The sequence below is a fragment of the Mixophyes fleayi genome, chromosome 4, assembly GCF_038048845.1.
Source record: "Mixophyes fleayi isolate aMixFle1 chromosome 4, aMixFle1.hap1, whole genome shotgun sequence".
In the NCBI taxonomy this organism is placed as follows: domain Eukaryota; kingdom Metazoa; phylum Chordata; class Amphibia; order Anura; family Limnodynastidae; genus Mixophyes; species Mixophyes fleayi.
In genome coordinates, this window is record NC_134405.1 from 50,457,413 (window position 1) to 50,601,591 (window position 144,179).

A 144,179-nucleotide genomic window follows, 5' to 3' on the forward strand; every position below is an offset into this window, starting at 1 on the left:
GATAGGGGGGGCTTATGAATTGGATGGAGGGGGTTAATGAAATGGCTAGGGGAGGGGATTAATGAAGTGAAAATGGGGAGGTAATGAACTGGCTAGAGGGGGGTTAATGAATTGGATAGGGGGGATTAATGAAATGGCAATAGGGAGGTAATTAACTGGCTACAAGGGGGGTTTAATGAATTGGATAGGGGGGGGTCATACACTGTCTGTTGCGGGTCGATAGGGGGGATGAATTAGCTGGTGGCGGAGGTGATGAAATAGCTTGTGGGGGAAGGATCTCTGTATTGTGTGGCGGTGATGTGGATGCTGACTGTGGTTTTAGCGGTCACTAGAATACTAAATACTAGATAGACAGGGCTGGTAAATGTTACTATATGAGTGTAAATAAATTTTATATATTTTATTGTCTATGTCTGTACTAGGGGGTTGTTTTGTATCATTCAGGGTTTGTTAAAATTTGGCACTATAATACAATTTTTGCACATTTTAAATACAGGACTCCCAAGTTTCCAGAAGCCAGGCAACGGCCAACGCTCCAAGAACAAGCAAAAGAGAACACCAGGTAGTCTACGCTGCAAGATCAGGTAAGAGAGGAAGTGCATAATGAAGTGTGTTTTATGTATTAATTAATGTTTTACAATTTTGTTTACATATATCTATATATATATATTTTTTTTTTATTATTTTATTTACCCACACATTGGGGGGGGGGCGGTAACCAGTGTAGTAGCCTAGGGCGGCTGTGACCCTTAATCGGGCCCTGGGTGGACGCCATGTGTGAGGTTAGGTGTGTAAACATATTCCAGTTGAGGTCAGGTTAAGACATCTTGGGACAAGGTAAACGGCAAAAAAAAAATCTACTATGTCTGCACTTACCTCAAAGTTTCTCCAGAAAACTCTGCATATTGATATTTTAAATTAAGGGCAGCATATGGTTTTTGCACTTTTGCAGTGTGTTAGGCCCAATCAGCTAGTCCTATTATTCCAAGTTGTCCATTGTGTTGCATCTGCATTCTCCTTGGTAAATGTGTGAAGTGTCCCCCTAGTGGCCTATGCTGCAACTACAAGTGTTCCTTCTTGCCCAGGCTGGTGGGTACTGTCAAATGATACCAGAAGACTCCACCCACACACAGTTTAACATGTGGGCGGACACTGGTGTAGTGTGTGGTGCAATGCAAAATAAAGTTGGGCACCCGTCCAACTTTACTATTTCGAAAACAGGAAACTTTATTTTACTCCACATCCTCCAGTACAGTAAACATAACAGCTGCAAGAATATTCACCAATAAGCGCCAGACTCTACACAATGCTTCAGTAGATGTTGCTGCTATCTCTGAGTCTCCTCACACTCCTGCACAGAAATTTGGTATTAACAGTTGAATACTAGCAACTACTGCTGGGTGCAGTAGTTCCACAGACACATGCAACAGGTTTCATAACACATGCTTCTCGCAGGCATGCAGATGGTCACCTCACAGATGCTCCAAGACCTGTATCCAAATATACATCCCCTCCTCTGCCTTGCAGTCTCCAACCTCCATTTCAGCCACACTCCCAAATAGCCACGCTGCAACGTGCAGTGACCCCCCCACCTCATCTGCATGGGGGGTACTTTCCAACGGGAATACCTCTAGGAAGGGGATCTCCAGGCTTCTTTCTGCTGTGTGGATCTTACTTTTGGGGTACCCCTGAAGATGAGGATCCCCTTGCTGGTTTCTTGTCTGTCATTGTGAGAACCAGGCCTCACCACTGCTCTGCTCTCCCGGTGACCTCGCCTGCCTTCACCAGGAGGAGAGCGTTTTCATGAATGCTATAGGCATTACAAAGGACCGCAAGTCTTTTATGTGTCATCATCATCATGCTCTGAGGTATTCCCACACAACAGGTAATAAGTAAATGTAATCACAAATGAGCTGTATTGGCCCTGGAGATATTTCCCTTCCACATATCACAATGACTGTATAAAAAGTGCTTTGTCCAAGTGGACAGCAAGATGGCGTCTAAGAATATGAACTCTTCATTTGGCAGGAATGTCTACACAGCAAAATCTTATTACAAGTACATTGCTCATATTTAAATACTCACTCTGCAGATAGTTTAGCCTATCCCAGTATTAAAAATATGTTATAGCATTGAAGATTACTGTACAACTGCCGTAACCTGACAGAGTTTCAGAAAGAAATGGGGAAAAGGTGTTTAGAGGGGCTCAGTGCTACAGTCAGGGGTCAGAGGGTTTTTGAATACGGAAGGATAATAAATGTAAGTTTGATTGAACCATGTAGGGAAGAATAGCCTAGGGAGGTAAAGAAGATGGCTCAGAAATTTGATAAGCTATAGAGGTCAGTTTCAGGGAACACTTGACGGTTTGGAGGTTGTAATGTTTGCCAGCAGCATCTCAATAAACCTATAGAACCACAAAAGGTCTTCACCTATAGCATCCCCTATTTCCCATAAAGCGGTATGTGCTCACTTTTACTTTGTAGCTCCCAGGTTTTGTGTACCATAGTATCAGTTTATATATTGATGGAAACAGAAAATATAAGAAACTAAACCTCAAAAAAACGTGAATGAACTAAAATGACTAGGCCAACAAATAGTGGCAAAAAAACTGGCAACAGTAATCCGATACAATGCAAAATTGGGGGCAGGCGTCTAACAGATTCAAAGGAGTCACAAACCAGGTTTGGGGCTTGCGAGTGGCAGACGGGGATAAATTGTAACATACAGAGGTCAGTAGAGGAGGCAGACAGGATGAACAGTGTCAAGCAGAAGTCATTACGGATGGCAGACAGGATAAACGCTAAGAAGCTGGGGTCAGTAGAAAGCAAGATCTTGAGCACTGATAGTAGTCATGGGGTTTGGGTTGGGAGGTTTGAGAAGAGATTTAAATGTATTAAAGAGGTATTTGTTAGTACAGTAAGGTCAAAGTATAGGAAAACTTGTAGGTGGTCAGGTCATGTTCTGGGCGAAGAGGAAACCACCACGTGAAAGGTCTGCAGTGTCTTATTTTGTGAACCATGTTTCTGTAATTGCCAGAAGGTTGGGGTTATTTGAAAGGAAGATGTCATGGATGGACGTTAGCCTGTTACAAGCGGATCATGCATACAATAGGGCAAATTTAAAGAATTGTGAAAGTAATAGAAGGCAGGTGATGTGTTTGCTGGATTTATATAGTGTTCTTAATCAGAGTGATGTGTACGGGAGATCATCATCATCATCATCATTTATTTATATAGCGCCACTAATTCCACGGTGCTGTACAGAGAAATCACTCACATCAGTCCCTGCCCCATTGGAGCTTACAGTCTAAATTCTCTAACACACACACGCAGAAAGATAGACAGACAGACTAGGGTCAATTTGTTAGCAGCCAATTAACCTACCAGTATGTTTTTGGAGTGTGGGAGGAAACCAAAGCACCCAGAGGAAACCCACGGAAACACGGGGAGAACATACAAACTCCTCACAGATAAGGCCATGGTTGTGAATTGAACTTGTGACCCCAGTGCTGAAAGGCAGAGGTGCTAACCACTACGCCACCGTGCTGCCCCAGCACGGTGGCGTAGAGGACCCTGTGAAGAGGACCTGGATTTGGTGATATATTGTCACGGGCACTAGGAGTTTTGACCCAAAATTCACCAGATGTAGCTTTACCCACCAGAGGCGCGACGTCTAACACAGTGGCTGGTCTTCTCCAGGAACTCCCGCAAGGAAGTATGGGCTTTAGGGGCTTCCACTGTGCAGGTCGCGGCCCTCTGGGGAGTATGGTGAATATGCGGATACAGCTATACACAATGAGTACACGGATCTGCTCAAGCTGAGTAGAAGAGGGAATGCCAGAAGATATATATAGTCTCTGAGTAGTAGAAACAATGATGACCCAGCAAGTATGATGGCCAGTAATAATGGGACGAGAGAGTTCCAAGGTGACTAGCATGCAGGTAACTTAAAACAGGCAGATACTTGACAATTGAAGGAAAGTCTATACGGACAGCCAATAACACAGAGTAGTGGAAGAGTCAGCGACTCGCAGCTATCACTACAGGTGCACAGTAAAACTTAGTCCCGATAATAGGTAACATACAATGTAGCTTTAGAGTAGGCTGCGCCTGACAGGTGTTACCACTGGCGTAGAGTAAAGACTTGTCCAGGTGCAGGTAAGATACGAAGTAGCGTGAAGCGGTCTGCGGCTGGCAGGTATTACCACTGACGTGGAGTGAAGACTTGTCCAGGAGCAGGTAAAATACGAGGTAGCATGGAGCAGTCTGCGGCTGGCAGGTATTACCACTGTCGAAGTCAGCAAATTGGATAAAGTCATTTCAATTAAAATTGAGCAAACTTGGTTGTCTTTGTCTGAAAAGATGCGTATGGTACGCTACGGCGTAAAAAGGCACGTTACAGCGTAAAAGGGCGTACGCAGCCACAACACGTGGCAACAACAGTATTTAGTCTTTTACATACATTCGCACAAACACGCTCACTTGTAAAATAGTACACATTAATGGTAGTTGCAACACATAGTCATTTATGTCGAAATATAGTAGTATTTATGTTTTATATTATAAGTTATATGCATATTAGTGAAATATATGAAACAGGTTGAAGGAATCATATCATGTGTGGTATCATAATAAACCTCTTAACATTTGCTACTGTTCGGTTCACTCAGCGAAGGAATCGCAGAGTGCATACGCAAGTTATGAATGATAGGGAATTATGAACTACTTAAGACTAAGGAATCTTGGCGGGAAGAGCAGAGCATACCCCCTGGAGAGATGACGCCCTCCTCTGGATTCTTTAGGATAAACTGGCCAATGATTGACAACCCCTTGGACCTTCCTGAAACCTTACCAATAGAAGCAAGCTATACCAACTTCATTGTTTTACTGTATTCCTGTGTGCATATAAGCAGCAGCTTCTCATCTAGTGTTCAGACATCTTGTCCCCAGACTTCAGGATTGAATGACTGCACACTGGATCCAGAGCGCCTGCGATAAGTAACGGCTGTACTTATTATCACTTCGCTTGAATATATTATACTACTTTTTGCGAATAAATCTTTGTGCTTTGGAAACACAAATCGAGGTTCGACAATCGTTATTGGTTAGCGACAATACGCACATAACGCTTTGGGGGCTCGTGAGCTTTGGAGGTTTCGTTGCCAGACGATAAGCAAGACCAATGGATTTCAGTTTCTCAACAAAGGTTGGAGACGCGTCATATACGGGTAAGAACGCAATGTGTTCAAAACCTGAATTTTACTGTGTGTTGTGAAACCGAATGTCCGTTTTGCATTGTCTAGGGCACGCTACCTAGAACCTAGGGACAAAAGAGAAAACTGTTTCTTTTTACTGTCATTGTGCGTTTTAACTGTATTGCATTGCTTTGCGTATGTGTATTTCCTGCTGTGCGTACGCGAACTTCCGGTAGATTTGCCACGTGGTTAAACAATCGTTTTGATAGTTATTATATGTGTATAGTATAATTACTTGTGAAAGCCTCTGAGACATTATTACTATTGTTGGGAACTTTTAATTTTCTGCGCAGAAAAGGTGTATAGTGTGTGATTTTGTAACGTAGATACACTGTTTATTATTCATTGTGCTCAGTTGCTGTCTGACGAGGCGGATTGCCCAACTGAAGGACGGTATACAGGGCAGGTATACCGAATGCGAAAACGTGGTTTTCGCAAAGCGCTACCAAAAGATCGCAAGGTTTGCTAATAATTAGTATTGGTAGGCTGTGCGATCTAACCGCACGATAACCGTCAGTGCGAATTGGTGGAGCAGCTAGGAGGAATTATACTGGAAAGGCAGGTTGATTTTATCAACTTGCGCTCCCAGCAATAATAAACTCAGCAGATTTTTGTGGGGACCGAAGGTATCGAGGAGCTGATAGCCCTTGGGGCCCACAGTGATATTTCTGTGTTAGGGGTCCTCGCTGGGTGCGAGCAAAAGCGAGTGGACGCAGCTAGTGGAAATACGTCCACCGGGCATTAGAGATCTCTAGCGGTGATTGTAGCAACAGGGTTGAAATTGTTGGGTGGAAAGAACAGAGCATTGCGGTGTGTCTGTGTTCCACATAAAAGGGTATTGTTGGCCGGAAGGAACAGAGCATTGCGGTGTGTCTGTGTTCCGTGTAGAAGGTATTGTTCAACATGGGTGCTAAGCATACGCTAGAGATGGCCAGTGTACTGCCTAAGGAAGGGCCTATTGGTTCAGCGAGGTTTCTCATGTGTAAGAAATATGGTGCATTCGCAACTGTGTATTGTGACACGTGGGTCAAGAAGACCAAAGATTGTGATAGGCCTTTCCCAACAATAGGGAGTTTTAATGCAGAGGTACTAAATACTGTAAAAGATAAAGTATGGTTGATTAAGTCAACGAAAGTAAGGAATAAACATAATGATTGTTTAAAATTGTGGCAAATGGAAGGTAACACGTGGCAGAGCAGCGAATGCACAACGGAAGTAGGCGTGGCGAAAAGCGCGCGCAGGGCGTAAGTAGCCGTTGAGAAGTGTGGCGAACTCAGCGCAAGCACGCCCCCGCCACCTTATGTGGCGGGAGGGGTAAGTACAGCCGTTGTTAAAACTGGAAAAAGAGAAATTGCTAAGTTGGATCCTGTTCTAAGCCAGTTTAAAACAAGTGTATCAGAAGATGAAGATGAACCCACTGTGATTTCGGCCATTGCTCATGCTGCTAATATGCTAGAGGTTCAGCGTAAGTATGGGAAAGGAGCAATGGCTGAGATAGGTGAGAGTAGTGTGATCACTAGGAGTGATAGCGTTCTAAATCTTGAAACAGCAGATCCGGTAGTGACTTCTGGAGCCAGTGAACCAGTGGGGGTGTACCCAGTCCGCACAATATCAGTTCCCAATGGAAAACCGGATAAGGATGGTGTAGTTCCTTTAAGAAATGTTACAATGCATTGTCCTTGGACTAGATCAGAGTTACGTTCCATTATGACTGAATTCCCAGATCCTAGAAAAGAGTTGGCAAAGTGTCAGAAATTTGTTAAAGACTTAGGAAATGCACACGAACCAACCAATAAGGATTGGCGTGTAGTGTTGAGGGCGTGTCTTCCTCCCCACACTGACATACAAAAATTTATTAGAGATTGTTTGTTGGACGAAGATGACACCTGTCACGCTGTAGGCCTATGAAGGCTGAAGATAACTAGACACTAACCGGTATTAGCGCAACTGGTCAAACAGGCGCGGAGTCTAACGTACCCCTGGTGTTCACCAGGGACCCCCGCAAGGAGGTTTGGACTTCGCAGCAGAGAGCACGCAAGTCGCGGTCCTGTTAGCCAGTTACCAGTGTAGTGTAGAGAGGTCAGACGGTTCCGGGTCACAGCAATCAGGTATATAGGTACAAAAGGGAAATCCAGTAGAGTAGTCGCCAAGCCGAAGTCACGATACAGAATGGGTCAAACAGAGAAAGAGGATGGTCGCCAAGCCGGGTCACAACGATAAACAGGAAGCAGGATACTCAGGGAAAAACAAGGGAGTGTGGAAGCCAGGAACACTGGTGGTGAACCTGTTACTCTGGCACCCTAATGGCGCCAGAGGCAGGTTTAAATAGAATCCAGACTGAGGTGATTGGTTGAGAGCGGAGGCGGCAGCGGAAACAGAAACAGCGTCCCGTTGCCTAGCAACGGGACTGAGACCAGGGTGCATGCGCCCGCTATCCGGAAGTCCGCAGCAGCCGACGGGGAGATCAGACGTCCGTTCCCCGTCTGACAGGGAATCAGCGGGGACGGCGTCTGACAACACCTTGACTGATGAGATTAACCAAGAAAATATAGAACAAATTGTCAAACACTTAGCCATCTATTTTCCAGTAGTAGTAAATTGGAGTAAGATTTTCACCATAAAACAAAAGGATAGTGAAACAGCCTCAGATTACTTTGCTAGAGCTATAGCAGCGATAACACGGTTTACTGGGATATCCAACATAGGTGAGGACCCACATCACAGAGAGGTAGCTGTAGGAGTATTAATGGATGGCCTTAGAGAAAATTTAAAGACGAGAGTACAAACCACATTACCTAAATGGAGAGGCATCACAGTAGATTCTCTTAGGGAGTCTGCTGTGGAGCATGACAAAAACTTTTTTAGAAAAAAGGAAGAGAAAAGTGATAGGTTAATGACGGTAAGTATACAGGCTCTAGAGGGGATGCATACACGACCACCAGCATACAACCCATATAACAAGAAACCTAAAGTGATCAGGTGTTTCAACTGTAATGAGGAAGGACATTACATGAGATATTGTAAAAAGGAAAGATTCAATGCACAGAGGGGTGGGTCACGTAGATATCCTCCAAGGAGGAATTCACATGGATTAGAAGACTCACATCTACCCGCGCATATTACAGCAGCAAATGCTGCACGGGAAAGCAATAGTCAGTGATAGGGGTCAGGTCATACCTGTAGTCTACAGCCAGTGAGGTTAACTGAGAGTCAGAGAGAAGAACCAACAATGATAGTTGACATAGCTGGTAGGAAACAAACTTTTCTTGTAGATACAGGGGCGGCCCGATCTGTGATAACCTCTCCTTTCAATCTACAGGTGACCAGAAAAACTATTCCAGCTATGGGGGTAACGGGAAGAGTGTTACATTATCCTCTAACTAAACCAGCTGAAGTTACTATCGGGCCCTGCATACCAAGCATTCGCTTCTCTTGGCTGCGGCAGCTCCTACTAACTTGCTGGGAAGAGACTTGTTATGTAAAATGGGATGTGTCATATACTGTACTTCAGATGGTGTGTTCTTAGATATACCGGAGAAGGTCGCACATGAGGTGCAGGATATATTGGACACCCCTCAAAGGTTAATGTTACACTCTCCTGTTATAGAACAAAGTCCATCTCAAGTAAAGGGGATGTTGCTGGAAATACCAGGTTCACTATGGACCAGAGATGGACAGGACACTGGACTGATGGCAAACGTAGCCCCTGTCATGGTCAATCTAAAAAGTGGTAGGATAGCTCCAAAAATCCCACAGTATCCATTAACCTGGAGGTGGAACTAGGGGTATATCCTGTTATTGAGAGGCTGTTACAACAAGGGATTTTAATTCGTACAGCTAGTACAGCAAATAGTCCCATTTTCCCTGTGAAGAAGAGTGGGGGGAGGGGCTATAGATTAGTCCAGGACTTAAGGGAATTAATAAAGTTGTTGAGAGCCAATTCCCCGTAGTGCCGAATCCAGCTGTCATCCTCATGCAGATTCCACCATCTGCTAGTCACTTTACTGTCATTGATCTATGTTCTGCTTTCTTCTCAGTCCCTCTTCACCCTGACTGCCAATACCTTTTTGCATTCTCCTACCGGGGAGTGCAATACACATGGACCAGACTGCCCCAAGCGTTCATTGACAGCCCCAGTATTTTCTCCCAAGCCTTACATGACTGTTTGCAATCCTTTCAACCCCACAATGGGTCTGTTCTAATTCAATATGTGGACGATTTGTTGTTGTGCTCTGATTCTTTTATGTCATGTTTACATGATACTAAATTGTTGTTGCTCCATCTCTCACAAACAGGGCACAAGGTGGCAAAGGACAAATTACAGCCATGTCAGACTAAGGTCAAATACTTAGGACACTGCCTCACTAAGGGGCTAAGACACCTGACAACCGACAGGATTGAGGTCATACAACACATGACTCTGCCGCAGAGCCAGAAGCAGATTCGTACTTTCCTGGGGATGTGTGGATACTGTAGATCCTGGATCCCAGGTTTTTCTATTCTGGCATTACCATTGCAGGAGCTAGTCTCTTCCTCAAAACCAGAACGTGTCGTACACACAGAAGAGTCAGAGCAAGCGTTCTTTAATCTTAAAGATAGTCTGACTAGAGCACCTGCATTGGGAATACCTGATTATGAAAAGCATTTTGAGCTATACTGTACGGAAGCTGATGGCTGTGCAGCAGGTGTCCTCGCACAGAAACATGGTGACGCTAGCAGACCGGTAGCATACTACAGTGCACAATTGGACAATGTAGCAAGATCACTCCCAACATGTCTCAGAAGTGTAGCAGCAACTGCTCTTCTGGTAAGTAAGAGCGAGGACGTAGTATTAGGACATAATTCAACTGTCTATACACCCCATGCTGTATCAGCTCTGTTAAACTCAGCCCAAACCAGACATGTTTCTTCAGCTAGATTCACAAAGTGGGAACTACCCCTGATGGCACCCTCAAACATCACCATCAAACGATGTAGCACCTTAAATCCAGCTACATACCTTCCATATGTGTCTCTAGAGACACAAAGGGTGGGAGGTGAGGAGACCCTGGTTGATGATGAGTTAGGCAAGAATACTGACACGCATGACTGTATGGAACACCTGAATCAGACCTTTACTGCAAGGCCCGACATACGTGACACCCCCTTAGAAAATGTGGATTTTACGTTTTATACAGACGGGAGTTGTCATAGACAGACAGAGACGGGAGAGCTATGTACTGGTTACGCTGTTGTAGACGATCAGGATGTGGTAGAAGCTGAGTCCCTTGGTCCACCTCACTCAGCCCAGGTGGTGGAACTAGTAGCATTAAGGAGAGCGTGTGAGTTGGCAGAGGGTAAATCAGCCAATATATATACTGACTCTAGGTACGCCTTCGGGGTAGTGCACGATTTTGGGGCCCTTTGGCGTCTTAGAAACATTACGACAGCAGCAGGTACGCCAGTGGCACACTCACAACACATAAAAGGACTTCTGACAGCGATACAGTTACCCAGAACAGTAGCCGTCATAAAGTGCAAAGCCCATACCTTTGAAGAAGACCCAGTGTCACTGGGCAATAACAGACCGGACGAAGCTGCTAAATGGGCAGCAGGGCAACCTATGACTGTATCGACCGACAGTATTATGGTTTTTCAGACATGCAGAAATTAATTGAAATGCAAGATTTGTGTTCCCTGCAGAAAAAAGGCAGTCTGGAAGGCGAAGGGATGTGGTCAAGAGTCCTCAGGACTCTGGAGGGATGGACAAGGTAAGCCTGTAGCTCCCCGAACATACTATCCAAGCCTGGCTGAAGCAGCACACAGTCTGACTCACCTGGGTAAAGAAGGTATGTGCAAACTGGTGAGAGCATACTGGTGTGCTCCCGGATTTTCCTCTCAGGCTGGTAAGAAAGCAATGTCATGTCTTGTTTGAGGAAAAATGTTGGGAAAACTATTCCAACTGAGCCATCCCACATCCCTCCTACAGACGGACCTTTTCAGGTAATACAAATTGACTATATCCAATTACCACTGTGCAGGAATCTAAAGTATGTGTTAGTGTGTATTGATGTGTTTTTCAGTTGGGTAGAAGCATATCCGGCAGCCACTAATACTGCTGTGTTCACTGCAAAGAAAATTGTACAAGACTTTGTATGTAGGTTCGGTATCCCTAGAATCATTGAAAGTGATAGCGGTACCCACTTTACTGGTGATATCTTCCAAAATATGTGTAAACTCATGGGAATCAGTAGCAGACTTCACACCCCTTACCGACCACAAGCCTGTGGTAAGGTGGAGAGAGTAAATGGTAATATAAAGAACAAGCTTGGTAAGATAATGGCTGAAACTGGGTTGGCATGGCCTGAGGCTTTGCCGTTGGTCCTCCATAGCATTCGGACCACTCCTAGGCCTCCTCTTAATCTGTCCCCCTTTGAGATACTGTTCGGACGAAAACCTCATTTGATCGTGAGTCCACAAGACGTCTTGAAGTGTAATAATGAAGTGACTGTACAATATCTTATAAGAATGAGTAGACAGCTAAAGCAACAACAACAAAAACTAAAAATGCTGTCACCTGGTATGCCAGAAACGAACTGTCATGATGTTGAACCTGGAGACTATGTTATGATCCGCAATTTCTTACGTTCAGGTTGTTTAACAGACCGTTGTGAAGGCCCGTACCAAGTGCTGCTGACCAGTACTACATCACTGAAGGTTGCAGAGAGAGACACTTGGGTCCATTCCACCCACTGCAGGAGAGTCCATAATCCGGAGAAAGTACAAGATAAAACTGAGACCGACGACATAGATCTGTCACTTGTGAGTCTGTTCCGGGAGACCTAAAGCCTGCAGTCGAGACACCTGAACCAGAGACGTTGCCCCAGAACTATCTTTCCAGCGATGGAGTGGCGGTTTTTGTTTTTCTTTTGTTCCAGGATTTTCCTTGTTTTTACTTTTTCTAGGACATTCTATTTTTGTGAAGGAGGATGGAGGACGGAGGAGGGTTCTGGTAGTGATGCGGATGAGATGGAGGCAGAGGAAAATTTATTAGAATACTCAGAGCAGCCCATTATCAAGCTTTGTCCGGGGGTTATGAAAAGGTCTGCTAGCTCAGGAACTCGGAGGCAGTGTGAGGTGCTATTGTCTGATGAGTATTGTATCTGCAAGTTCTGTGACTCCCTAGTTGAAGAGAGATGCATCCAACGATGCCAGTTCCCCAGTACTCTGAATATAGGCGGGCATCCTTTGGAGGATTATCACTCCCTGGTGGGTAAGGTGCTAAACCAAACCGAGTGTTGGGTGTGCTCTCACGTGCCGCAAGGGCAGCATAATATAGGACTAGTGCCATTCCCTCTAAACATATCCGAAGTACTCAAATTGAGGGGTGGGAGGCCCATAGACGGGAGGTACAATAACACTAGGTCCCCTAGTCTGACGCTTCGACAATACTCCATAGACAGATCTTTGCTGTGTCTAAATATCTCTCATGCAAAACGTCTGGAGAATTGGGAAGCTGACCCATCAGATCAGACAATAGCTCGCCACGCTCATTTTAGAGGGAGACTCACAAGGTCACCAATAGGCAGGAATGTTGATGGAAGTCACAAACTAGGGCGTATAACCAAACATAAGAAGGTATCCATTGGAAAAGTCTCTATAGATAATTGTAAAAATGTTATCCATGCGGACACGTGTCTCGAGCAAATGACACTGGGCATGGGTAGTTTTATCAAAACTCTGTGTGATATAATTAATGGGCATACTGTTCCTTATGTTCTCCCTGATGATGTGTATTTTGTTTGTGGAAGGAAAGCTTATTCCTGGGTGACTCCGAGTTCCAAGGGCTTGTGCTTCTTAGCTAAACTGGTTCCTGAAATCATGACTATTACTCATGAAGAAATGGTTGGTATTCACAAGACTACATCACCACCATACATACACACACACACACACACACAGTATGAACACCGTGGCAAGAGAAATATGATTCCTGGTGAGGAGCCCACAGCTACAAAATTGATTAGTGAGACCGCTGGGTTTCAAGTTATGGTTGCTCTAGATCTCACCAGGACCGCTCGGGGAACATTAAACTTTAAATATATCCAAGACCTAGCTAAATTAATAGATAATATCACCGAGATGTATGATGACACTTTCAGGTATACTGGAAGGGAGCTACAAGCGTACAAGAAGGAGTTGGTGCAACATAGACTGGTACTAAATTATCTCACCTCTATTACTGGCGGGTACTGTGTGACACTGGCCACCCAGTTCGGTGTCAAATGTTGCACGTACATCACCAATAATACGGATGACCCGAAAGAGGTTATAGACCAGAAGATAGATGAAATTTTGCAACTGAAATGGGAATTTCGAAAGAACCATAATTCTTCGTTATATGAGGTCGGGGAAAAGGTGGCAGGTTGGTTCTCGTGGTTGAACCCTGTGAAATGGTTCTCCGGTCTGGGGGAGTGGGTACAGGAAATGGTTGCTAGTGTAGGTAAGCTCCTTCTCCTTATACTGGGTGTCATCTTAGCGATTGGTTTGTGTGTCAAATGTGTTCCTACTGTGTTGAAGTGTGGAAAATTGTCTCCTAAAAGTAACACTGAGAAAGAGACTGAAAGGCTGGTACCAGATACCGAGATCATGGTCTGTGAAGAAGTATTGTATAATCCTGAACTTGAAACGGTGATTGGGTGATAGTTTGTTACACTATCAAAGGGTGGAGCTGTCGAAGTCAGCAAATTGGATAAAGTCATTTCAATTAAAATCGAGCAAACTTGGTTGTCTTTGTCTGAAAAGATGCGTACGGTACGTAAAAAGGCACGTTACAGCGTAAAAGGGCGTACGCAGCTACAACACGTGGCAACAACAGTATTTAGTCTTTTACATACATTCGCACAAACACGCTCACTTGTAAAATAGTACACATTAATGGTAGTTGCAACACATAGTCATTTATGTCAAAATATAGTAGTATTTATGTTTTATATTATAAGTTATATGCATATTAGTGAAATATATGGAACGGGTTGAAGGAATCATATCATGTGTGGTATCATAAAAAACCTCTTAAAATTTGCTACTGTTCGGTTCACTCTGCGAAGGAATCGCAGAGTGCATACGCAAGTTATGAATGATAGGGAATTATGAACTACTTAAGACTAAGGAATCTTGGCGGGAAGAGCAGAGCATACCCCCTGGAGAGATGACCCCCTTCTTTGGATTCTTTAGGATGAACTGGCCAATGATTGACAACCCCTTGGACCTTCCTGAAACCTGTACCAATAGAAGCAAGCTATACCAACTTCATTGTTTTACTGTATTCCTGTGTGCATATAAGCAGCAGCTTCTCATCTAGTGTTCAGACATCTTGTCCCCAGACTTCAGGATTGAATGACTGCACACTGGATCCAGAGCGCCTGCGATAAGTAACGGCTGTACTTATTATCACTTCGCTTGAATATATTATACTACTTTTTGCGAATAAATCTTTGTGCTTTGGAAACACAAATCGAGGTTCGACAATCGTTATTGGTTAGCGACAATACACACATAACACCACTGACGTGGAGTGAAGACTTGTCCAGGTGCAGGTAAGATACGAAGTAGCGTGAAGCGGTCTGCGGCTGGCAGGTATTACCACTGACGTGGAGTGAAGACTTGACCAGGAGCAGATAAAATACAAGGTAGCATGGAGCGGTCTGCGGCTGGCAGGTATTGCCACTGACGTGGAATGGAGACTTGTCCAGGAGCAGATAGAATACAAGGTAGCGGGGAGCAGTCTGCGGCTGGCAGGTATTACCACTGATGTGGAATGGAGACTTGTCCAGGTGCAGATAAGATACGAGGTAGCATGGAGCGGTCTGCGGCTGACAGGTATTATCACTGATGTGGAATGGAGACTTGTCCAGGAGCAGATAGAATACAAGGTAGCGTGGAGCAGTCTGCGGCTGGCAGGTATTACCACTGATGTGGAATGGAGACTTGTCCAGGTGCAGATAAGATACGAGGTAGCATGGAGCGGTCTGCGGCTGACAGGTATTACCACTGATGTGGAATGGAGACTTGTCCAGGTGCAGGTAGCGTCCACAGCAAACCGGTACCATAAACAGGAATAGAGAACTCTTTGGTACCTCAGCAGAATGAGGACCAAGAACAGGCAAAGGTAGAAGGACCACAGGTGTCTCAAATAGTGAGAAGTAATTAATCATCCAATGAGGAGAAAAACAAGGTTTTAACAGTCTGAAGGTCTGCACATGCGCAGACCCCTGGTCAAGATGGCGGACGGCCGCGGCGCAAGACAGGCGCCGGGAAGACAGAGAGAGGCCTAGGTCTTGAGCCAGAGGAACTAACAGTCCGGTGAGTGACAGTACCTCCCCCCTTTTAAAGGTGGGCACAGAACACTTGGAACCGGGTTTGCCCGGATATTTGGTATAAAACTTTTTCAGAAGTGCTGGAGCATTGAGATCATCCGCACGGATCCAAGAGCGCTTCTCCGGACCAAAGCCTTTCCATTGAACCAAAAAACAAAGAACTCCTCTGGAAATTTTTGAATCAAGGCTATGAGTAATCTCGAACTCCTCCTCCTGTTGATGTTGGACTGGACGAGGTGTAGAAGAAGGAACTGAAAATCGGTTGATGATGAGAGGCTTGAGTAATGAAGTGTGGAAAGAGTTGGAGATACGAAGGTTCTTGGGCAATTACAGTTTGAAACAGACAGGATTTATCACCTGAGTGATTTTATATGGACCAAAAAACGTGGAGCAAACTTCATGGAAGGAACCTTCAGGCGAATATTCCTGGTAGAAAGCCATACACGATCTCCAACTTTAAGTGCCAGAATTTCTCGCCTCTTTTTATCAGCAAAAAATGTATATCTCGAGGATGCCTTCTTCAAAGAGGATCTAACCTGAGTCCAAATGGAATTAAATCTTCGACATAATACATTAACAGCAGGAACTTGAGTGGGAGGGAGGGAAGGAAATTCTGGGAGAGACAGATGGTGACCGTATACCACAAAGAATGGTGTTTTGGAAGATGATTCATGATACATGTTATTATGGGCAAATTCACTCTCTCGGTCTGTCCATTTGATTGAGGATGGTATGCGGATGATAATGACAACCGGATACCCACGATCTTACAAAGGGCTCGCCAAAATCTGGTGACGAACTGTACTCCGCTATCCGAAACTATTTCAGATGGACATCCATGAATTCGAAATATTTCCTTGATAAAATGGTCAGCCAATGTAGAAGAAGAAGGCAAGCCTATCAAAGGGGCAAAATGAGCCATTTTAGAGAACCTATCAACGATCACCCAAATGGTATTACATTTCTTGCTGGGAGGAAGGTCAGTGACGAAATCCATACTTATATGGGTCAATGGTTTAGAAGGAATGGGTAGTGGTCGAAGTAGCCCCGCCGCTGCTCTATGGGAAGACTTGAATTGGGAACAAACATCACAAGCAGCCACAAATTCCTTGACATCTCTTCTAATAGAGGGCCACCAATAACTTCAAGAGAGAATCTCCAATGTTTTCTGTACTCCCGAATGGCCGGCAAAACGAGAGGAATGATAACATGGAAGGATCTTTTTTCGAAGAAGTGGTGGCACAAAGGTTTTCCCAAAAGGTAGAACATTGGTAGAAGAAGCAGCTAGACTCACACATTTAGGATCAAGTATAGGACGATCCGTATAATCTTCAAGGTCAGAAGAAAAGCAACCGCCCGAGATAATGCATTCACTTTTTTATTCTTAGAAGCTGGTTTGAATGTAATAATCAAATCAAAGCGAGAGAAAAAGAGTGACCATCTTGCTTGTCGGGGGTTCATACATTGAGCTGACTGAAAGTAGAGAAGATTCTTGTGGTCGGTAAATATAGTTAACGGATGACGAGCACCCTCCAACAGGTACCTCCATTCCTCTAAGGCTACTTTAATAGGCAATAGCTGCTTATCCCCGATAGTATAATTTTTCTCAGCAGGTAACAGACTTCGAGAATAAAAAGCACAAGGATGGAATTTCTTTAGCACCGACTTCTGAGACAAAATGGCCCCTAGTCCAACATTAGAGGCATCAACTTCGAGGAAGAATGGGAGAGTTACATCAGGTTGTTGAAGAATAGGAGCAGTAGAGAATGCCTTCTTGAGGAACTGAAATGCTTGGGGAGCCTCAGGAGACCATTGCTTGGTATTAGCACCCTTGCGGGTAGGAGCAACTATAGGAGAGACAATGGAGGAAAATCCTTGAATAAAGCGTCGATAATAGCTAGCAAACCCTAAAAAGCATTGGATAGCTCTTAGTGTAGTTGGCAGAGGCCAATGTAAAACTGCATTCACTTTCTCCGGATCCATCTCCAAGCCTACTCCAGACACAATATATCCCAAAAAAGGAATTTGGGATAATTCGAAGGAACATTTTTCCAGTTTACAGAATAGTTATGTCAGACGCCGTCCCCGCTGATTCCCTGTCAGACGGGGAACGGACGTCTGATCTACCCGGCGGCTGCCACGGACTTCCGTATTGCGGGCGCATGCGCCCTGGCCTCAGTTCCGTTGCTAGGCAATGGGACGCTGCTGCAGATTCTGCCTCCGCTCTCCACCAATCACTTCTGTTTGGGCTCTATTTAAACCTGCCTCTGGCGCCATTAGGGTGCCAGAGTAACAGGTTCACCACCAGTGTTCCTGGCTTCCCTATTCCTCCATACTCCTGAGTATTCTGATTCCTGATTACCTGTTGTGACCCCGGCTTGGCGACCATTCTACTCTTCTGTGTGACCCATTCTGTACTGTGACTTCGGCTTGGCGACTATTCTTTGGATTACCCTTTTGTACCTGATATTCCTGATTGCTGTGACCCGGAACCGTCTGACCTCTCTACGCTACACTTGTAACTGGCTAACAGGACCGCGACCTGCGTGCTCTCTGCTGCGAAGTCCAAACCTCCTTGCGGGGGTCCCTGGTGAACACCAAGGGTACGTTAGACTCGGCGCCTGTTTGACCAGTGGCACCAATACCGGTTAGTGTCATATCATCTTCAGCCTCATAGGCCTACAGCGTGACAGTTTACTCTGGCCATGGCTGATGGTACCGGAGAACCCTCATCCCGAGACCTCCTCATCCATTTAGGAGTACGGGTAGAGCGCCAGGAGGCCAACCAAGCACAACTCTTGCAGTGTTTACAAGGAGTGATTTCATCACTGACACTACTGCCCCAGTTCAGTTGCAGGTAGGGGTTCTCCATCAAGAGTGGATTCAGTTCCTGGTTATCCCACAGTCCGTTAATTCCATCATTTTAGGGCTACCATGGCTCAGGAAACATTCACCACAATTCGATTGGGCTCTCGCACAAGTTACCTCCTAGGGCTCCTCGTGCTTCAATCAATGCCTCTCGAAAATACTTCCTCCTAAGCAACTTCCTTGTCTATCTCTGGACTCCCACCTCAAACTACCAGAGCCGTATTTAGACTTTATTGATGTGTTTAGCAAGACCGCTGCAGAGACGCTTCCTCCACATCGAGCATGGGATTGTCCTATTGAGCTAATTCCCGGCAAAACTATTCCCAAAGGTAGAGTCTATCCTCTGGCTCTCCCTGAGACTAAGGCAATGTCTTTATATATATCAGATAACCTTCAAAGAGGATTTATCAGAAAATCTACCTCGCCAGCAGGTGCTGGATTCTTTTTTGTAAAGAAAAAGGACGGTTCATTAAGACCATGCGTAGACTACCGCCGTCTTAATGATATTACCATCAAGAACCGCTATCCGCTCCCATTGATCACAGAATTGTTTGACCGGATTAGAGGAGCTAAAATCTTCTCTAAATTAGATCTCAGAGGGGCCTACAACTTAATCCGCATTCGAAAGGGCGATGAGTGGAAAACGGCATTTAACACCCGTGACGGGCACTATGAGTACTTAGTCATGCCGTTTGGACTTTGCAATGCCCCTGCAGTGTTTCAAGATTTTGTCAACGAGATCTTCAGGGATCTTTTGTATCAATTTGTGATTGTCTATCTGGACGATATTTTGATATTTTCATCTGACTTACATGTTCATCGTCTCCATGTCAAGACTGTTCCTTCTCGTCTCCGGAAACATTCCTTATATTGCAAGCTGGAGAAGTGTCTTTTTGAGCGTTCACAAGTTCCATTTCTAGGATACATAGTTTCTGGCACCGGCCTACTGATGGATCCGCAGAAAGTGAAGGCCATTGTCAACTGGCCATTACCTATTGGTCTCAAAGCTACCCAACGCTTTATTGGCTTTGCCAATTATTACCGGCAGTTTATTAAAGGCTTTTCATCCATTATCTGTCCTATTACAGCTTTAATTCGAAAAGGTGCCTGCAGCAAACCATGGCCTGTCGAAGCTATATTGGCCTTCAAAACTCTTAAAGAAGCATTTCTTTCAGCTCCTATACTCAAACAGCCAGACCAGAGGAGACCGTTTTTTATTGAAGTGGACGCTTCTTCAGTCAGGATTGGAGCAATACTTTCCCAGAAATCTGCTTCAGGAACATTAGAGACTTGTGGATTCCTGTCTAAGAAATTCTCTAGCCCTGAACTAAATTATGGAATCGGTGACAAGGAATTATTAGCCATCAAGATTGCCCTTGAGGAGTGGCGTCACTTACTAGAGGGTGCCTTACATCCCGTCACGGTCATGACAGATCATAAAAATCTGACGTATCTTTTTCTAAAAAGATTGGAGTCAGTCTCAAATTTTCTTCCGGATATCACCCCCAAGCTAACGGAAAGACTGAACGAGTGAATCAAGACTTGGAGTGCTTTCTACGGTGTTTTGCTTCTGATCATCAAACGACATGGAATGATCTTCTGTATTGGGCCGAATTCGCCCACAACAATCTTCTACATTCCTCCTCTGGGCGTTCTCCATTTTTCATTATCTACGGCAGACATCCCACTCCTCCTCTCTTATCCGAAGCTCCCTCCTCTCTAGTACTAGCGGCTGATACTCTCATCCATGACTTCTCTCAAATCTGGTCTCAAACCAAGGAAGCACTGTCTACTTCTGTACAGAGACAGAAGAGAGCGGCTGATCTTCATAGAAGAGTTGTTCCAGTACTAAGAGTAGGAGACCGTGTTTGGTTGTCCACGCGCAACCTTCGACTTCAAGTTCCATCCATGAAATTGGCTCCTAAGTTTATTGGTCCCTTTTCCATAGCACAAGTTATCAATCTGGTTTCCTTCAAACTTACATTACCTCCGTCTCTTAAGATCCATAACACATTCCATATTTCATTGCTAAAACCGCTGATTCTCAACAAATTCTTCAGAGAACCTACTCCTCCTCCACCTATTAAAACATCTTTAGGGGATGAATTCAAGATCGAGAGAATTCTGAAGAGACGTTTCTTCCAGCGCAAACCTCAGTATCTTGTACACTGGAGAGGTTACGGTCCGGAGGAGAGATCGTGGGTCTCAGAAGCCGACCTTCATGCTCCTTGTCTCCTTGCAAAATTTCTGAGGAAAGGTAATCCTTCTCTGAGAGGGAGGAGGGGAGGGGGTACTGTCAGACGCCGTCCCCGCTGATTCCCTGTCAGACGGGGAACGGACGTCTGATCTACCCGGCGCCTGCCACGGACTTCCGTATTGCGGGCGCATGCGCCCTGGCCTCAGTTCCGTTGCTAGGCAACGGGACGCTGCTGCAGATTCCGCCTCCGCTCTCCACCAATCACTTCTGTTTGGGCTCTATTTAAACCTGCCTCTGGCGCCATTAGGGTGCCAGAGTAACAGGTTCACCACTAGTGTTCCTGGCTTTCCTATTCCTCCATACTCCTGAGTATTCTGATTCCTGATTACCTGTTGTGACCCCGGCTTGGCGACCATTCTACTCTTCTGTGTAACCCATTCTGTACTGTGACTTCGGCTTGGCGACTATTCTTTGGATTACCCTTTTGTACCTGATATTCCTGATTGCTGTGACCCGGAACCGTCTGACCTCTCTACGCTACACTGGTAACTGGCTAACAGGACTGCGACCTGCGTGCTCTCTGCTGCGAAGTCCAAACCTTCTTGCGGGGGTCCCTGGTGAACACCAGGGGTATGTTAGACTCGGCGCCTGTTTGACCAGTGGCACCAATACCGGTTAGTGTCATATCATCTTCAGCCTCATCGGCCTACAGCGTGACAAGTAAATTTTCTCCAAGCCTAGAGAGAACTTCTGCAACATGCTGTCGATGAGAGGAAAGATTTTGGGAGAAAATCAATATGTCGTCTAGATAGACAACGACACATACATTGTCAGACGCCGTCCCCGCTGATTCCCTGTCAGTCGGGGAACGGATATCTGACCCTCCGTGGCGGCATCGACTTCCGCCTCCAAGGCTTCCTTGTCGAGCGCATGCGCTATGCCTTCGTCCCGTTGCTAGGCAACGGGACGCTTCTGCTGCCGATCAGCGCCGCCTCCAGAGCGCTCCTATCAGCGCCTCTTCCCCATTATTTAAACCTGGCTCTGGCGCCATTAGGGGGCCAGAGTAACAGGTTATCTGCCTGTGTTCCTGGTTGTGCCTTAGTGCTCTTGTGTGCTTCATCCGTTCCTGCTCTTCGTTGTGACCCGGCTTGGCGACTACTCTGTTATCTACGTGACCCATATTGTACTGTGACCTCGGCTTCGCGACCACTCTGCTATCTACGTGACCCATATTGTACTGTGACCTCGGCTTGGCGACTACTCTTTGGATTTCCCTTGGCACCGTATTATCCGGTTTGGAGTGACCCAGACCGTCTGACTCTTCTACACTACACCGGCAACTGGCTAGCAGTTCTGATAATTACACCTCTGATGAAACCGCGAGAGTGCCGAGAAACGCGTCAAATATTTGCTGGATTCCAGTCAGTGATTGTAACAGCAGAGTTACTAACATACCCCGGGGTTGAAGAACTTTCTCTGTGATTCGAATGGTCAAACCTCTATTTAATACCTCTTGGAGGCTGAATCTTCATGACATCTGATTGCCTATTCGGGACTAACGCTAAGTATACAACATCTTAAAAGGCATCAATGTTCCTCTCACAGAGAGGGGGATTTTCGTGTGCTCAATTTGGGATTTTATACACGAAGTTTGGTTCATATGAACCTCCTGAATTATCTACGAGTGATTTTACTATTACATTAGATTGCCTATTCGGGACTCACATCAAGTATATAACATCTTAAAAGGCATCAATGTTCCTCTCACAGAGAGGGTGACTTTCGTGTACTCAATTGGGGATTTCACACTCAAGGTTTTGTTCATATGAACTTCCTGAATTATTCATGAGTGATCCTACCATTATCATGGACTAAATCATCTGCGGTATGAGGATTTGTTTTTACATTCGTGTGCTCTAATACATTCATTTTCTAGGACCGAGCCGTGTATTTGTTGGATTATCATCTCATACACATAGTTATGTTTATAAGTTTCAACCTATACATATACACGAGTATATCTAATTATTATTACATCTGCTGTGAATCCATCTAGGGAATATTTTATGTGCTCTGACACATTAAGAGTGTTGAATTTGATATTTGCCAGTTTTTTGTCATACCCAATACTGGCTATTGTTTTATTAATATGTGTAATGGTATATTTATATTATCTTTAAATACATATTATTTTATATAATAAATTAAATTATAATTATTTCAACTAGTGGCTTACAGTTTTTGCGCTCTCAATTTTCTTTTTGTCTATGTTTATACCCTGGTGTTAAAAGCTGTCTTCCATTCATCTCCGGCCTTAATCCAGATTAAATTGTAAGCACCGCGAAGGTCTAACTTGGTAAAAACCCGAGCTCCTTTGATGCGGTCAAAAAGTTCAGTAATCAAGGGAATAGGGTAACGGTTTTTGATGGTTATGGCGTTAAGACCTCGATAGTCTATACAAGGTCTCAACGAACCGTCTTTTTTCTTCACAAAAAAGAAGCCCGCTCCTGCGGGAGAAATAGATGGCCAAATAAACCCACGATGGAGATTTTCCTTGACATAATCAGACATCGCCTGGGTCTCAGGTAACGAGAGAGAATACACACGACCCCTTGAAGGATTCTTGCCAGGTTGTAAATCTATTGGGCAATCCCAAGCCCGATGAGGCGGAAGGCATTCCGACTGGGTCTTATCAAAAACATCAGCAAACAAAGCATACTGTGGAGGAAGGCCAGGCAAACAAGGTTCTATAGAGGATTTATTTACTTTCACAGGAAGGACTTGAGTGAGACATCTATTATGACAAGCTGGACCCCAGGATATAATTTGCGGAACGTTCCAGTCAATTTGTGGAGAATGAAGTTAAAGCCAAGGAAGACCAAGTACAATAGGACTAGTGCTAACAGGAAGGACCAACAAGGAAATTTGCTCTTGATGTAAGGCTCCAACTTGGAGGGATAAAGGAATGGTACGTTGAGTAGTAGTTCCATTACTAATTCACGAGCCATCAATGGCCATGATGACAATAGCCTTTTTTAAAGGGATCACTGGTAAGGACCACTGACGTACTATCGAATTCGAGATGAAACTTCCAGCCGCTCCAGAGTCCAGAAGTGTTTGAGACGTAAAAGAATTAGTAGAAGTTGAGACAGTAACAGCGAAAGAGCAAGTTTTGAAATCCATATGATATGGAGAGGACTCCAGGGACCCCAACCTTACCTCTCCAGAACAGGTTAGGGCCTTGTGTTTCCCGACTTTTTGGTGCACAAATTCAACATATGATTTGGATCAGCACAATAGATACAGAGTTTATTCTTCAACCGTCGTTCCCTCTCTTCTGGAGTCAGTCTAGAACGTCCCACCTCCATGGGTTCTATCGGTGGAGAAGCATGACGAAATCGGGATGCCAAGCGAACAGGTGTTTTAGACGAGGACTCCTTTTCAGAGTTTCTTTTTTGGAATCTCATGTCCACTCGGTTGCACAAAGATATTAAATCATCCAAGGAAGAAGGTAACTCTTGCAAAGCCAATACATCTTTAATTTTGTCGGCAAGACCCTGCCAGAAGGCAGCTATTAACGCCTCATTGTTCCATTGGAGTTCAGAGGCAAGTGTGCAAAATTGGATTACATACTGTGCTACTGAACAGGGTCCTTGGCGTAACCGAAGGATGCTAGATGCCGCCGAAATAACACGGTCAGGTTCGGCAAAGATTCTTTGAAAAGTTGCAATGAACAGTGTGCTATCCTCCAGGAGAGGGTCATCTCTTTCCCAAAGAGGGGAGGCCCATGCAAGAGCCTGTCCAGAAAACAAAGAAATCATGTAAGCCACTTTAGAACGATGAGTAGGGAAATTTTGAGGTTGGAGTTCGAAATGAATGGAGCACTGATTGAGAAAGCCCCTACAAGCTTTCGGATCTCCATCAAATTTTGAAGGAGTAGGCAGGTGTAGAGCAGAGGATGTAGACGCCTGGGATGGCACTGGGAGAGAAGAAGTCACCGGAGGATTTAAAATAGAAGGTGCGGTTTGCACCGGGTCTCCCCGAGAGACTAGGGACTGAAAACACTGGAGTAATTGTTGTTGACGAACATCTTGTTGTTCCACCTGAGTAACCAGGTGTTGCAGTAAATCCTTAGCTGTTGGTTCCGAGCCTAGGTCTGTCATGGCCTGTTCTTACTGTCACGGGCACTAGGGGTTTTGACCCAGAATTCACCAGAGGTAGTTTTACCCACCAGAGGCGCGGAGTCTAACACAGTGGCTGGTCTTCTCCAGCATCTCCCGCAAGGAAGTATGGGCTTTAGCAGCTTCCACTGTGCAGGTCGCGGCCCTCTGGGGAGTATGGTGAATATGTGGATATAGCTATACACAATGAGTACACGGATCTGCTCAAGCTGAGTAGAAGAGGGAATGCCAGAAGATATATATAGTCTCTGAGTGGTAGAAACAATGATGACCCGGCAAGTATGATGGCCAGTAATAATGGGACGAGAGAGTTCCAAGGTGACTAGCACTCAGGTAACTTAAAACAGGCAGATACTTGACAATTGAAGAAAAGTCTATACGGACAGCCAATGACACAGAGTAGTGGAAGAGTCAGCGACTCGCAGCTATCACTACAGGTGCACAGTAAAACTTAGTCCCGATAATAGGTAACATACAATGTAGCTTTAGCGTAGGCTGCGGCTGACAGGTGTTACCACTGGCGTAGAGTAAAGACTCGTCCAGGTGCAGGTAAGATACAAAGTAACATGGAGCAGTCTGTGGCTGGCAGGTATTACCACTGGCGTGGAGTGAAGACTTGTATAGGTGCAGGTAAGATACGAAGTAGCGTGAAGCAGTCTGCGACTGGCAGGTATTACCACTGATGTGGAGTGAAGACTTGTCCAGGAGCAGATAGAATACAAGGTAGCGTGGAGCGGTCTGCGGCTGGCAGGTATTACCACTGACGTGGAATGGAGACTTGTCCAGGTGCAGATAAGGTACGAAGTAGCATTGAGCGGTCTGCGGCTGACAGGTATTACCACTGATGTGGAATGGAGACTTGTCCAGGAGCAGATAGAATACAAGGTAGCGTGGAGCAGTCTGCAGCTGGCAGGTATTAACATTGATGTGGAATGGAGATTTGTCCAGGTGCAGATAAGATACGAGGTAGCATGGAGTGGTCTGCGGCTGGCAGGTATTATACTGATGTGGAATGGAGACTTGTCCAGGTGCAGGTAGCGTCCACAGCAAACAGGTACCATAAACAGGAACAGAGAACTCCTTGGTACCTCAGCAGAATGAGGACCAAGAACAGGCAAAGGTAGAAGGACCACAGGTGTCTTAAATAGTGAGAAGTAATTAATCATCCAATGAGGAGAAAAACAAGGTTTTAACAGTCTGTAGGTCTGCACATGCGCAGACCCCTGGTCAAGATGGCGGATGGCCGTGGCGCAAGACAGGCGCCGGCAAGACAGAGAGAGGCCTAGGTCTTGAGCCAGAGGAACTAACAGTCCAGTGAGTGACATATATCATCAGCTATTAGAAACAGAAGGAGAGAGATGATAATATGATTGTACGTGGGCTTTTATTTTCAGCTGTGAATTTTCTTCACTTTGGAAGTTATCACTTTGATTTATCTGTGAGCAGTCTTGGTGGAGTGTAGAAGGCAGACGGCTGATTGCAGAGGGTCGGAGGGAGAGGAGAGAAAGTGGGTCAGGCAGTTTTACATTAGCCTATCAAATAGTCTGGAAGCAAAGGCATAGAGAGAAACAGGGCAATAGATGGAGAAAGAGGCAGGGTCAAGAGATGGTTTCTGGAGGACAGGAGAGATTAGTCCATGTTTGAAGACAGGTGAGTAAGTACCAGTGGGATGTGGCAGGATGAAGAGGTGAGCTAAATAGGAGGAATTGGAGTGTGAGCGGACAGGTCAATGGTGAAGAGGAAGAGAGGAGTGTAAAGACCTCGTCCTCAGTAAGTGGAGAGAAGTAACGGAGGGAGGATACGGAGGTGGAGGAAAAGGTGGGTGCGGGGTGATGGAGGAGATATCTTAACAGATAGAGTTGATTTTGCCTTTGAAGTAGCTGGCAAAGTCGAGAGCAGTGAGGGAAGAAGAAAGGGGTAGTGTTCGTGGACAGACTAGTGAGTTGATGGGTATCTGTTCTCTCCGGCATGCTGACGTCTCTGCCAAGCATGCCATGGAAAATAGAGAATATGAAATCTACCTACCTCTGAAACACCATTGACAATCTTGGGTTTATAAGTCCTGAGATGACCTTATCCCTGGTAATTTCCCATATTTTAAAGTTATTCTATTCTGTATATTGAATGTTATTCTCGAGTATATTCTCTCTATAAGTTAGTGAAGTTGAGTACTTAAAAAGCAAAAAAAATGTGTTGAAGGTCCACTTAGAGTGAGCATAGTACGCGTTACATATATAACTTCCCCTGTTCTGTATCAAAGAATCCTTGGAAACTATTTTGAAATTTTGACAACTATACTCAGACATTTATCCTAACATTTTAAATGCCCAATGGCAGTTACTTAGTGGCTAACAATAAATAAAAACAGGGTGACTGTTATTATAATGATCCAAGCATATCCTTTTGGGAGCCATTGGAGGAGTCTATGGTGAAAATTTGTATAGCAAAAACGCAGGAAAAGGCTATTTAAATCCCAAAGTGGGAGGCCTGATGGTTGAGAGTATGTCCTGTCCCTGATGGGGTTAAATACATTCATACAAGCTTATACTCCCCACAGGAAGTGGTTGCAACGCATTCCAGTAGGAAGATATTTCTTCTTCCTGTCTATAACTATTTGACACTCATAAAGGCAAGTTGTTTATTTTACTATTTTAATCATTCTGAAGTCTAGAATTGCACTGCTCACCGTTGTTCAGTTCTTATACATATATGATGATAGGTTTGGGGGTAATTTGCTGGGTTACTAACTTTTGAAAATATTTATTTTTATACAAACTCACAGACAGGCAGCTTTTTGTTGTGTACACATAATTATGCAATGACAAAATTTGTTCAGAGCTGAAAAAAATGCAGACTATACAACAAACAAGTAAGATTCATGAACTTTATTTCATATTTCATACACATATAATACCCGTTTTTCCCGCTTCGGTGTGTACACATGTGTGTGTCTGTGTATAAACTTTTACCTTGGTTCCTTAGTTGCACAGTGCCTTCACCTTAGTCAGGGTTCAGTAGGATCTTCGTGGGGTAATGTTCTTGCAATGAGCAATATCATAGTGTCAAGATGGGGCTGATTATTACTGACCTCTACTTTTTTCTAACTGACATGTGAAATTGTGAATGCCACTGTCAGATTTACTGACAAAAATGTTAAACGTGCAACTCTAGGCAGTGGCAGAGACGGTTGCGAAGAGCTGGCCCCTGGATACTGAATGCTGACTGTGTGCATTGCCATCACTGAACTCAGTCAGCTTCCAAAAACAATTTGGAGGGGTTTAGTGTTAGGGCCAATTAGCAGTCCTATAGTGGTGACAGCATTTTTACTGGACAATGCAAACATGTCCCCAGCCCTCCCACATACATAGAGCATTTCACATTTGTATGACAGTATAAAATATCTGCATTTCTTATCTTTGTACATCTACACAAGTAGTATTTCCAGTTTTTATCTCTTACATGGAGCTTGCTACTAAGTTTCAGCAGTAGTCAGATATAACAGCAGTCTTAAACAATATATATAGGGCCTGAATCATTAAGGAGAGTAAGGCAAAAAAAAAAAGAATATATTTTCTCCTGTGTGGAGATGTGCCCCGAGAAGGTGCCCTTCAAGAGGGAGAAAAGAGAAGAAAAGTCTCGATTTACCAATCCGTGGCTCAGGTGAGTCCATTCTCTTTTTTTCCCACAGGTTCCAGCAGCAGGGGGCAGGTAGCCAATTAGGGCTCACCCTTCCTTGTGGGCCAATCAGTGGCTGGGAAGGAAAGCCAATCACGGCTCTCCTTCAGCCATTTAAATCTCTGGCCTTGATTGGCTCGCTGCGTCACCATACAGCATCACAACGACGATGCATGATGTCAGCGCACCAGCAGCTATATAAGCTACTGGGTGCCGCCATCTTTAGTTCAGTTCGGTGGCGGAGCCCTGAGAAGAGGACGTTGTGGTACGTCAAGAAGAAAAGAGAATGTTCATGCCGGCAGAAATGGCAGGGAGCCCTTGTAAGGGCTAAGAGCTCCCCTGCCAAGAAGACAGCATGCTGAAGAGGAAAGAGGTACCACTGACTGGAGGGTCTGGAAGACCCAAAAACGCCGGGGCAAGCTAAGTATCCTGTGCGGAGCAGGTAAATAGATCTACTGATGCTTAGGTCGGGCACAAGGCCCGTGATGCAATTCGAGCACTAGGCCCATGGGTAAATATTGGACATAAAGCTCTGCCTCATTAGGGAAGAATAGAGTTAAAGCAGGGCGCAAGGTCTGTAGCATTAGAGCAGGGCGCAAAGCCCATAGAGTTAAAGCAGGATGCAAGGCCCTGATGTGCTAGTAAGGTTCTAGCCCCTGATAGGGTAGCAGGGCATTAGACCCTCGAGCTCATAGGGACATTGGGTCCCGGTTGTTAGCCGGGCAATAGGCCCTGATTGCTAGGAGGATGTTAGGTCCTTGTTAGAAGGGCGCTAGGATTTGTATAGTTAAGTAGAAGTGTAATAGGCCCTTAATCTGATGTTTGATTCCTTCTGAGCAGTTAATTGTAGGCTGTTGATAGTGGCGTACAGTCTCCTCAACCCGGCCCGGAGGGGCACCCAAAGTCCTGCGTTCCAAGAGAGGCGGGAATAAAAGCCTGAATTCAGGCCTGCAAAGTGGTTGAGTACCGGCGGGCCCAGGGCAGGTGAGCAGAAGCTGGAGTGGTCAGTTTTCAGGATAGTAAAGGTACTCCTGTGACCATTGGTGAAGTGGTCACTGGCCCACAATACACTGTATGGTGTGAGTGTTGTTTTCTATGTCACCTGTCTGTCTCATTTAGTGTAGTCCCCTGTAGGATCTAGGAGTCAGACCCTCACTAAAAACTATACTGAGGCTGGTGTAGATCCGAAGCAGACGGTAGGTGTTCCATCATGAACAAGGGAATGCAAGAGGTACAAATTAGTTTATTATTTTGCACATAAGGACAATGCTGGCTGCTCTTTCATGTAGCACACAAATACTTGATAGCTTTATTTTTACAATGAAAGTCAAAGTTGATTTAGGACATGCCTTACACCAACTTTAAGTCTGCCATCATATTTTAAATTTACCTTTCCTCCAATGCAACATGGTTTTGCCACGGTGCAAAGTTACTCTTTTATTTTGCTTTACTTTCCTTAATGAATCAGGCCCATATCCATTGTACTTCTGGTACCAGAGAGGCCACGTAAGAGTATGTATCCAGTAGTCAAGTCAAAAGGAAAGTCAGGGATTAATGGGCCAATAGAAAAGTCATCCAGAGTTAAGGTCAAACTTAAGCAAGCAATTCAAGGAAGTCTTCCAGTAGCACAGGTCCAAGAAGTTAAACACTAAATTGTCAGTTTGCTTGTTCCTAGGTGACTGTTTATATAGGTCTGAACCTGTGGTAACAAGCCACATGTGCTGACAATTCACTACCAGCTGCAGATCATTAAGACATTTCCTGATGCAGCAACTTGTTAACTGAGCCTGTAGCTCTGAGCACAAAGGCCTCACTATTGTAACCCAGAGTTTAAATCCTGCAGAGATGTCAGACGGCATAAAAACTCTTTGGACATATGAAACTTGTGTCTTTGGCAGCCGAGTGATCACGCCATTTTGGAAAATAGCTGTGATCCTACACTATAGCAAAAGAGACTCTTGTGGGTAGATAAATTTTTAGGGGAATCCTGAGATAAGGGATGGATTACCAAGGGCCCTCACAAACACCTTGAGCTAATCACTGGAATTATTCCTGATAGGCATGCATTGTTGGGTAACAGGTTGCTTGTCTTCTACTACTAAGGCAACAGTCCAGTCTTGTTATCACCACACTTTTGTAAGGCACACATGCACACATGGGGGCACAGACTCAAGGAGTTTGGGGATTAAATAAAACACTTCATTATCATGATATTGTCTCTAGTCCTTTGATCCATGCCAGTCCAGTGGGAACTGTAAACCCCAATTCTGTAAAGCACATCTCTCTCTTGGTCCCCAGGCTCCTTCTTTTACTGACTCCTGTTCCTGTGGCAAAGAGTTGTGGATACATGAGGGAGTAAGTCTCTTTTTATTTTTAGGTACTCAGTGTCTGCCCTTCCTCCTCTGGACCCTTGCTGGTAGTGGCCTTGCATGGTCTGGAGATAATGTTGGCCTCCAAGACTTCTGCTGTACTGCCCCCAATCTTTGGAACTCCCTACCCCGCCTCACTCCATTCTCCCCCAAACTTCAGTCCTTCAAAAGCTCACTCAAAACTCACCTTTTCAAGCTCGCCTATCCTACCACCTCCTGACCATCTTATCCATCATCTCCTCTTCCTCATCTGCCATGTCCATCTTCTCCCAGTTGGTCCTTCTGACTGTCAATCACCACCCCTCCTTCTAGCAAGTGAGCTCTCATGGTCAGGGTCCTCTCTACCTATTGTCCCATGTCTGTCAACTGTCTGACTCCCTCGTACATCCTGTCATGTCTTTTGCTGCACTCTTTGTGAGTCCCCATAACATTATTCACAATCCTCTGGGCTGCTTATGTGTATTACCTCATCTATATGTTACTTGCTTATCTATCCAGTGCTATGGAATCTGTAGCACCTTATAAATAAATAAATAAATAATAATAAGGAACAAAGAGGCATAATCACTGCAGATTGTAGATTATTGCAGTGCCATTTCAGAATTATCCCATTATTGTTTTGAAATTTCCCCAGTCCAGCTCTTCCATTAGAATCTTAAACCATGTTAAAGCATAGTCCTAGTACAGGCCTAACAATGAGTTGGAAAAAAGGGTATGGTAGAGTGTTTGTAGGCTGGAATATATCAAGGAGGATTAGGCTCTTGAAAATGTAACACCTATAATTTTTACAATATCAGTATAGAAGCCACATGGCAGGACATTAAAACAGGAGGGAAGGGTCACTAGCATTGTTCCCAACAAGAGTAGATCCCAGGGGGATTAATCTTTATTAGTAGTCGCTCACATCCCACTCTCACAATAATGAGAGATGATAGTTTGAAAGAGAATGTGTTTCAACTGTGTTTTGTGTACACTTTACCTGCCTCATCTATTCCAATATATTAATCTATATCACACCTGCATGTGCGGAGTTTCTGTCACACTCGAAGGATCTGGGAATCTGGTTTCCCGACCTCTTTACAATAAGGAGAGGCGGGAACCAGGAGGGTCTACCAGATGCTCTGGGAGAGTAGGTAAGTATGTTCCTAATACTTCTTATGGAACATTTGTGAAGAGAGGTAAACAATAACCTAATGCATCAGTTTTCATAATTGCCCCTTTTGCATTTTATGCCAGTTTCCCATATATTTTACTGTAATGTTTGAAACATTTTTAATATTTGCAGTGTTTCTGATACCTTGCACTCAATCTCCTAACTGATAAAAACAGTTTATATGGTTAATATTGTCACGGGCACTAAGAGTCTTTGCCCAGGATATCACCAGATGATGGACCTACCAGAATAATATAGTTGGTACTATTTTTCTCTGGTAGCAGGGTGACAACAGAACAGGAGAATCAGCAGATGGTGAGAGAATGCTCAAGGAAAGTCTATGGCTAGCAGCAACTGGTAATGAATAGATGTATGTACACGAGGAACCAGATGGACAAGTAAACGTGAGGAGAGTCAGTGGTCTGCGTATAGCAAGTTGTACCGCTGTCTATAGTGAAGGAATGGATTTCAGGTGCAAGTAGGTAACGGGAAGTCAGTGGTCTGCGTATAGCAAGTTGTACCACTGCTTATGTGAGAGGGTACTTGAAACTGGTGTCACAGGGAAACAGGAGTCAGTGGTCTGCGTCAGCAAGTTGTACCACTGCTATATATATGCGAGAAGGGGCACGAGGAGATGAATGTAATGCAGAGAATACACGGGGCACACAGAACTTGATCCCACGATGATATCCACAATACAATAATAACTGACAAGCGCTGCTTGAAGTATACAAAGTCACTATAGCAATCCAGGTAATAGGAAACAAAGTCAATGGTAACAATAGCTACAGTGGATAGTAGACTCCGGAGATGAACACAACACAGTCCAGACGGATATGCAATACAAAAGCAAAGTCAATGGAAAGTATGCATACCGCGGTTCAGGAGAGCAGGCTGTCAGAGAGGCGTGCAGGGATACCTGAAAGGCTGAAGGCCGGCAGGAGGAGAGACCACTGGAGGATGGAAGCGGTAATCAGGTTGGTGCAGCGCACGGCAGGTAATCCAGTATCAACGAAGCAATACTCAGGAAGCAGTAGTAAGTAAAACTGGAAACAGGATGAACACGGGAGAGTTGAGGCTGTCTGGAATCCGGCAGTAGTAGCGGAGGCAGCGGAGAGAAGACACGCTGACCACGGGAGAGTAGAGGCGGTCTGGAATCCGGTAGTAGTAGCGAAGGTAGCGGAGAGGAGACACGCTGAACACAGGAGAGTAGAGACGGTTTGGAATCCGGCAGCAGTAGCAGATAGGAATCAGTGGAGAGCTGACACGATGAACACAGGAGAGTTGAGACGGTCTGGAGCCCTGCAGTAGTAACGGAGGCAGCGGAGAGCAGACACGCTGAACCCAGGAGAGTTGAGGCGGACTGGAGTCCGGTAGTAGTAGCAGATAGGAATCAGCTGAGTGCAGGAGAGTTGAAGTGGTCTGGAAACCACAATAGCAGTAAACAGGAATCAGCTGGAGCTGAATACACGAGGAAACACAGGAACACCTTCAGAGGCTCATGGGGAATGAGACTCCAAGATCAGGCAACCAGGTAATGATCACAGGTGGTTTAAATAGGGAGGGTTGCCTGATCATCCAATCAATTAAAAGCAACAGGTACTGAAGGTTTAATAAGGGCTGCACATGCGCAGACCCTCAGGATGGCGGACGGCCACGGTTCCTGAACACAGGAGAAATGGCACTCACAGTCCGGTGAGTGGCAAATATGCAAAATAAGTATACAATTAGAAGACAAGGTTACTGACAATGCTGGGCCCCTGTGTTAATAAATGGTGATAAATACAACTTTCTCCTTTGACAATGGATGATAAATATAGGAAGGTCCATAATGAGACAAAATTCAAAATGGACAAATAAACATTATTTGTACCTTGTTGCTTTGGATTCCCAGTAGGAATACTACAGAGTTGTGGTAGTGAAAACAGAATGTCTTTACAATTGAACGCAGATCACACAGATAATAAATAGGTGCAGTGAATGGTTAATGGCAAGCATAGTTAATAGAAACAGCAGGTTGAAGATAGAAATTGCAGGTTTAATGGCTAAATGCAGAATCCTAGAAACAAAAGGTGAATAGCATTACAGAGTAGCAGGATGACCAGGTTTAGCAAATGAAGCAGAATAACTGGATAACCAGGTTTAGCAGATGAAGCAGGGGACACTGGATTACCAGGTACAAATGGTGAAGTACAGATTCAGGTTACCAGGTTTAGCCAGGAGGCATCAGATGATACACGGGAGAATCAAGCAAAAGGATGGTCAGACAACCCAGGGTCAGAAGTCAGAAGATCCACAACAAAGCCAGGGAGTAAGCATGAGCAAGGTCAAACATAGCTGGGGTCTGAGTCACAAGAGGAGGTGCAAATTGTAGGAACAAAGCAGGAGTCAAATGCCAGGGAGAAGTCAGGATCCAAACAGGAGTTTCACAGAGACACCAGCAGCAGCAAAGACAAACGAACTGGCACCAGTTTGTGGGAAAAGGCAGTCTTAAAAAGGCCAGACGCAGGTGATCATGATCCAGATCAGATGATGAGGGCTTAACCACTTGCAGGCAAGGAGAAACTGTCCAGGTATAACAGCAGCACCTCTGGTAGCACAACAGAGATACTGGAGACGAAATTCAGGATAAGGACAGACTCCTAACACATGTTTCTCTCACACTGCAGGTAGACATAAATATGGCTGGCTGGTATATCATCTGCTTCCTCATGCTCCCTTGGTGTTTATCAGCAGCTCCTCATCACAGTAAGTAACAGGTAAAGAGCTTAAGCTGGCTAATTCTGTTTTCCTCCTCTTTTCTTCACACCACTTGCAGCCAACATGCAATACAGGCAAGCATTTTGAGGGCCTATTACTATTATTATTATTATTATTATTAACCTTTATTTATAGGGTGTCACATGACGTCTGCAGTGCTGTACAGAGGGAAAACAACAAATAACACTGCAACTTTCAACACAGCTACTGAGGTGCAAGGGATATATTCAGCACAGGCTGCAATCCGTGCCCATTAGCGTGGGTGCAACTAACAGGTTTAGAGCCACTGAAAGTGGTGCAAAGACAATGGAGGAGTGAAGTCAATGGGCAGAGAGCTAAGGAGGAGGTTAGCAGTGTAGTGGTGAGCAAAACTTACAGGTAATGAGAACAGGAGGGAAGAGGCTTAGCCAATAATCATGGCATTGCAGTCTATCAGTTCACTGTTTATGCTTCAATTTTAGGACTGTTTCCTAGAGAAAGAATATATTTTTGAAAGCAAAAGTGTGACAAAAATATTCTTTGCCCAAATGTTCCAAGCCACACCCAGAATAGACTGATCAGATTTGATCTGATCTGATAATTATCATTTTTAGAAAGAATGTTGACTTCATATGAATATTGGTTAAGGCCGCAAAATAGTTGCCTCCTCTGCAAGTATTAGTGAGAACGGTGGTGTTTGTGGAGGAGTAGAGGTTATCACAAGGCAGTGGCGAGGAGTTGGGCGATATACTGAATGTGGCGAGAGCTATATTTTACGGACTAAAATTATTGAAATGGCATAAATAGGGTGCATTTTAGGGACGTCCCTTCCTGTGCTGGAGGGCGCATGGCCATTTACATATCATGAAAGTGAACCAGCTTAGAGCTGGCAGCCCTCAGGTATCTTCCTATACTTTTAGTGGGACTCGTTTTACGCTTCCATGTTGCCTCACTTACATGATTCATTTGAGCCATAAATGAGGCAGTATCTTAGGGGAACCACTGAAAAGTTTATTTTATTGATAGGATGGTTCTAAAGTGGTTGGAGTTTGGAGCGCGATGTGAAGTTTTGTTCAGCGCACCTCTTTTAATGTTCCTGTCCCTCCACACACCTAAGCACACTTCTAGGTTGCGGAGGCATCTCCTGGGTGCAGAGGGAAGTCATGTACTTTGATATGGGCTGGATGGGCCATCAAGACACACCAGTGCCAAACCAAAGCATTCTGTGCTCATTGAGTACACTTAAGAAAAGACCTCCATAATATTTGTTAGACTCTGTGATAAATGTTTGATTTGGTGCACCTCTATTATGTGAGTGTAGGGTTTCCATTTGTTTTGATAAAACATACTATTCTTTCTATCTCTGTTATATCTCTGACCCAATTAATTGTAACTAATAAGAACTGTCTGCACGGAAAGCAGTAGAAGAGTATCCACAACCAACTTGTTTTGTGCTCAAACCACCCGCAAGTCTGAATCAAATCCCACTGGCCACCAAGTATAATATCACAGCATCCACATTCTCTATGTTTTATTCATAGTGTTGTTTGGTGTTTGTCTCTGTATAATGAACTGTATTTTATGTGAATTTTTATAGTGAAATGTGCCAAGTGGATGTGTCTACTAACACTTAACAAAACTTTTCTAACACAAACGGGTATATTTACTAAACTGCAGGTTTGAAAAAGTGGAGATGCTGCCTATAGCAACCAATCAGATTCTAGCTGTCATTTTGTAGAATGTACTAAATAAATGATAGCTAGAATCTGATTGGTTGCTATAGGCAGCATCTCCACCTTTTCAACCCCGCAGTTTAGTAAATCTATCCCTAAGTGTCCGTTTTTGGTAATGTAAAATGTTTGAGAGATATTTCTTATTTTATTTTTTGTAACCAATTTATTCACATTTTTCTTCTCTCACACCACAGTCTGATGATCTACCTCTCAATCCTTTTTTAGGTCATGTTATTAATATGAAAACATTTCTTGGCCTTGTACAGAAGCTAGAGGCCAATGTGCCAGGATCCTCCGCTAGGGATCTCGCTCAGCACCTCCTTTCTGCTATCACTCCGCCATTCTGCTCCCTTCAGTTTTTTTCTGACGAACTGGCTGCTCTCACCCGTGTTCTGCTGACTCACAAGGTTCAAGGATCAGAAGACATGGGATGGCATGAACAAGGAGTTGTTCTGGCCCCTGATGGTAGCACTGTGGCATTAATACCTCTTCTTGGTGCAATGATCAGGGGGTGGAAAACCGACTGTGATTGGAAGCATGCGGAATGTTCACATAAGAATCTGGAACATGAGACACAGGGTGCTGAGGGAAAACACCCTTGTCCACAAAACTCAACCTCTTCTGATCAGCAGAGGCCAAGCTTTGCAACTGGCAGTGATAGTATTCACCCAACTTCCCTCGCAATCTTATTAGGGATGGGCTTTGCTGATCCTGAAGTCTCTCTGGAAACACCACTAGATGTCACTGATGGGTGCTGGGATTCCATCTCTGCTCCCAAATACTTCCAGCTACAAGGTGCCCCTTCCAGAAATGGCATGACAATGGCCTATGTCAATGGTGCATTGGATGGCACTCTGCTGGGGCTCATGATGACAAATGAGACCCAGAATATGAGTTCCCTAATTCAGTCATACTACTGGGGGAAGCCAACAATGAGCTCGTACAGGAGGCAGAACTTCCAAGCTCTGCTAGAGGAGGGACAGTTAGAAGAGGAGATACACAGAGGCATTGATTGCTACAGGAAATATGCGGCAAGTTGCGGACTTCATCACATCACAGATAACCTTCTTAACACCACTGCTGCTGCAGCGGCCCGAGAGTTTGAGGAGCGATATTTGGGTATAATACACAAAATGTCCTTAATTTCCTGGACATGTCTCTAGTTTTCTAGATTGAGTTTGGTTCCATCACAATGGTATTTTATAACTGTTAAGCAGTTAACTGGAATTTGAAATTCAGGTTTGACGTTCACATTAATAGGTCTTAGTTGAAATATGACAGAAATTAACTATAAAAAGTTTTCTTTTCTGTCTGTTCGAGCTTCAATGGCTACATTTCATAGTGTTTTAAAAGATTTTTTAATTCAAACAGTTAATATTACTGTGCTTGATTTCCAATTCACCATTCGCATGTAAAAACGTTAAAAAAAATTATGAAGAATGTTACCATTTAAACTACAAGATGGAACCTGTTTGCAATGCTCAAATTTAGCTAAAACCTTTAGGTCTATCTATAGTTCGAGAACATGCACATGTTCCGTTTGAAGAGCCACTTCAAACTAATTTAGAGCATATCTAATTATGGTTTTATTAAACGTATAATGATGGAAACTGTAGTGCACCAAGATCCATCTAGACAGTTCCGTACAGAATATTCTGTACCTAAATTCACCCATGGAACAGAAGTGTCCCTGGAAATTATACCCCAGGACCCTTGGACTCAGCAGAGGTTGATGCTACTGCACAGTCACTGCGATGACCAGATAAAGCTTTCTATGCATATTGGGCCTGATTCATTAAGGAAAGACAAAAAAAATTGTAAGTTTTCTCCTCGACAAAACCACCATGCTACAGTGCAAGGGGTGCATATTAGTTTATTATTTTGTACAGAAGTTAAATACTGGCTGTTTTTTTCATGTAGCACACAAATACTTGATAGCTTTATTTTTACACTGAAATTTAAAATTGATCTAGGACATGCTCTATCCCAATTATAAATCTGAGATCACATTTTTAATTTTGCTCCCCCTCCAATGCAACATGGTTTTGCCAAGGTGCAAAGTTACTCATTTTTTTCTTTACTTTCCTTAATGAATCAGGCCCCATGTGTTTAAAGGGGAAAATATACTTGACTTAAAAACCAATTGAACTCCTGTTTACACTATAAATGGATGTCCATGCCTTCTTTAATGTGCTGATGTGTCTATTTGTCTACGTAGTGTTTACATAGCTGCACATCTACATCCAGATTTTGGGAATTGCCCATAATGTAGACGCACCAATGTTTGCAGACTTAAGGGCCCAGCTAGATATATGCTTGGTGGAGAGAGTAAAAAAATAACTTCAAAGTCCAGTTTAGTTTCACAACTTTATTTTTGTCTTAAAATACTCTTGAGCTCTCTACAGAATTGTAGCATACTTTGCAAACATTGATCAGGTTTAATCAATAGCAATTTCCACCTAATTATAAAATATTTATATGTAGATAATGCCATTCTTCCAATCACTTATATCGCTGAAAAGTTTTGCCTGCTCAGATCAAGTCTTACCTATAGGGAAACTCTTACCATTGAAATCAAGGGGAAACATCTGTCACTAAAGTCAATGGAACAATTCTAGAATACAATTTCCATTCAGATTTTTTTTTTCCAATGTAATTGTTTTTAAAGATGATTTTAGCAATTTCATTTGATTTTGCAGATCACACATTCAACACTTATGGTATACGTGAATTGAAGCAGGTAGTTTTAGGTGTGGTAAATGGCAAGTATAATTACATATGGTATATTTTAGTCCTTCATAAATAGGCCCCTACATGTAATTGTTTTGTTTGTAATCTTTATTGTTTTAATGTAATATTTTAAGTATCTGGCAAAGGTATTAATAACTGTTTGCAATAAATAGCATAGCTACTATGCTATTTATTGCAAACAGTTATTAAAATAGAATTTGAACTCCGTTCCGAAAATTAGAAAGAAAATGATAAATAGATGTTACTGCTAAATGATAATGTTATACACAGACATGATCATAAGGTGTTTCCTCCTACAGTCACCGTGAGGAGCAGTGCTAAACAACTTATTCAGAAGCGGAAAGCCAGACGCAGTGTGCAATTTTTCATTTTAATTTAGGCATGGTGCTCCAAATTTCATTAACAAAAACCCAAGCATTTCTGATAATAGATCACATATCCTTATCTGCAATATATTTATACTAGAATCATGTGACTCAATTGGTCTACCCCTATTTATGGTAATTGATTCATTTTAATCAGGTGTGTGCAGTGGTCAAAGTGGAAATTTAGAAGTGGTGTTATGGAAAAGTAGTAGGTAACTCTTTTTTGTATTTGCTTTACAGAGTGTCCCGCAGTAATACCTCGCTGCATGTGGGAGGCCAAGCCATATAAAGGGACCCCTACTCCCCTGCAGACACCTCTGGCCAACATCTATATTCATCATACCTACGAGCCCTCAAAGCCTTGTGCCTCCTTCCAGGATTGTGCGGCAGATATGCGCAGCATGCAGAGATTCCACCAGCAGGATCGTGGCTGGGATGACATTGGCTACAGGTTGGTGACAAAAGCAGATGTTTCATTTACAAACATATATAATTAGAGATGGTCACTGACCCCCGTGTTTTGGTTTTGGATTCGGTTTTGGATCTGGATTACCGTCGTGTTTTGGTTTTGGTTTTGCAAAACCGCCATTGCGTGTTTTGGTTTTAGTTTTGGTTTTGTTTGGTTTTGTTTTGCTATTTTTTTGAAAAATCCATGTTTTTGGGCCTAAATTAACCCAATTTAGTGCTCCAACTGTTTTAGAGACAAGTAATCTAATTGTTGAGGTAATAAATCATCCAAAAAAACAGTTTAATTCTTCGTTGGTAGGCCTATTCTACACACAAAACAGATTGTCTTCCTCTCCATCTATGCATATTGGCAATGCAGCCATCGTCTTTGAATGTATATTACACCCTACACTTATAGTTAAATATGTAAAGAAATGGAAAAAGCCAGTTTGGTTTCTGTCTCTCAAGGCCCCCCTCCACTTGTATAAAATACCAAAAAATTCAGCCATTATAGACTGTACAATATTAATTGACATGGAGAAAGCCAGTTTGGTTTCTGTCTCTCTAGGCCCCCCTCCACTTGTATAAAATACTAAAAAATTCAGCCATTATAGACTGTACAATATTAATTGACATGGAGAAAGACAGTTTGGGGTCACTCTGTCTCTCTAGGCCCCCCTCCACTTGTATAAAATACCAAAAAATTCAGCCATTATAGACTGTACAATATTAATTGACATGGAAAAAGCCAGTTTGGTTTCTGTCTCTCTAGGCCCCCCTCCACTTGTATAAAATACCCAAAAATTCAGCCATTATAGACTGTACAATATTATGAAAAATGGACAAAGCCAGTTTAGGGTCACTCTGTCTATGACACCCTACCCTTAAGGATAAATTGCCCTAACAGCAGCCTTTCAAGATGGTATGTGATATGGAAATGCCACAAGTCCCTTTCCTCTTTGGGGGTAGATTGCACCCTACACTTACATAGAAAGTTTTAAAAAGATGTTATCGGCATCATCTTCAGCTTAATCCTCACCCTCATCAGTGTGTACGTCATCATCACAGACTATCAATTCATCGCCGCTTGAATCCGCCATTAGAGAACAGTCAGTGCTTGGATGTCTTGGATGGTGAAGGCCTTCCTCGTGGAAGATGTAGTTCATTTTTATAAACATCATTTTCTCCACATTTTTGGGAAGTAACCTTCTACGGCGATCACTGACTAAGTTCCCTGCTGTGCTGAACACTCGTTCAGAGTACACACTGGAGGGTGGGCAGCTTAGGTATTGCAAAGCAAGTTTGTACATGGGTTTCCAAATGGCCTGCTTTTCTTCCCAGTAAGGAAAGGGACTGTCTGACATTTCCATATCAACTACCTCTTGAAAGTAATCCTCCACCATCCTTTGCATGTTTATACTCATATTGGATGGAGTTATGGGCAAAGTGACACATTTTTTTGAAAAATCCTTCAAACCAGCCCAGATGTTAAATTGTTCTGGTCTGCCCCCTGTGTCTTCCCTGCTTCTTTTTTGGAAATTTAATTTTTTACGAGCAACAGCTTGAGAAAGTGAAGGAGGACACGTCGTCAAGCCGAGGCCCAGTTCAGCGGCCAACTTGCTGAGCAATAGCTCCTTGCAAAAGTTCACATCTCGCTCATTTACAAGTAAAGACTCAATGTAGGTTTTAAACCTTGGATCAAGCACAGTGGCCAAAATGTACTGATCCGAGTTCAAGATCTTAATAACTCGAGGATCATTGTGAAGCGAATTAAGTACTTGATCGACAAGGCCAACATACTTTGCTGAATTGCTTGCTTTCAGCTCCTCCTTCATTTTCTCAAGCTGCTTTTCCAATAGTCTAATTAAAGGAATGACTTGGCTCAAACTAGCAGAGTCTGCACTGACCTCACATGTCACAACTTCAAATGGTTTCAGCACCTTGCACAGCACTGAAAGGATTCCCCACTGTGCAAGAGTGAAATACATCCCCCCTCCTTTCCCAATGTCATGACTTGTGCAATATGCTTGGATGGCTTTGCGCTGTTCCTCCATCCTCTGAAGCATGTACAGGGTGGAATTCCACCGAGTTACCACCTCTTGCTTAAGTTGGTGGCAGGGCAAGTTAAACTGCTCTTGGAGCTGCTGTAATCTCCTACATGCTGTGGCTGAATGCCTGAAATGGCCTGAAATTTTACGGGCCACCGAAAGCATCTCCTGCACCTCACGGTTATTTCGTAGGAAGCTCTGCACCACCAAGTTGATGGTGTGAGCAAAACAGGGAATATGTTGGAAATCACCCAGCTGTAATGCTCGCACTATATTGTTGGCGTTATCTGAAATGACATACCCTGGGGAGAGTCCGAGTGGTATAAGCCATGCTTCAATCACATCTCTCAGTTTGCGTAACAAATTATCAGCCGTATGCCTGTTAGTGAAGCCGGTGATACAAAGAGTGGCCTGCCTGTGACAAATGTTACGTAGTGGTGTACATGCTGCTGCTGTTCCTGCTGGTGAAGGTGAATGATCAACCCAGTGGGCTGTCACAGTCATATAGTCTTTGGTTTGGCCACTTCCACTTGTCCACATATCTGTGGTTAAGTGAACAGTGGGCAGAATGGCATTTTTCAGCGCAATCTCTACATTTTTACACACTTTTTGGTATAGTTGTGGAATAGCTTTACGGGAGAAATGGTGTCGCGATGGAATTCTGTAACGCGGACACAAAACCTCAATTAACTGTGAAAAACCAGCTGCGTTTATTGTGGAGATTGGACGCAAATCTAACACTAACATTGCAGCCATGGCGTCTGTGATTCGCTTGGCGACTGGGTGACTGCTGTCATATTTGCTTCCCCTCGCAAATGATTGTTTCACAGTTAATTGCTGAAATGTAGGACTGCTCATTTTATTAACCTGCCTCTGGGATGACGATTCACCCCCAGCAGCAGCAACAGCAGCAGCAGGACTAACGCTTTCTTCAGAGGAATCAATAATAGTGCCGGAGTCATCCAGCCTTAAGTGGGATGCCGGGCTAACTCCGAGCGCTACTGAGGATATTGATGAGGATGGTGTGGTGGGTGTATTTTGTAGCCGTCGGTATGTCGGTGAGCGGAGGGTCTTAGCTGATGAGGGAGTGCTTGTATTCTTTTGGGAAGAACTTTCAGCTTTTCCCAACACTTTGCCATGAACTCTCGTTAAATGGCGTAACATAGACGAGGTTCCAAGATGGTTAAGGTCCCTCCCTCGACTGACTGTGGCTTCACATACACTACAAATGGCTATACAATTGTTGTCTGGATTTGGGTAGAAATAATTCCACACATAAGAAGTGGATTTTTTTGTTTTATGCCCAGGCATGACAATGGCCTTTTTCTTGTCACGTGCCAGAACTGCTGCCACTGGTGCAGGACTTACACAAACAACCTCATCCTCATCAACATCCTCATTAGCGCCCTCGTCGCCTACACAAATCTCCCCCTCATCCTCTTCTAATTCCAAAGTGGCATCCTCAATTTGGGTATCACCGGCTACACTCGGGCTATTAAGGCACACATCAGCAGAATGCTCACAATTAGACATCCCACTGTTGGATGGACTCTCCACAGGGATTGTTGTCATTTGTGAATCAGAGCAAATATTCTCCTGTAATGCCTCACTGTTATCTTGCAGCTCGGCTTTGACGCGTAACAGTAGTTGTGCACCAATTGTAGGCTGGGTAACTTTTTGGGATCTGCCACTAATAGCCAAAGGTGAAGGCCTCATTCTCTCTTTGCCACTGCGTGTGTAGAATGGCATGCTTGCAATTTTTTTTTTATCGTCACTTAACTTTTGCTCAGTTACACTTCTTTTTCGCTTCAATACAGTAAATTTTTTTTTGGTTTTTGTTTTTTGCACTAATTTGAAAACACTCTGTTGTTTGACATCGCCTTGGCCAGATGACGTACTGGGAACACTAACATCAGGACTGGTGACAGAACCTGGTTGCTCATTCAGATCATATGTGGACTGCTTTGAATCCATTCTGAGCGCAAACCACTGGGGAGTGCTAAAAATTATTTAGTAGATACTGCTGACAGATATGACTTTTGACAGCCAGAAATATTAATGCACAATTAGGGAGGACACCCCAAAAGCGCTGGGGAGTGCCAAATATGAAGAAAAAATAATAAACCTCTATCCTCCTCTCTGCACTAGCGATTTTGGTTAGAGCAATTGCAAGAACAATATTGTATTCTCTGTCCCTGCTCTAATTAGCCTATGACTACACCCTGCTCTCTCCCTCTGTCAAATGGCGATGGATTGCTGTGGAGGCGTGTATTTATAAAGTTGAAGTATCGCGAGAACCGAGCCCCGAGATCCGACGACGTCACAATGACGTTCGGCCTCGATTTGGATTCGGAACGGGCGGGAGAGTACCGAGCTGCTCAGCTCGGTACTCGGATACCCAAAGTTCGGGTGGGTTCGGTTCTCGGAGAACCGGACCCGCCCATCTCTATATATAATACAATAGTTCTAATATAACATGAGCTTCATGGCAATGAACAATTGCTTATTCTGAAAACAACATAAACAATATAGTATAAATCATTTGGCTGATTTAACAGTGCTACACTGTATAAGTGACGCACTATGCAAAAACTATTATTTGTCAATGTTAAGTAAAATGCTACCCATGAACTGACCACTAGATGGCGCAGTTACAGTTTTGATGTCTATGTAGTATACCCAGTTTATATTGATTTTTTTAGTACAGGGAGTAGAGCAGTGATGGGCTTCCAATATATTATTGTCTTCCTATAGTGTCATCAGACCCCGTGGGGTAAATGTATCAAGCTCCGATTTTGAATATCCCGCAATTTTCTCGCGGGTGTTTCATCTTGCAGATGTATTAAAGTGAGAGAGATGTGTTTCTGTCAAAATCGCCATTTCCCAAATCAATAGAGATCTCCTGAGTTTGCTTTAAAAATCTCTAGATACAACACGCTGCTTCCAAGCTGTGAGATTAGTAAACACATCACTGTTACACTCCCTGTCTATACAGCCGGAGGTCCGGCGGCTGTCAAAAGTGTAAAAATAGATAAATGTTGAAAGAAAGAAAAAAAAAAAAGCATTGGGTCCCCTCGTCCGGGCACTATTTGTCGCGGTTACAAACAGAAGTACAGCTAGGAGTATGGTGAAAACACTCTGTTTATTTGCAGACAAGTATAACAACAGGTAGTCAGGAGTAGTGATAATTACCAGGTGCAGGCTGATGTAGGAAATAATATAAATGTCCAGAAACAAGCAGGTATACAGCTAATGCAGGGAAGCACTGGTGTGAACAGACTCCAGGCAGCATGAACCAGAGGAACAAGGCAGGAGGAAGAATCCACAGGTAACACAGGCTATGACATGAGAATAGGACAACAATAACCAGCCATGTGTGCTGGGGGAAACAGGTTTAAATGGACCACACCCAGGTGCATGGAATGATTGATGAACAGGAAGGTTTAACCCCTAATGCACACAATAGCAGCACCTCTGGTGAGTGGAGGTACTGCCAATACAATACAATAATAGGACAAAAAGGCAGGAGCTGCCATGCAAAGCAGCATGTAATGCATAAGCTGAGGGCAGATCGTGACACTATTAACCCTACTGCTGGGTGCATGAAAATCTGGAAAAAACTTGCGTGGGGTCCCCCCGATTTTCACATAACCTGCACTAGACAAACCAGCCGGGGTGGTTGGCACTATAGCAGAGGGACACGCGGCAGGGGTCCCCCTGCCATAATGACATACCAACCCCAGGCTGTTCAGCACTGGGCTAGATTTCCTAGGGAGTGGGGTCTAAAAAAAAAAAACCGAGTGCCCCCCCTCTAGGAATAACCAGCCCAGTGCTGAAAGTTGTGTCTGGAGACTGGAGGGCAGATTCAGCGGTCAGATTGTGGAAGCTGGAAGTCAGCACTGACAATGTGTTATGGCTTCTACTGGACTGATCGAGTAGTGGAGATTACAGTAAAGGATTGCCAGGACTAGCGATGTTCTTCCTTCATCCTTTGTTCCTTGCGAGTCTTGTGGATTTCTGTGCATACTGAAAGCGGGGTGACATTGAGAAGAACCTTGCTAGCACTGGATTGAGCCCAAAACAGATACCTCAGGGTCGGCTATAAAGAAATCTGTGTGTTATGTTACAACTGGTATAATGTGACTGATTTAATCCTTTCATAAAGGTCGATTTTGTGTTTAATAAACTTAAGCATTTCTTTCTCTGATAGTATAAGATTACGTTCCCTCATCCGCAGTACTGGAGGCGGGTGACAGGCTGACTTGGTGTGGTAGTCCAGGTACACTCTCCACCAGCCGTTGTGGGCAAATAGCCTGTGGTCACCTCGGTATTCTGATAAAGGCACATTAAAATAGTGTAAAGTTATACCAAAGAACCCGGTCTATCAACTCCTTGAAAATTTTGCTGTTAGGATCACAAATGTCCTATCCTTTCACCTACCTATTCTCCTACTAGGTGATTTCAACAAACCCACACTCTTTCTACTGCCACAAAACTTTTGTTTGCTTCCTCTCTTGATCTCTCGCAGTGGACTTGACCTCCCAAGTACTATGATGAATATTCCTTTGACTTTATCTTTATCAGTTTGTGCTCCATTTCTAGCCTTTTCAACTTCCTGCTGTTCGACAACAACCTCCTTCCCTTAAGTCTCACCTTATCTCAAGCTCCCCTGCCTGCAACCAAGTCCACATGCACACAGTGACATCTAAATGATCTTGGCCAGATCCACTTCTCATCTTCAATAAAACATTCCCTCTCTCCTATATCTATACTGTCCTTAACTAATCAGGCTGCTTATGTCAACCAACACACCAAGTCTCAGACAAGCCTTAACCGTGGCACACCAAACAAACCAGCTATCTACAAAGTTGCTCCCACACTGATGAGCACCACTGGTAGAAAGCTTACTCCAGCAGTGCCTTCCTATAAATGCTCCACTTCCGCCACACCTCTCTGAAATTTCCCTACAATGGCTCCTCATAGTAATGAGAATGGGGTAAGTGGCACTGTTAACAAAATGTAAGCATGCCTGGGACTTTCTCACTTTGGGAAGAATACCATTGGCACTTACTCTTGTATTCTTAAATGTTGCAGTGTGGCACTACAGTATATAAGTCTGTAAATTATATTGAATTATATACAGTATGTTTTGCATGAATGAGCTATAGTCACCTGGGGACTTCATATTACCAATAACTCTCACAGGATTCCATTCACTTTAAGTATGTCAGTCACCCAGTGCTACTGCTGTAGGTTATGGGACTTAATGTTAATGGAGCTACTGTCACTTATAGTCATCAGGGTGTGTGCTATCACAGTGCAGGGAAAGATAGGTTTCAGCCTCTCTGTTAAACAGGTACCAATCATGCAATGGCTGGATATCTAAGGACTGCCCTGATGAAGCCACATCAACGTGGGAACTGGACCAGGGATAAAAGAGGAGTTTGCCCAATCAATGGCTGTCTTATACCTGGACAGTACTGACACAGTGGATACAGCACCTGTTGGATAGTGTCAGCAACTCTGAAGTCTACATGGACCACATCACTTTTTGAGCCTGCCCACAGCCTGGAGATATTGGACTTGGTTTCCATCTCGTTGCAATAGGAGTGGAAGTTTGAGGCTCTTCAGCAGGGTCAGTGCTACCAAGAAACGGTGACTATAGTTTAAGAGGGGTTGTAGATTACGCAGTAGCACAGTAAACCTTACATCCTCTGATGCCTACACTTGTATGTGCCCACCAAACGTTGGATGAGATTGGGGCTGGATCTCTGTCTTGCTGGCAGAGGAGCAAAGGATCCCTTCATCTGATGACTTGTACCTAGGAAATGGTACCCAGGATGGCTTGTTAAATATGGTCTCTGTATTGTGTGTGCCTAGATTTCTGATGTACAATATTGTGCAGCGTCATTGAAATACACTTAAAAGTGCTATAGACACTTGGTGATTTTGTAAATAAAAATACTTTATTTTTTGTTGAAAAATACATGCCAAGGTGTGCAAATTTGTACCCACATTACCAGTACCAGGTAAGGAATAGGGGTGCAGTATAAGTCTGGTGCTAATTTGGTGGAGGAGTCATTCCTGGTTAAGTCCAGGTGCTCTCTTTACCAGTAAAGAGCTAGAAGGAGATCCAGTATTGTGACACTCACTATAGGCAGATATTTCACTGCAACTATAACACTACTTTATTAACTAATACCAGTTGCAGTATAATCACCACATTGAATGTTAAGTAACAAAACATTATACAAACAAACAGCAGTGGGTACACATATGACAAACAGACAGATAGCTTTAATGGTAACCTGGCACTGTGGAAGAACTCATCCAAAATCACTGGCAGATCCACTGCCCAAACCCCATGGGGCCTTAGACAACATTCTGGTTTAGGCCCCCTTCCTCCTCCATTTGTCAAAAAAACTAAATATAAAAATGTGTTAGAGTATTCTGGCCCCGCAGTGCCCACTGGGCCCTTGGCGGATGATCTGGCTATGATACTGCCCGATGTTGCAGAGGTCCAGCCAAGGTGACACCCCACCCTGGGCACACACCTGCTCCAATGACCTTTGAATGTGTGCCACTTTTACCTTCTGGGGATAAGCATGTCAATGATCTTGTCATGGCAGTCCAAGTGAGCAGGGATTACGGACCAACAAAGTGGCGTCGGCAGAGGAGCAGAAATTTGCACAGGCCAATAAAAGTTGTAGGGTGGAGTGTTGGCGTACTGTGCAAAATACGAAATAGGCACAACAGTGCTCCTAGTTTGCGAAGCAGAGCAAAAACAAGATTTTGTTTTCAGGATATTTTTGAATAGAGATAAAGGAGTGGATAGGCAGATTTTTGTCGGCAGTCCTTGCTATGCGGATGGGTACACAACTATTTCAACTCTGCAAAAGTTCTTGAATTTTACAACAGCTCAGAGATGGTAGTCTTTGGGTCTCATTCTGTACTTATATTGGAACTGATTCTGTCCCTCCATGTTGGACATTGGTGGAGAAGTGCATGTGTCGGTGGGTGTACTCTGAGCAATTTAATAAAAATCTTCACACATACAAAATACCACATGTAACAAAAACAGTCCCGAAGGCCCCCTTACTGTCATGTATACCTTAAGCATAAATGACGCTATAAGTGTATTGCCTATCTACACACCTACATGTCTCCCAAGAGTGGAGGGTGTAGGTTTGCAATAATGTGCATCGAGTTCACTTTGTAAATAATGTTCATTATGTTTAAGTTATTTAGCTTGACTATAGTTGCTCATTAAGGCCCCGATTCATTAAGGAACGCAAATGCCGAAATGTGCAGTATTTTGCGTTAAATTGCTCTGTACATGTCCAGAAACAAACTATGCACCAGAGAAAGCAAGTGTATCCAATTCATCTTCCAGCGCCAAGAATACTTACAACAGGCTACGGTTACATGGGTGGAAGGGGGAGGGGACTGGCCGTATGCACATAATCAATGTACACTAAGTTCAAGCGCAACAGGGTTCAATTCAAGCTGTGGGCATCTCTAAGTTACGTGTTTTTCTGTCGTATCACTTGCATCAGCTACATTGCAGGTGTACGTGCCAAGGGATAGTGATGAAGGACAAGTATTTATGCTAGAACATGTGTTTGCAATCAGCAGCAACTATAAAAATGCATCTTATGTACAGTAGCCATTAATAACATCCTAATAAAAGTATTTTATAGGGGGATTTTTTTTAAATGTTTTATCATTAATGACTATATTATTACCAGGTAACATTAATGTAAAAAAAGATTTGTGTGAGTTCTGTTGGGACTTTATATTCCACATATGTATAGGACATATACTTGTGTCTGTCAGAGCAGAGCGCACCTAGACCCGTATTCACAAGAGACGTTTCTTCAGATCCACTTGTAGGTGAATATGGATGTGCATATGCCCCAATTATGTGCTTTTTTTTTAATAAGCTCATTTTGCCTGCCTTAATGGATCAGGCCCCAACTGAGGAAACTGATCTGACTTTACATATCAGTAATAAAGGTATTCATTACCTCAACATAGTTGGTGTCCAAGCATTCCAAGTTTCAGAACTATAGAAGTAAAATACATTGTTCAGTGTTAACCTGACATTCTACTGCAGCTCTGCTAAATGGTAAAGCAGTCTCCATGGGAACAATGTGGAAAGTGTGAGTGGAGACAGAAATCTTCAGCATCATCATCATTTATTTATATAGCGCCAACATATTCCGTAGCGATTTACAATTGGGGACAAACACAGTAAACTAATAAACAAACTGGGTAAAAAGACAAAGAGGTGAGAAGGCCCTGCTCGCAAGCTTACAATCTATGGGACAATGGGAGTTTGATACATGAGGTTAAGTCTACATTTTGCATTTCGGTCCAGCCAGACTGCAAAGGTAAAAGTGACTCATAAGCTAAATGATCCTGTCACACAACAATGTTGGCCTTGTGTGAAATTGTGTAACGAATGGTAATAGGGTAATGTAGTGAGGTAAGAGGGTGGTTGAGGAATATTATAAGCATGTCTGAAGAGGTGGGTTTTCAGAGAACGCTTGAAAGTTTGTAGACCAGAGGAGAGTCTTATTAGAGGAGAAATGTGCTGCTCCACAGTGAGACAGGAAGGATGTTAAGAAATCAGGTATTTGTGACCAAAGTCAATGTAGTGCAAAGCATTGAGAAGACAATTAGTGAGGTTAGAAGAGACACATTCAACATGAATAATCCATGCAATATAATTAGCAGTCACATGTTTATTCCAAATCCATTTCTCTTTTCGCACCTTTCCTAGCTTTGTGGCAGGATCTGATGGATACCTCTATGAAGGACGCGGGTGGCACTGGGTTGGGGCTCACACCAAGGGTCACAACTTTATAGGTTACGGGGTGAGCTTCATTGGAAATTTTATGTCATCAGTGCCTGAGAGTCGAATCATGAATCTGGTGAAAGATCGCTTCCTGAAATGTGCTGTCAGGTCCGGTTACATCTCCTCCAACTACACCCTACAAGGTCACCGGCAAGTAGGTATAACATCCTGTCCAGGAGATGCTTTGTACCAAGAGATCACCAGCTGGGATCACTTCAAGGTAACAGAAAATCATAAAAAAACCTTATTCTTATATTTAATAAATAAAAATGAAGATATTTGTCATTGATGGCTAGAAAACAGGTATATTGTGTCATGAAGAAAAGGGTTGTAGAAAAAAAGTATTCTCCCAGTTCCATGACAATTCAGGCCACTCAAAATCTATCATTTTAAATTATTTATTTCCCAAAGTTGCTGCAGTTAGAATAACACCCTTGAATAAATATATAGTAAGATTTGACCTCCCAGTGGGATGAGAACCAGACCTATCGAGTAGCTTCTAATCAGACATTCTACTCAACCTATTATAACAAAAACCAACAATAACAACCAAAACTAATCTCAGAGCTACTAATAGGGAACAAGAAACAATAAAGTAAAATACAAAATAAAAATAGTGGAATATAAACTACATAATCTAAAATTTAAATTGATGTCTCTAAGTCACTTGCTCGAGAGGGGAAACATCTTTTAACATGCTAAGATTAAATCTGGTTTCTTAGTTCTTACTTACCTGTGGTGCTCCATTGGTCCTAGCAGCTGGGTCCTTGAAAGTCCCAATGTGCTACTACTGCACTGCAGGATACTTACACCTACACCTGCTAGATTAAAACAGGCAGAGCTATAGTAAATGTCCCTCCTCTAATGCAAATGCCATTCACATTCACTGGGCTGTACACAGGGCATCAAGTAAGCATTAATCTGGCAGGGAGACAAAAATATACAGAAGACAAGTGTGGGTCCATTGGAGGCTGAGGAAACCAGGTGGATCAATGGGCATCACAGGTAAATAGACACCAGGGGGTAAATGTATCAAGGTGAGAGTTTTTTCGGCGAGTTTGAAAAATGGAGATGTTGCCTATAGCAACCAATCAGATTCTAGCTGTCATTTTGTAGAATGTACTAAATAAATGATAGCTAGAATCTGACTGGTTTTTCAAACCCGCCAGAAAACTCTCAGCTTGATACATTTACCCCCCCCCCCTTCCCCCCGATTTGTTGTTAGCATAGTAATCACCATCTAATACTACATTTTTGGTTAGGTGTTCTTCTTAGAAAGGAACAAAAAGTAAGTGTTTCACAAATTTTTTTTTAAGTCTGATGTATTACCTGTGCACACAGATTTTCCAAAGATCTTAACCCCCCTCCCTGGAAAACATCATCCTCTTTAATTCGTGGAGGCGGCTCAACTTACATAAAAACAAGGTCTTAAAAAAAATAGATTGGCAGATGCTGATTCATTTAACGTGTACTACGTATGTGTCACATGTTCAAAAACGTAATAGTACTTTACCTGTCACAGCTGTAATACTGTGTAAGTTAGATGTTTTGGAATACAGTCATTTTTATATTGTTTTCTTTCTAGGAAACCTGAGGAAGATTTGTCATCTCTTACCCGCCTAAGTTTGACACATCGTTTGTTGCACTTACAATAAAGTTTGATGCTTTGAAATAAATTTCTTTGAATCATGGCTTATTTGCATAATACCACAGTCCCACCAACCCCTCCTCATCAGACTGAGCAGCTAAGGATTTTTGTGACACCACAGGTTAACTAGTATTTGAAAAAAAGCACCACAAAACGTATATTTCCTGTCTTGAGGCAGATAGTGTGAGGGGGATTAGATGAAACTGAGATATAGAGAGAGACTGTGACAGAAAGAGACAGATTAACGGGTTGTAGACAAGCCAATGGGCTTCATGAGACAGGGGGGTAGGCTGAAAGGAAGAGGGCTAGACAGAACAAGTGAGAAGATCAGAGGAAGTAACAGACGAGTGCACAAACCAGAGGAGGTGTCTGCATGACACTGAAAAGTGGATGGGAGTGGAAATACAGCAGTCACCGTAAAAAGGTGAACAGTAGATAGAGGCTAGAAGGAGGTTATTGAGAAAAAAGACAGTCTTTCGGTTGAATGTACACTGCAGGAAGACCCAGTTGGTGAGAACACAGAGCAGAGGTTTCATCATTATCTCAGATACAGGATGGTAGAACCTTGTGAGGACCTAGAAGCCCCACAGTTGAGCATCCCAGAGCTCTCTCCTCTGGGTTCTTATCAATGGAAGAAGGATTCCGGACAAAAGCGTAGTGTGTGGGGCCAGTTCCAACGATGGAGATCCTCTCGTGGTACTCAGTCCAAGGAATCCCAAAAAAAGACGTTACAATTCTTTAAAAAGTCAAAGGCTTCCAATGAAACCAACACAGGGACCATTTCACGTTATCTGCGCTCAATGTCACTGCACAATAAGGGACGGAAGAAAGACACCATTGAGGCAACCGAGGTGATAGAGGGTAAGTAGTGACAGGATCTTATTAGGCTGTGAAAGATTCTAGCAGGATTATATCCACTCAATTTGTGTCATCTGGGAAAATGAGGGGCAGGGGATTTTGGGACATGTAGCCAGCCTTAAAGCACTCAGACAGAAGATGTGGGGTAAAATAAATGTGTGACAATTATGTAGCCTCGCTTGTAACATATAAATGTAATAATAATATAATACAATGTAAAAATAGAGTTTGAGGAATATCATTGGTCCAAAAGTTGGTTTAAGCTATTTGTTATGCTAGTAACAGCATGTAAACTGGTATGGGAATGGAGCCCATTGGTTCCAATGCACCATACCCAATAGTATATGCGCTATGGAGCGTTTGTGTTGTGGTGCTCTTTGGTGTACAATGTTCCATGTACTTGTATCCACAGAAAGTGAGTGATTGATTATGGTCAATGGAGTGTTATCCAATGCTCTCCCTGATCATAAGTGCAAGCGGTCATTCACCCTTGTTTGACATGCGTTATCACCAGCATTTATCATCTGTTTTATGCACCCTTTGGGGAATCAGCCTAAGGTTGCATAAAAAGTGCCAAAAAAAATGCTGAGACATACTTAAGATTGGTTATAAAAATATGCACTTTTCAGTACATTCATAGACATGCATGTTATCAGACGTCCAGACACAAATCATCAGAGAACGCAGATCACCCTATAAAGCTACTGATGCCACAGAGCACTAACACATAATAATATATAAAGTAGTCCTTTTGCATTTGAAAGTTTAAAAAAAATATACACGGAAAATGCAATTTTGAATATTCCATAAATTCAGAATGAAAAACAAATTTGTTGATGCCAAAGAAAGTGTTTGTTCATATCATTGCAATTTGGTAAAATGGGACAGGGGATCTCTTTTGAACACATAAACCCCTGTCTCTATTGGACATATGCTGTCACTGTGATTTGAGGAGGGGCAGGCTTGCTTGAGATGTCCATTTATTTTTAGGTTTAGGTTTTGTTTATTTTTAAATGAATGCAAACTTACACCTCCCACTACTGTCCCAATTTAGTAAGCACAGTCCCGTATCTAATGGGACTGTCCCATTAGACATAACCCATAACCCAGCTGTCAGATTGTTAGGAGATATATACCATTCACCATTGCTTTGCACTGCAGAGCAGCGTTGGACAGGTTCCATGTCACAATACAGGGGAGGGGAGCAAAAGCATTAGCCCCTGTTATTGTATAAAAATGACAACAGATAAATAAACTAAAAGTGACTCTAAGGGTTACTTCATATTGAGGTCATAGAGGGCTATTTATGAACATTGCTCACAGGTACAAATGTTCAGTATCCCATAGTAACCTATCAGCTTTATATGTCTACTGCATGTGTGACAATGAAAACCACGTCTGATTGGCTGCTATGGTTTAGTAGCTTTTAGTAATGTTAGCAAAGAATCCTCGTGTTTTATAAGAGTTTGCACCATTTTTTAAAAAGCAAAAGAAACACAAAAAAACAATGCTCCATATTTAGAGTGTTATTCAATGTGTTGTCAAACAGCAACAAGAAAATGTGAGAATTTTTATATATGTTATTAAAGAAGTATGGGAGTTATAATTTAAGTAATTTGGATAGAATTTAGGGTCTATGACAGAGATCGTTATCTAAGAAGATACGCCCGTACACAATTGTAATTCTTGTTCCAAACAATCTTTAAACTTTTTAAACTCCCTTAGTGTCACGGGGAATATAAGCCATTACCTGAGGTAGAAAACGGATTATCTGTTTGTCTGCAGTGACTGGGAAACTTCTGCCACAATTACTGTGTGGTTTCACAGCAAACGGAAATGTGAACATGTTTCCTGTCAGCGACATGCAGATAATCGGGCCTGGATTTATGCTTTTTGCCACACTAGGCCATATTTTTGTGCTCCACTTGCCCCTCCCCCACTGTTTTAGCTCTCTACCTGTCAATCTCTCGCTGCATATATATATATATATATATATATATATATACACACACAAGTTAACCCGTGCATGATACTCATGCATTCTAGTCAAATCAAGCTACTTAAGGTGTTAAAAAGGTTCTTGTCATGCATTTGGGCCATAGCCCAGGCCTCAACCACCAACCACTCCCCACTGTCACCCCCGGCAACCACCAACCACTCCCCACTGTCACCCCCGGCAACCACCAACCACTCCCAACTGTCACTTCTCCTTCAAGAAATATATATATATTTTTTTTAAATCTTTATAAACACTTTTAACAATTAACAAATTAAATTAACAAATTAAAAACATCTTAATATACCAAATTTCAGCCCTTTCTGAATTTTTTTTCCCACACACACTAAGAATTTAGTAGGTCAGTGTATAACTCCGCCCAGCAGGTGGCGCTGCAGCTTGGTTTTATTTTTTCCACACACACACACACACACACAGACAGACTAACACACGCCACTAAGCATTTATATTATTTTATATATATATATATGTATGTATATATATATATATATACATATATATATATATAGTGACAAAGTCACTAGATTAGTGTATGATGGCAGGTATATTTTGCCAAGCCTCCTAACCTATTTGTTTTAAAACCCCAGGAAAATGTTAATGTCTGTGAACTGCTGTATAGGCCTGTTGGATAACTAGAAAAGGGTCCTGGGGTTTATGGATGAAGAGAGAGGACGGACTCCGTCCTTTAGGCCCATTAACTGGGTCTTCCAAGTTACCAGTCATTCTGCTGGTAATAAGGAGTTGCACCTGAGTGGTGCTAGTAAAAGGCTGCAAAGCAGCTTAGTCAGTGTCTCACTGCCTGAGGACAGGGGCTGCGGAGTCTCTGTGAGAGAAAGCATGTTATCTGCCTGTAGGTTACTGTGCTGAAATTTCATTTGTTAGTCAGGAATGACCAGTGTTTAGTTAGAGTCGGACGGCAAGGCTTTTATTATGGGGTTTTCATTTGTTTTCTTACTGAATAAAACTGACTGAGGCCTGTTGCACGAAACCTTTGGACTTGTGTGAAATCTCTCAGCTGCTGTGAACACCATCTACCCCAGGAGATGGTACTGGGCCCCCCCACCCGGTCACAATGTACATATATATATAATATATATATATATATATATATATATATATATATATACGCTGATCAGCCACAACATTAAGACCACCTGCCTAATATTGTGTAGGTCCCCCTCGTGCCGCCAAACAGCTCTGACCCATCGTGGCATGGACTCCACAAGATCTCTGAAGGTGTCCTGTGGTATCTGGCACCAAGACATTGCGAGGTGAGGCCTCCATGGCTCGGACATGGGACGTTTTTACAACACATCCCACAGATGCTCGATCGGATTAAGGCCTGGGGAATTTGGAGGTCAAATCAACACCTTGAACTCTTTGTCATGTTCCTCAAACCATTCCTGAATAATAGGAATACTGTTGCCATGAAGGGGTGTAGTTCGCAACAATGTTTAGGTAGGTGTTACGTTTCAAAGTAACATCCATAATTAAGGCCATGACCTAAGGTTTCCCAGCAGAACATTGCTTAGAGCATCATACTGCCTCCATCGGCTTGTACGTCCACATGATACAAAACGTGATTCATCAGACAAGGTGTCACGGGCACTAGGAGTCTTTACCCAGGGATCACCAGATGGTAGGCTTACCAGAGCAATGTAGATGGTAATAGGGTACTCTGGTAGCTGGGTGATCACGGAACATGAAATGATGGCCGATGAGATGCTCAGGAAAGTCTATGACTAGCAACACTGGTAATAATGAGATAATAATACACAAGGAACTGTATGGACAAGGAAACGTGAAGGTAGTCAGTGGTCTGCGATAACAAGTTGTACCACTGCTATAGTGAGGAGGAATGTCCAACAGAAACAAGGAGGTGATGAGAGTCAGCGGTCTGCGGGTAGCAAGTTGCACCGCTGTCTGAGTGAAGGAATGGAATCCAAGTGGAGGTATCCAGGTAGTCAGTGGTCTGCGGTAGCAAGTTGTACCACTGCTATGTGAGAGAATGATGGAACAGGTGATACCGGAAACAGGGATCAGTGGTCTGACATCAGCAAGTTGTACCACTGAATATATATGTGAGGAGGTGCACAGGGGAAGACTGCAACACAGGATATACACAGGCACCTTATACACGATCCACAGTAATATGCACAATATAGATATATATATATATAAATGACTGAGCAGGTCTGCAATCTAGAAAGTCTCTTGAAGTAGTCCAGCACAATGATAACACAGTCAATGATGGCAATAGACTCAGCGGATAGCAGACTCCAGAGAGAACCAAACACAGTCCAGCAAGATATGCAATACACAGCACAGTCAATGAGAAGTATGCATACCGTGGTTCAGCAGTAGCAGTCAGATGGGATAGTAGCGGTACCTGAGCGGCTAGAGACCAACTGGAATGAAAGTCCCTGGACAGGTGAGGCAGAGGTCTAGCAGGTGCAGCGCACAGGTGAGTAGACCAACAGAGACACGAATCCACAGGAGTCAGCAACACGTGGAACTGGACTCATAGGAGACCCAGGAGAATGGAGATGATCCAGCAGAGGGTAGTAGATGAGATACAAATCCAGTGCTGACAGGAGGGTAGAGACCAGTGGAACACGTGAAGGCGTGGAGAGTGGATCAGCAGGAGATGGACGATAGCGCTGACCACAGCAGCAGGGCTCAGCGGCACACGGAGGTAACCAGTAGCAACCACAGGAACCAACAGCGATGGGAAACAGGAGTGCAGCACAGGGCAGGAGCTGTTGATCACGAAGTGTAGCAGATGGTCATGAAAGCGGCAGTCTCGAGGAAGTCACAGCAAAGATGAGATGAGACTGTAGTGCACGGAGGCAGCGGATAGTAATCAGCTGGCAGTCACGATGTTGAACACAGGCGAGTTGCAAGCAGGAGACAGTAGTGCACGGAGGCAGCGGGTAGTAGCCAGCTGGCGGTCACGATGATGAACACAGGCGAGTTGCAAGCAGGAGACTGTAGTGCACGGAGGCAGCGGATAGGAATCAGCAAACAGACTTGATGAGAAGCAGGTGAGTGAAGTAAAAGCTGGAGTGCACGGAGGCAGCGGATAGCAATGAGCAAACAGTCACATTGATATAAAATAACGTTGAAGTGGTTTAGAAGACTGTAGTGCACGGAGGCAGCGGATAGGAATCAGCAAACAGTCCTGATGATACAGTTGATGGTAGAAGTGGTTTAGAAGACTGTAGTGCACGGAGGCAGCGGATAGGAATCAGCAAACAGTCCTGATGATATAGTTGATGGTAGAAGTGGTATGGAAACCACAGGAATAGGAGTGGTTTGGAAACCACAGGAATCAGCAGCGCTGAATACACGAGGAATACAGGAACACCTTCAGAGACTCATGAGGAATGAGACTCCAAGATCAGGCCACGTGGTGTTGACCACAGGTGCTTAATATAGGGAGGTTGCCTGATCTGCCAATTGAGTTAAAGGGGTATACACTGAAGTGTAGAAAAGGGCTGCGCATGCGCAGACCCTCAGGATGGTGGACGACCACGGTTCCTAAATGTCCGGGAAGAGGCACTCACGGTCCGGTGAGTGACAGTACCCCCCCTTTTAAAGGTGGGCACAGAACGCCTGGAACCGGGCTTGTCCGGATTTTTGGAGTAAAACTTCTTCAAAAGGGCAGGAGCATTAAGATCTTCAGCTTTGATCCAAGAGCGCTCCTCAGGACCAAAGCCCTTCCAATGAACGAGAAAGTGGAGGACTCCTCGCGAAATTTTTGCATCTAGTACCTCGGTAATCTCGAAATCCTCCTCCTGGTGAACTTGAACTGGCTGCGAAGCTGAGGGAGGAGTTGAGAAACGGTTGATGATAAGAGGTTTGAGTAACGACACATGAAAGGCATTGGAAATCCGAAGATTCTTAGGAAGAAGAAGTTTAACACATACTGGATTGATAACTTGAATGATCCTATATGGACCAATAAAACGAGGGGCGAATTTCATAGATGGAACCTTCAAACGAATATTTTTGGTAGATAACCAGACACGATCTCCAATTTTTAGTGGTGGAATAGCCCGCCTCTTCTTATCTGCGAAAGACTTATATTTGTTAGGTGTCTTCTTTAAACAGGTTTTGACCTGAGACCAGATATTTTTAAAGGTCTGACAAGCAGTCTCCACAGCAGGAACTTGGGTGGGAGGGAGGGCAGGAAATTCCGGAAAAGACGGATGGTGACCGTGAACCACCAGCACTTGACTTTTTGAAGATGACTCCTGAGATCCATCTTCAACGTCCAATGACGTCACGAACGCCCGATGAGGAGGAAGGCGTTCAGACTGAACCTTATCACACAGATCCGTAGATGAAGGATCCTGTGGAGGAGGACCTGGTGGAATACCCGAATGCTGTCTTTTGAATGAAACCATTTGAGAGAGACAACGATGATGACATTCAGCTCCCCAAGATGTAACTTGAGAAGTGCGCCAGTCAATCTGGGGAGAATGACATTGAAGCCATGGAAGGCCTAAGACAATCGGACTTGTCGTAACAGGAAGAATTAAAAACGAAATCTCTTCATGGTGTAGCCCACCAATCTGAAGCGTTACTGGAGACGTACTCTGGGTGATGAGACCATTGATGAGACGTGATCCATCCATAGCAGTCACCGTAATCGGTGTTTTCAAAGTAATCACTGGTAGGGACCATTGATTCACTAGGGATTTAGAAATGAAATTTCCTGCTGCTCCAGAATCAATCAATGCCTGTGACTCAAAGGATTTGGTAGCAAAGGAAATCGTAACATCAAAAGCGCAGGCTTTTAATTTCGTAGAAGATGGAGAGGACTCCAGGAACCCTAACCTTATCTCCCCAGTATTGGTTAGAGCCCGGCATTTCCTGGGACAAGAATTGAGCATATGCGTAGAATCGGCACAATAGATACAAAGTCTATTCTTTATTCTTCGGTCCCTCTCCTCTAAAGTTAATTTGGAGCGACCTATCTCTATGGGTATCACCGGAGATGAAGCTGGATGAAATTGAGGATTTGAGAGAAGAGGTGTTTTAACCGAAGTTGTTTTCTCAGGTTCTCTTTCACGAAACCTCAGGTCTACACGATGGCAAAGAGAGATCAAATCTTCTAAAGAGGAGGGTAGTTCTTGTGAAGTCAGTGCGTTTTTAATTTTATCGGAAAGCCCCTGCCAGAAGGCGGCAATTAATGCTTCAGTGTTCCACTGAAGTTCAGAGGCTAAGATCCTAAATTGAATGACGTACTGAGCCACAGTGCGAGATCCTTGGCGAAGTCGGAGAATGCTGGATGCAGCGGAAATAACACGACCTGGTTCATCGAATACACTTCGGAAGGTGGAAATAAATTCGGCACTATCCTGTAACAATGGATCGTTTCTTTCCCACAGAGGGGAAGCCCATGCGAGAGCTTGTCCAGAAAACAATGAAATAAGATAGGCCACTCTGGAACGATGGGTAGAAAAATTTTGAGGTTGGAGCTCAAAATGAACTGAGCATTGAGTAAGAAAACCCCTACAAGTTTTGGGGTCTCCATCGTATTTTGACGGAGTAGGCAGGTGAAGCGTGGAAGCCGTAAACACCTGGGATGGCACTGGGGAAACGGAGGAAGGCACAGGAGCATCAACAGTAGTTGTGGCATCTTGCACGGACGTTCTTTGGGAAGCTAACGCCTGGTAACACCGCAGTAAATGCCGTTGGCGAACTTCCTGTTGCTCAATACGGGTAACCAGATGCCGCAGCATCTCTTTGGCTGTAGGTTCCGTATCTGGGTCTGTCATTGCCTGATCTTACTGTCACGGGCACTAGGAGTCTTTACCCAGGGATCACCAGATGGTAGGCTTACCAGAGCAATGTAGATGGTAATAGGGTACTCTGGTAGCTGGGTGATCACGGAACATGAAATGATGGCCGATGAGATGCTCAGGAAAGTCTATGACTAGCAACACTGGTAATAATGAGATAATAATACACAAGGAACTGTATGGACAAGGAAACGTGAAGGTAGTCAGTGGTCTGCGATAGCAAGTTGTACCACTGCTATAGTGAGGAGGAATGTCCAACAGAAACAAGGAGGTGATGAGAGTCAGCGGTCTGCGGGTAGCAAGTTGCACCGCTGTCTGAGTGAAGGAATGGAATCCAAGTGGAGGTATCCAGGTAGTCAGTGGTCTGCGGTAGCAAGTTGTACCACTGCTATGTGAGAGAATGATGGAACAGGTGATACCGGAAACAGGGATCAGTGGTCTGACATCAGCAAGTTGTACCACTGAATATATATGTGAGGAGGTGCACAGGGGAAGACTGCAACACAGGATATACACAGGCACCTTATACACGATCCACAGTAATATGCACAATATAGATATATATATATATAAATGACTGAGCAGGTCTGCAATCTAGAAAGTCTCTTGAAGTAGTCCAGCACAATGATAACACAGTCAATGATGGCAATAGACTCAGCGGATAGCAGACTCCAGAGAGAACCAAACACAGTCCAGCAAGATATGCAATACACAGCACAGTCAATGAGAAGTATGCATACCGTGGTTCAGCAGTAGCAGTCAGATGGGATAGTAGCGGTACCTGAGCGGCTAGAGACCAACTGGAATGAAAGTCCCTGGACAGGTGAGGCAGAGGTCTAGCAGGTGCAGCGCACAGGTGAGTAGACCAACAGAGACACGAATCCACAGGAGTCAGCAACACGTGGAACTGGACTCATAGGAGACCCAGGAGAATGGAGATGATCCAGCAGAGGGTAGTAGATGAGATACAAATCCAGTGCTGACAGGAGGGTAGAGACCAGTGGAACACGTGAAGGCGTGGAGAGTGGATCAGCAGGAGATGGACGATAGCGCTGACCACAGCAGCAGGGCTCAGCGGCACACGGAGGTAACCAGTAGCAACCACAGGAACCAACAGCGATGGGAAACAGGAGTGCAGCACAGGGCAGGAGCTGTTGATCACGAAGTGTAGCAGATGGTCATGAAAGCGGCAGTCTCGAGGAAGTCACAGCAAAGATGAGATGAGACTGTAGTGCACGGAGGCAGCGGATAGTAATCAGCTGGCAGTCACGATGTTGAACACAGGCGAGTTGCAAGCAGGAGACAGTAGTGCACGGAGGCAGCGGGTAGTAGCCAGCTGGCGGTCACGATGATGAACACAGGCGAGTTGCAAGCAGGAGACTGTAGTGCACGGAGGCAGCGGATAGGAATCAGCAAACAGACTTGATGAGAAGCAGGTGAGTGAAGTAAAAGCTGGAGTGCACGGAGGCAGCGGATAGCAATGAGCAAACAGTCACATTGATATAAAATAACGTTGAAGTGGTTTAGAAGACTGTAGTGCACGGAGGCAGCGGATAGGAATCAGCAAACAGTCCTGATGATACAGTTGATGGTAGAAGTGGTTTAGAAGACTGTAGTGCACGGAGGCAGCGGATAGGAATCAGCAAACAGTCCTGATGATATAGTTGATGGTAGAAGTGGTATGGAAACCACAGGAATAGGAGTGGTTTGGAAACCACAGGAATCAGCAGCGCTGAATACACGAGGAATACAGGAACACCTTCAGAGACTCATGAGGAATGAGACTCCAAGATCAGGCCACGTGGTGTTGACCACAGGTGCTTAATATAGGGAGGTTGCCTGATCTGCCAATTGAGTTAAAGGGGTATACACTGAAGTGTAGAAAAGGGCTGCGCATGCGCAGACCCTCAGGATGGTGGACGACCACGGTTCCTAAATGTCCGGGAAGAGGCACTCACGGTCCGGTGAGTGACACAAGGCCACCTTCTTCCATTGCTCCATGATCCAGTTCTGTCGCTCACGTGCTCTTTGTAGGCTCTTTAGGTGGTGGAGAGGGGTCAAAATTGCCATTCTGACTGGTCTGCAGCTACACAGTCCCATACGCAGCAAGCTGCAATGCACTTTGTTCTCTGACACCTTTCTATCATAGCCAGCATTAACTTGTTCAGCAATTTGCGCTACAGTAGCTCTCCTGTGGGAATAGACTAGACATGCTAGCCTTTGCACCCCACATGCATCAGTGAGCTTTGGGCCCCCATGACCCTGTCGGTGATAAACCAGTTGTCCTTCCTTGGATCACTTTTGGTAGGTACTAACCACTGCATACCAGGCACAACCCACAAGATCTGCCATTTTGGAGATGCTCTGACCCAGACATCTAGCCATCACAATTTGGCCCTTCCAACACATCAACTTCAAGAACTGACTGGTCACTTGCTGACTAATATATTCCACCCCTTGACAGATCCCATTGTAACAAGATAATCAATGTTATTCACTTCAATGGTCAGTGGTTTTAATGTTGTAGCTGATCGCTGTGTGTGTGTGTGTGTGTGTGTATATATATATATATATATATATATATATATATATATATACACACACACACACATACATATGCATACATACATATGCACACATATATTGTCACGGCAATAAGGTTTCTGGTATCCGTCTCAGGCCCCTTGGGACTAGCTGTGGCAGGGATGTAGTGGAAACTGGGAGGCCGGATGAGTGTCTTGCTAATATTAATAGGGGTACCTCTATTCCTGTATACCAGACGTTAGGAGGAGGAATGCTGGACTGGACTCCGTACTGGAATAAACCATTGGAATCTGGACCTGATGGACTTAAACCTGGACATGGGAACAGGGAGGACCTGAACCCACGCCCTGAGACTCAATTCCACCAAAAATTCAGATACTCAGAGGAATATAATACCACAACTGGCACTGGGAAGACTCAGAACACAGGCAGAGACTATACAGGGGGTGGCAACCTCCTGAACAGAATAAGCCTGGAGCTGACCCTTGACAACTCGGAACCTGAAACTGGAAGTCAGTACCCCGAGAAACAGAGATGGCTCCAGAACGTGGATGACTCAGAACAACTACCTACTACCCCAGATAGCCAGTAGGAGAGGCAGGAATAGATTGATGAGAGGTGGATCCACACAGAAAGTAACAGCTGGAAACTGTACACGAGCAGATAGAATGAATGTGAGTCCACACGAGGAATAAATAGCCAAATTAATTAATTCTTTATTTCAGCAAGCAGAGTAAAGCTGAATTCACACAAAGGGTTAATGGTTTAATGTTTGTATCACAGCAAGCAGAGTGAAGCTGAATTTTCACAAATGGTTTGAAGTCCATATAACACCATCAAATGAAGCTGAATTCACACAAAGAGTTAATGGTTTAAAGTTCATACAACAGCAAACAGAATGAGGCTGAATTCACTCAGAGGGTAAATGGTTGAAATCTGTATACAGCAGGCAGAATGAAGCAGCAAACAGAATGAAGCAGAATTGACACAAAGGGTTTATAGTTGAGATCTATATACAGCAGACAGGATGAAGCAGCAAACAAACAGTAACTGTGATGATCTGGAACCAGGAACTAGGAAAGTGTTGCACTGGCAATTGGCTGAGTGTAGGAGGAGACTGTTATAGTCTGCAGAGGAAGCTAATTGGTGGATGAGATCAGGTGTTCAGACTCGGCAGGATGTTTAGCAAATGTCTCACCGAAGATGGCAGCCTCCAGTATTGCAGACAGAAGTCACGCTTCTCCCAGGACAGAATGCTGTCTTCGACCAAAAGGGAGATGTGCGGTGATATGGTACCGCCGAATGGTGTAAATAGGACTAAGACCTCGACTTGTGACACACACACACACATATATATATATATATATATATATATATATATAAATTTTCAAGTTATTAAGTTAACAATGAGTTGGATGTAACTATCAACATTTTAAAAATAATTATCAGCTTAGAAGCTCTTCCAACACACCCATGAGGTGGCTGCCCAGTGTAGTTTTTGCTTTTATATGAAATGTTATCCAAAGCCATCCAGTGGAAGCCCCAGAACAGGCTCCCCAGATTAAAGTTTTGGCCAGCATACACCAGCAGGAGGTCTGACCTGGACCACAACAAGTTTTCATCCACATCCCACCAGTGCAAGGCTCAGAACTGGTTCCCGGGTCAAAGTTCTGCCCAGCGCACACCAATGGGAGGTCCGACTGGGACCCTAACCCCCTTAAAACCTGCCCAGGATCCAACTGGACTACCTGGCATTGGTTTTATCCAACTTGGTGCAGTGGTGTCCGAATGTATAAATGGCAGACAAACAAACCAAATCTATCCAGTGGAAGACCCAGAACAGGCTCCCCAGGTCAAAGTTCTGGCTCGCGTACACCAATGGGATGTCTGACCGGGACCTTAATCCCCTAAAATGTCTTCTGGGATCAAATGTTACCAGTCTGTGAAGCTTTCGTCCAAATCCATCCAGTGGAAGGCTCAGAACAGGTTACCCGGGTCAAAGTTTTGTCGAGCGTACACCAACGGGAGGTCCGACCGGGACCCTAAGCCCCTTAAAACCTGGGCAGGAACTAACTGGACCACCTGGCATTGGTTTCATCTCGATCGGTGCAGTGGAGTCTGAATGCATATCCGGACAGACATACAAACCAAATCCATCTAGTTGAAGGCCCAGAACAGCCTCCCCATGTCAAAATTCTGGCCTGTGTACACCAACAAGAGGTCCGACCGGGACATAATCTCCTAATATGTCTTCTGGGATCAAATATTACCTGTCTGTGAAGTTTTCGTCCAAATCCATCCATTGGAAGGCTCAGAATAGGCTCCGCGGGTCAAATTTCTGGCCAGTGTACACCAACGAAGGTCTGACCTGGTCCCTGGACCAACTGGACCACCTTGCATTGGTTTCATCCAATTTGGTGCAGCGGTGTAGAAGATATTCACCCACAAACAAACAAACAAACATATATATATGTATATATATATATATATATATATATATATATATATATATATACATAGAATCCAAAGTGCAGATGGAGGTGCACGCTTTAAGCACCAAGCACATATTCATACATGATTAAGGACAAATATATGTTTAACTCTGCAGTAATATAAGCTCTGTATTATAACTTCTAGAATAAACATAAGTTCACATTAGTGCACATTTTGTTCAAACTGTGGATGCTCACCTATCGAGCCATATGAGCATTAATGAGATCGGGTGCAGACGTTGGGCAATAAGGCTTGGCTTGCAGTCAGCATTCCAATTCACCTCAAAGGAGTTTGATGGGATTGAGGTCAGGGCTCTGTGCAGGCCAGCCAAGTCCTTCCACACCAGTCACGGGAGACCCTTTTTTGATGGACCTCGCCTTACGATGTAATTGTCATACTGAAACAGGGGTCCAGGTCAAACCATTAAAAACAACCCCAAACAATTAATCCTTTCCCACCAAACGTTACAGTTGACAGTATGCATTCGGGTAGGAATCATTCACCTGGCATCCGCCAAACCGAGATTTGTCTGTCAGAATGCCAGACGGTGAAGCGTGATTCCTCAATCCAGAGAGCGCGTTTCCAGTACTCCAGAGTTCAATGGTGTTAAGCTTTACACCACTCCATTCGACCTTTGGCACTGCACATGGTGATCTGAGGCTTATGTGCAGCTGTCACGGAAACCCAATACATGAAGCTCACGATGAACAGTTCTTGTGCTGACTTTAGTTCCGGAAGGCAGTATGGAACTCAGTATGAGTGTTGCAACCGGGGACAAGCGAATTTTGACACCAAGTCAAGGTGGCAATGTTAGACTGGGGCCTATTTGGACTTTCCACATATTCAGGTTTGCAAAGAGTGGGGCTGATGCAGAGTGCGAAGTACGCCAGTTTGCATAGTGTATCTTGCGTGCAATCACTCTAAGCAGACTTGCGTGATTCAAACTTATGTCATCTGCATCTGGAGAGGTGGAGCAGGGGAGGGAATGGGTGTTCTAACGGTGGCTGAGTGGCGACCTGAAGAAACACGCATACACACCTGATAGGAGATGTATCTTTTGTACCTGCTACAGGGCAGGTGCAAAAACTTTTTGATCATTATGACTTATTTGCTACTGATGTTGAGGTTGATGCTCGGTGCTGAGAATACCACTCAACAAAAATAACTTACACTGCCTATAAATGTATATATGTACATATGAATGTAAAATACACTGTTCAGTGTTAGCCTGACTTTTTAATGCAGCTTTCTTATAAAGAAGCATGTCATTGTAATTTCCATTAATAACAAACAGCAAAATATATACTCCACAGTCACAAGCTCAATGCATAACAACGCATACATAATAAGGGTCATTTACAAAGCAGCACACTGTTTTATGATGTAATATGTCTATAAATATAGCTTTGGGTTAGAGCTTGAAGATACGTTGACTTGACACCAACATTTGCATTATCAAATAGGTGTGGCAAAGCATATGATTCTAATTGCATCATTATACCCCTGAACACTCAGTGTGATGGGTGTGGCTTGATTTGCATCATCACACCCCTACCCGCTCAGTGTGATGGGTGTGGCTTGATTTGCATCATCACACCCCTACCCGCTCAGTGTGATGGGTGTGGCTTTATTTACATCATCATGATATTTCACTGCACTATTTCCTTTAAGTACATTAATACCATAAGTTATTTATAAGTGATCCAGTCACACCAATGTCTTACTATCAAAATTTATTTCGGACATAAACGAGGCAGAATTTTAGTAGGAAAAGCTAAAGTTTTAATCAAGAGGGTGATGTAAAAGGGATAATACGCAGAAATTCAAATTTATGTTTTTACTTTTGTCCGCATAAGCATTGCCATTTGAGACAGGAAAACTGGAAACAGTGACACAACATAGGCTGTTCCCGAAAACAGAAGGTGGGTGTACACTTATGCATGGGCAAGGTGGTTATTTAGGTGCATGTATATAAAAGTAAATGTGTTGCCCATCTACATATTATGTTGTTTAAAATGATGATTCCTATTTCAGTTATTTTCCTTCAATCTTGTTCTGACATTCTTGCAGATGCTCCTTTGTGTAATGTGCATCCTGCATTTCTGTTTACTAGACAACTGCAAACTGGTCACTGAGAACTAAGTAGCTTCAGGCTTCTCCACTGTCAAACACTTTTCTACCTATTCCAATATAGAACAGTTTCTGAGGCTGTCAGCTGTATGTCAAACATGCCGAATATAGGATATCGCTGGACATTGAGGGCCCAGCGATGTTGGATTGTCCCTATCTCCAAGGCACATGCTCTCCCCTGAGGCTTGCACTCTTCTCTCAAAAGAGAGGAAATCTATTATGAGCATGAGCATACTCGAAAGAGAAACCTGTTTTGCTCTATTAAAAGCAGAGTAGGGTCCTCAGAGATGAGAATGAAGTTATTTGAACCTAACCTATATTTACTGTGGGGCCTGTAATGCACAGTTCTGCCTGTGACTGCTAGGCTTCCAAGGGACTTAGGGCACATGCCTGCACTGAAATTCAACCCCGTAAACTCCAGGCAAGCATTAGTCATTCAAGTGCTCAATGTGCCACAGTTGCAGTAGTAGTAATGCGCTCAGTGGCATGTCCAATAGTAGTAACTGGCTCAGTAGCATGCCCAGTAGTAGTAATAGTCTCAGTGGCATGCCCAATAACAGTAACTGGCTCAGTGGCATGCCCAGTAGTAGTAATTGGCTCAGTGGCATGCCTAATAGTAGTAACTGGCTCAGTAGCATGCGCAGTAGTATTAACGGGCTCAGTGGCATACCCAGTAGTATTAACTGGCTCAGTGGCATGCCCAGTAGCAGTCAACGTCCAGTAACATGCCCAGTAGAAGTAACTGGCTCAGTGGCATGCCCAGTAGTAGTAACTGGCTCAGTGGCATGCCCAGCAGTAGTAATGGGCTCAGTGGCATGCCCAGTAGTAGTAATGGGCTCGGTGGCATGCCCAATAGTAGTAACTGGCTCAGTAGCATGCCCAGTAGTAGTAATGGGCTCAGTGGCATGCCCAATAGTAGTAACTGGCTCAGTGGCATGCCCAGTAGTAGTAATGGGCTCAGTGGCATGCCTAATAGTAGTAACTGGCTCAGTAGCATGCCCATTAGTAGAAATGGGCTCAGTGGCATGCCCAATAGTAGTAACTAGCTCAGTGGCATGCCCAGTAGTAGTAATGGGCTCAGTGGCATGCCTAATAGTATTAACTGGCTCAGTAGCATGCCCAGTAGTAGTAACTGGCTCAGTGGCATGCCTAGTAGTAGTAACTGGCTCAGTAGCATGCCCAGTAGTAGTAACTGGCTCAGTGGCATGTCCAGTAGTAGTAACTGGCTCAGTGGCATGCCCAGTAGTAGTAACAGGCTGAGTAGCATGCCCAGTAGTAGTAACGGCCTCTGTAGCATGCCCAGTAGTAGTAACGGCCTCTGTAGCATGCCCAGTAGTAGTAACGGCCTCTGTAGCATGCCCAGCAGCAGTAACAGGCTTTAACAGGTTCAGTTACATGCCCAGTAAGAGTCATATGCCCAGTAGCATGCCCAGCAGTAGTAACAGGCTGCGTAGCATGCCCAGTAGTAGTCACAGCCTCTGTAGCATGCCCAGCAGCAGTAACAGGCTCAGTAGCATGCCCAGTAGTAGTAGTAGTAGTATTAATATGTTCAGTAACATGGCCATAAATAAAAAATCTCTTCCACACGTTTGGCGAACTCTCAAATTCTAAAATGAACTACTCAAAATCTGTGGCACTTAACATTTCTGTGCCTGCGGCAGTAGTTGAAGGCCTGAAGCCATCTTTCCCATTTACCTGGCATCTCACACGATTTAAATACTTGGGGGTGATTATTAACAAAGACACCTCGAAGATATTTGAAGAAAATTTTGTGCCCATCACCAATACAGTTTGTAATGATCTGAGGAATTGGCTCCCGAAAGGCTTTTCCCTAATAGGTAGAGTTAACGTGGTAAAAATGAATCTGCTGCCTCGGATTCTTTACCTACTTCATAAACTCCCTATACACCTTCCAGCCTCATGGTTTAAGACATTACATAAAGCAGTTCAGGATTTTGTGTGGAAAGGTAGGCGACCCCGCTTTAGACACAACATATTATATATGCGTAAACATAATGGGGGTCTACAACTTCCTGACTTCACTTTGTATTATGACGCCGTTATGTTAAATAGAGTGTTGGACTGGACGAGACAGGGACCTGACAAACAATGGGTCTGGATTGAGAGCTACAATATGGGCATGTCACTTCAATTCACACCCTGGTTGTCGTCTATTCCTAAAATTGTACATCCGACTGTTACCCGAACTCTGGCTAGATGGTCAAAACTACGCTCAGTCCCACATATTACCTCTAGATACTCACCTCTGACTCCGACTTTTGACACCCAGATTTCCCCCCAGGCCTTACTAGACGGACTTTCAGATATTGGATTGGGGCAGGTCTCCATCGTGTTGGCCAGTTGGTGGGTGTCTCTGGGGCTTTACCTTTCATTGATCTCCAGTCCAAATAGGAACTCCCAAGTGCGGAGATATAGAGACATATACATCTCCGACATTTTCTAGGCAACCCGGAGATCCGGGAGTCCGCGGGACGGCCGCTTACTCAGTTTGAAACACTATGTACCACTTTATCATATCCAAGACATACATTATCATTAATTTATAATATCCTTATTGAACATTCCTTCAGTAAAAGACCCACCTTCATACGGGATTGGGAACGTGAATTGGAGTGTTCAATAACCGAACAAGATTGGAAAGACATTTTTTTACGCACACAGGCTAGTTCGATTAGCATATAAATAATTGAAACTCAGTACAAGATTACGACGAGATGCTACCGATGCCCTAGCCTGCTTGCTAAGATGTTTCCGGGGCTGTCAAATATGTGCTGGTGATGCCAGAGGGCGCCGGGTACCCCATTACATATATGGTGGGAGTGCACAGCGCTTGGACCCTTCTGGGATGCCATTCTCCTTCTAGCTAAAGCTATAGTTGGTGTGGAGCTACCTAATTGCCCTAAATATTGGCTACTGAATGACAATAAAATGACCATCCCCCAATATAAAAAATCAACAGTTAAAAATCTCTGCAATGCGCAAAGGCCGTGATCCTGGTCCACTGGAGATCGCCAAATGCCCCTACCATTAAAGAATGGTTTACTCATCAATGGATAAATATAGAGAATACTATTTTGTGGAATAACTGACCCCTCTTATATATTCCCTCTAGACCTAGACCTACCTTTCCTTCCCCCTTGTACCCATCTTTCTTCTCTCCCCCATCCTCCCAATTCTCATTACTAAATAACATATTACAGGCTTGTTGTTTTTACTGGCATTCAGTGTCATCCGTAAGCTAGTGTCTATTGCAAGACATGTATGTTTGTATAAGATGTTATACTACCAATAAAAAAGAGATTTACAAAAAAAAAAAAAAAAACAACCTCTGCTTGAGACCTGGGGCCTAAGCCTAGTTTGTTCCGCTGACTTCATAAACACGTCAATTGTCCAATAAGTTTATATTGTAATGACTATATATCTTTATTGGTTTGATGTAAACCTGTAAGTTTATACTTTCAGAGACACCCCTTATATTTACTTGCAACACAACGCCTAAAGTTCCTGTCTGGGATGTATCAAACTTCTCCCTTGTAGATGGTTGTCTTCTGCTGACCAAAGGAGAAGAGCAGGTAATGACTATGTCTGATATGTATGCTGCTTACTCAACAAACAACACACACTGTACAAATGGAGGGAGAGCTTGGAGTTGTGTTTCACATAAATTAATCAGTATTACTTCCTAACAAACACAAAGAAAAAGCTATGTAGCTCTTTGATTTTCCATGATGTCGAGCAGATTTACGTGGCGGTGGCTGTGTGCATAGTGCATATGGTATTTCAATGTAAACAGCAAAGTGCTTTCAACCCCAGATAACCATTAGATTTGCTGTACTAAAGAGTGTGTGTAAGAAAATAAAACAGATAGGTAAAAAGTTTAAATGAAAGAAATCCTTTAGGGTAAATAAATTAGATACCTAAGTGGACTAATCCGTAAACAAAGATTTGTAGAAACATGGGACCTAAATTACTTATTGCAAAATAGGCATATAAAGATAGTGGCGATTGCTGATAAGCAGCATTTTGCACTAAGGAATACGAGGGAGGAGATGGACGGAGTCTAGATCCTTGCCAAGTAAAGAGTAGGCTCAATGGTGCACTTAGCTTTGATAAAAGAAATGGCATTTCATGGGTGAAGACTATTAAAATACGATAAACAGGTAAAGATGATCCTTATTTTGGGATGTTCCCAGCATTGTGAAAGGGCGCACAGAAATGTTGCCCCTGCTCAGATGGCAGGCATTAAGGGGGTAAATGTATTAACCCGTGGTTTCATCAAATTGACGCTTTTCGGCGATTTTGTCGGCCAATTTTAAAGCGCCAAATTTATTAAAGGCAAAACTTGTCCGATTTTGAATTTAATAGGATAGCCATTTTAATTTTGGCCATCAATATTGCCAAAAATCAGCAATTTGACCAACTTGCAGGTTAATACATTTACACCCAGGTCTTGGCCTTAACTTTTAATCTGGTACATTTTGCAGCTTTCAGTTAGACTTATGCCGACTGGAGAGTAGGTTTGCACCTGGAAGTGTGCACACTGGTGCAAAACCAATGTCACACTACTGGTATCACAGATGGAAGTCCAATACCGAAATTATTTCATAAACCATATATAAAGTATCTAAGAATAAAGTCCATAATCACAAGTCAGAGATAGTTCCTGTGAAAGTATCAAACAAGTGAAATCATGAACACAAAAATGTGGGCAAGGTTCAGTGAAAGCATCAGTAATGAAGTGTCTTTTATAAGCCCAACAGGAAATGAGATCCAGAATCTCATAAAAGAGTCTTGGCCATCTTGGATAAGGGCTATACTAAGGGCAAGATCAGAACAACGTGATTTGTAGTGCTCATCCAGTGTGCTTCCTAAAAAAGAGCCCCAGGCTGTAAGGCTCTACTAGTGAATATATGTAACAAAATTCAGGAGGCAGGGTTATATGGAAAAATTCCCTTAGGGTCTAAATAAATAAAATATCTAGTCCCCAATAGGTAGACTTTAACAAGGCTCAGTAATAACCCGACACATAGGGCCTGATTCGTGTTTGGACGTAAGTATTTTTGCGGGCCGTATCTTGCATGAAATAGCTTTGGATGAACAAAGGCAATGTACAGTAAGGTCATGCTGAGGGCGTGGCAGCGCATGAGCGGTCAATTCAAGTTCTGGGTTTCTCTTAAGTACGTAAGGAAGACAGACTATTGAAGGGCATTGTATATACAGTACACATTAGGAATATCCTGATTTATGTATTTACTTAAAAAAAAGAAAAAATATTTTTATTAATTAATTTTTATTAATGAGTATTGTATTAAGAGTTACTCATTTTTTTAAAAAATATTATTATGCGTCCTAACTTTATATTGCACTTATGCATGTCTGTATCCTTCACCCTGTTCTGTCTGTCTACATAGGGCCAGTAACATTTAGGCTGAGCGTACTTATACCTATATTGACATCCTCTTTCATTTTAATTCGGTCGGAACTACGCTAAAGTTCTATGCTCTTTTTTTTAGCCCAAGTTGCGCGCAGGTTGCATCCACAGATTAACCAGGTCCATAATGTAGAGCCATCGGTTGTATGGTAAAATAAGCATTTACACACTGCTGCATTCCCTGGTAGCAATTTCCATTTTACCATAAAGATATATTAAATGATAGGTTATTAGAGATCCACTGATTTGAGCTATGTTGTGTGGACTACAAACTTATCATATCAAGAGAGTCAGAAGCACTCTGCCTTTACAGGATACAAGTGATATAAAAGATCTGTCACTGGACACTGATATCATGGTGTACTGAATCACAAAATGCGTGAGGTTGAACAATTCTCTCTCCTACCCTCAGGATGCATTTCGCACACGGAGTCGGGCAGGGAGCTGTGTGTCTAACACTGAAGGGGCCCTGATAGACAAGGTGGAGGCAGGTAAGACATAAGAATATAGCGTAAGATATACTGCAGTTCTTTTGTAAATGGCACATTAAAGCTTTGCAGCTAGTGAAAAGTAGATGTATTTTGCAGAGTTGTAGGATTTCTAAGCGATGACCTATGGCTAAAAAGCAGGAGTGGAAGGGTTAATGCAGCTAAGTAGTTTAAACTCACTATTTCCTTCCTGCCGGAAGTGGCTGATTTGAAAATCTGTTTGTCAGCGCTATTAATGTTGACTGGTTACCAATACCTTCATCTGCTCTTCAGTAAACCAAATATAGTCTACACACACCTTACTCTTAGTTCAAATAATCAAAATATAATTTTCAGGGATACAGCTGGGTGGGTTTAACTAAAACCATCTCATGTGATCACTGAATATGATCAGCCTACAATTCCATTGTATATCATATTCCCCTTCAATAAACATTACATGGGAACAGACACAAAGTATTGTATTAAGAATGAGAGAAATAAAACTGTGCATTTACCCATATATAATAAGAACACATACTGTAACTTAAATCCAACATAAAGGATAAAAGAAGTATATATAATAAAACTACATACTGAAACTAGGATAACTCCTTTTATAAATTTTTCTTTAAAATCTCTCCCTGCAACAATTAGCAAAACCTGGTAAAGGGACAGCGCAGTCAAGCAGTTACTAACCCCTGTCCCAGCACAGCTCACACTGTGCTTAGGGTAGCTGCATTTTTATTTTTGAAATTCTACAGTTTGTGCTGACTGTTAGGACATTCCACAGCTCGCTGAATCAGCATTGACTCCAGAACCAGCGCAAGTTCCGCTCATTTTCAAAATTGTCCCGGTACAGTTCCTGGCGACCACCAGAGATAGTCCCGCTCATTTTCAAAATTCTCCAGCGACAAACAGCCAAGTTACGCTCATAAACTTACCAGAGCATAGACCGAGAGGGGCTGCAGCAGAGAGGAACAACAGAACAAGAGGAGTAGTACTGTGCTTATAATCATGCATATAGTGGATATAAAAAGTCTACACACCTTTGCAGGTGTTTCTGATGTAAGCTTAAAATCAATCTGAATCATGTCAGACCATTTCCACCTTTAATATGACCTTGCAACCAACAATATTCAAGTGAAAATTAAAGACAATTTTTAGGAAAAAGAAGTGAAAACACAAACCTACAATACCCTGATGACATAAATGTGCACCCCCCCTTCATGATCGAGCTGTAGCTGTGTTTAGAGTTAACCAATCGCATTCACCTAGCATACACCTTCCAGTAGTGAAAGTGATTGTGAAGCATAGTGGTGGTGGATCTGCCTTTCCCCAGCTGGGACAGGGGCTCAGGGGCTCTAGGCGTAATGAATGGCTCCAAGATATTTTGGGACAACATCTGCTGGCCTTTGTCAGGACACTACAGATGAAGAGGAATTTCGCCTTCCAAAATGATAATGAGCCAAGTACATATCAGGTCAACCAAGGAATGACATCACAAGAGAAGATCAAAGTCTTGGGTTGGCCCAGTCAGAGCACAGACCTCAAACCCATTGAAAACGTCACTCGTACCTATTTGCCCAGTGTACCTGCTGTCAACTGGGTCGATAATTTACTGATCTTTGTTAATGTACTGCCCTGTATGCCAGGTCCTGTTTAGTCATATGCACTGTGCACTTGTCTGCGCTGCAGACACTTTGTGGCGCCTTATAAAAAAAGATAATAATAATAATAAAATAACCTGTGGAGTGACCTAAAGAGGGCTGCGCACAGGAGATCTCCTCGCAATATATTGGACCCTGAACATTTTCTGCAGGGAAGAGCAGGTTAGAATTGCAAAGTTCAGATGTGTACAGGGCCGGATTAAGGGAATGGAGGCCCCTGGGCTAAGGGGGCCTCCATTCCCCCATGAGGCCCCCAATGTGAGCCGCCGCGATGCCCCCATCCCCCGTGAGGCCCCCCAAGCACTTACCAGTCTCTTCAGTCCTCTTTCCACAGCGCGCTGTAAGCTCCTTACTGAGGAGATCTCGCGAGAGTGAGACTCATAGTCCTACTCTCGCGAGATCTCCTCAGTAAGCAGATTACTGAGCGCCGGGGATGGATGACAGCAGTGAAAGTCCTCAGCAACATTAATCGGGCCTGGGGCGCTCCCACCCCCGGACCGATCAATAATGCTGCTGTGGACTTTGAAAGGCCCCCTGGATGCCCAAGGCCCCTGGGCTGTAGCCAAATTAGACCTTGGGTTAATTCGGCCCTGGGTGTGTGAAGTTGAAAGACTTATTAAAAAAAAAAGTCACTGCTATAATAAAAGCAAAATGTTCTTCCACAAAGTATTAAATTAGGGACATGCACACTTATGCAGCCAAGGATTTGTACATTTTTTATTTTCATCTCTTTTTCCTAAAATTGTCTATTTGTCTTTCACTTGATTTTGTTGGTTGCAAGGTCACATTAAAGGTGGAGAAATGTCTGACATGATTTATCTTGATTTCAGGCTTTACATAACAAACACCTCCAATTCCGATAAGGGTGTGTAGACTTCTCATATCTACTCTACACATAGCATACAGAACAAGAGAACTGGCATTTTAAGAAACTGGGGCACTTAGTACCTGATGGGTCATGTTATTATTAAGCATTATTACCCCATGGAATAATATGTCATCGCTCTCCAAATGGCCACTCCTGCTCCATGGCCCGTTATTTAGTGTTGACATAATGTTCAGTCTAATTTCTCCTGTGAACATATTTTGTGTACTTATAGACCTCCACTTGAAACCCCCACTGTTGTGTTACCGGTTCATCTCTGAAGTGTCATATTCCTTAATAACTGCATGATATATGGATAAATTAGCTCCAATGTTGTTTCCCTAAATAATATGTTATTTTTGTGACAAGATTCATGAGTACCTCATTACCTAATGGAACTTGCATCAGAACAAAACCAGCTACTAAGAGACTGATTTCAATGTTTAATGTGGTAGACTAGATAATAAGTGTCTTATTGCCTGATGTAATGTATGTTTGACTGGATATACTGCTGTTTTCTTATGCCAGTATTACTTTTGATATTCGGTTTAGTTACAGATGCTGTTTCTGATGGAAATTTAGATTCTGATACAAAGAATCAATTTAACAATGTGAAGGTAACTTTGACATTTTATATTATTTTTTATTGTCAGCATTAACAGCATTTCCCACTGTTGTCAGTAAAGTACTCACTGTAATACTCAACACTAGTGGTTGTCAAGGAATATATTCCTATGGCCACCAATGTATTTCCAGCCTAGCTGTGGTGGCAACTTGAGAGACGCAAGGCTCAGTTTATGACAAAGCACAGTGCAGAATCCTCGCTGGAAATAATTTTACTTAATGAAAGGAGTGGTACTAAAATGGATGGTTTCTCTCACCTGCTCCTGCCTTTTCTCCTCACACTAAGATGCCTCCCCACTCCCTACCCCTGCTTTCACTTCCAGCTCTACTGCTTGCATGTCCCATCCTCCACCTTGCCATCCTGTACCTATTGTCGTTCTTCCCCTCTCTCCTCCCTCTTTACTGTCTCCACCTCTTGACCCTCTTCTCTACCCATCACTTTCCCCTTATCCCTCTGTCACTCTCTACAACTGCATGACCCTCCCTTCACTTAGGATTCCAACTTCTCCCATCATTCTTCAACCTCTCTCCCCTTGTCATATTCTCTCCTTCCTACCCACCCCACCTCCCTCCAGCTCAACAAGTCACCCTTTCCCACCCACTTCTTCCTCTGGACATGGCTCCTTCTCTAGACTGCTGGGGACATCTCCTGCAACCATGGATTACAATCCTATGCCCCTCTTCCCCTTCCCAAGCATAGCCCAAATATTGCACAACAGCAATCCCGCCAACCACATTCTTCCTACAACCCTCTTTCCCTTTCTCTAAAATGCCAGATCCCACTGCAATAAACTGGCTTCCATCCACAATCTCTTTATCTCCGACTCCCTTAACCTTCTCACCATCACTGACACCTGGCTCTCATCTTCCGCACTTCTCCTCCTGCTCTCTCCTACAGAGCCCTCTCCTTCACCCACACCATCAGACTTGGGGACCAACTAGGAGGCAGCATGGAGATCCTTGTCTCTCCCCATTGCACCGCCCGAATCATCGTGACTTACCCTCATTCTTCTCCTTTGAGATTCATTCCAGTCATCTCCTCTTTCCTGTCCACCTTCATGTTGCATTCATCAACCGCCCATCTGGCCCTCTCTTCTATATCATTGATAACTTTGTGGCCTGGCTGCACTCCACTTCCTGTCCTCGGACCTCCACTTTCTTATACTGGGTGATTTCAATATTCCTATTGATAACCCCACTGACCCTGTTGCATCTAAACATCTCTCCTTCTCTTCCTCTTTTGTGCTTGTCCAATGGAACTCACTTCCTTAACCTTGTTTTCTCAAACCTCTATGATACTTCCGACTATTCCAACTCCTCTTTCCCGCTCTTTGACTACCACCACCTCTTTTTCACCATCTCTTCACCTCCTGAACCCTCCTCTCCCAAACCTTTACTCAACAAATAAAATCTTGATGCACTCGACCCAGCAATCTCTTCTTCCTCGCTTGAAACACTCCTCTCACCAAAAGCCATCATTGCCTGCCATAATCAGGCTGATATAATCTAGAAATACACCCTCACCTCTGCCCTTGATTCTGCTGCCATTGTCATCACACGTAACTTCCGATGTCCCAAGCTGTCCTTACCAAAGTCACCAATGATATTCTTTCTTCCAAATTCAACGGTCATTTCTCCTTGTTTATCCAACTGGTCCTTTCTGCCGGTTAGCATGTGGCATGCAAAAAAGCATGAAGCCTGCAGTGGATGCTTTGCAGTTGAGTGGCAGCCAGTGACGCAGGATATATTGTCCAAGGGGAAGGAAGAATGTATTAAACTGTGGGGCCTATTTATTCATTGCCTCGATAGAAAATCTGGTTTCAGTCCAGTGTATCAATAAAAGGTACCCAGGGCAGCTGAGCAATGCTCATTTTGGTTGGCAGCAGTAAGAGTACTCTTAAAGCTCATCAAAGCCTCTGTGCATGAATAAGCTAGAATTGCTAGTTCACGCATGCACAGCGGAACAGGAAGCTAAAACTGCAATGTTAAACAAAAATAAAAATAAAATAAAATAAGTAAAAAAAATATTAATTTTAAAATAAGAAAATAAAAAATGCTTTGTTAAACTATTAAAGCATTTTTTACTGTTTGTCCACGATGCTAAGTATGAATAATTTCTAGAAGATAATGATTGAATATAACAGTGATCCAAAATATATCATAAAAAAGTACTTACAGGAATGAAATATTAAGGTTTTGGAACATCCTTGAGTGTCCCCAGGCTTGAATGTTGTTCACAATCTGTGGGAAGATCTCAAGCATGGAGCGCATACAAGAATACCTAAGGATATTTCTGAGCTAGAAGACTGCAATGAAGAGCTGGGAGAAATTCCTAAAGCAAAGACTCTTAGCGAGATAAATGAAGGACAATGATATGTTTAAGTCTGTACCTTGCAGAGGTTGTGGCAGCTTTCACTTAGGGATTCCGTGAGACATGCAATTTAACCAGGGGTGCGCAAACCTTTGCATGCAGTTCTAGTTCCAGCACTGAGCATGCATTTATAACTTATAGCCTCCTGTGCAGTTCTACTTGAATAACATTCTTGTACATGATTTTTTTAGGGTTTAATATTAAAGAGGAAAAAGAAGAAGAATAGAACAAAGAGAAGTGCCTCACCACTGCAACCAGACGAGAGGTAATTACCACATATTATTACCTCGCACTATTACACAGTTCCTGAACAGTCCCACATACATGGAGTTACCTTGTCATCTGACCTGGATGAAACAAAGATTGTGTTTGTGTAAATGCTCCTCCCCCGAAGAACAGAACGGTGGGTGGTCTCACTTCTGAGATAAGTGATGCGTCTCATTCAGGCATCAGGTATTTTAATTTCAATCTCTTATATAAATGCACAAGTATGTGATGGCTAACAAGTGCAGTGATGGCTAACCTGTGACACTCCAGGTGTTGTGAAACTACAAGCCCCAGCATGCTTTGCCAATAGATAACTAGCTGATAGCTGGAAAAGCAAGCTAGGGCTTGTAGTTTCACAACAACTCGAGTGTCACAGGTTAGCCATCACTGTGATAGTGTGTAATATTATCAATGCTTTTCTCACCTTACTGCCAAGGCTATGTGGTACCTGTAGGACTAGCAAATGTAATATCAGCCCCAGTGTGGCCAATCCTTTGGGGCTTCACCTTAGTATGCAAGCGCAACTTTGGCAAAAGCCAAAACTGCGCATGAAGCCTACAATGGGTGTGACTACTTGAACCAATAGAAAGCTATTGGGCCTCTGCATCCCCCACTTATAATCCCACCAGAAAGGGCTGTAGATGGGCAGATGGAGCCATAGGTCCACAATAATCACCATCGTCGGGCACACATGGGTGGTACAGGTACCTTGTACGCATCTTACCTCCCTCCCAAAACCTTTTGCTGCACTATTATTCATGCTGTCTTTTCTAAACTGGCACTTGAGAGAACGAGAGCGGACTATATATACAATAAAAGGCAATTGAAAACTAGCAAAAGATTTGCAAAACAAAAATCCCTGATGTTTCGCCTCGTTATGAGACCCGAGTTTGGCAGGAGAAACAGCGTCACGACTCGGTTTCACTTAGGACCCCAACGTCGGATTTTAACGGATTTTAAGGAATCCAAACCGCTCATCTCTAATATATATATATATATATATATATATATATATATATATATATATATACACTATGAAAATGAGTATAGAGCATGAAAACTAACTTTAGACATATTTTAATTATGTATTTTTAACATTTTTCATGCATTTTTACCAATACAATCTACACTACTGGTAACGCACATTGAGAAATTGGTTATGTCATGTTCTAAAATTCGACATGAATTGTTAACATTTTAGAACGAAATGGTGAGAATAAACCTATAGGCAACCATTGATTTTTTTTAATTTTAATTTCTTTTTTGTAACTTCAATATTCAACTTTAATAAGTGTAATAGTTGCCTATAGACTTGTGGTGTGAATTTTATCATTATCACACATATTAGACGTTAGAGGATGATCGGCACATTAACAGCCATTAGGTGTAAACACGTCCTGAAGGTTACTCTCCAAACACACAGCAACAGCAGAAATAATTAAACAATTTATGACTCTATTAATTGGAGGATATGAATTAAAGACAAATGAGTGAAGAGTTTCTTTAAGTCGTATGTATTCCATCCTAATGTTAAGACTGTAAGCTCTTATAATATACAACAAGTCCTGAGAACTGAGGGCAATGATAAAAGGTAAATCCTATATGTGTTAGTACAGCAATGTACACTGCATTTTCTGTGTTTTAAATAGCAACTTTTATTCCAGGAGTCTACATGGATCCCATGAGTCCTTGGGAGGTGTAGACATTCTGGACCTCAGTAACGAGAAAGATGTCGTGATAAGGGCTCTGCACAGCAGTATACTGGGGGAGCAGTTCTGCTTTGAGGTAATTGAAAGATAAAATGACTGTATTTTCCTGCAGAGAGATAGGGAGGACGTTATTTATATACATACATAAGTACATCCCACATTGTTACATGAATGACCCGAACATTATGCAATGTTCATGAAGATTGCACAGTAAAATGGCAGCAAGGTGGACAATTAAATGCTTATGTGCTGCATGCCTGAAAATGTTCCAGTTTATAAATGACCTCTAAAGCAGGGGTGTCCAACCTTTTAGCTTCCCTGGGCCACATTGGAAGGCGACGAGTTGGTTTGGGCCGCACATAAGATACACTAACAATAACGATAGCTGATCATCCAAAAAACTATAGAAAACATAGTTAACATATATATATATATGAGAAAAAAGTGATATATATATATATATATATATCACTTTTTTTCCAAATCCCCCTATACTTACCTTTCAATCGCCCTGTTCAAAAAATCCTCTCTAGTTATTATACTATAATCACTTTTTGTATTGTTTCAATGCAATATCAATAAAGTGCATTTAAGCCAGGCATTGTATATCAGGGTGCCCTGACCAGGCCTGTGGTACCTGACATATACATCACTGTGACCCCAAATTGTGACCTGTTTTGATAATTACACCACTATGTTAGTTAAGGGATAACAACTTATAATGGGCCAAAGAGAATAATATATAATGCCCCATTAGTATTACAAGTAGAAGTATGTAGCAGGGAGATAAGGTCCATGATGCTCCAGGACCAGGTGACTTTTATTCACTAGTCAGCGTCCCTTGAAATAATAAAAAAAAATCCCCCTTAACTTACCTTTTAATCGGCTTGTTCTTCTGTCCTCTTCTCTTCTTTTCTTCAATTCTGTGCTGCTGATTGTTCTTCTCGCGCGGTGACTCCTCTGTGCTGCGCTCCGCAATGGATGTTGGGCGTGATGACATCATGCCCGACATTCACTGCGAGCACCACACGGAGGAGGAGACAAGGGAGGGAGCCGGAGTACCAGCTGACGTGACCGCAAGGTAAGTATTTTCTTTTCTTTTTTTTGCAGGATTTTTTTTTTCCATTAACAGTGCTGCCCCTTGCCACAACCAAAACTCCTTCTGGGCCACATTTCCAGGCGTGCTGGGCCGCATACGGCCCGCGGGCCGCGGGTTGGACAACCCTGCTTTAAAGGAACTGTAAGCTTCCATTTGCTCATGGCATAGTGAGGGTTCCGAATCCATAGAATGATTTTGCCTTCCTGTCTCACAGGTCATCACTGCCAGCGGTAGCCGCTGCTTCGGATGTTCCTCAGTTCAGGAGCGAGATCGGTGGATTGACAATCTCCGCCGAATTGTGCAGCCGGATAAGGTGAGTAGATTTGCACCTGTTATCACTAGCACATCACTTACTTTCATTATAAAGGAAAACTAGTATATACCCTCATCCTGCAACACACACACCCGCCAACCGTGACAACAAGGTGGATTTGCTGTCTAAACATAGGGTTGGGATCAGATGTGTCATAAAGCTGCCCCTGCGCCTCTAGTAAATACATACTTGCCTGCTCTCCTGGAATTTCTGGGAGGCTCCTGAATTTTGGGGAGGACTCCTGGAAGAGTAAGCAATCTCCCAGACACTTGTAGAGGTGGGGCTTAATGACGCAATTGTACCATTAAGTATCACCCCCTGCTATTCAATGCCGTGAATTTAGGCTTTTTTTAAAGTAGGGGGGGCTATGGTGACGCAGCGGCATGCCCCCTACCCTTGTCACATGATCTGTTCTCCCGGATGTCCCAGGGGACAGGTTTTAAAAGTTGGTAAGTATGAGTAAATATGGACAAATATAAACATAACCAGATAAAACAAATTAAAATAAATGGGACGGGATGAAAAATGTCTTTGACTTGAAAAAAGTAAATGTTACACCCGTACTGAGCAATAAAACTCAGACTCCACCAGTGTCTACAATAAAACACAGAGGTGAAGAATGTAAATCAGTGAGACCGCTGCTACTATTTTTAAGCCCTACATTAATGTATCAGTGAAGGATATTTTTAAAGGTTGGCAACTTTAGGAGATCAATGTAGACCAACCAGCAGGTGAGGCTGGGCAGTGTACTGATTTTCTCAGGTAATGTCATTCTGGAGGGTAACTGTCCCACTTGTCTCATGTTATGGGATAGAGAAATAAAGTGAAATGTCAAAAAAGGAACACCATGCCAGCATTTCAGGCTTACCTCATACAGCATTGGTGCTACAACCTTTGGTAGAAGTCATGGCTTTGACACATTTATTTCTTTTTCTCAGGATAACTGTGAACGTGAAGAGTCTTCCCTCAGTCTGTGGATCCATGAAGCCAAAGGCCTTTCCAATTCAGGTCCTGGCTCCCGTGCTCGGTACTTCTGCGAGGTCCACCTGGATGGTTCCCTTTATGGTCGGACCTCAAGCAAGGCAGCCGAGGCTGGGGTGGTATTCTGGGGCGAGAGCTTTATTTTACGGGACTTGCCCTTTTCTTCAGGCCATGTTGCCCTCCATCTTCTTCGAGAGGGAAAAGAAGCCACTGGTGTGGGGACTGTAACATTGGCATTAGAAGGCATGAAGGAGGGAGTAGAAAGATGGGTACCTCTTGGTGGAGAGGTAACACTGAGAGTACGAGGCAGATACAGGAAGCTTTGTGTACTTCCCCTTGTGCAGTACAAGGAGTTTGCCGAGTATCTTACTTGGCGGTATCTCAAATTGAGCAGAGCAATGGAGCCCATTCTGAGCGCTCGTGAGAAAGAGGAGCTGGGCAGGTCACTGATCTATGTCCTGCAGAGCACTGGACAGGCCAAGGTGAGATGGAACTATTTAGCAACTTTTACAAACCGCAAATCATGGGATACTGACATTGTGCCTATGCAATTCAGTATTTGAGGCTGAGCATAGCCCTATTTGACCCATCTTCACTTTTTTTCCAATAGGAGTTCCTGGTGGAACTAGGAGTAGCCGAGATTTCTCGTTATGATGTCCAAGACTCATTAATATTCCGTGAAAACACTATTGTCACAAAGGCTGTAGAAGAGTATATGAAAATGGTTGGACAGATGTATCTCCAGGAGACCCTTGGTACGAAGGAAGATACCTACTATTAATTGCACACTTTTATCTAGAAAGTCTCAGAGAATAGAAATGTTAGCTCTGGCTGCAAGTAGGCAGCTGTTTTGTTCGAAAAAGACTTAGGGTTCCAAGATCACTATTATAGTACAGTTTGTCTCCTATATCAGTGTAGGAGCTGATGAACTGTGTATTAAGGGTACACTAGTCTGGCACCAGTAGGGAAGTATCCTTGATTTTCAACACTTTGGACCTGATTAAGAGTTAGATGTAAATCCAGCTTTCAGGTATAAAAAAAACTGCTTTTAACATGTGCAGTAACACAATGTGGAATTTTTAATGTAGCATAAGTCTGGAGTGTCGGATCGACACAGTCCAATCACAATTTATTTACGGTAAGGATGGGTAAACTAATAGGTGGCCCCTGGGGTTGTGGACTGTTCAGGGTAGGCCACATCTCCAGATATGTCTAGTAGGAGGAGTAAAAGTTACATCTACCCAAGCTGTGAAGTAAGGCTAAGTGCCGATGATGATGACTGTCTGTTTTTACTTGCTAAACGGAAGCGTTTTAATAAATAAAACAGTAGCCCTCCCACCATAAAACAATAGCCTGCACCACAGCTTATTGCCTGGGTTGGTTGCCACTAATACAGGGGAACAAATAGCCTAGGGTCCGAAGCCAAAGGTTGAAGTAGGCATGTATACGGTTATCTTCTATACCACCACTTCTACTACTGCCTTCGTTTAAAGTACTGAAATTAGAAAGAGAAAGGGGGAAAATGTGTTTTTGGGGCACTCACAGTATTAAATTTAATACTTCTAAACTTTATTGATATGCATTAAAATATTTAAATTATTTTCACAATTGAATTCTCCTTTAATAAACAAAGATTACATTTATATTAATGCAAAATATTAATGCATATATTATCAATAAAGTTTAGAAGTATTAAATTTAAGACTGTGAGTGCCCTAAAAACACATTTTCCCCCTTTCTCTGTCCAATTTCAATCTATTTATTTGTATGTGTAGCTGCACCTCTCTTCTGATGTTTATGAACAGTATAGTCAATATAATAAATGACCAATCTAGTAATGAATAAATAAGGAGGAATAAAGTCTACCCGGTGCGATATATATTCTGTTTAAGATTCCATTCCTGGAAGCCAGACTCTTTAATATAACCTTTAATACAAAATAAAAATAAAACCAACCCATTAAAGACTCACTCAATATATACATACAATAAAGTTCATTCATAGCCCACAAAAGGAGTATACCCAGCTAGCCAATCAGAGCAGTTTTCTCACACTCCGACCAGAGGTAAGCCGCTCTGATTGGCTAGCTGTGAACAGGTCCCTTTTTCATTCCTTCCGTCGTGACTCTGATAGGAGAATGTTGTGCGTCACCCAACAGGGGTCTTTTAACTTTAACCCTAGTTTGCACGCTCTGCAAATAATCTCTTGTCCCTTCTGCATTAGCTACAATCTATAACCACAGGTGCTGCTTACTGTTTTTTGGGTGAGGGGGGCAGTTCTGATATTTCTTTTGTTTATTCAATTTATTTAAACAGCAGTCATCATTATAAAGTTAGTGACGATGAATGGCGTATTTTTTGTGCAGCTGTATACTAATACATGAAACTCAAAATAAAATTTGTGCAAACAGCTGAAATTTTAAGTTTATTTTTGAGCTACAAAATAATACTATAAATGACACCCATTGTGTGTTCTTAATCTAATTTAATGAATGAATAAACATATCAAAGAGATAAAGAGCAATATCTCAATCTTGTGCCGGCAAAGCAAAGTGGACAGGGCTTTCTATTATTTCTAGTTGTAATAAATAATATCACATCCAGATCTGTATTATCACACGTGAAGATTGGCTTTTTTCCTTTACAGAAAATGATAAGCAAACATGAATAATATGTGGAAATATATTTTTTAGGCCCTTTTATCGCTCGCCTATACGCCTCAGCAGACAGCCATGAGGTGGACCCCCTGCGATGTTCCCCCGAGAAGCTGAGTGAGAACAGGGGGCATTTGTGGAGCAGCTGTGAGGAAGCCATACAGAGTATTTTACAATCACAAAAGTAAGATATCCCCTCCTATGACCTTTACTCTTTATACCCCTCTTTCTCTATAGACACAATATAGAATTTATTGTGTAAAACAAAGAATTGCCCAAACACGTACCAACAATACCTGGCTAGGAATGGTGCGACAAGTAGGTTGGCCTACGTTTGTGAGGAAGTAGAAAAATCAGAAGAGGGGCACTAGAAAAGTGTAAACCATACTTGCCAACTTGGGAGATCTCACATCCGGGAGATCTCCAAAGCTGCTGCTTCCTGGGGGCGTGGCCACACTAATAATGCCATCATGGCCCGTCCCTCTATCAAACTATACAGATTTTGGCCTATTACAGCAGAGGGCGGGGTCACAATGATGTAATGAGCCCCCCCTCCCCCCTACTTCACTAAAAATTGGCCAGGATGCAGGAGGTTACCCTGCTCTCCAGGGAGCCCTTAAGAGCTCTCAGAAATTCTGGAGTCTCTCGGACATTCTGGAAGAGTATTCAACTATGATGTAAATAGCACATCATGTCCCACCTCCTGCCACCCAAAATATTAAATAAAACTTTTCGGATTTTGTCACTTAAAATACTGCTTGGTTTAGCCTTATTTATGGCTGAAATTAATTATGAGAGGCCTGCCTTTATTGTATGTGGCACCTCAGTGTATTTGAAGCTAGTTTTTACTTTGGCAGAGTGCAGCTAGAAATTTTATTTCCTAGTCAAAGTGCAACTGAAAGGTACAAAAGACATCCCAGTAATAGATCAGGATGAAACCCAGCCTCTGCCAGCTTACAGGAAGGAACACCTTTATAGATGTGTCCTCTACCCGCATCTCACCAAACTACTTCGTATTTCACGTTCCACAATTGGTCAAACGCTCCACTGCTGGGCCACGCTGAGGAATTTGAAATCTGTTTCCTCCCTACTGTCTTCCCTAATACCATTGCTACAAAAGCCAGACTTTCCCCCGAGACTGCGTCCAGGAGCATTAGGGGGTGATCAGGAGTGGCCAGTTGTTGGAGGGTGGGAAAGTTGACGCCTTTGCTACCCTGCAAGGAAAATTAACCTATCCCCAGCTGGCAGCTGAATTCTGGCTGTACCTGCAGACCAGACATTTCCTCCTTAATAAAAACATTCTAGCCGAAGTGAGAAGCTCTGATGTAAGTGTTGTGCTCCCCAGGATGCTAAACACACCATCCTTGTTATTTATAAAATGCTAATGGGAAATCTCTATAACCCCCTCCCTGGCTATACCAAATTATGGGATTTGAGCTTTAAACAGGTCAGATAAACAGACACTGACCAGTTTTGACCCCAGACCTTACAATATACCCAGGTTAGTTTGTTAAGCCAATCAGTACTGGAAACGTAGTTCAAGGTCCTCTCTAGATGGTATAGATGCCTTTCTCAAATGTCTAGAGTGCATTCTCGGGTCTCAGGACTTTGCTGAAGGGGCAGGTTCAGGGGTTGGGACTGTTCCTCTTAGACCAGGCTTGTGATGATGATCTCTCATTATAAGAAAGTGCATATTAGTCATTCAAATAATGCTGCCAAAGTGGCAATTCCTGGTCATTGGAGGTCCCCTTCTTCTCCTACCCTGAATAGATTTTTACATGGCAATGGATGATAGTTCTATGTCTAGTTCAGACCATTCTATAAATTTTATAGCAATTTGGTAAAGGTTGTTAGAATTTAAAGATTCCCCAGATTACCCCCACTCCCTGCTAGAGGGATGAGTACATTCTAAGATCCTCACGAGATTATAATTGGTCACCATACTGGGAGTTCACCAGCTTTGGGCTGTTGCTGCTCACAAATATAAACATTTTTACAATTTTGCAGCAGATAGGTCTCCATTTCATTAACCCCACTCTATAGCATGGTGGACCTACTGTGTGCTTATAAACACCCTAAAGTCCTATTTTAAGTATCTGCATTATTCTAGCTGTAGTACCCCGCCAACATAATTATTTGTCAAAATCAATTTTGACTGGAGTTACTCTTTAACCGTCCTTCACTGTCCCCTTTACTAAAAGACCTCTCTGCTTTTACATCTGACTTTCCCTTTACCCAACTAATTAATCTCCATGACTTTCCAACAATAAACCCTCTCCCTCCACTTGCAGGTCTTTTCCACCTGAGCTCTTAGCAGTGTTCTCTGGCTGGCAGGAGAAAGTTGCCATGCGAGGAAGACCAGATTTGGGTTCCCGACTGGTCAGTGCTTGCCTCTTCTTACGGTTCTTGTGCCCAGCTATCCTCTCCCCGGGACTATTTCAACTCTTGCCTGAACATCCTCATCCCGTTGCTGCACGCGCCTTGACGCTGGTCGCTAAGGTTCTACAGAACCTCGCTAATTTTACAAGGTGATAATCTATGGTAGACATTCTAATGGTGCATGTTATCTTAATCTCAAGCACTTACACACATTTCAGGAACAACAAATTTCTTACTTAAGTCTCCTGGACAAAACCATGTTACAATGCAAGGGGTAAAAATTAGTTTTATATTTTGCACATAAGTTAAATACTGTCTGTTTATCATGTAGCACACAGATATCAACTTTCAATTTCAGTGTACAAATAAGCTATCAAGTACTGGTGTGCTACATTAAAAACAGCCCGTATTTAACTTATGTGCAAAAGAGGAAACTAATTTTCACCCCTTGCATTTTAACATGGTTTAGTCCAAGAGACTTAGGCAAGAAATTTCTTACGTAAGTTCCTTAATAAATCAGGCCCCATATCTGTATCTTTTATAGGGCCATTTAATGTATTTTGCACATTTATTAAATAGGAAAAATGCATTTTGTAACTTTGAAATATCTATGAAAAAGTAAAAAAAAAATAGCCCCCTCCCCATTTGTAAAATGACACAGTGAATAACCACAAGTTCCTTTCCATATGTCAAGTTCAAGGATTCATTTTGTGATAACTGTAAACAACAATCCTGGTAATTGCAATTTACATAAGAGAGGGAATACTACTCTTTAAGGCTCACAATAAATAAATGTTTTCTTCAGTAGATCTTAGACGGGGGCATTCACTATCTTATCTCAAATATCTTTGTTTCACACAAGTTCCTAAAACTCTTGAATAATATATATTTACGTTTTCATTTTTAAGAGACATGTTTTTATTTTTAGTGATTAATTAGCAAACATTGTGGTAGGATATAGCAATATATTTGGTTGAAATGTCTTTTATCTCCCACTGGAGATAGTGGTACTCTTAAACACATGGGGCCTGATTCATTAAGGAACTTAGGCAAGAAATTTCTTACTTAAGTCTCCTGGACAAAACCATGTTACAATGCAAGGGGTGAAATTTAGTTTTCTATTTTGCACATAAGTTAAATACTGGCAAACATGGAAGCCATTGACAACTTACACTGTACCCTATATTTTGGACTCCACAGGTTTGGGGAAAAGGAGGACTACATGGCATTTATGAATAGTTTCCTGGAGCAGCATTGGGATGGGATGTCTATTTTCCTGCAAACGGTGGCAGATCCAGACGGCGAAGTTGCAGGAGCTAGTTATGAGGGCAGTGTCGATCTGGCTTATGAACTTGCAACACTTCACTATATGCTGTGCGGGATCTTCAAAGGCATCCATCAGGTGCTTACTGAAACCTATAGCAAGCAATTAACAATGTATTCCTTTACTGTGAGCCTGGTATCCCACTTGCACCACTTAGCAATTGCCCTCTACAGTCATGATTTAATAACTATACTCAGCAACAACCCTCCACATCAAATCACTCACAAGCCCAGCTTAGCAACCACCCAACACATCCAATGGCTCACTAGTACAGATCAGCAACTATGCTACACATCCAGTGTCTCAGTAGCACAGATCATCAACTACCCTACACATCCGGTGGCTCAGTAGTCCATATCAGCAACTACCCTACACATCCAGTGGCTCACTAGCATAGATCAGCAACTATCCTACACATGCAGTGGCTCAGTAGTCCAGATCAGCAACTACCCTACACATCCAGTGGCTGACTAGCATAGATCAGCAACTACCCTACACATCCAGTGGCTGACTAGCATATTTCAGCAACTATCCTACACATCCAGAGGCTCACTAGCCCAGCTCAGCAACTATCCTACACATCCAGTGGCTCAGTAGCACAGATAAGCAACTACCGTACACATCAAGTGGTTCACTGGCATAGATCAGCAAATAGCCTACACATCCGGTGGCTCACTAGGCCAGCTCAGCAACTACCCTACATATCCACTGGCTCACTAGCTTAGATCAGCAAATAGCCTACACATCCGGTGGCTCACTAGCCCAGCTCAGCAACTACCCTACACATTCAGTGGCTCACTAGCATAGATCAGCAAATAGCCTACACATCCGGCGGCTCACTAGCCCTGCTCAGCAACTACCCTACACATCCACTGGCTCACTAGCACAGATTAACACCTACTTCCACACCCCTGACTCACTATCACATCTCAATGATTACCCTACATACCTCTATTCTCTCCTGTAGTTCAAGATTATGTCCAGTAGCATCCTGGGCACTATTAGTGGCATATTGTTGAACATTATCACTCTGCATTGTTATTGCATATTATGTTTTGCTTGGCATTATCAGTAGAAGCTTAATACTGGGTAATATTAATAGTGGGTAATATTACTATGCAAATGACATATTGCTGAATATTGTCCACCTGTATAACTAACTCCTGTTATTTCCTAACTGTTGGACCTTAGATATTCATTATGTGTCACACTTACTACCAGCATGTGCAAATCTCTATTCCGATTGTAATATTTCCATTTTCTCCTCTCTCTTTGGCATATCTGTCATCCTTGGCTTAACTACATTCTTTTTATTTCATTTCATTTTTTCTTTACTTACTATAATCGCTAATAAAATTAAATGCATTTTCTATTGAATCCCAGCTTGCTAAATTGTTTTCATATTACATACAGTATATCTGAGCGTAATGATACCTAGTGAGTTACATCAATATGACAAAACTGGGGTCTGAATGTAATGTAATTAGAACCAAGACACAAAACCTACTGCTTTTATCTATTCACTGATTAGAACTCTTATTTTAAATCTGCTAATATTAAATGATCCTGAGCTCTTTGTTTTATCAAAGTTCCCATAGTAAGAATCAGTATTAGGGGATATATTCATGCGATCTTCTCACCACTGTGACTTTAATTCCTTCTCAGCAAACCAAAGATCAACTGGAACCATTACCCACAATCCTCAAGGCCCTAGAGGAGGGTCTTCCTGTCCCAGAGAGCATCACCCAGGATCAGAGGTAACATTGTCATACAGTGTGTACAATACAGCATAAATATTTTGGTTGATACGTCCTAGCTCATTGCCCTCCAAATGGCGATCCATCGGGTCACCTTCTGCTACTTGTGGCATGGTACAGTGCACTTACCTGTTCTCAGATTTGGTAAATGAAACTACAATTACTGTGTGACAAATAGTAGGCATGCAACATTAAAATCAAAGTGGTTTTTCTGGATGACACCATCTATGATCCCATTGGATTGAAGCGCACAATTTAATTGGATTCATTCACGTTCCATTTTACCTGTAGTTTCTCCATGGTAGCTGAGCACTCTCATATCTGCTATCATGAAAAGATGACTAATCCCTACCGAGAAGAGGGGATTAATGTATGAAGTCTGGTGGGGGACAAGGGGTATTTATGGTAACAGGGTATCCACATTCCTGCACAAGGATATCTGTTTTGTGCAGGTCAGTGGGCACTTGGGTCATCACCCTCATCATCGTTCGTTCATTCATTGGTAGAATGCCAAAGATTCATTAGTGCCAGACAATCATCTTACAGAAGTGACATACATCTTACACATATGACATACGTTAATATAATAAACATGTTAAGAGATACATGAACACAATTAAGCATAAGCTAGTCATAGAGTCCAAATGGCAGTACTATGTTGGCATTACGCCTGTCATGCGCAGAGTAGTGTACTTGGCCTAGGGCAATGTGTGGTGGACACAGAACTATGCTGGGCTCTTATGCAGGACATGGTGCTATATGTCATGGGCATCAGACTGCTGTGCTGGGTATGGGACTATATGTGTTTGTCATTAAGTTCTTATTTTAGAAACATGGCTGTATATTGATTGTTTGGGACTATAGAATGTATAATGCTCATACGCTGAGTGGTATTTGATTACAATGGAACTGAGACAGTCGCAAATTCTTTATTTGGGGCACACAATTTTGGTAGACTTACATCTTTTATTCTGGGCACAGGACATATGTGGGGACTATGGAACCGTGGCAGGAACAAGTAAATTTCTCTGGACAAAGAGCATAAGTGGTGGCTATGGGACTGTGGCAGGTATGAGCCTGTTATTCTGGGCACATGGCATATGTGGTGGCCATGCTAAGCACAGGGAACCTATATATACTAGGCAGTATGTGGTGGGCATGAGGCTGTTGTTTTGTGGGACACTGGGCTATATGTGGTTCTCAAAAGGTTTTCCATAGAAGCCCACCTACATGCTTTATAATGTGGTCAGTAGTGGCATATACAATTCCTAATTGCAGCCACCCAATGACTGTGCATATGCTGGGCAGGAAAAACACTGAGAGAAATGAGTGTCTTTCACCAAAGTATACTGTTAAATGGCAAAGCCACTTTTGGCATTGATAGACTGTGGGAGTGATGTAAACCTGGTGTGCAGCAGTTTAATTCCCCTTTTCCAATTGAGCCCAAATGAAAGGGATGAAATGGTGTGTGTACATGGTTGTTCTAAATGTTATATGACTACCATTGTGCAATAAGAGTATCAGATCCAAACGGTCTAATCTACCAGTGGTTGCAAAGTCACCCTATCCTTTAATCCTTAAGAAAAGTTTTTCAAGTTTTGAAATTGTCCAAGCACAATTGTTTATGAAAACGTGAGAGGTCACTGAGGATACATACATAAGGTTCTGTGCGGAAGTTCTTTTACCTTTTCAGGCCACTGAGGATACCCTGTTGGCTATCTTTCCATTTAATCATTTAGATATTAATTGTGGAAATGATAAGATCTGTAGGACCAAACCTAAAAGAAGGGAAGACCATAACTTTTACAGAGGTTCCTGTCCCTGTATTGCAAGTAGCTGCAGAACAGGTTGAACCCTTGGAATATTATAGGGTTTTAAACCAAGGCGTTCCTGGGGGTAATTTTGGAAGAGAGCAGATTAGTGATCTTTAACTACAAAATGACCATAGGAAATTTGTTGCAGTAAATGGTTCCATAGTTGAGGAGATATCAAAGGATACGTACTCTCTCTTCAGCCACAGGAATGACTTATGATCTCCACTTAGACAAATGACCGGATGTGAACTAAGTAATGCATTTTATTTAACACACCACTGTAACGCCCCCTGCGGGGAAAACAGGGACAGACGCAACACAAAAGAACTTACCTTGAAAACGATGGTCACCTCAAGTCCGCTTCCGATTTCCCAGCTGCGATCCAATCCCAGCAGATCCGCAGCCGCAGTCACCTCCAATCACGTCCCTCTAAGATAGAGACAGAGATTACGGCCGTGCCTACCAGGTAAGGGCTGTCCGAGAATACGGCAAAGAACGAGGACACGGTCAGTCCAAGCTCACTTGCCGCCCCCTCACTTTGTTCTTGCCAAGACGCGGGGGACTACAGGCACTTAAGACCAAGACTAGTCCGAGGACTAATCCCACCTCAAGTACCTCACACACCTGCCGGTGAGGGCCTAACCGAAAGGGGGAATCGAGCGTGATACTCACCGGGGCACTCCCACTTCCGATCCAGTTCCTCTGCGCCTTCCCGACTCCTGCGGATGACAAGAACACACAGCCTCCCTCTACGCTTTCAGTGAGACTAAGATGGCACCCACAAAACTGGACTGACTACAACAGCGACCCGACCCTAACAACGTTCTACTGGTCGGCAACGCAACTAAGTCAAACCACTATGACTAACTAGGTGTGGTGCACTAACGGAACTGCTCACTTACACACTACGGGGAACACCAGCCGGTGTTCACGGACTGAACCGGAGGGCGGTTCCTAACCCCCTCACCCAGGTCGTACCAAGAAGCTGCCTTCTTGCTATGGGGTCACCCACAGACCCTAAGTACCGGTTCTTTAAGCCCGGCTGAGGCTCAGTAGAACAGCACACTAACCCGCGGGCCGACTGCCGCACGGAACAGCCGATCGAACTGAACCGCCCGACTGCCTGTACTCGGGTATCTCACACGTGTCCCTACGTCCGGAACCACAGGTCCACCTGCACAGAACCGGCCTTGAGGACCCTTGATCAGAACCACGGCCGCCCCTGGAACTGCCTCAAGGTGTGCTGCACTGCCACCAACTCACTCAGCCACCCCCTCTGGGTACCAGTGTGACCCCGGGGACCTAAGGGACAGGAAAACTACGTGTGTTCTCCCCTGATGTGTATGCTGGTAACTACACTTGTCCCCACAGCACGGGTTAGCACAGGAAACAACAGGAACAAGAGCCTACCTTTAATGGGGGCCTGACGTCTTGCCCCTGGACACAATTACATAGCACACCCAAAATACTGTAATTCAGCAATACCCGCCTCACAGACAGAATACAATATACAGTACTTTGTAGGCTACTTACCAGAGCACACCGCTGTTAGCCAACCAGCAGGTTGCTACAGCACCACAGGAGCCTCCGCTCTACTGTACCTCCTAACTTCGTGTGCTCACCTCACACAGGACCGCGCCTACACTCACGAGGCTCCCACACCTCTACCTCATCACCACCAGGGCCTTCTGCCCTTCACACCATGGGCCTCTGCCCAGCTACAAACAGAGCCTTGTGCTCTGATTAATGGGCCTCAGCCCCCTCTCTGCCTCAGGGCTCTGAGCCCACTAACTAGGGCCTTGTGCCCTGCCACCTAGGGGTCCTAGCCCCTGCCTACCGAGGCCTGTGGCCTCCCTAGCTATCTACTAGGGCCTTGTGCCCTTTATAGCCTACGGGCTACCAGTCCCTAACCAGGCCCTGTGGCCTTCCTATGGCCTCTAGGCCACTAACTACCTAAGGGCCTTGTGCCCTTGTACACCTGGGGCTCTCACGCCCCCTACCTAACTAACAGGGGCTTGTCCCCTTTATCACCAATACTATGGCCTACTGGCCCACTAACTTTATTGGGGCCTAGTGCCCAAGTCCCTGGGCCTTGTGCCCCTAATCCTCTGTGCCAATGGGCCTTGTGCCCGACCGTGGCCCCGGGCCTAGTACCTGAATTTAACGTTGAATATACTTACCTGCTCTGCGCAGGATACTCAACTTGCCACGCCATCTTCCGCTTATTTCTCCGGGTCTTCCAGACCCCCCAGCCGGCGGCGCCTCTTCTCCTCTTCGGCGCTGGATCTCCTGTTGCTGCAGGGGCGGGGGCGCTCTCAGCCCTTACAAGGGCTCCCCGCCGACGATCTCCGCCGCTTCTGGCCTTCTTCTGCTCCGGACGTCCCACGACGTCCTTCTCCCTCCGCCGCCGACTCTCTTCTCCCAAAATGGCGCCACCCGGCGACTTATATAGTCGCCGGCGTGATGTCATCAGCCGGCGCGAGCGCTGATTGGCTCGCGTCGGCGCCAATCCTTTGAATGGCCGGGCGCGAGCCGCGATTGGCTCGCGCATCCGGCCGCTGATTGGCCAGCGGGGAAAGATGAGCACTGATTGGCTCATCCTTCCCCCACGCACAAGACCTGCAGGAAAGAAGCCACGATACTCACCGCTGGATCGCTGGACGGGTGAGTACTTCTCCTCTTCTTTCTTCCTGCTGGGCACCATCGGGGACCTCTTCAGCCCCTCCAGGGGCACAGCGCTGGCGGACAACTTCGCCCTCTTCACGGGCACCGGCTCCAGCATCTCCTGTCCCTCCAGGGACACAGCGCTGGCGGGGGTCTTCACCGGAGACACCCCCACACCACCAAAAACATCCAAGTGGAGCAAGATAGAGCTAACTTGGTGAATTAAAGATTATATAGAGGTATTTCTACAAACATCCAGAGACTCCTGTATCACTAACAGCGATGTTGTGGTAAAGCTCCAGCGTCACTCCACTTTCGGTTAGCTCATTTCTTTGCAATCACCTGTAGGTTTCCTACAATCAGCAGTGGTCTCAGTGGTTACTCTTCGAACACTCCTAGAAGAGGACCTTTCCTGGGTACGTTCCCTGTAACAGAGATCAACTCTAATACAAAGGGAGATTAAAGAATCCAAGTCTGCTGGAAGCTCCCTAGAGACGAGTTAGTCTTTAATTCGATCTGCGAGGCCCTTTCCAGTATGTGGCTATAAGCGCTTTGTTATTCCACTTGAGTTCCGACCCATGGGTACATAACTGTACAGCATACTGTCTAACTAATGCAGATTAAGAAGACTGGAAGTCGCGGAGGAGACACCACCGGGCTCTTCAAATATATTATCAAAGGTCTCAATGAAAGCACCAGAATTCTGAAGAAGAGGATCCTCACATTTTCCAAAGAGGAGAAGGCCAGACGAGAGCTTGCCCACTAAGCAGGGAAATGATGAATGTGACTTTGGTGCGCTCAGAGGGGAAGGCACCAGGATTGCACTCAAAATGAATGGCACACTGGTTTATAAAACCTCTGCATTTTTTTCAGGTCACCATCATATTTCTCAGGTGCTGGGATACGAAGGCTGGAGGCAGGAGTAGTGGTGGGAACCGAAGGAAGCACTGGAGCAGAGGATATGGGACCTCGCTGAGAGCGGTTAAGAAATTCTGTAAAGAATCCAGTTGAGTCATTACTCCTTGCAGACATTGTAGGAGTTGGGTCTGCTCGGTCTTCTGTTGATCCACACTGTGAGCAAGATAGAGTAGAAGATCGTGGGCAAAGGGTTCCCCTGTACCATCCATAGACATGGCCAGAGTATAATGTCAGGAAACTGGCACTATCCGTTCATATTGGCACAGCCCTATCTGGAGGCGTGGAGCCTAATGTGCCTCTGGTTTTCACCAGGGAACCCCGCAAGGGAGTTTTGGGTTTAGTTGCAAGAGACACGCAGGTCGTGGTTGTCCAAGAGGCAAATCAGCGAGATAGATGGAAGTAAGAGGTAGTCAGGGAAGCCAGGGAAGCCGAGGTCAAGCCGTGCGGTCTGCACAGTACACAAGGAGGATCCAGAAGAGTAGTCAAACAGGTAGGAGTCAAATAGCAGAGAGGACTTGCAGAGCCAAAGGGAGAATCCAGTAGGAGAGTCAAAACAAGCTGAGTCAGACCAAAAGTAGTACAGTAACATAAATGCCCAAAGAAAGGAGAGATCTAATACTCTGGCATCCTAATGGCCAGCGTCAGCAGTCGCCACCAGTTCTCAGAGTAGCATCCCGTTGCCTAGCAAACGGGAAGTGCATGCGCAGATCACCCCGCTGGGTAGCCTGGACTTGGTGCGTCTGGTTGGTAGGCAACTTGACACGACTTTCTGTGGAGAAGAAGTTGCCCTTTCCTGTGTGGACGGAGGAGCACAGGGACGGCGCCTGACACCGAAACTTTTATGGGAATCGGAGGTTTTACAGAACCGCCGCAAAGTAAATATACCCCCAGATCTGAACCCAGTCAAGCATTCATGCGATATTCTGGAACAGCCCCTGAGATAGCATTCTCCACCATCAACCTGGTGTTAGTTGGGTGACCTCCTTCTGGAAGTTCTGGTAGCACATGGTGATCCAAAGCCCTATTAAGTAACTTTATATTGATATTTCCAGTTTTTTGGCCTCTATACACTTGCACTCTACAAAAATATTCAGACCCATCACTAAGTCTCTTACAGAAAAATAAATCCTACACTAAAATGTTGTTCTCTGTAACAATTTTATTTCAAAGCACTGGAACTCAAAATTAGTCTTCAGTGTTTCGTTGTTTTATGTTACAAAAATTTCCTAAGAAACAAAACATGAAATATTCTGTGTGCTTAACTATTTGTGGAGAGTTTTGGGGGACGACCTTTTCTAGACAGTGTCTGGGTGGTTTGACAGCTTCCAATTACTGATAATTGAGTCAGTGCCCACTGGGACATCCCACACGATAGGTCTCCAAAACGTCCATGGAGACATATCACGATGTTATGGCAGGAATCACTGCTAAATATTCCCCAAACAGGAGCGCAGATTCCTGGCAATGTGCGCAGCCGGACATTGCGGTGTATGATTTATTATTTTGTAAAGTGAGGCAAGTTGTCTGGGTGTGAATACTTTTGCAGGGTAGCGTATATATTATAGCACTGTAACTATTTTCTTCTTATATCAATGTGTGAACTTGATCTATGAGATATAATAGGGCATCTGTAGTTTCCCTGCCCTTGTCTATATATTGTACCATATAGTGTACCATATGGTTGTTTGACATATCAAACAGCATAGGATACACCATGTAAATATTAGCAGTACGCTAATTACATTCTTTATCCTATGCTGGACGGAGCTGTGCTGAACACATACTTATAGGGCTATTTTTGTCAGTCTGCCAAACACATTACATGGTACAGAAAAGGCTGCTTACAAGAAAGAACTTTTCAGCGTTTTGTCTGCACCGCGCAGTGCACATTGCTTATTCTCTTATCACCTCTTCCCACTCCAGAATCCAAGATTTTTCCCGTGCTGCCCCCCTTCACTGGAATAACCTCCCTCGTTCCATCCGCCTCTCTCCTACTCTCCTCCTTCAAACGTGCACTGAAAACCCACCTCTTCCTTAAAGCCTACCAACCATCCGCATAACCCCTTCATCTCCTCCACTCGCTCTCTCCCTTGCCTCATCTGGCTCCCCTTGTGCCTGTTCTGTTTTCCCTCCCTTAGGATGTAAGCTCGCTTGAGCAGGGCCCTCTTTCCTCCTGTCTCCTCACCTGTTCTTCTGCTCCATGTTTATTGCTTTAACCTGCCTGGAGCTCCTGAAGTACTGGTATCTCTGTTTATTGTTTTGTACTGTTTCACCCTGTCTAGTGTACTGTTTGTATGGTGTACGGCGCTGCGGAAATCTTGTGGCGCCTAACAAATAAAGGATAATAATAATAATAATAATAATAATAATAATAATACCTGTAGCTAATATTAGTTTTTAAGAATTAAGACGTAGATTATTCCAGTTATGCCATGACTATGTTAAATCAGTGCAACCAATCTAAGTTATGCTGCACTGTCAAATTTTAAAGTGACATGTCTGAATTCCAGAAAGTTCTAAGCTGTGTGGGTTAGTTTAGGGTCAGAAGCAAGGTCTATATTGGGACCGATTATATCAGCATTCTTCCAAAGTACTGTCCCTCTTTTGGATTGAAAGTGTCTTTCCTAACTTTTTTTCTTTATGAATAAACACCTAAACATGCCTGTGTAGCTCCAGAATATACATATAACAGTACACAGTCCCTATTATAGATCATTATTCATTTTGGTGACCAGATGTGTTGTTTTTTTACGACATAGTAAGTTGTGATTAATTAACTAATTTTTTTTGTATCTGTGGTTCTGCTAAGGAGCATATGCTTATAATATAAATAAAAGTTGTCAGCTTTGTAATATATTATTTTATTTATAAGGTGCCATAAAGGTCAGCAGCGCCATACATGACATTTACAGTAGTATGTAATACACAGACAAGACAAGGATCCATAACACATTACATATTACATGACGAACAAAATAATACAAAGACCAGATATCTACTAATTAAACAATATTATATACAGATAACTTGATAATGTAGATCAAGTTATTACAGGACAGTGAGTGAGAGTGATGGTAATATCCAATGTGAAGCAGGCCTGGGCCCAAGAAAATAAGGAAGCAGAGCTAGAGGTACTGAGAGTGATGGAATAGTAGAAGGAGAACACAAGGAGAGAGGGCCCTGCTCATGAGAGCTCACATCCTCCAGGAAAGGGGAAGACACAAACAGGGTGGTACCGGGTGGAGGAGTAGAGGTGGTGGCAGAGGCATAGGTTAGCACTGTAGAGCAGCAGCGTTCTATTTGAATTTGTCTCCAAATGTTCACAGAGCAGTATGTCCTTGCCTTTCCCAACCTGTCCCTGTTTGGCGGTGCCCTTGTCTATAACAGAATCTGGGTTGATTTTAGAGATGAGCACACTCGGATTTCTGAAATCCGAGCCCACCCGAATGTTGCGGATCCGAGCCGGATCCGAGACAGATCCGGGTATTCCCGCCAATTGCAAAACTGAAAGCGAGGCTCTGAGTCATAATCCCGCTGTCGGATCTCGCGATACTCGGATCCTATAAATTCCCCGCTAGTCTCCGCCATCTTCACTCGGGCATTGATCAGGGTAGAGGAAGGGTGTGTTAGATGGTCCTCTGTCCTGCTATATCTCGTGCTGTTCAGTTCTGTTCTGTGCTGTGCTGTGCTCTGTGTCCTGTTCAGTCCAGTGGTGCTGTGTCCTGTGCTCTGTCCTTCTGAGTTCAGTGGTGCTGCTGGGTCCTGTGCTGTGTCCTGTTCAGTCCAGTGGTGCTGTGTCCTGTGCTCTGTCCTTCTGAGTTCAGTGGTGCTGCTGGGTCCTGTGCTGTGTCCTGTTCAGTCCAGTGGTGCTGTGTCCTGTGCTCTGTCCTTCTGAGTTCAGTGGTGCTGCTGGGTCCTGTGCTGTGTCCTGTTCAGTCCAGTGGTGCTGTGTCCTGTGCTCTGTCCTTCTAAGGGCATTGTTATTTCCCCATTATTCCCAAATTATAAAAAATTTCAAAAATAGTTATAAAAATTTTTTCAAAAAAAGTAATTATAAAAAAAAATTGGTACTGCTATATTACAAAGTTCACTCATTCTGCAGTATAAGTCCATTGGTACTGCAATATTACAAAGTTCACTGATTTTGAAGTATAAGTCCATTGTTACTGCCATATTACAAATTTAACTGATTCTGCAGTATAAGTCCATTGGTACTGCTATATTACAAAGTTCACTCATTCTGCAGTATAAGTCCATTGGTACTGCAATATTACAAAGTTCACTCATTCTGCAGTATAAGTCCATTGGTACTGCAATATTACAAAGTTCACTGATTTTGCAGTATAAGTCCATTGTTACTGCCATATTACAAATTTCACTGATTCTACAGTATAAGTCCAGTGGTACTGCAATATTACAAAGTTCACTGATTCAGCAGTATAAGTCCATTGTTGTTACTGCCATATTACAAATTTCACTGATTCTGCAGTATAAGTCCAGTGGTACTGCTGTATAACTCCAGTCCAGTGGTACTCTCCTGTGCCGCATATAATTTTTAAAGGCTTTGCCGAGTGTGTGTGGCTTAGGGGTACACTCTCTTGTGCTACATATAATGCAGAACAAAAATTTGGAGGATAAAGTAGGGAAAGATCAAGACCCACTTCCTCCTAATGCTGAAGCTGCTGCCACTAGTCATGACATAGACGATGAAATGCCATCAACGTCGTCTGGCAAGCCCGATGCCCAATCTCCTAGTACAGGGCATGTAAAATCCAAAAAGCCCAAGTTCAGTAAAAGTAGCAAAAAGAGAAACTTAAAATCATCTGAGGAGAAACGTAAAGTTGCCAATATGCCATTTACGACACGGAGTGGCAAGGAACGGCTTAGGCCCTGGCCCGTGTTCATGACTAGTGGTTCAGCTTCACCCAAGGATCTTAGCCCTCCTCCTCCTCCCCCCCCCCTACAAAAAATTGAAGAGAGTTATGCTGTCAGCAACAAAACAGCAAACAACTCTTCTAAAGAGAAATTATCACAAATCCCCAAGGCGAGTCCAAGGGTGTTGGTGGTTGTCAAGCCTGACCTTCCCATCACTGTACGGGAAGAGGTGGCTCGGGAGGAGGCTATTGATGTAGCTGGCACTGTGGAGGAACTTGATGATGAGGATGCTGATGTGGTTATTGTAAATGAGGCACCAGGGGGGGAAACAGCTGATGTACATGGGATTAAAAAGCCAATTGTCATGCCTGGTCAGAAGACCAAAAAATGCACCTCTTCGGTCTGGAGTTATTTTTATCCAAATCCGGCCAACCAATGTATGGCCATATGTAGCTTATGTAAAGCTCAAATAAGCAGGGGTAAGGATCTTGCCCACCTAGGGACATCCTCCCTTATACGTCACCTGAATAACCTTCATAGTTCAGTGGTTAGTTCAGGAACTGGGGCTAGGACCGTCATCAGTACAGGGACACCTAAATCCCTTGGTCCTGTTGGATACACACCAGCAACACCCTCCTCGTCAACTTCCTCCACGATCTCCATCAGATTCAGTCCTGCAGCCAAAGTCACCAGCCAGACTGAGTCCTCTTTAATAAGGGATTCATCCGAGGAATCCTGCAGCGGTACGCCTACTACTGCCACTGCTGCTGTTGCTGCTGTTAGTCGGTCATCTTCCAAGAGGGGAAGTCGTAAGACCGCTCTACGACTTTCACAAAACAATTTGCCATGAGCACAAAGTAAAACAAAATTAAAACCAATTAAACAAATTAAACCAAAAGTTAAATGCCCAGTCATAATAAAAAAAAGAGGTATTGACGTCCTCGAACTACTGTACTATTTATAACTTAGAAACACTACACTTGAAAGCTTGAGCCTTTAAATGAAAAAGTCACTCTTCATTGCACGAATATTTGCAACAGGGACAGTTTTTTGGTTAACAAAGTCAACAAATAACACTTCGACCCTGTCTGTCTTTCACATACTTGATGGGATCTCAATGATGAATGCTCAGTACCATGGTCGTCTAAAACAAGAGGTATTGACATGCTCGAACTACTGTAGGGTTTATAACTTAGAAACACTACACTTGAAAGCCGGAGGAGGTATTGTGGCCCCGGTACCAAATTGGGTACCGGGACCACTCCACTATGAAGTCCAGAAAGCTACCTCGGTGAAACGTTTTGGACTAAAAACAATATTGTGAGGTGTTCAGAATAGACTGGAAATTAGTGGAAATGATTGTTATTGAATGTTATTGAGGTTAATAATAGCGTAGGAGTGAAAATAAACCAAAAAAACTTGATTTTAACACTTTTTTTTTTTTAAATAAATCCGAATCCAAAACCTTAAATCCGAACCAAAACCTTTCGTCAGGTGTTTTGTGAAACAAATCCGAACCCAAAACCTCAAGGAAATCCGAACCCAAAACACAAAACACGAGACACCAAAAGTGTCCGGTGCACATCCCTAGTTGATTTGTAACTCAATAAGAATATTAAAGAGAGTAACATTGCTCTTTTCCATTACGTAACACTGAAGCATAAAATATAACTCTATACTTACCTACTCTCCCGTAATGTCGGCAGCCCCTAGCGTTGCGAAAACCATGATTGTACAGCAGTGAACGGGGTCATGGTAACGCGATTGTATCACCGCACCCCCTCGCCACCAGATCTCCCCTCCCGGAGAGGAGATATGAGATGTCTGTGAGTATGCATATCTCCCTTCTTACAAACTAGTCCAACACTGGGGACACTTATCAAAGAGGGCATAGGAGGTTGTCCAGCAATGCACAAACTCTATATTGCGGAACTATCCGTAAGTAAATGTAACGTCCAGTACACTTCCTTTTCCTGAGACAGGCTGTGAATTTTTATGTTCTGTATGTATTGTGTATAAGAAATTAAGCATATTGAACACATTGCCCAGTGTTGTAAGTCCATCTACTATCCTACAAACCACTAATATCACATGATACCATTTTTCCTGCAGTCAGGATGAGAGTGAAGAACCGGAGTATATGTTTCCAAGGGATATGCGCAATCTCCGCCCACTTGTGAAAAAAAGCCAATCTCTGAGCAGTCTCATCAAGGAAAGACTAGTTCCACCCACAAGGATCGAGGAGAGGGAGAAAAAGAATAGGCGTCACGTGACCCGCACACAAAGTGTCCCCGCGCAGAGCAGAGCTGGACGAGAGCGCAGGACGAGGACAGACGTGACCACTGTACACGAGGAGGAGAATGCAAGCACTGTAAAGGTGTGAGAGGGAATCCTCCTAGGTTTTCCAAAATGCTTAGTCATAATTATCTGATTATTTAAATGTGCTAACACACTCTTATGCCCTATGTATGAGTAGCTTCCAGCCTTTACACAATAGCTCATATAAATATAATATATATCTATTATAGTATTCCTACAACTTACATTTCACATTTTGTGTGTGCCTACTTGTGCACTGAATACATAGAACGCCTGATTTTACAAATAGTCATAGACATTGTTGTATCAGATTTTCAGTTTTATTTTTTAAACAATGTAGCTGGTATAGTGTAAAAACTAAATAATATATAACTTCAGTTGGTGCTATCGATAGGTGTCAATGTGCCCTCTGAACTGGACATGCAAGGGTTACGAAGGTAATCTAATGAAAAAATCTACTGTTCAGTGCAACCCAGCACAACGACCTTCCCATAAAGGGAGCTGCTTTTAACACAATAAAACCTGTGTTGTTTAGAGGAAACAGTAGCTGTAGTGCTGGTTTCTGTGTGAAACAGCCTTTTATCACATAAATGCCATCCTGTCCCTCTCACTTTATTGCAAATCTCGTACCACAAACCTTTACCTCTCGGATGCAGTAATGTAGTGTGTAGAAAATTATTTACAGAGCTCATTTATTATTTGGATAAAATTGTGACCTCACAGCAGACTTCATCACATGCAGATGTGTTCGTCTGCCAGCCTGGCGCATACAGAGATGGACATCCACAGAACACTTTTGGAACCTGTCCCAGGAATATCACTATGGGCGATGTGTGTGTGTGTGTATATATATATATATATATATATATATATATATATATATACCCTGCTAGGACCACCCCTTCATTCATTTCAACTTTTCCTTATTTCTCTTAAGATATTGAACATCTTATTATCTTATTTAGGTCTTAAATAACTCATTAATGACATGTGTCACTATTGTATATTTGAATATGTTTATTACATTGGAAGAATTACACCTTTTAAATGCACTTTCCTATATAAAGTGTCAGGAAAGTTCAAAGGCGTCCCTTTGAAAGTATAGGCCGAGGTTCGATCTCCGCCACCAGTGGTGGGGAGTAAAAACTGTAACTCTGCAGTGTCCACTTCATGTGTCTTATGTAAATATAATGTCCTGCAAAGCAAAATCGTATTTTTGCATGTGGGCGCAGCAGTACTCATGCAACAAGTCCGCATTCAGCATGGAAGGCCCCAATATGCCGAGCTCCATTAGTAGATGTAACATTTTTCTCCCTGCAGCTGATGTCATCTAGGCCCACTAATCCATGCCCTCCCTTTATAACTGCTGGATTTGCAGAGAAACTGGCGCATGACATCACAAAACAACATTTGCACTGCACATACATTTTTTTTCATTTTATAAATGGTTTTCTGTGTCTATGAATAATAACATTGTTTTCTCAGCTCCTCATCAAACTGTAATTGTCCCCATTCTCTACTGCAGCGATTAGCAACAGTCTGCCCAAGGGCCGGCCCGGAGCCTTCATCTGCGGCCCCAGCTCTCTCCTGTTTGATTGTCAGATTTGTTTGTTATAGTTTGTAATATTTCTTTTAAACGCCTGTTGATATGTTATTACATATATAGGTGTCTCTTTCTATGACATACTTGCCAACCTTTGAAAAGAGAATTCTGAAGATCCCGGGCAGGGGGCGTGGTTGGAGGGCTGGAGGGGCGGGGTACGGTCAATCGCGTCATTTTGGCCCCACCCCCGTGATGGAAACATCATTTTGTCGCGGAGGCCGGGGCCAAAATGACGCGATTCACTGCGAATCGCGTCATTTTGCAAAGTAAAATCCAGTATCCCGAACATTCCGGGAGACTCCTGAAATCTGGGTAGGACTCCCAGGAGAGCAGGTAAGTATCCCGCATACTGGAAATTACTTTGCAAAATGACGCGATTTGCAAGTATGTTCTATGATTAAATGTATTGCTTTGACTTATTACTGTGATTAAGGCCAATGTATGGCCCGTTTGAAGATTAGAGGGTCGCACTATACGGCCCCCGAAGTGTGTCAGGTTGCCCATCACTGCTCAACTGTGTTTAGTGTTAGTATAATGACCTCTATTACTTCCTGTAATGCAGAGGACGCCACGGCTGAGAGCACCCTCCACTCTACCGCGGAGGAAATCTACTGTACCTTGGTGCAGGAATGAAGGCCTGCATCTCATGGAACAAAAGAGCGAGGAGGGAGACAGTCAGGTAAGTCTGTGTAGGACAGTCATAGGACAACCTTTCGCAATTTGCTTCTGGCTGTGAAAGCTCATATTTGTCCAGCCAAAACTGTATTGCTGCCTCATATACATAGTTGTGTAGTGAAATATGATCACATGGAACATGCTACAAAGTTTAAAAAAATACATCTGATACCGTCACCAGGAGCTGCGCCTGCTGGAGATGAGAGGGCAGATTGCAGACAATCTGGACAAACAGAAGGACCTGGAGGGTCAAATGCTCAAGATGGTGGAGAAGATGCAGGAAGCACTGGGCCAGTTGGCAAAGGTGGAGGAGATGCACAAAGCATTGCAGGCTGAGATGACCGAGCAGATGACACAAATGCAGAGCAGGTAATTAACAGCTATCCCTATCACCCTCTTCATATCCTTCATTATCATCATCATCATCATCATTTATTTATATAGTATCACTAATTCCGCAGCGCTGTACAGAGGACTCAATCACATTAGTCCCTGCCCCATTGGGGCTTACAGTCTAAATTCCCTAACATACACACACAGAGACAGACAGACACACAAACTAGGGTCAATTTGTTAGCAGCCAATTAACCTACCAGTATGTTTTTGGAGTGTGGGAGGAAACCGGAGCACCCGGAGGAAACCCACGCAAACACGGGGAGAACATACAAACTCCTCACAGATAAGGCCAGGGTCGGGAATTGAACTCATGACCCCAGTGCTGTAAGGCAGAAGTGCTAACCACTAAGCCACCGTGCTGCCCGTATCCTTCAACTTTTTAGGATTGTCTCCTAAAATACTAATTGGATTATCCTGATCTAGGTCTTTAATTAATCGTGAGAGTAAGTAATCTCCAAGGCTGTGCTAATTTGTGTGCAGTAACATACGATTGAATTATATTTGTAGAAAAGGACCTAGAATTGCATGTTCTTGTATAAATTACATCTGGAAGGTGCAAAAGACAATCTATTGTCACCTCCATGGATGTGTAAAAATCAAGTCCTTTACGGGAGGGAGAAAAATGCTCTGTGGCTGCTTTCTATTCAGCAAACGTCCACTTACTTGAACCACATTAATCTGGTCCTGCAAAAGGAGGAATACAAGTGTAAATGCCCCTGATCCACACTAGTCTATCAGAAAGTGCTAAATTTCACAGCCCTGTAAAAGCCACATTTTTTACATGCAAACTTTGTGATCTTTTTGAAAAAAAATCAGACACATCCACACAGAAATAGGCACATGATGCCCCAAAACATCACTTTTGCTGCAGATTTGAACTTATATTACCTTATGTTCATACTTTATATTTATAAATGATCCTTTCTGATTTCATCCCCATCATACCCGCTTCTGTAGAGCATGGAGAGACTGAGTGCTGGTGGACGCAACTCCATACCATTAGCGGACAATACAAGGGGCGATGTCTTGGATACACCTCTCTAAATCTTCTTTTGCAAATGACATTCTGGTCCATCATATGTGTCAGACTGGTATTACTGAGTGTTCTGCAAGAATTCTAGATATAAGGTGTCACAATACTCAAGGGTAGAGGCTACCCTACTACCCCTAGTAGTACCTTTGCCCACTCTATCCGTCCCAGGGCAAGAGCGCTAACTCCACCTACGGTCTGCCACTTAGATGCACCAGCAGCACCCCAGTTACTGTTACAGTGGGTTCTAATGCACCTTAAGCGGATAGCCAAATTGTAGCCTGAACTCAACAATTAAAAGTAACAATATAAACACCACATGGAAAACACTACATAAAAACATAGTATTAATACTGTGCAAAGTATCATAAACATAAGAGAGAAAAACTTTACTGGTGAACTATGAAGGTATTTTGAGTTCCAAATTTCCCACAGTACTACTGCCTGATGTGACAGTGGTCCAGTCCAGGTGTCAAGTCTGTTTCAGCGGGCACATACCAGTGCAAAGACCCGCAGACAAGTACCACATGTACCTTCCAGGTATCAGCACTTTCTTGATCCTGTCACGGCAGTCCAAGCCAGCAGGCACCATAATGCTCAACCCGTCCTTGCTCCAACAACTGCCAACCCGGAACTCCGAATCAGAACTCATCTTCTTTTCCCTTTGATTGATAAACTCTCCCATGTTCACATGATCTGGTCACCTGGGAGAGAGTGGAAGGAATCACTGGTCCCTGTATCATTGAATGATGTAATCTGTAGGAAGCTGGCCCGAGGGTTGGGTGCTGCCTGACACCACCTCAACTCCTACTGGGTTCATCTACTGCAAGTTTGGAAGGGGAGTGCACAGGCAGAGAACAATCCTATCAACCATGTTGACTTGGGAGGGCTACTGGGGTATGATGATTGTTGAGTCCCCAGCAACCATCCCCTCCTCTCTCCCTGTTACAGTTTCTGTGAACTGAGGAATGTGCTGTGCTCACTGTAATCAGAGGGGGATATCAGAGGGGGATGGAGGTAAGCAGGGAAACACAATTTACACAGTTACTGGATTGACTATAATAACATACATAGAAACAGACCTAAACATCAGATAACAGGCTATAAATAATTATCATAATCATACATTAATACATATAAATAAACTGAACAGTGATTAACAGCCTTTTACAGAGAGAATGTAACAATCAAACATCACAAACACATATCATGGAGATCATGTCTACAGCGGAGGAGGAGGGGGGTACTTGGACAGGCTCAACCTTTATTGAAAGTGCCCAGTAACTATCTCTTCGCATATGGGGCACCTAATGTTAACCATGGGCATGTCTTTGTGAGAAACGAGGTATCTGGTTGTTTGGATAGTCTAATGACACAAAGGGACAAAACACATAAACTATACTCTAAATCAGAGTTGGGCAACCAGTGGCTCTCCAACATTTTGAGGAACTACAAGTACAAGCATGCAGAGTCTGGCAGGGGGTGCAAGGATTCTTAATTCCCTAACAGCTGCAGAGCCACGAGTTGTCTAACCCTACCCTAAATATCTACTACTATTCAAAAGGAATATGTTTCAGGAACAATTCTAGAACATGTGTGGACAACTCTTAGTGGGGTCAGAGGTTATCCTGGTAATTTTAATGGCCCTCAATACTTGTTTCAAACCTCAACCATGAGTGGTACATACATGAGGAAGCATGTGGCCTGAGCCAGGAAATATGAGAGAGTGACAATGCAGAGGAGTGTAACAATAAGCTGAGAATTGAGCATGTGTATAAGCACAAGTGGAGTTCAACACTGTGTTTTGTTGGGGTACCTAAGAGCAGACTTGTGTTATCAGTTAGTAATGTCCACTTTGTTTAACGCTCTCGCTGTTTTATGTCAGGACTGATGTCTTAGAGAAGGAGAAGTCTGCAGAGAAGGCACAACGAGAAGAATGTGAAGAAAAGATTACTGTTCTGGTGAGACAACAATTGTGGTACAGAGAGTCCAGGGCTTTTTACAATTAACACACTACAAAGATAATTATTTATGTAGATTGGAACATCTAGGATTGAAACTTTTAAAGCATCTGAGACACTGAAGACAAGTACAGAAGACAGAATGCAGTGTCATCACCAGGTTATTACAATTCAATGAAGGCCAGTTTCACCATCCGCATAGGAAGCGGTTCTTTACTGTAAGGGTGGTTAATCTGTGGCATTCCTTACCGCATGAGGTAGTGATGGCAAATTTACTAGGAAAATGTAAAAAATGGATTGAATGGTATGTTTAGCTATAATAAATAGGGGGGGAATATAGGGGTGTTGGATCTAGGGAATTTATCCTTGCCATTTTGTGAGGGCAGGAAGGAATTTTACTTTACTGAAATGTGGATCAGTAATCTTTAAGCATAGAAATGTGGAGGAGGTATCTTAAGGTTTGGACAGCAATGTGGATCAGTAATCTCTAAGACTGGCCAGTCCTGCTACCTGAGACATGTTGGCGATCACTTTGGATGAGATTCTTGTGCACAAGTGACAGGGTCACCTCCAGTATGATCGGAGCCCGTGAATGCATTCAGAAGTTGACTGTACTCACAAGCCAATGGGGCTCATATATGGTCATCTTCAATCTGCATCAACCGACATGCCCCATAATGAACCAATCAATTTAGGTTATTATTGGGCATTGAGGTAGTTTTAGGGTCACATAAGCTGGGATATCAGGCCAACTGTTATAAATTAACTAAAGTATAGCAGCATGTGAGGCCAACATAGAGCTCTACAGAAATGTGGAATATACATTTTTAAGGCAGGAGCAAACTGTGAGACAAGCAGTGGAAGAGTTGGATAGGATTATGGATAAAGTATAACTAGGGCTAGATAGTAGTCTCTAGGGCTAGGCAAAAATATGGATGTATTTACACATCCTAAATGACTAGGTTTAGAGCAGTAATGAGCAACCTGCTGGATTTTGGTGGCCTTGCCTGCAGCCCTCTACTCCTCCAAAGGGCCATGCATAACATTTTTGGACTACAATAACAATATATTCTTATAACTACCAGTGATAATAACAGTGCCCAGTAATATGTGAACAGTAGCATTGGTGCAAAGAAATTTGCTAGATATAACAGTAAGGGTCAGTAAGATGCCATTAGTGGTATTATTCTCAGTAATGGCCAGAAACATGCCACCAGCAGTATTAGTGGCCAGTAATAAGTCACAGACATTAGTATAGTAGTAGAGCACAATTACATCAGCTTGTGCAGCGCTTAGTACCATATATAACAGAAATTCCCAGGATAAAGTCACCTGGGAGGCTGTCAGTGGTCTTAGCTCTGCTCTTTCCCCCTCCTCCAGCCATAAGCCTTCCCAGGTACAAGCATAGCCCCAGTGCCTCAGCTTGCTCCTAATTGGCTATAGTCAGCAGGCAATTAGAAGCCAATGACATGTTCTCAATGTCATGTTAAGGGACATGAGACAACGCCAATAGGGCAGTGCTACACAGACTTTTGTATCCTAACCTCGCCGATATAATGAGTGAAGGAGAAAATTATACATTTAAAAGTGTAAACAAAAGTATATTAATTCATATTTCAAGCCACAGCCATGACTCAGGCCATAGGGCACTAGTCTCTCATTCCATTGACCAGACAGAACTGCACAAATTACCCTTATTGTTTTGCTTGCAGGAGAGACGCCTGTCGTTTCTGGAGAGAATGTACAGGAAGATACCTGAAGACACCACAAAAGACTCCAGTGAGCAAGAGCAGGAGATGGAAAATACATTGGAAAATGCTTCCCCGACAGCGGTCTCTGCTGTAACAGACAACTCAGACGCAGCTTAATCTGTCCAATATGTCAGTATTACACAAAGCCCTGTTACAAGTTCAAGATTGTACAATTACAGACTGATATGACACAATGTTTTTGGTTCGTCGTTCTATTCTCCAAACACAACCACAATTTTATAACTTCTAATGGAATCTGTCTCTATTGCATTGCTTCTAAAACTGGAATAATACAATCTCCTTTAGGATTGTTTGTGGTTCTCCCCCTTCAATGTATAACCTCCATCTCTAATCAGATGGAACTGCTTCTAACATTGTTATGCTGGACTCACACGGGCCGATCCTACCACACAACGCACATGCTGGGCAGTTGGATGTCTTCCAGAACACTTCGGGGCTTGATTGTGTGGCTGATACCCGCCATTTATTGACTGTGTGTCCTATAATGATCTGATTGGCTTCAAAAAGAATATTATCAGCATTTCGGTAAAGATGGGGCATGCGTCGCTCTTGAGACTCACGTGGCCCTGCCACATGCACTTCTCCCCTGATTGTGGGTCACACTATGCTCCAATCATCCCTCCCCTTGTCAATCATTCTGTCCCCAACCCTTTCCCCATTATGTCCCCAACCCTATACATATACATTATTTTTATATATATATATATATATATATATATATATATATATATATATATATATATATACATACATACACACTTCCAGGTTGTCAAGCCAAATAAGTTGCTCATTTCATAGCAGGAGACACTGGCTGAAGATGTGGCCAAGCAAGACCTCAAAACTGTTATTCTTTGTTAGCTACATTTCATCTTAACAGAATGACCCGAAGGAATAGGTACCCTCTACCAAACAATTCTTAGGCACATATTTTTTTTTAACCCTGACCAGGAGTGAAACATATTCAGCAGGTACTGTGAAGACAAATATTTGAATAAACTCACAGATATTTCAAGTAGAAAGACTGACAATTGAAAGGAACTGGGCCTAATATGAAAATGGCATTTGTGAAAAGGGTGCTCCTGCTCTGAAAATATAGATTTTAAAATGAGACAAAATACTAAGATTTTTTGTAACAAGATGGGCTTACTCTGCCCTCTCTCACTGCCAACACCAGGCTCCTTCACCAGCAACATGAAAGGCTTCCTTCTGTGTGTTGTATATAGCTGCTGCAGCACCTCTTTGCTGGTGAGTGTGGCTGGTTCCTTCTGACCGCTTACTCTGGATCAGGACTGCAGGATAGCAGGCAGAGCGTTGACTCAGGGTGCTGAGAACAAGAACCGCCGATTGATAACAATTAGAGTGGTAACAGGATTTAAGCAGATACAGGCTTTTTACAAGAGTAGAGCAGGATCTTTAAGAGCAGTAGTGTTTATTGCTCAACAGCAGCTCTTAAAGAACTGTTACTTATCACTGAGAGGTAGTGATGATACACTCACAGATGGAATACAAACCATGGAAGACATCAACATGTGTTTTTTATTTTGAGCCAAACACAGTTTCCACCCCTGCCATAAATTCAAATAAGCATTTGAAATACTTGAGATTTGTATTTTTATTAAAGAACTTGCAACATACACTTTATGCAATAATGTGACAGTTTTTGAATACTTGAGGTTTTTAAAGGAGACCATGGGGTATATTTACTATACTGCAGGTTTGAAAAAGTGGAGATGTTGCCTATAGCAACCAATCAGATTCCAGCTGTCATTTTGTAGAACGCACTAAATAAATGACATCTAGAATCTGATTGGTTGCTATAGGCAACATCTCCACTTTTTTAAACCCGCATTATAGTAAATATGCCCTCATGTCTCATTAAAAAAATACAAATATATATATATATATATATATATATATATATATATATATATATATATATATATATTTATATAAAAATAAATAAGAGTTCCTTAGTGTGCATTTAGGATAATTGAAAAATATGGTTGATGGAAGGCCATCTCTGCAATTTAAGAGCATAAATACAACTTGACAATGTTCATTAATTATACAATAATAGACCCAAAACAGATGAACCAACACATTAGCTGTATACAAGACTTTTTTCAAAAAGCAAACCCCTGAACAAAATCTACAGGGAGTGGAAAGGATAGAGAGCCATACAAGGAGAAGGTCTGCATTTCAACATACCCCAACTCAAGGGGGATATCATCTTAGACCACGTCACAGGGAAGGATCTTCTGCCTAATGGAGACATGACACTGTGCCATCCATGTGAAGTACCCAACCCCTACACTAACTAAATAAAAGGTGCTCACACCTGTTGAATGCCCCATATGCTCACTAAGGGTAACTGAGGCATTTGAAATACTGGACCAACCCTTGTAGAGGATTTGAGCAGGGCAGATAATATGGGAGAGGGTTAGACTGCACTGAACCAAACAAACAGGACTAGATTTGAATTGGCCAATGGACAAGGACTATCTGATCATGTGCGGTTCATTTCTCCCCAGGGTAGTCATAAAGACAGAGCTCTGTTCATGCCAACAAGAGAGCTTCCAACACAACCATATTACACATTTGTCAGGGCTCCCAAGGTAAGAACACGGAGAGAAAGTAGGTGAATGAAGTGGTTTTATTAGAGACACAGGTAATACACGTTCAGAATGCAATAACTGGTAAGGCAGTAATATAACCACAGATTTTAACAGTGAAATAGGCAATACTGTAAAGCATTGGTGAGAAGCAGTAGTTTTGGGTTGCAGGGTTGGATACCTCTAGAAAGGTGGTGAGACGAGTAGCCTGGGAGTTGCTGGGTTGGATACCTCTGGAAAGGTGGTGAGATGAGTAGCCTGGGGGTTGCAGGGTTGGATACCCCTGGAAAGGTGGTGAGATGAGTAGCCTGCGGGATGCAGGGTTGGATACCTCTAGAAAGGTGGTGAGACGAGTAGCCTGGGGGTTGCAGGGTTGGATACCTCTGGAAAGGTGGTGAGACGAGTAGCCTGGGGGTTGCAGGGTTGGATACCTCTGGAAAGGTGGTGAGACGAGTAGCCTGGGGGTTGCAGGGTTGGATACCTCTGGAAAGGTGGTGAGACGAGTAGCCTGGGGGTTGCAGGGTTGGATACCTCTGGAAAGGTGGTGAGACGAGTAGCCTGCGGGATGCAGGAAAGCTGGGTCCAAACCTCAGAAACAGTTGGAAATGGATCAGAGTTGGGTCTAATCTGTAGATCACAGGGATAGGGAAGTTTCCAAGCAGGTCTTTGAAGCAAGTGATGTTTATTTGCTCACCCTGGTTGAAGGTACCAGGGAGCAGGTCACATGAAACAAGAAGAACAATTTTCAATATCAAACAGTGCTTTTTATACAGGTTTGAATACAACCTCCCAGGGTAAGCCAGCCCCCTGAGGTCTAAGCTATTTTTAGAATCAAGATGAAATGTGTTTACCCAAACATGGATTTATATGCAATGCAAAGCTAACAATATTTACACTTATCTGTGATATCCTAAAATGTGCTGTGATTTCCTGCATCTTGTTTTAGACACAGGAAATCTAACAGCAAGTCTAATTAAACCTTCCTGTGCCTTTAGGTGCTGGACCCTCACACATCAAAATGTCTAATTAACATGAGATTAACATGGGTCCTTTCTTCAGACAGTTGCAGAGTCCACATTCCAAAAGAAAAATTGCAAAAACACAAACAAGTCAGTTCCCTACTCCAAAATACACAAGTCTTCCTCAACAAATGCTTATTGCATCAGGTATACACCTCAGAAATAAGGCATATCCTCTAGCAAAGTTAAAACATGAAACAAATTTCCTCCCCTGGTCTCAGAAATAAAGATATTTCCTTTACCAAAATACACACAATATAGAAAATAAGTACATTTGCAATTATATAAATAAGCGCACTACGCTATTTCCTTTAAATAAAATTATACCATAAGTTATTTATAAGTGATCCATTCACACTCCAATTTACGTGTGGGGGAAGAGGATCTAGACAATTTTTTTCAACATTCATTTGGTTAATTTTAAAAAAAAAGTTCAAGTGCCTCTGTCTACCCTCTGTTAGAAGAAAAACTTAATTTCTCTACAAGGTGAAAACGAAGATATGAACAATGTCCAGACACCATCATAACTGACATCTCTAGAGGAACAGACCTACTGAATAAAGGTCTTACCCTAGCCCAGTGATGGGCAACCTAATCCACTTCACTGGCCGCCTATTCCCCATCGCTGATCTAACCCTTATCCACAATATATCTGCTATAGGTAAACTTTACAAAGAATTTGTTCCCTCTGCAATTTACAGTTTCAAAATTTACAAAGGATGCTTCTCTATATATTAACCAGATAGTCCCTTCTATGTTGGACAATAAACTGTTTGATTAAACTCATCTACTGTCTAAGGGCTAGATTTACTAAGCTGCGGGTTTGAAAAAGTGGGGATGTTGCCTATAGCAACCAATCAGATTCTAGCTTTCATTTATTTAGTGCTCTCTACAAAATGACAACTAGAATCTGATTGGTTGCTATAGGCAACATCCCCACTTTTTCAAACCCGCAGCTTAGTAAATCTAGCCCTAAGTCTTTGTTTGGATGCTTAACTATATAGAATAACACAATGTATTTAGTAACGTTGATATCTGTGTTTAGCAAGCTGTATGATGTCAATTCTTGTTAATCTCAAGGAGAGATGGGTGGGCTCGGTTCCCAGAGATCTGAACCCACTCGAACTTCGCCTACCCGAGTACCGAGCCGAGCAGGCTCAGTACTCTCCCGCCCGTTCGGAATTGAAATCGAGGCAAAACGTTATTGTGACGTATTCGTATTTCAGAGATCGGTTCTCGCGAGATTTAAAAGCATAAATACCAGCCTCCACAGCAATCCATCGCCATTTGACAGAGGGAGAGGGCAGGGTTAGGTCACAGGCTGTATTAGAGCAGGGACAGAGCAATAATTGTACACCTTATTCTTTGTATTATTATTATTTAATTTATAATCTATTCAATTCTATTATTAATTACAATTATATTAGCAATTGTTTAAGCAGGAAGAGAGGAGGATAGAGGAGGCTTTTTTTTTTTAATTTTTTGCACTTCAAGTGCTTTGGGGTGTCCCATTTTTCCACATTGTGAAACATTAATTTTTCTGGCTGTCAAAAGTGATATTTATCAGCAGTATTTCTACCATTTTGTGCACTTCAAGTGCTTTGGGGTGTCCCATATTCCCCAGTGTGAAACAATAATTTTTCTGGCTGCAAAAAGTCATATTTTGCAGCACTATCTATTGAATATTTTGCACTACAAGTGCTTTGGCCTCATTAAAATGGATTCAAAGAAGTCCACATATGAGCAGGATCAGCAAGCAGGTGCTGGCACCAGTCCTGATGGCAGTGTTCCCAGTACGTCATCTGGTAAAGCCTATGTAAAAGTACATAGTCTTTTTAAATCAGGGGGAAAATAAAACACCCCAAAAAAATGTACTGTGTTGAAACGAAAAAGAAGTGTAACTGAGGAAAAGTTAACTGCCGATAAAAAAAAAAATGCCAACATGCCATTCTACACATGCAGTGGCAAAGAAAGAATGAGGCCTTCGCCTTTCTCTATTAGTGGCAGATCAAAAAATGTTACTGAGCCTTCTTCTTGTACGGTCACGAGTGACCAAGCAAGACCAAGTAATTTGGAGTCTAAAAGTGGTGCATAACTACTGTTACGCGGGAAAGCCAAGCTGCAAGAAAACAGTAAGGCATTAGAGGATAATGTATGCTCTGAATCAGAAATGACACCAATCCCTGTGGAGAGTCCATCCACTGGTGGTATGTCTAATCGTGAGCATTCTGTTTGTGTACCCATAAAGAAGGGCCCTTTAAGCACTTCTGCTGATGTGTGCCTGAACAGCCCGAGTGTAGCCAGTGATACACAAATTGAGGATGCCACTTTGGAATTAGAAGAGGATGAGGGGGAGATTTGTGTAGGCGACGAGGGCGCTAATGATGATGTTGATGAGGATGATGCAGACAGATACCAAATTGCCTTTCTCAATTTCTATTTATATTCTAGAGTCTATAACGGCTGAATAGTTTTCTATTTTACTCCTAGTGGAGAGGGGGTCTGATGCAGACAGATACCAAACTTCCTTTGTCCATTTCAATTTATATTGTACAGTCTATAGCGGCTGAATTTTTTACTATTTTCTACAAGTGGAGGGGGGCCTATAGAGACAGAAACCACACTGTCTTTGTCCATTTCAATTTATATTGTACAGTCTACAACTAGGGATGTGCACCGGCGACTTTTGAGGTCTCGTGTTTTGTGTTTTGGATCCGGATTTTCGTTATTTTTGAGGTTCGGATTTGTCTCGCAAAACACTTGACGAAAGGTCTCGGTTCGGATTTAAGGTATTGGATTCGGATTTTTTTTGAAAAAAACATAAAAAGTTTAAAAATCAAGTTTTTGGGCTTATTTTCACTCCTAGGCTATTATTAACCTCAATAACTTTCAATAACAAGCATTTCCACTAATTTACAGTGTATTCTGAACACCTCACAATATAGTTATTAGTCCAAAACGTTGCAACAAGGTATCTTTCTGGACTGCGTAGAGGAGTGGGTCACCACAATATATTATAAACCCTGAACTTTTATGATTCGCACCAATAATTGTACCTGGACTGCGTAGAGGAGTGGGTCACCACAATATATATTAAAAACCCTGAACTTTTATGATTCGCACCAATAATTGTACCTGGACTGCGTAGAGGAGTGGGTCACCACAATATCTTAAAAACCCTGAACTTTTATGATTCGCACCAATAATTGTACCTGGACTGCGTAGAGGAGTGGGTCACCACAATATATTAAAAACCCTGAACTTTTATGATTCGCACCAATAATTGTACCTGGACTGCGTAGAGGAGTGGGTCACCACAATATCTTAAAAACCCTGAACTTTTATGATTCGCACCAATAATTGTACCTGGACTGCGTAGAGGAGTGGGTCACCACAATATCTATTAAAAACCCTGAACTTTTATGATTCGCACCAATAAATGTACCTGGACTGCGTAGAGGAGTGGGTCACCACAATATATATTAAAAACCCTGAACTTTTATGAATCGCACCAATAAATGTACCTGGACTGCGTAGAGGAGTGGGTCACCACAATATATATTAAAAACCTTGAACTTTTATGATTCGCACCAATAAATGTACCTGGACTGCGTAGAGGAGTGGGTCACCACAATATCTATTAAAAACCCTGAACTTTTATGATTCGCACCAATAAATGTACCTGGACTGCGTAGAGGAGTGGGTCACCACAATATATATTAAAAACCCTGAACTTTTATGATTCGCACCAATAAATGTACCTGGACTGCGTAGAGGAGTGGGTCACCACAATATATATTAAAAACCCTGAACTTTTATGATTCGCACCAATAAATGTACCTGGACTGCGTAGAGGAGTGGGTCACCACAATATATATTAAAAACCCTGAACTTTTATGAATCGCACCAATAAATGTACCTGGACTGCGTAGAGGAGTGGGTCACCACAATATATATTAAAAACCCTGAACTTTTATGATTCGCACCAATAAATGTATCTGGACTGCGTAGAGGAGTGGGCACTGGGCACCACAATAAAATATATAAAAAACCTTCAACAGATCTGCATTACACTACACATACGGCTGCTCCTCCATCCTCTCCATCATATACATGTTGGAGTTTTAGCGTGTGACAACCTCTTGTTTTTGATAATGTCAGTGCATTTGGAATATTTTTCAATTTGCCCCACACCACTGAATGTACTTTATCTATGATACGCAATACGCATCTATCTATCTTGACTGCGTAGTGTGGTGGCCCCGGTACACAATTTGGTACCGAGGCCACAATATAATTTAAAAACCCTCCACGTGTCGGAATTCCACCAAACAAGTATCTGGACTGCATAGTGGGGTGGCCCCGGTACCCAATTTGATACCGGGGCCACAATACCTCCTCCAAACATGCTCCAGACAATTCGTCATTGACAGACCCCAGGCAGACAGGGTCGTAGTGTTATTGTTTGACTTTGTAAACCCAAAAAAATGTCCCTGTTGCACTTGCACATAGTCGTGCAATGAAGACTGACTTTTTCATTTAAAGGCACGATCTTTAAAGTGTCAGAAAGAGAGAGAAGACACAGGAGAGGAGAGTTGTAGCTGGGGACCTGGGGTGGAAGCTCCCAGGCTCCCCCAGCATTGCCTGGAAGTCTGAGCGTGGTGACTGAGCCAGGGCAAGGAATGTGTGCCCTGGATGAGGGGGAGAACTCCATGCCACTATAGTGAACCCAAGAGAGAGGGGGACACTGCACATGGAAGAGGCCCTGGAGTGAGGGCTGCTACAAGAGGCATGGTAGCTGTAGTGTCAGATCCTGAGGCTGAGAGTACACAGAGTGACGTGTCAGAGCACAGGAGACATTATCCCCGCAGAGGAGGGATGAGCTGCAGTTGAGAGGTCTGTTGTTGAAATAGGACATGCACACTTTAACAAACCAATCATTTCAGCGACAGGGCCTACCAAACAACTTTGACTGAAATGATTGGTTTGTTTGGGCCCCCACACCAAAAAAGCTATTCATCTCTCCCTGTACAGACTAAACAGGCTCTACTGAGGCAAGATGTCGTCCTCATCCTCAACCTCTGATTCCTCTCCCCCTACAGTGTGTACTTCCTCCTCATCACACATTATCAATTCGTCCCCGCTGGACTCCACAACCACAGGTCCCTCTGTAGTATCTGGAGGGCAGTGCTGTACTTCATTGAGGAATTGATTATTCATTTTTATAAACATCATTTTTTCAACGTTGTGAGGAAGCAACCTCCTTCGCCGCTCACTGACCAGGTTCCCCGCTGCACTAAAAACTCTTTCCGAGTACACACTGGAGGGGGGACAACTCAGGTAAAATAGAGCCAGTTTGTACAGGGGCTTCCAAACTGCCTTTTTTTCCTGCCAGTAACAATATGGACTGTCTGACATGTCTACTTGGATGGTGTCAGCAAAGTAATCATCCACAATTTTTTCTATTGTCACAGCATCCAATGCAGCGAGAGTAGACATGTCTGCAATGGTTGGCAGGTCCTTCAGTCCGGACCAGATGTTATCAGCATCCCCGCCAGTGCCTCTTTTGGGAAAACTGAGCTTTTTGCTCGCAGCCATAGATGTGGAAGAAAATGAGGGTGGAGCTGTTGGCATGTCACGGTCCTCTTCAGAGGACAATCTCCTGACCAGCAGGTCTTTGCACCGCTGTAGATTTGTGTCCGCCGGAAACAGAGACACAACATACGCTTTAAACCGAGGATCGAGCACGGTGGCCAGAATGTATTCCTCTGACTTTAAAAGAGTGACCACCCTCGGATCCTGGCAAAGCGTACGAAGGGCTACATCCACAAGAGCTACATGCTTGCTGTAATCGCAATGGCTTACCAGCTCCTCCCTCACTTTCTCCAGCTGCTTCTGCAACAGCCTGATCAGGGGAATGACCTGACTCAAGCTGGCAGTGTCGGAACTGACTTCTCGTGTGGCAAGTTCAAATGGCTGCAGAACCTTGCACAACACGGAAATCAGTCTCCACTGCGCTTGACTCAGGCGCATCCCCACTCCTTTGCCTATGTCGTAGGTGGCTGTGTAGGCCTGAATGGCCTTTTGCTGCTCCTCCATCCTCTGCAGCATATAGAGGGTGGAGTTCCAGCGCGTCACAACCTCTTGTTTGAGGTAATGGCAGGGCAGGTTCAAGCTTTTTTGATGTGCCTCTAGTCTGCGGTAGGCACTGGCTGAATGCCGAAAGTGTCCAGCAATTTTGCGCGCCACCGCAAGCATCTCCTGCACACCCCTGTCACTCTTGAGGTAATGCTGCACCACCAAATTAATGGTGTGGGCAAAACATGGGACGTGCTGGAAATTGCCCATATTTAATGCCCGCACAATGTTACTGGCATTGTCTGACACCACAAATCCCCATGAGAGTCTAAGTGGGGTAAGCCACTGGGAGATAATTTCCCTCATTTTCTCTAATATGTTGTCAGCGTTGTGCCTCTTATTAAAGCCTGTAATGCACAATGTTGCCTGCCTTTGCATGAGCAGCCATTTTGTAGATGCTGCTACTGATGCAGCTGTTGCTGTTGCTGCGGAAGGGGATGCATCTACCCAGTGGGCTGTCACAGTCATATAGTCCTTCGTTTGCCCAGAACCACTTGTCCACATGTCCGTGGTTAAGTGGACAGTGGGTACAACCGCATTTTTAAGAGCACTGAGGACACTTGATCGTACTTCTCTGTACATTTTTGGTATCGCCTGCCTAGTGAAGTGGAATCTCGAGGGGATTTGGTACCGGGGACACAATACCTCCATCAACCCTCTAAATCCCACTCCACTGATGGCGGACACCGGGCGCACGTCTAACACCAACATTGCAGTTACAGCCGCAGTTATACGCTTTGCAATAGGGTGACTACTATCGTATTTGGTGGTCATGGCAAACGACTGTTGGACGGTCAATTGTTTGGTGAAAGACTTAGCGGTCTTACGACTTCCCCTCTGGGAAGATGACCGACTAACAGCAGCAACAGCAGCAGTGGCAGTAGTAGGCGTACCGCTGCAGGATTCCTCGGATGAATCCCGTATTGAGGAGGACTCAGTCTGGCTGCTGACTTGGGCTGCAGGACTGAATCTGATGGAGATTGTGGAGGAAGTTGACGAGGAGGGTGTTGCTGGTGTGTATCCAACTGGACCACGGGATTTAGGTGTCCCTGTACCGATGAGGGTCCTAGCCCCAGTTCCTGAACTAACCACTGAACTATGAAGGTTATTCAGGTGACGTATAAGGGAGGATGTTCCTAGGTGGGCAAGATCCTTACCCCTGCTTATTTGAGCTTTACATAAGCTACATATTGCCATACATTGGTTGTCTGGATTTGGATAAAAATAACTCCAGACCGAAGAGGTGCATTTTTTGGTCTTCTGACCAGGCATGACGATGGGCTTTTTCATCCCATGGACATCAGCTGTTTCCCCCCCTGGTGCCTCATTTACAATAACCACATCACCATCCTCATCATCAAGTTCCTCCACAGCGCCAGCTACATCATCAATAGCCTCCTCCCGAGCCACCTCTTCCCGTACAGTGATGGGAAGGTCAGGCTTAACAACCACCAACACCCTTGGACTCGCCTTGGGGATTTGTGATAATTTCTCTTTAGAAGGCAGAGTTGTTTGCTGTTTTGTTGCTGACAGCATAACTCTCTTCAATTTTTTGTAGGGGGGGGGGAGGAGGAGGAGGGCTAAGATCCGTGGGTGAAGCTGAACCACTAGTCATGAACACGGGCCAGGGCCTAAGCCGTTCCTTGCCACTCCGTGTCGTAAATGGCATATTGGCAACTTTACGTTTCTCCTCAGATGATTTTAAGTTTCTCTTTTTGCTACTTTTTCTTAACTTGGGCTTTTTGGATTTTACATGCCCGGTACTACGAGATTGGGCATCGGGCTTGGAAGACGACGTTGATGGCATTTCATCGTCTATGTCATGACTAGTGGCAGCAGCTTCAGCATTAGGAGGAAGTGGGTCTTGATCTTTCCCTACTTTATCCTCCAAATTTTTGGTCTCCATTATATGTAGCACAAGATACTGCAGAATGTGTGAACTTGGTAATATTGCAGTACCAATGGACTTATACTGCTGGATTGGTTTTGCAAATTTGGTTATAATTATTATATATTTTTTTTTTTTTAATTTTTTATTTTTTTTTACTTTTTTTTTATTTTTAAAAAACTTGGGAATAGTGGGGAAATAACTATGCCCTTAGAAGCACAGAGCACAGGACACAGCACCACTGGACTGAACAGGACACGGCACAGGACCCAGCAGCACTACGGAACTCAGCAGGACAGAGCACAGGACACAGCACCACTGGACTGATACTGCAGAATGTGTGAACTTGGTAATATTGCAGTACCGATGGACTTATAATGCTGGATTGGTTTTGCAAATTTGGTTATAATTATTATATTTATTTATTTTTTTTAATTTTTTATTTTTTTTTACTTTTTTTTTATTTTTAAAAAAACTTGGGAATAGTGGGGAAATAACTATGCCCTTAGAAGCACAGAGCACAGGACACAGCACCACTGGACTGAACAGGACACGGCACAGGACCCAGCAGCACTACGGAACTCAGCAGGACAGAGCACAGGACACAGCACCACTGGACTGATACTGCAGAATGTGTGAACTTGGTAATATTGCAGTACCAATGGACTTATAATGCTGGATTGGTTTTGCAAATTTGGTTATAATTATTATATATTTTTTTTTTTTTTAATTTTTTATTATTTTTTACTTTTTTTTTATTTTTTAAAAACTTGGGAATAATGGGGAAATAACTATGCCCTTAGAAGCACAGAGCACAGGACACAGCACCACTGGACTGAACAGGACACGGCACAGGACCTAGCAGCACTACGGAACTCAGCAGGACAGAGCACAGGACACAGCACCACTGGACTGATACTGCAGAATGTGTAAACTTTGTAATATTGCAGTACCACTGGACTTTTACTGCTGAATGTGTGAACTTGGTAATATTGCAGTACCAATGGGCTTATACTGCAGGATTGGTTGTGAAAATTTTGTGGTAATTAAAAAATATTAAAGTAGTTTTTGGTATTTTTAAAAAAAACTTTTTTTTATTTTTTTAAACACAGGGGAATATTGGGGAAATAACTATGCCCTTAGAAGCACAGAGCACAGGACACAGCACCACTGGACTGAACAGGACACAGCACAGGACCCAGCAGCACCACTGACCTCAGAAGGACAGAGCACAGCACACAGCACCACTGGACTGATACTGCAGAACACAGCACAGCACAGCACAGCACAGCACAGCACAGCACAGCACAGCACTAAACAGCACAGCACAGCACTAAACAGCACAGAACTAAACAGCACAGAACTAAACAGCACAGAACTAAACAGCACAGAGGACCACCTAACACACCCTCCCTCTACCCTGATCAATGCCCGAGTGAAGATGGCGGCGACTAGCGGGGAATTTATAGGATCCGAGTATCGCGAGATCCGACAACGGGATTATGAGTCAGAGCCTCAGTTTCACTTTTGAATTTGGCGCCAATACCCGGATCTGTCTCGGATCCGACTCGGATCCGCAACGTTCGGGTGGGCTCGGATTTCAGAAATCCGAGTGCGCTCATCCCTATCTACAACGGCTGAATTTTTTAGTATTTTCGACAAGTGGAGGGGGGCCTATAGAGACAGAAACCAAACTGCCTTTGTCCATTTCTTTAGATATTTAATTATAAGTGTAGGGTGTAATATACACCCAAAGACGATGGCTGCATTGCCAATACACATAGATGGAGAGGAAGACAATCTGGTTTGTGTGTAGAATTAATGACGGCCTACCAGGAATTAAACTGTTTTTTTCATAATTTATTAGCTTTACAATTACATTACTTATCCAAGAAACAGATGGAGCACTAATTTGGTTATTTTATGCCCAAAAACATTGATTTTTAAACAAAATTGCAAAACAAAACCAAACAAAACCAAAAACCAAAAGCAAAACTAAAACACGCAAGGGCGGTTTGGCAAAACAAAAACAAAAACCAAAACACGACGGTAATCCAGATCCAAAACCAAAACACGGGGGTCAGTGAGCATTTCTAATCTCAAGTGTCCATTGTTGGGATGTGAGAGTGTTGAATCTGGGGTCTATGATAAGATTCTAAAGAAACTAGTGGACATCAGAAGCAGCGCACAACTTTCTGTCTGCAGCTTTCTAATGTTTGAGCGCAGCTCAGAGATTTCAGACTTGCCCTTTAGCTGGAAAACATTCTGTACTGGAAAACTGAAGTATATGCCAAACAAATTGCTATGTAAGGTTTCCTGTTGTACCAGAAGGTGTTCTGCTCATTTCAAGGTAATTCTATGTGGATGGGTTTGTGACACACGAGATGCATTCTTCTAGCAAATTATCTGAAGACTGGAACAAGCTGTTGCATGTTTGTTATGCATCAATTCAGAGAATAAAGCTACCAGTAATACATAATTCATTCTCCTCTCTGCTTACCACAGAGTAAATAGAATAGACCACAGAGAAGCGGGCATTGATCTGCGTGTATGTGATTTCATGAACATGGTCTATAAAGGTCATTGACAAGAGTGCAGAATTGCAGCCCAAATGACATCATGCACCTACTATCTGCAGTCAGAGGCGTTTGTAAGGGGCCGTAGAGGTTTGCACTGGGAGGAGGCTTTAGAAGTTGGCAGCAGTCAATGGGAGGAGTTAGGTGGATTAAAGGCGTTCCTGCTAAATGCGGGTTAGGAACACTGTAGTGCAGAAACAGAAATTAATTTTACTGGAAGGCATTAAAGCAAATAAAAGTAGGGATGTGCACCAACCACTTTTCGCGTTTTGGGTTCTGATTACCTTCAGGTTTTGGATTCTAATGGGTTTTGCCAAGACATACCCCTCAAGGTTTTGGGTTCTGATTTTTTTTTAAAAAGCATAAAAACTGCTAAAATTCAGAGTTTTTTTTTTTTTTTCACTCCTACGCTATTATTAACCTCAATAACATTCATTTCCACTCATTTCCAGTCTATTCTGAACACCTCACACCTCACAATATTGTTTTTAGGCCAAAAGGTTGCACCAAGATAGCTGGATGACTAAGCTAAGCGACACAAGTGGGCGGCACAAACACGTGGCCCATCTAGGAGTGGCACCGCAGTGGCAGACAGGATGGCAGTTTGAAAAACTAGGCCCCAAAGAGCACATATTGCCAAAAAAAGAGGTGCAAGATGGAATTTTCCTTGGGCCCTCCCATCCACCCTTATGTTGGGGAAATAGGACATGCGCACTTTAACAAACCAATCATTTCAGCGGCAGGGCCTACAAAACTGTGGCTGAAATGATTGGTTCGTTTGGACCCCCACAAAACGAGCTGGCAAAGAAAAAAAAGAGGTGCAAGATGGAATTGTCCTTGGGAACTCCCACCCACCCTTATGTTGGGGAAATAGGACATGCACACTTTAACAAACCAATCATTTCAGCGACAGGGCCTACCAAACTACTGTGGCTGAAATGATTGGTTTGTTTGGGCCCCCACACAAAAAAAGCAATTAATCTCTCCCTGTACAAAGTAAACTGGCTCTACTGAGGCAAGATGTTGTCCTCATCCTCATCCTCATCCTCTGATTCCTCGCCCCCTTCAGTGTGTACTTCCTCATCCTCACACATTATCAATTCGTCCCCGCTGGACTCCACAATCACAGGTCCCTCTGTAGTCTCTGGAGGCCATTGCTGGTCTTCATTGAAGAATTTGATAATTAATTTTGATGAACATCATCTTCTCCACATTTTGCGGAAGCAACCTCCTTCGCCACTCACTGACCAGGTTCCCCGCTGCACTAAAAACTCTTTCAGAGTACACACTGGAGGGGGGACAACTCAGGTAAAATAGAGCCAGTTTGTACAGGGGCTTCCAAACTGCATTTTTTTCCTGCCAGTACAAGTAAGGATTGTCTGACATGTCTACTTGGATGCTGTCACAAAAGTAATCCTCCACCATTTTTCCAATGGTGACAGCATCCAATGCAGCGACAGTAGACATGTCAGCAATGGTTGGCAGGTCCTTCAGTCCGGACCAGATGTTCAAATTCGCTCCTGCCTGCTCTGCATTCCCGCCAGCGGGTCGTTTAGGAAATCTCAGCTGTTTCCTCGCAGCCACAGGTGTGGAAGAAAATGAAGGAGGAGCTGTTGCCATGTCACGGTCCTCTTCAGATGACAATCTCCTGATCAGCAGGTCTTTGCACCGCTGTAGACTTGTGTCCACCAGAAACAGAGACACAACATACGCTTTAAACCGAGGATCGAGCACAGTGGCCAGAATGTATTCCTCTGACTTTAAAAGACTGACCACCCTTGGATCCTGGCAAAGCGTACGAAGGGCTTCATCCACAAGAGCTACATGCTTTGTGGAATCGCAATGCTTTACCAGCTCCTCCCTCACTTTCTCCAGAGCTGCTTCTGCAACAGCCTGATCAGGGGAATCACCTGACTCAAGCTGGCAGTGTCGGAACTGACTTCTCGTGTGGCAAGTTCAAACGGCTGGAGAACCTTGCACAACACGGAAATCAGTCTCCACTGCGCTTGACTCAGGCGCATCCCCACTCCTTTGCTTATGTCGTAAGTGGCTGTGTAGGCTTGAATGGCCTTTTGCTGCTCCTCCATCCTCTGTAGCATATAGAGGGTGGAGTTCCAGCTCGTCACAACCTCTTGTTTGAGGTGATGGCAGGGCAGGTTCAGACGTTTTTGATGGTGCTCCAGTCTTCGGTAGGCAGTGGCAGAATGGCGAAAGTGTCCCGCAATTTTGCGGGCCACCGCAAGCATATCCTGCACGCCCCTGTCACTTTTAAGATAATGCTGCACCACCAAATTTATTGTGTGGGCAAAACATGGCATGTGCTGGAAATTGCCCATATGTAATGCCCGCACAATGTTACTGGCGTTGTCCGACACCACAAATCCCCAGGAGAGTCTAAGTGGGGTAAGCCACTGCGAGATGATTTCCCTCAGTTTCTCTAAGAGATTGTCGGCGTTGTTCCTCTTTCTGAAACCAGTGATACACAACGTTCCCTGCCTTGGAACGAGCAGGCGTTTCGGAGATGCTGCTACTGATGCTGCTGCTGCTGTTGCTGTGGAAGGCGATGCATCTACCCAGTGGGCTGTCACAGTCATATAGTCCTTAGTTTGCCCTGAACCACTTGTCCACATGTCCGTGGTTAAGTGGACAGTGGGTACAACCGAATTTTTCAGAGCACTGAGGACACTTTTTCGTACTTCTCTGTACATCCCGGGAATTGCCTGCCTAGTGAAATGGAATCTAGACGGGATTTGGTACCGGGGACACAATACCTCCATCAACCGTCTAAATCCCACTCCACTGATGGCGGACACCGGACGCACGTCTAACACCAACATAGCTGTCAAGGCCGCAGTTATCCGCTTTGCCATAGGATGACTGCTGTCATACTTCGTGCTCATGGCAAACGACTGTTGTACGGTCAATTGCTTAGTGAAAGACGTAGCGGTCTTACGACTTCCCCTCTGGGAAGATGACCGACTCCCAGCACCAACAGCAGCAGCGGCAGTTGTAGGCGTACCGCTGCATTATCCTCCGGAAGAATCACGGATTGAAGAGGACTCAGTCATGCCGGTGACATGGCCTGCAGGACTATCTCCGATCTAGATTGAGGAGGAAATTGATGAGGAGGGTGTTGCTGGTGTGGATACAACGGCACCAAGGGATTTAGGTGTCCCTGGACTGCTGACGGTCCTAACCACAGTTCCTGAACTAAACACAGAATTATGAAGGGTCTTCAGGTGACGTATAAGGGAGGATGTCCCTAGGTGGCCAAGATCCTTACCCCTGCTTATTGCAGCTTTACATAAGCTACATAGGCAATACATTTGTTGTCTGGATTGGGATAGAAATAATTCCAGACTGAAGAGGTGGATTTATTGGTCTTCTGCCCAGGCATGACGATGGGCTTTTTCATCCCATGGACAACAACTGTTTCCCCCCCTGGTGCCTCATTTAAGAAAACCACATCAGCATCCTCCTCGTCAACTTCCTCCTCAGCGCCAGCTACATCAATATCCTACATCAACATTGACACCTTCATTATCAAAATCTGGAACTGCACTGTGGGTGATCCTTCCAGCATATGCAGAGGGCGTGCTGCAAATGGTGGAAGGAGCCACCTCTTCCCGTACAGTGCTGGAAAGGTCAGGCATCGCAGCCACCAACACCCTTGGACTCTCCTTGGGGATTTGTGATGCCATAAAATGCTTAATGGCTGATACCTTTCCTTACATTATTCTCTTATCGTTTTAACCATAACCATAATAAAGACACGACAACTTAAATGTGAGGAAAGTAACACGGGATTTATTGCAGGTATGGTGGTGGAGAAAGGAGCAGACCGAGTCGACATCCGCCAGGCCAACCAGGATGCCCCAAGCCTTCCAGGGGGCATCCGCAAACGGGGGACAACCACACACCCCAAGGCGCACATATCTACCTAAAAGGGGCTACCGCCCCGGGCACTACAGAACCCTCCCCTTTTCTAGGCTAACGGAAGCAACCACAAGTCAACCCGGTCGGGAAGTACTTGGACCGAGACTAATAGCCTATTCCATTTGAAAACAGGTGGGTTAAGCGTGCCCGATACCATCATGTGCCCTTACCACTGGCCGTCGACTGTACTGCGATTTCCGGCCACTGTTATTCCCCGATAACCACCACCGCCAACTGTACCGGTCCCCGATCACCGCAGATGACCATCTTTGTTGATGCATAGGGAGGGAGGGTGGGTAACGTCCAGCAGTGTAAGAGATGGATTCTTCTCCGCCTATCCCATATATAACCTCCGTAACTCCTCCCCATGACTCATCCGGACGTCCTGATCAGACCAGCCCCTTTAACCCCCCAGAGTCCAATACAGTTCAACACAGCCTTAGCTTTTATTATCCCTCAGGCTTATATCCAGCCCTCTGTTCTTATAAAATGCTTAATGGCTGATACCTTTCCTTACATTATTCTCTTATTGTTTTAACCATAACCATAATAAAGACACGACAACTTAAATGTGAGGAAAGTAACACGGGATTTATTGCAGGTATGGTGGTGGAGAAAGGAGCAGACCGAGTCGACATCCGCCAGGCCAACCAGGATGCCCCAAGCCTTCCAGGGGGCATCCGCAAACGGGGGACAACCACACACCCCAAGGCGCACATATCTACCTAAACGGGGTTACCGCCCCGGGCACTACAGAACCCTCCCCTTTTCTAGGCTAACGGAAGCAACCACAAGTCAACCCGGTCGGGAAGTACTTGGACCGAGACTAATAGCCTATTCCATTTGAAAACAGGTGGGTTAAGCGTGCCCGATACCATCATGTGCCCTTACCACTGGCCGTCGACTGTACTGCGATTTCCGGCCACGCCCGGGTCCTCCAGACCCGCGGCCCGCCACCACACCTAAAGAATTCCCGCTAAGCCTCTATAAATATCCTCAATAAACAAACGCATGCCTTCCTCATTCAGATGAACACCATCAGACCGATATAGCCCAGGACTCTGGAAACGTATAAGAGGATGTTGTATACGGACTCCACCAATCGAGCGAATAAATCGAGCAATCACCGAGTTCACTTTTTTCCGTACCTCGTCAGCCACTCTGCCTTCCTTAAAATATCTCCAAGACAACCTAGGCACTATATCCGACCAGCATATTAACAGGTCAGGCCAGGAGGCACGGACCCAAGCCAACTCCGACTGAATTACGAACTCCAAATCTACGGTCCTACCTATACCCAGGTCATTTCCTCCCAGATGAATAACCAACACATGAGGCACACCCCTTTTAGCAATCTCATTTACTAACAACCTACGAAAACCCGTCCATCTTAAACCCCTCTGACCAATCCACTGAACCACAACCGACCCCGGAATAGCTGACGTGTCACCTATAGCCCTATGCAAAGCAGCCCAATGCACAAACGAATGTCCCAAAACCCATACCAGCCGCGGGGTCCTGTGCTCTGTAAAGAAGGCAGTGAAAAACAATATATATGTTAACGACAAATACCAGCAAAACTTTTGAGCGGCTGGAAATTGAAAAATAAGAAGAAGAAAAGCAAAGACCAGCATGGCCCCAGGATTCTAACCTGCACACCCATAACAGGCAACTCAGCAGACCACCACACAAGAGGTACACATTCACACAAGTAGCAAAAGGAAACAAAGAGGGGAGCTGAAACACAAGCGAGGGTAAAACCATTAAAACCTCATGGAGCCAACAAGCCAATCATGGCCCCACTTTAGAGGGAAAAAACGGACAAAACCCTCGCGCCCTGCTTAAAAAGCATGAGCAGCCGCAGCCCTGTGAATCCGCCCGCAGCTTCAGATCAGGAGAGCAAAAATTCAGGAAAGAAGAGAGGGTCGCACATAACGTTTGTAGACATTACTTTTCCACCTGCCCAGTTCCTTCAAGGCAGGCTCTGATGCCCCTGCAACCGCAGCAGATGTAGCTGCACCAATACGGAAAGAATGTGTGCCAAACTGCTTACAATCCACACCCACAGCCGTCAATGTGCGTTTAAAAACCACTGAAAATTGGTACCTGGTGAGAGGTGAACCATCAACATGCACCAACCAAGGTAATGCACCACTCGGTCTAAGGGAGGCAAATTGGCTGATTAACACAATAGGGCATACCGAACAACCAACCCTTGGGACCAATGTAACCCAGCGCCCTCTCCCTAACTGGTCAGATTTAGACTTCCTCACCTTACAACAAACAGAGCTGCTAGATATTATTACGTGCTGGCCTAGCATACCTGACAAGGGGAAAGTCCGAGAGGAAGCAACTAGCTTGCTCACCCGCAAAGCGCCAAAGTATAACATAACAAAAGCAGCGCGAAACAAAGCAACCTCGTAGCTATCCCTAGCAATTGTCGAGATTGCGGCCACCATATTCCCTAGCAACGAGTCACTGATAGGCCTTCTTTGATCCGAATGAACCGGTCTTTCTCTCGCCCAACCCCTCAGGGCCTTTGAAATCAAAAAACTTTTTGTCAAGTCTCTCTCTCCTTTCATCCTAGCAAAGAATGATATCCCTGCCAATGCGGCCACCATGGAGGCCTTAGACTTGCCTGCCTGATACCCTGCCCAGACAAACGCCAGCATCCGCAAGGCCTTGGCTGTGGAAAGTGCACCATTCCGTCCATGCAGCCCGATATTTTCTCCTCGTCGAGGGAGCCAGGGAGGCTTCGGCCAGCCCTTCTATGCTGGCTTGACAATCTGCCATACGTAAGAGGGACAGGGCACACCCGTTAGGGATGCCCCAGGAGCCAAGACCCTAAATCTCTCCATCTGACCCCTAGATAACGCATCCGCCAACTCATTCTCGACTCCCGGCACATGTCGAGCTTGAAAGGATATATCGCAGACCAGACAGCGCCAGACTAACCTACGCAGAAGTGTAATTACTGGGGGGGACTTGGACCTTTGTCCATTTATTGCCTGCACAACACCGAGGTTGTCACACCAAAAAACTACCTGTTTTCCAGTTAACCTGCTTGACCATAGCTCCAGTGCCACGATCACGGGGAAAATCTCGAGTAGCGTCATGTTAGCTGTCCAGCCGGACGCCACCCACTCCTCGGGCCATGAAGCAGTACACCACTCGCCGGCAAAGTATGCCCCAAACCCTACCGACCCAGCTGCATCTGTAAATAGCTCCAGCTCCGGACTGGACACCGGAGGACCGGGCCATACCCGTACTCCGTTGAAATCCTGTAAGAACAGGTCCCACACTGCCAAATCCTCCCGGATTTCCTCCGAGAGTGAGATTCGACAATGCGGTCGCCTGTTCCCCGCCGTTGCCCTCTCCAGCTTCCTAGAAAATACCCTGCCCATGGGTATCACCCGGCAAGCAAAATTGAAACGTCCCAATAACTCCTGCGCTTGTCTCAACGACACTCCCCCTTGGCCTATCACTTCGCCTATAGCTCCCCTTAGCTTACTCACTTTATCGTTTGGCAAGCAGCAGATACCCCGGACAGTATCTATCTCAATACCCAGGTATGATAACTTGGTGGTGGGGCCTTCAGTTTTTTCCCCAGCCACTGGTACCCCCAGGGAATGGAAAAGAGCCCTCACCGCAAACAACATGTCTCTACAAGTCTCATCCTCCCCGGGCCCTACCACCAAGAAGTCGTCCAAGTAGTGGGCGACTCCGTGGTGGCCTGTGCCCGCGCAGATACACCAGTGCAAGAACGAACTGAAGCATTCGAAGAATGCACAGGACACCGCGCACCCCATGGGAAGGCACCTGTCTACATAATAGCCCTCCTCTAGCTTAAAACCCATAAAGGGGAAGGAATCCGGATGAAGCGGCAGCAGACGAAAAGCCGACTCCACGTCAACTTTCCCCATCAATGCCCCTTCCCCGAATCCCCGAACCATGTCCAGAGCCGATTCAAAGGACTGGTACGTGACACTACAGTACTCATCTGGGATCGCATCGTTCACCGACGCCCCATGTGGAAATGAGAGATGCTGAATGAGTCGAAATTTCCCTGCCACCTTTTTAGGAACCACCCCTACCGGGGACACCACCAATTCCCGATATGGGGGGTCCCGAAAAGGTCCACTCATGCGCCCCAGCCTCACCTCCTTCTGAACTTTCTCCAATAGAACCCCTGGGTGCAAACTAGCCGATTTCAAATTTCCCCCTTTTCCCGACTGAACCGCTCCCTCGATAGGAACTCGAAACCCCTCTCTAAAACCTTCCCTCAAAAACTCTGCCTCCATCCTATGAGGATAGCGGCTAAGCCACCTGCCCAGGCTCACCAAATTAATCGGCGACCCTGCCTTCCCCAACGCCAGTGCTGGGCTGACCACCTGAGCCACCTCTTCTATCCTGCTTGTCACATGCCTTTGCTGGATGCCCTCCCCCGCACTTAATACATGCATGGGTGAATCTGCACCCTTGTCCGTGAGGGCAGCTTGATCGGTTAAACAGGAAACAGCGGCCCTTGCTGAGAAAGGGCGCGTTACCCTTCACCCGCCCTGTCTGTCTCCGCCACGTGACGCTTGTGGCGGCGGCCCCCCACCCTTCCTGGGACACCTTCAACCAAGTCTCAACATCTTTGTAACCTAACATCAGGCTGGCGTGTCCCTTATATTTTTCCCTGAACACCTCATCGTAGGCCAGCCAAACCCCGGGACGGGAGGACACGTACATCTCGTGTATCATATGCAGATATTTTAGCATATCCATCCATTCGCTAGGGCGAGACTCCAGATAACAGGCCGCAAAGAGGTAAGCGCCCGACAGCCAGTTCTTGTAGGTCTTGTAACTGGCTTCCCCGGCCCCTCCCCTGGCCATGGCCTCTGTGACCAATTTCTTGCCCTGCTTGGAAACTTCAAACATATCCACGAAACGCCCCCTGTGAATTCTACTGCGTATTGTCTTCCTGACACCTTGAAATATACCTGTGCTTGCGCAGCGCATAGTGTCATCACCCGTGAGCCTGGAGCCCCTGAAATGTCTGTGTCTATCCGCAGAGCGCTCTGACTGTTTGGTAACAAAATGCTTCCGCAAGCGCTTCACTAACCGCTGCGGACTACCTTGTGAATCTGAAGAAGACATGCTAGAGCTACAGCTATAGCTACCAGACCCCCCAGATTGCTCGTCATACATATCAAAGACATTCATCTCACCTTGCTCCGCGGACCCTCCTTCCAAGCCCGTCCACTGACCTTCCATCTCCGCCTCAGCCGAGGCCTGCCGCTCTCGAGTCACGGACCCATCCCTTCGACCACCACTGAAAGCGACGCCATCTGCTGGGAGAGATACGTTACTACATGACGCCAGAGACACAGCACCAATCAACAAAGAGCGCCTTCCTTGACTACCCGGCCTGTGATTCTCCTGCACCAACCGTCTAGGCCGCTCCCCCTGTCCTTCCGGGGCAACACTGCTGGGACCTGATCCACTCCTAGATCTACCCCTGCGGGACCTGGAAACCACCTGTCTGCTGCCCCCTGCTGCCCGGTCTGACTGCTGACTACTCTGGGATAGGGCTCTATTCTCTCTGGCCCGGCTATGCCCATGTAAAACATCCTGAACCTGCCCCTGGTGACTACCCCTTGGAGATGAAGAAGGAGGAAGACCACTGTCTATCCCCCGCAGGACATTCCGCTCATCCCTGCCCTCCCCTAGAACAGGACTACCCCTACCATGTAAGCTACCATGTACACTGAGTGCCCGTGACAGGGATTGGGACTGACTAATTACAGGCACCCTGGGGCTACTCCCCCTATTAAAAGTGGAACTGCTGGGCCTGCTAACACTCGTGGGGGGGGGGGGGGGGGACACCACCCCCCTGTACTGACCGTGAGCCAGCGCTATCCTCATGCTGGCCCACAGACCTATGGTGCTGCCTACCAGCGGGGGGGTGCACTGCCCCCTCCGCCGCTGAATGCTGGCCACTTGTCCTCCCCCTAGCTGGAGCTAGACGAGCGGCTCCTCCGCTCGTGGAGTTGCCATGGCGACGGACCCGGGACCGGAAGTGACGTCCGACGGGCGGCGGCCATGGAGGGCTGAAACATACCCCTCCGCCGCATCTCGTGGAGGGGGGAAGGCCCGGCGACTGCTAGCTCTCACATGAGAGCGGGATGCCTGGCCAGCTAACGGTAAGGCACCGGGCGGGGGGGGGGGAGCGGGAGTTAGCGGGGGAGCGTGGATCCATATTGCTGGGTTAAAATGAGCACCAAACACAACAAAGGAGGGAGGGGGTGAGGGGAGAGCGTGAGCGGGGAAGAGGAGAGATAGGTGGAAGGGGATGTAGCGGGAGATGGTACAGGGATAGACAACGCTAAATAAAAGTACAATACAATCCAGGTGAAAAAGAAAATAAATAAAGAGCACAGACAAAGGAAAGGAGACACAAGCAGCTATACACAAGTTTTGAGAAATAAGGACAGCGTACTAAGAGATATACTTATCTGTGTCAAGAAGCCTCTAACGTTCAGCAGGGTAACGTCCAGCAGGGTAACGTCCAGCAGTGTAAGAGATGGATTCTTCTCTGCCTATCCCATATATAACCTCCGTAACTCCTCCCCATGACTCATCCGGACGTCCTGATCAGACCAGCCCCTTTAACCCCCCAGAGTCCAATACAGTTCAACACAGCCTTAGCTTTTATTATCCCTCGGGCTTATATCCAGCCCTCTGTTCTTATGTCTTTAGAAGGCAGAGTTGTTTGCTGTGTTTTTGATGACAGCTTAACTCTCTTAAATTTTCTAGAGGGGGGGGGAGGAGGAGGGCTTAGATCGTTGGGTGAAGCTGAACCACTAGTCATCAACACGGGCCAGGGCCTAAGTCGTTCCTTGCCACTCCGTGTCGTAAATGGCATATTGGCAAGTTTACGTTTTTCCTCAGATGATTTTAATTTCTTTTTTTGGATCATTTTAGTGAACTTTGGCTTTTTGGAATGTACATGCTCTCTACTATGACATTGGGCATCGGCCTTGGCAGACGACGTTGATGGCATTTCATCGTCTATGTCATGACTAGTGGCAGCAGCTTCAGCATTAGGAGGAAGTGGTTCTTGATCTTTCCCTACTTTATCCTCCAAATTTTTGTTCTCCATTATATGCAGCACAAGAGAGCGTACCCCTAAACCACACACACTCGGCAAAGCCTTTAATAATTATATGCAGCACAGGAGAGTACCACTGGACTGGAGTTATACGGCTGTACCACTGGACTGGACACAGGACAGAACCACTGGACTGGACTTATATGGCAGTGCCACTGGACTGGACTTAAGCAGCACAGGACAACACAGGACAGCACCACTGGAATTATGGCAGCACCACCACTGGACTGAGTAGGACAGAGCACAGGACAGCACCACTGGACTAAGCAGGACAGCACCACTGGACTGAGCAGGACAGCACCACTGGACTGAGCAGGACAGCACCACTGGACTGAGCAGGACAGAGCACAGGACAGCACCACTGGATTAAAATGGCTGTACCACTGGACTGGACACAGGACAGCACCACTGGACTGGACTTATATGGCAGTACCACTGGACTGAGCAGGACAGCCCCACTGGACTGAGCAGGACAGAGCACAGGACAGCACCACTGGATTTAAATGGCTGTACCACTGGACTGGACACAGGACAGCACCACTGGACTGGACTTATATGGCAGTACCACTGGACTGGACTTAAGCAGCACAGGACAGCACCACTGGATTTAAATGGCTGTACCACTGGACTGGACACAGGACAGCACCACTGGACTGGACTTATATGGCAGTGCCACTGGACTGGACTTAAGCAGCACAGGACAACACAGGACAGCACCACTGGAATTATGGCAGCACCACCACTGGACTGAGCAGGACAGAGCACAGCACAGCACCACTGGACTGAGCAGGACAGCACCACTGGACTGAGCAGGACAGAGCACAGGACAGCACCACTGGATTTAAATGGCTGTACCACTGGACTGGACACAGGACAGCACCACTGGACTTATATGTCAGTGCCCCTGGACTGGACTTAAGCAGCACAGGACAGCACCACTGGATCTAAATGGCTGTACCACTGGACTGGACACAGGACAGCACCACTGGACTGGACTTATATGACAGTGCCACTGGACTGGACATAAGCAGCACAGGACAACACAGGACAGCACCACTGGAATTATGGCAGCACCACCACTGGACTGAGCAGGACAGCACCACTGGACTGAGCAGGACAGCACCACTGGACTGAGCAGGACAGAGCACAGGACAGCACCACTGGACTGAGCAGGACAGAGCACAGGACAGCACCACTGGACTGAGCAGGACAGAGCACAGGACAGCACCACTGGACTGGGCAGGACAGAGGACACCACAAAAACACCCTCCCTCTTCCCTCTCCAATGCCCGAGTGAAGATGGCGACGGGAAGCTGGGAATAATATGAATCCGGATCTCGCGACGTCGGGATGATGATGTTTTGCCCCGTTCTGAGTTTTGCGTCGGGTCGGATCGGCACTGTTCGGGGGTGTTCGGATTTCAAAAATCCGAACCCGCTCACCCCTAAATAAAAGGGCGTAGAAGGCACATTTACAGAGGCGCACCCTGCTTTGCGTGAGGGCACACAGCACCTCCACAAAATTAGTTATCTGTCACGTCGGAATTGATTGTGTTTCAACTTATAACTTATAATAGGACACACGTTGCACGTCTGCAGTCCCAATGTCCCTTCACTCTCATGATCTGTGTAAGCCGTAAAAGTTTAAATGAATAAAGGTGGTGACCCTAAAGTTGTAGAAGGGTGAACTTTATTGTAGAGATGTACGCAGAGGTTTTGGTTTTGGTTCGAAAATCATCTTCACGTTTTGGTTTTGGCCAAAAATCCTTATGTGTTTTGGTCTTGGAATTAATTAAAAGTTGTGAAAATAGGTAAAATCATGTGATTTTGAGCTGTTTTTGTTCCTACATTACTATTTATAGCATTAACATTAATTTACAGTCTATTTTCTAATGATCTGTGCACAACTGTCAAAATTGAGCAGGGTTCTCTTACCTCTCTGTCTGTATGTATTAGCCAGTATTGTCTTATTAATGTTTGTTCCCAATTGTAAAGCGCTACGGAATTTGCTGGCGCTATATAAATAAATGTTGATGATCATGATTTATACCAATTTTGTCGAAAGGCTGCAGCAAGATGGCTGGCTAAAATTTGTGACAGAGCAGCGGCACAAATACCTGGCAGTTTAATAAAAGATTCAATCCCTATGAAATATAGTGGCACAGCAGTGGGCATAAAGTGTGGAATTTCACTTCGTTGCTACCTCTTGCTTCAGTTGGTGGCATGTCAGGATATTTTCTTGGAAGCTACAGCAATGATCTACATGCGGTCGCTGAATGCCAAAAATGTCAAGAAATTTTATGGGCCATAGACAACAATCCCCTGACACGACCTCTCTTTTTTTTTTTTTATACAAAGAAACTTTATCAGACGGTCATTTAAGAAATTGAAAATAAATAAATAAAACACTGAACTGGTTTTATTATTCATTTAGAAGAGAAAAAGACAAGGAGAGAGAAGATGTAGGTTTAGGTAGGGAAGCGGTGTGGCTTGCCGCCATAAAGGAAGATGAAAAAGCTGAAGAAGGTGAGAGAAAAGGAAAAAGGGAGATAGGAGGAGGGAGGGCTGATAGCCTCCAGGAGGACTGAAACTAAAAGATTGATAAATCATATAAAAAAAGGCAAGTGGATATGCAAGTAAGAAACCCATGGGCAGCACGGTGGCTTAGTGGTTAGCACTTCTGCCTCACAGCACTGGGGTCATGAGTTTAATTCCAAACCATGGCCTTATATGTGTGGAGTTTGTATGTTCTCCCCATGCTTGCGTGGGTTTCCTCCCACACTCCAGGTTAATTGGCTGCTATTAAATTGACCTTAGTCTTTCTGTCTGTGTGTGTGTTAGGGAATTTAGAGCTCCAATGGGGCAGGGACCGATGTGAGTGAGTTCTCCCATGTTGTCCCATATAAATTGCGATGTATAATGTTGCGAAAACATAAAGGGGGATTTGGGTTGGTAGAGCTTGGAAGTGATAAAGAGTTTCTATGCCTTATTCATAAGATGAGATGTTGATTCCAGCTCTACAGATCGGACTTGACCTGGGACTGCAGAGAGGGATAATTAGCTCGAAAGAGCTGGCTGTGTTGCTTAGCAATGTGGATGCTTCAGCATTTCATTTCCTTTTAATGCCATTTGAAGGGGAAATGTTGGGCTAGATTTGTTCTAATGGGGTCCGTGAGAGAGATGTCGAGTATTTCTGTTTTGTGGGGATTCATTTTGTAACCGGAAAGACGGCTAAACATGTCAAGGTCTGTGAGAAGCTTAGGTAATGAGGTGGACGGGTCAGACAAAGTCAGGAAGATATCATTTGCATGCAAAGAGATTTTGTGGTTTGTTTTCCCTATTTTAACACCTAATATAGTACTTTTGGAGCGTATTTTTACAGCTAAGGGCTCAATTAACAATGCAAAATGAAAGGTGAATGGGGATAGCCTTGCCGTGTGTCATTGGAGATAAGAAAAGGGGAGGAGGCTACTACGTTGGCCAAAAACGTTGCCCTAGGGGATTTGTGCAAGGCGAACAATCCATCAAGGAATTTACCAGTGAATCCAATTGACCTCAAAAAGACGTGGACATCCATGAGATATAGTCGAAAGCTTTTTCGGTGTCAAGCGCCATAATCAACAATGGTCGTTTAAGCACATGAATAAAGTGAACAATGATAAACCCAACCTGATCCTGTCACGGTTACAAACAGGAGTACAGCTAGGAGTCACGAATATGGTGAAAACACTCTGTTTATTTGCAGAACAAAAGTATAAATAGCAGGTAATCGAGAGCAGTAGTAAATACCAGGTGCAAGCTGATGCAGGAAATAATACGAATGCTCAGAAACCAGCAGGTAAACAGCTAATGCAGGGAGGCAGGACGTATGAAGAGGTTCCAAGCAGGCATGAACCAGAGGAGCAAGGCAGGAGGAAGAATCCACAGGTTGCAACAAGGATATGACATCACAGGATGGGACAACAATAACCAGCAATGTGTGCTGGGAGTGACAGGTATATAAAGGAAAAACCACACCCAGGTGCATGGGATAATTGGTGAACATGAAGGTTAACCCCTAATGCACACAATAAGGCACAATAGCAGCACCTCTGGTGAATGGAGGTACTGCCAATACAAAAACAATAATAAGGACAAAAAGGCAGGAGCTGCCATGCAAAGCAGCATGTAATGCATAAGCTGTAGGCAGATCGTGACAGTACCCCCTCCCTTAAGGGCAGATTCCAGACGCCCAATTACCAAAAATGTCTGAATTCATCGGAATCATAGTCCAGAATTGGGGGCCCGGCAGAAAAGTCCTCGTCCATGGGTGGACGGGCAAAGGAGACTATGCCAGCTGCCAATTCAAACTCCGTAGACCTTGCTCTCTTCTTTCGCTTTTTCTTCTTGCGAGACTTCCCTGGAACAGCAGTTTGAACCAATTGGGTGGAGCACAAAGGAATCTCTAGGCCAGGTGAGATGGGTGGAACTGCTGACAATACGGAGGCTCCGTAAGATGGCATAGCGGGAGGTGTTGGTGAAAACTTGTTGATCACTGCCTCGACAAATAGTGGTAAGTCAGATAGGGTGGGGTGATTAGTCTCAATCAAAGGGTTCACCCATTCCATAGCCTCTCCTCTAAAGTTTGTTAACAAAAACAAAACTTGCCTCTTTGGGTCACTGACAAGGCTAGGTACTGAGGGGAAATAAGAAGCACAAAACCTCAGTAGAGCACTAAATTGAGAAAGGTGCCCCTCAAAGGTAGGTGGCAGCTCAGACTTGGCACCCTCGGCAACGGATGGTTCGGACTTGGCAGCAGGCTTGACAGGAGACCCGGACTGGGCGGCAGGCTTGGCAGCAGGCCCGGACTGGGCGGCTGGCTTGGCAGCAGGCTCGGACTGGGCGGCAGACTTGGGAGCAGGCCCGGACTGGGCGGCAGACTTGGGAGCAGGCCCGGACTGGGCGGCAGACTTGGGAGCAGGCCCGGACTGGGCGGCAGACTTGGGAGCAGGCCCGGACTGGGCGCAGACTTGGGAGCAGGCCCGGACTGGGCGGCAGACTTGGGAGCAGGCCCGGACTGGGCGGCAGACTTGGGAGCAGGCCCGGACTGGGCGGCAGACTTGGGAGCAGGCCCAGACTGGGCGGCAGACTTGGGAGCAGGCCCAGAGTGGGCGGCAGACTTGTGAGCAGGCCCAGACTGGGCAGCAGACTTGGGAGCAGGCCCAGAGTGGGCGGCAGACTTGGGAACAGGCCCAGACTGGGCAGCAGACTTGGGAGCAGGCCCAGACTGGGCGGCAGACTTGGGAGCAGGCCCGGACTGGGCAGAAGGCTGGGCAGCAGGCCCGGACTGGAGCTGGCGCCTTAGGACAGGCGGCTGGAGCTGGCGCCTCAGGACAGGCGGCTGGAGCTGGCACCTCAGGACAGGCGGCTGGAGCTGGCGCCTCAGGACAGGCGGCTGGAGCTGGCGCCTCAGGACAGGCGGCTGGAGCTGGCAGATTGGGTCTCTTCCCAGAAAACAGAAATGGTGGAGCATAAACAATTTTGGAATGTGGAGAGGAAATAACAGGAGATGGTTCAGTAAGCTGACGTGGTCTACGGACAGGACAGTCCTGCAAGAAATGTGCATTGCTGGCACAGTAGAGACACAACTTGTATGTTATCCTGCGCCGCCGTTCCTCTTCGGTCAGATGGGGGCATAGACCACCTGTGTACTGGGAATTTGTTACCCCATAGTTCATAGAAAACAGCAAATTTGTAGAAGTACTTTTAAGAGGTGCTGTTTGCACAGGTTCATCAGCAGAGAAGGTGGATTGAGACAGCTCAGCAGCTTCTGAATTAAGAGAGACAGAATCTGACAGTCTCCTGAGTGGGTCCACAAGTAAAGAGGAAACTCTAGCAAGCTGAGAACGTAGCAATATAATGTCCATCTGTAAAGTCTGTAGCAGTGGCAATTCCATGATTGGTGAAACAGACATGTTGCAAAAAACAAATGAAAACTTGATTGCAAAAAAAAGGTCCCAGAATAAAACAAAACTTTCACCTGACTCCAAAGTCGTCTTGTAGGCTGGTTATACTGTCACAAACAGGAGTACAGCTAGGAGTCACGAATATGGTGAAAACACTCTGTTTATTTTCAGAACAAAAGTATAAATAGCAGGTAATCGAGAGCAGTAGTAAATACCAGGTGCAAGCTGATGCAGGAAATAATACGAATGTTCAGAAACCAGCAGGTAAACAGCTAATGCAGGTAGGCAGGACGTATGAACAGGTTCCAAGCAGGCATGAACCAGAGGAGCAAGGCAGGAGGAAGAATCCACAGGTTGCAACAAGGATATGACATCACAGGATGGGACAACAATAACCAGCAATGTGTGCTGGGAGTGACAGGTATATAAAGGAAAAACCACACCCAGGTGCATG

General features: G+C 44.2%; 2 protein-coding genes across 3 annotated transcripts; both read left to right on the forward strand.

The window, feature by feature from the left end:
* The first annotated feature begins 512 nt into the window (after positions 1-512).
* Positions 513-52,674, forward strand: PGLYRP2 (peptidoglycan recognition protein 2). Of its 2 annotated transcripts, none has more exons than XM_075206960.1 (6): positions 513-584; positions 34,725-34,803; positions 36,753-37,646; positions 39,884-40,094; positions 50,924-51,218; positions 52,584-52,674. In XM_075206960.1, exons 2-6 carry the CDS (start codon positions 34,737-34,739, stop codon positions 52,590-52,592), a joined length of 1,476 nt encoding a protein of 491 aa, XP_075063061.1. In that variant the 5' UTR covers positions 513-584; positions 34,725-34,736; the 3' UTR covers positions 52,593-52,674. The 2 variants fall into 2 exon arrangements, with proteins under 2 accessions (XP_075063061.1, XP_075063060.1); XM_075206959.1 differs by lacking the exon at positions 513-584 and adding an exon at positions 27,410-27,491 and having other exon boundaries at positions 34,729-34,803.
* Positions 52,675-52,766: 92 nt separating this feature from the next.
* Positions 52,767-113,134, forward strand: RASAL3 (RAS protein activator like 3). Its single transcript, XM_075206958.1, has 18 exons — positions 52,767-53,507; positions 71,982-72,091; positions 74,363-74,441; positions 77,505-77,569; positions 80,139-80,212; positions 81,879-81,999; positions 83,237-83,335; positions 84,274-84,798; positions 84,927-85,071; positions 87,009-87,153; positions 89,261-89,497; positions 90,549-90,750; positions 92,338-92,429; positions 104,813-105,077; positions 107,185-107,301; positions 107,479-107,666; positions 110,609-110,684; positions 112,397-113,134. The coding sequence occupies exons 1-18, from the start codon at positions 53,201-53,203 to the stop codon at positions 112,550-112,552; spliced, it is 3,003 nt and encodes a 1,000-aa protein (XP_075063059.1). The 5' UTR covers positions 52,767-53,200; the 3' UTR covers positions 112,553-113,134.
* The last annotated feature ends 31,045 nt before the right edge of the window (positions 113,135-144,179 follow it).

What these genes read in the sequence shown, in the direction of transcription:
- PGLYRP2 (XM_075206960.1), top strand. Translation starts at nt 34,737, where the DNA reads ATGGCTGGCTGGTATATCATCTGCTTCCTCATGCTCCCTTGGTGTTTA. An exon ending in ATCAGCAGCTCCTCATCACA is followed by an intron (nt 34,804 to 36,752) that starts GTAAGTAACAGG and finishes ATCCTTTTTTAG; the next exon opens with GTCATGTTATTAATATGAAA. An exon ending in GTTTGAGGAGCGATATTTGG is followed by an intron (nt 37,647 to 39,883) that starts GTATAATACACA and finishes TTTGCTTTACAG; the next exon opens with AGTGTCCCGCAGTAATACCT.
- RASAL3 (XM_075206958.1), top strand. Translation starts at nt 53,201, where the DNA reads ATGGTAGAACCTTGTGAGGACCTAGAAGCCCCACAGTTGAGCATCCCA. An exon ending in GGCAACCGAGGTGATAGAGG is followed by an intron (nt 53,508 to 71,981) that starts GTAAGTAGTGAC and finishes TTATACTTTCAG; the next exon opens with AGACACCCCTTATATTTACT. An exon ending in AGTATTTTACAATCACAAAA is followed by an intron (nt 87,154 to 89,260) that starts GTAAGATATCCC and finishes CTCCACTTGCAG; the next exon opens with GTCTTTTCCACCTGAGCTCT.